The sequence below is a fragment of the Elephas maximus genome, chromosome 25 (assembly GCF_024166365.1).
Source record: "Elephas maximus indicus isolate mEleMax1 chromosome 25, mEleMax1 primary haplotype, whole genome shotgun sequence".
Taxonomy (NCBI): Eukaryota; Metazoa; Chordata; class Mammalia; order Proboscidea; family Elephantidae; genus Elephas; species Elephas maximus.
This window is the reverse complement of record NC_064843.1, coordinates 22,780,477-22,902,372: the sequence shown is the minus strand read 5'-3', so window position 1 is coordinate 22,902,372 and position 121,896 is coordinate 22,780,477. Positions and strand designations below refer to the sequence as shown.

The 121,896-nt window shown below is 45.2% G+C and overlaps 2 protein-coding genes and 1 long non-coding RNA gene across 7 annotated transcripts; all 3 read right to left on the bottom strand.

The window, feature by feature from the left end:
* Window positions 1-4,784: 4,784 nt before the first annotated feature.
* Window positions 4,785-19,673, bottom strand: SLC35C2 (solute carrier family 35 member C2). 4 transcript variants are annotated; one of them, XM_049869543.1, is made up of 10 exons: window positions 19,585-19,673; window positions 13,296-13,648; window positions 12,580-12,733; window positions 11,714-11,777; window positions 10,882-10,954; window positions 10,163-10,331; window positions 9,956-10,039; window positions 7,418-7,593; window positions 6,075-6,204; window positions 4,785-5,578 (listed from the first exon to the last, which is right to left on the bottom strand). In XM_049869543.1, the coding sequence occupies exons 2-10, from the start codon at window positions 13,413-13,415 to the stop codon at window positions 5,448-5,450; spliced, it is 1,101 nt and encodes a 366-aa protein (XP_049725500.1). In that variant the 5' UTR covers window positions 13,416-13,648; window positions 19,585-19,673; the 3' UTR covers window positions 4,785-5,447. The 4 variants fall into 4 exon arrangements, with proteins under 4 accessions (XP_049725500.1, XP_049725501.1, XP_049725502.1 ...); XM_049869544.1 differs by having other exon boundaries at window positions 12,580-12,730; XM_049869545.1 differs by lacking the exons at window positions 12,580-12,733; window positions 19,585-19,673 and having other exon boundaries at window positions 13,296-13,399.
* A 1,552-nt stretch (window positions 19,674-21,225) lies between these two features.
* On the bottom strand, window positions 21,226-66,812 carry ELMO2 (engulfment and cell motility 2). 2 transcript variants are annotated; one of them, XM_049869105.1, is made up of 21 exons: window positions 66,712-66,812; window positions 52,695-52,825; window positions 52,347-52,387; window positions 51,800-51,872; window positions 51,391-51,441; window positions 47,074-47,255; window positions 45,116-45,215; window positions 43,785-43,936; window positions 41,399-41,477; window positions 38,049-38,099; window positions 31,493-31,615; window positions 30,987-31,121; window positions 29,396-29,500; window positions 29,193-29,301; window positions 28,642-28,778; window positions 27,380-27,543; window positions 27,153-27,265; window positions 26,838-26,945; window positions 25,955-26,037; window positions 23,930-24,007; window positions 21,226-22,739 (listed from the first exon to the last, which is right to left on the bottom strand). In XM_049869105.1, the coding sequence occupies exons 2-21, from the start codon at window positions 52,770-52,772 to the stop codon at window positions 22,539-22,541; spliced, it is 2,163 nt and encodes a 720-aa protein (XP_049725062.1). In that variant the 5' UTR covers window positions 52,773-52,825; window positions 66,712-66,812; the 3' UTR covers window positions 21,226-22,538. The 2 variants fall into 2 exon arrangements, with proteins under 2 accessions (XP_049725062.1, XP_049725063.1); XM_049869106.1 differs by lacking the exon at window positions 38,049-38,099.
* A 31,523-nt stretch (window positions 66,813-98,335) lies between these two features.
* LOC126067511 (uncharacterized) lies at window positions 98,336-100,444 on the bottom strand. Its single transcript, XR_007515424.1, has 3 exons — window positions 100,229-100,444; window positions 99,418-99,827; window positions 98,336-98,888 (listed from the first exon to the last, which is right to left on the bottom strand). It is a non-coding gene; the product is annotated as an uncharacterized LOC126067511 (long non-coding RNA).
* Between the last annotated feature and the right edge of the window lie 21,452 nt (window positions 100,445-121,896).

The following is a 121,896-nucleotide window of genomic DNA, read 5'->3' as shown; positions in this document are numbered from 1 at the left end:
GGGATCATCTTTAGAACCTCCTCCCCAACTTAGAGACATACACACAATTGTTGGGTGTTGTGGGGGAGAGGAGGAATATCTGCTTGTGCAAGAGCAACATGGTGGAACAATCCCTATCAGGATACCTCCTGGGGATCTGAGGGCTTTGCAAAGGTGGGTCCCCTGGTGCCGCCTCTTCTTTCCTCGTGTGCAGCTCTGGCCAGCCAGTGAACGAATCTTTACAGTGCCCGAAACACATCACACTCACGCACTCATACCTCTGTGCCTTTCCATGTGCTCTTCCCCTGCCTGGGGTCCCTTTCTCCATTTGTATGCTTGGAATACTCCTACCCAGTTTTCAAGACTCAGTTCAAAAGGGTCAGATCTCCCAGGAGGTCTTTGCTCTCCTACTGCCCCAGGCCGAATTGGTTGCTCCCTTTTCTGTGCCTCCCATTCATTCTTCTGTTATGGCATCCACTCATCCACCCGTTCATCCACACATCCATCCACCCATGCATTCATATTTATCGAACACCTACAATGTGCATCTCTGATCATGCCATTTTGAGGTGCTGCACAAATCTGGCTTTCCCCAGACCAGTGGTTTTTACTCTTTTTTGGGTCAAGGACACCCTCTTCCAGAAAAATGCACGTCTGCACTTACATGCCAGACGTTGCTTTCCTATTCAGGGATCTATGATCATCCCTGAAGCCAGGATCCTGGGTGTGGTGGACACAGTCATGTCCTGCTCAGATTCCCCTTTGGGAATGAGGACTTAATCCCCAGCTACTGGGAGTGTGGCTGGAAGACAGCTCTCAGCTGTCAGCCTTCTTTGGAAATTGTCTTACTTTGAAGAAAGCTGTCTCACCCAAATCCTTGCCTCCTTCCGACAGGCCGGTTTCCAACGACAGATGAACATGGGAGTGTAAAGGCCTGAACCCTTCACCTGACCTCGGGACAACTGTGAAGGACCATCTCGATCCAGAGCTTCCTGTGGGGCTGGCTGAGGCCTTTGTTGGGACTACCTTGCAGCTCAACTTCTCCCTCTGCTCAATCCTGCTTCCTCTCCTCCCTTCCACAGGCGTTTATCCCAGTAAACATCCTACCTGCTGATCTCTATCTCAGAGTCTACTTCCAGGGGGAACCCACTGGCTTAAAAGTCCTGCAGAAGTTTCTTGAGGACAGGGATCGTATTTAATCACTTCTGTATCTCCAGCAGCTAGCACTGGGCCTAGCACAGCGTAGATGCTCCAGAAATATTAAGCGAACATATTTTAATGCATTTTTCTTCTGGTTCTCTGTTCTCTGCCTCTGTTGTTCCCAGTTGGGAAGTTTTCATCAGACAACCAGGAGATGTATAACCCTGGCAGTAAGATGCAGCAAGACCAGGGCTTGGGGCCTATTTTTGGGAAATGCACTGGTTGCCAATGAAGCTGTAAATAACCATGGGAACAACTAACCAGTTACTACAAAGCAGGGGCAAAGGGTCAGCTGACATCAGGGCTGTGTGTTTAAGGTGAAGGCTCCAGGAGATGGCTGGAAGCGGGAGGCTAGCAGCAGTGGGTGTTGGTGCTGATGGAAGAAACAGCCTCTTTTTGCAGGGAAAATCCTTTAGAAGTTAGACTGTCTCTGGAACCTGTAAAATCCCCATTTCCACTATCAGAAATTCCTTCACAGAACAATTATCTATTGAGTGCATCCTCTGTGCCAGGCATTGTAGCAAGGATGGTGACCTCAAAACGCTGAGGTTCTAATGCTTGCTCCTCCTCTCTTGTGCTTTGTCTCCTGGGCAAGTTATGTTCCACCACCATCGCTGACCTTTAAAACCCAAAACCAAACCCACTGCCATCATTCTGACTTCCAGTGGCCCTATAGGACAGAGTAGAACTGCCCCGCAGGGTTTCCAAGGTTGTAATCTTTACGGGAGCAGGCTGCCCCATCTTTCTCCCATGGAGTGGCTGATGGGTTCGAACCATTGGCCTTTCGGTTAGCAGCCAAGCACTTAACCACTGCACCACCAAGGTTTACTTCACTTACATCTACTGAGTGGTAATTACCACACACCTGGCACTGTGCTAAGTGTTTCACATACATTATTTCATTTCATCTTCACAATACTTTCACTAGGAGATACATTATTCCTTCTTTGTAGATGAGGAAACAGGCTCAGGGGGTTTTGGCAATATGCCCAAGTTCACACAGCTATTATGGGGTGGCAGGGAGATGCCAATGCATGCCCAGTGGAGCCCAGAGTATGAACCACTAACTTGTAACAGCACAGTTTCCATAGCTGTGAAGAAAGTACAATCGACTCCACGGCATCGAGTTGTTAAGAATTAAACAACATATGTTAGAGGGCCTAATGGGTGTTCAGTGAACGGTGCATGTCACTTTCTCCTCCCCATTCCCCTCTCCCCGAGCCTCAGCAAGCCCCTGGGCTGGCAGGAAGGAGAGCTCCATTTGCCATCTCTCCAAGGACAAATGTCTCTGTCGCTGATTCCAGCACAGTGCCTGGCACGTGGCCAATACTCACTGACTGCTGTCGGCTCAAGGAGATGGTCTGTGAGTCCCACCCTGAGTTCTCTGGACTGCAAACTGGAGAACCCAACTTGGTCTATCATCAGTCCCTGATGCAGAAATCTGCAAGTACCCAGGAAGAGAACTCTCTTGGTGCAGTGTAACTCCACTCTCAGGCCACTGGGATTCTCAGATTTTTCTCAGCAGAATGGAGCAGAAGCAGATGGAGCAAACCCCTTGAGCCTTTGAGGCAGAGAAGGGTACAGAAAAAAAGAGAAAGGTATTCCAGGTCCTGCCTGGTATCTCAGGTCTCTCACACAGTCAACTCCAGCCCCTTCTCATCCCTACAACCACACTGCCAACGTCCTCAAATATTGGGGGCATTAACCTTCCCACTGCAGGCTCCTGAGAGGAGCGGTGGGCATGTCTGCACTTAAAAGCTTGAACCTGCAGGTCAGCTGTCCTCCCACCTTCCCCCTGTGCAGAAGCCCTGGGGTTGCAGGCTGTGTGGGGACAGACACTGCAGCCTTGGAGAGACAAGTCACATCCTCTCAGCTTCCCTCAACCTGTGCAAGCACTGAGTTGCCATGGTGACGCTGCAGCCCTGAGATGCAATGGCTGCAGACAGCATGGGTGTTCTAAGGCTCAGAGCTGAGGGTGGACACTGTCTGGCCCTGAAGGCCAGGCGATTGGGCAGCCAGGTGGGGAGGAGGAGGGAGAGCCCTCCTCTAGGCTGACTGGTAATTGCCGCTAAGTGAGGGGCTGTCACCGAACCTAACGTGTGCAGTGAGGGCCCCACTCTGCAACCTGTAATTACTGCGCCAGACAGCAGCGCTTGCTCCTTGTGCCGGGAGGGGTGGTGGTGGGGGGTGGGTAGGGGCAGACAGGAAGCACTCCCCGCCCTGAGCAGTGGGGCTCTGGCAGGCTCTCCAGCACCTGAGTATCCTGCATCAAAAGGTCTCTCAGGGAGAGGTGAGGAGGCCCCTGTTTGCTGCTTCTCCTCCTGTCATCTTGCGTGGAACTCCAGCTTCCTTTAATCCTGGCCTCTGAGCTTATAGAATCCAAGGGGGCAGAAGTGCGGGAGCCAGATAAGGCATCGCTTCAGACCAGCCCTTTGTGCTCCACCCCCATTTGCTGATGAAGCCTGCCATGTGACTCTGAATCACAGGCAAGCCTTGGTTCTAATTCCTCTTGCGCATGGAGACTCTGAGGACCTTAGACTAGTCCCAGCCTCCTCCTGGGCCTCAGTTTCCCTATCTGTAAACTTGGGAGTAGGACTCAAGCCTGTCTGCATAAATCGGGCTTCACTGGAACCCAGTGCATGGATGCAGGAAGCCTGGCTGGCGATGGTCGTTCCCACACTCACCCTCTTGTTTCTGTGTTGTCTGTGGTAGCTTTAGCATACAACAACAGGGCTGAGTAGCTGTGACAGACACCACATGGCCCCCAAACTTAAAATAGTTACTATCTGGCCCTTTATAGCAAAAGTCTGCCAACCCGTTTCTAAAGTATTAAAGTTCCCTAGGCTTAACCTAGTGAGCTCTGGTGGCTCCAATCTGATTAGAACAATTTTGTAACAAGCCCCATCCAGGTCCCCCCGACCTCCCCCGGGACTCCTGCTGCCCTCCTCCCACGACCCCTTTTCTCAGCAGGAACTTGCCTGCATTTGGGTAAGACGAGCCCCCTACAGGCCAGGCCTGGGTCCCCGAGCAGCAGTGGTACAACGGCGCCACCTGCTGTGAGTGCCTGAAATCACCCTTGCCTGCAGACTTGGGTCCCAAGGAGCAGATCTCCCATCCCAGGAGAACCAGCTCAGAGGCCGCAGGCCAGGGCTCAGACCATAGGCCATCAGAACCAGGATCTCCCTGTCCCCTCCCCATTTTAGAGAGGACTTGTCTGAGCTGGGCAAGTGGAAGGCCCAGGACCCAGAGGCCCAGAAACCCAAACTAGGAGGAAGTGTGAACATGGGATGTATATAGATGCTGGAGGCAAACAGACCTGAACTTGAATCCGAGCTCTGCCACTCATTTAGGAAGTTCTTGACCTTTTCTAAGATTTCTAGGTTGTTGAACAGATTTTAAAGATAAACGCCTAACATTTCATCTGTTACCAATATTGACTCATTTAATCTTCAGAATGACTGAGACAGATACTATCATCCCCAATTTACACATGAAGAAACGGTGGCACAGAGAGGTTAAGCAACTTATTTAAAGTCACACAGCTAGTAAGGGACAGTCGGGATTCAAATCCAGGTGTGAAAGCAGATAGTTTCCAGAATGTGGTGCTCGGTCAACATTCCTTTTATTCCTGCCTGCAGGTGGGGGGGGCCCTGAGGAAAGGGCAAAGGAGCCCAAGATGCTGGAGACCTGGATTATGACTGTTGGTTTCCACGCCCGCCCTCCCTGCCTCCACACCTCCAGGACAAGCAAGAATGGGTTTCAGGCAACCTGAGGTGACCAGTGGAGCGTAAACCATTTATTTCCAAACTATAAATAAATCTGCTCTCTGAGCAAAGATGCTCTTTAGGTGATGAGGCCCCAGCCTCTCCATCTCCCTTCGCAACTGCTCAGCAGTCCAAACCCAGGGCCCTTGGAAACTTGCTAGGCTTCTGGAATAATGACCTTGGCTCTCAGCGTCTGGCAGACACTGAGGAGAACCAGCCGCTCCTTCCCCTGCTGTGACTACAGCACAGTCCGGGCCCAGTTTGCGCCAGGTCGTGGGCCATGTGGCTTGGGGCTCACCCCATTTGGCCAAGCTCTGCAGAGAAGCATAAGAGCCCCAGGTCCCTGACCTAGCTTCACCACATGGCAACAGGCCGTCCCTGAGGCTCAGCTGGGCAACTCCCCACCCTGGCTCCCCAGCTGCCGTGAGGAGCTACCAGTGGAGCTGCCTGGCAGAGTGTCAGCTGCAGCCGGGCAGCCTACTTCCAGGGGCTCCCCCTGGCTGGTCACTGCTGCCCCTGGGCCACAAAGTACTCTTCCTCCTCATTGTCCTCTTCATCCTGCTGGCTGCTCCGGAGCAGCAGCTCCAGGTCAGGGCTGGAGCCCAGTCCCTTCAAGGGTTTGGGGCCGCCATCACCTTGAAATAGAGAGATCACGGTTACAGACCAAACACGGTTCTCTTGGTTTGCCCTGACTCAAGTGTGCTGAGGCACAACACTCCCACCCACCACTCTCTGCAGTCCACCTGTCTTCCTGGAGGAGGTGAAGGCTGAACTACTAGGCATGCTCCCTGGCTAGAGGCACAGCCAACACAGAAGCGGCTGAACTGTGGAGAGCCACCAGGCTGGACTGCTGGGGCAGCTGAGAGCCACCAGTCTGGACCGCCATGGGGCAGCTGAGAGCCATTGGGCAGGACTGCTGTGGGGCAACTGAGAGCCAGTGCTGCACTGCTGTGAGGCACCCAAGAGCCATCAGGCTGGACTGCCATGGAGCAGCCGCCAAGAGCCACCTGGCTGGCTCTTGCTGGCAGGGCAGGGGCCAGGGACAGGGTGAGGGGAAGTTCAAGGCACTGAGTGTCACTTGGCAGGTGCATATCATCAGAAAACTGGGCTTTGGAAAGGGGCCGCGGTTACCTCTGGAGTGCAGGGCTTTCAGGGCGACGTGCAGGGATATTCCTGAGAGGCAGAGGGCAAAGCCCAGCCAGTTCAGGAGGCTGATCTGGTCACCCAGCAGGTGTGCAGCCAGCAGCAGAGTGCAGACTTCCTGGGGCAGAGAAGTAGGAAGGGAATGTCATCACAGGAGGATCTGGCTCCCGTGCAGGTGGGTGGGGGCACTGGGTACACTCAGAGGACATAGCCAGACCCGACAAATGCCCAGGGCCCAGGAGGGGCAGGCTGGCCTCAGGGCAAAGGAAGGTTCTGTGAGCTCGGAGACTCTGGTCTGTCCGTGTCGCCTTCCTGCCAGCTTCCCTCCGTCTTACTGAGAGGCAACAAAAAAGGGGCTTTTCACAGAGCTCTGTGAGGAACAGATGAGGCAAGCCAGAGCCAGGTCTGGGAGCCAGGAGTTTGTCCACAGCTCTCCCCCGGGGTAGGGAGAGCTGCCCTTCCACAGACTCTGTCCCAGGTAAGTGCCGGTTACACTGCCCTGCAGGCCACACACGGGTCATTGGGCTCTTCAGAAACAGTGACTGCCAAGGGGTCTAGTGAGACAATCCATTCCGAGAACCACGGCTTGTGCCTGAGTCGTTTGGTTGGCAGCCAGAAGGCCCTTGGGGACCTGCATTTCTGGTTTCAGGCAACACTGCTCTAGTGCTGGTGCTTGCCCAGTCAAGGAAAAAACCTCTGTGGCCCTGAGCAGGGAGGGGTGAAGAGGTGACGGGGAGAGAAAGGGCAGAAGTGAGGAGAGGGGAGGAGAGCGGGAAGGGAAAGAGGAAGAGGGGAGGCTACTAGGGGCAATAAAGAAAGGCAAGATGGGCAAACACATGGCAGTCGCGCTGGTCATGTAACTACCCATTGCTGTGCCCATGGCAGACACTGCTCATCAATCATGGATTTCTTTAATGATGAGTCTGGATGGGGGCTTCGCAACCCATGGCTACAAGCCACTGCTACGTCATCGGAGTTGGCATTCAAGGAAATACGTAAATACATCCCAGGCCTAGTGGAGTCAACACCTGGCCTTGAATCCCAGCCCAACCATTCCGAGCTGCTGCGTATCCTTGGGTAGGCACAGCTCGTGGTGTCGGGACCCCCTCTGTGAAATGGGGCGATCATCTCCACCCCACAGGCTGCTATGAAGATTGCAGGGACCATGGATATGAGCATGGCGCTCAGCAGTGTTAGGCGCCAACTAGGCACTTCAGTCTCTTATCCACAGGGTCCTGGGATGCAGGAGCTTGGGCAGAAGCTACTGTCTGAGAGACAGGCTTTGGGGACTGCCCTCTAAGACAGGACAGGAGTCACCTCCAAGTCTGTACCTTAAAGATGCCAGCAATAGAGAGTGTGAGGCTGGAGGTTCGGGAGACCAGGAGGAACTCGGAGAAGCCCAAACCGAAAGCGAGAATCCCGCCAAGGAAGAGGCTCCCAAGAACCCGCAGAAGCAGCCCTGTGTCCTGGAAACGGAAGATTTTCTCAGATGTGGACAAATGGAGACCTGGAAGCAACAGGGAGAGAAAGCGGGAGGCCGTGTCTTAGGTGCGCCTGCCTGGCGGCCTGGCCCAGGAAGAGGGGCCCCTGTCCCTCCCACCAACCAGATGAGGCCTGCCATCAACACAGTGACCACTTCCTGAGCACCTGCTGACTGAGGCCTGAGAAGACGGGTGGGAGGGTGACAAGAGTCACACACAGATGGCCTGAAACGTGGGGAAACTGAGAGGTAGCGCGGGCTGCCGGAGGCCCAGGGCTGAACAAGGCAGCGGTCCTGACAGGGAGTGCGGGGAGGGCTTGCAGAGCCTCTGTGCTCGAGCAGAGGTGGGTGGTTTTCTGCTCCACTGGACAGAACTTTCTACTGCTCTTTGGGGAGGGTGGGCAGGAGGTGGTAACTTCATGCAGGCTCCACCGAGGTGACAACTAGTGGGCTGGAGAGAAACAGGGCAGTCCGACAAGCGAGGACAGCCTGGCCACGCGGGAGTCCCTTGGTCTAAACTTCTGCCAGGCTACCTATAAACCAGGGACAGGACACCATCCCTGCCAACCTCCACTGCTTTAATCCAGGCCTTGCCAGAGCTGTGGGACCCAGGCTGAGGTCTGTCCCCTTCCTGGACCTCAGTTTCCCCACTGATAACATGAGAAGTTTGGGGCTAGACCAGTATTCCTCAGATAGGCACTAGAATTTGATGAATAGGTCTCAAAAAGAAATAAACATATATACAGTCTTAGTTACCAGTGCTGCTATGACAGACACAATTCAATCCATAGCATACACACAGATACATAAACATATGATAAAAGCCCTGCTCCCTTGCTCCAGAAACATCCACACACATCACATACACACAAGATTTAGCTTAGACGTTCAGAAGGCTCATGCTGTCCATCAGGGAGAATGACCCCTAGGGTCCCTCCTGGCAGGAGGGCTCCGACTTCTCTGAGTATGGACAGTGTGTAAAGGGGAGTCCCAAACTAGACACACGGAGAGGCCTGTGGTGGCCGAAGCTGGAAGAGCACTTGGAGAATTTTGGAGGGAAGTCCAAAGAAATGCTGAGTGACGGCTCCCCCCAGGCACACAGGCACATGATGTAGGACATCTTGTTTGATGCTGGGCTCAGCGGTGCTGCAAAGGCGTTGGCAAATTGAAGGGAATTCGGGGAAGAGCAATGTAAGTAATGAAGGCGTTTGGGGGATTAATTTACCAGAAAAGATTAAAGGCGCTAAATCCATGCAGCTTTGCTAAGTGACGACTAACAGGGGCTTTCGGACGAGGGTTTGCAGAGATGGGGAATGGTGTAAACACCCCAGAGTGGAGGGAGAGTGCTGTGTTTGCTACGAGGGGGTATATTGAAGGAATGGGGAGAGATTTTTAAAAGGAAAAAACAAGGCTGCAGAAGAGAAGTTTCCTAGACAACAGGCTGTGGAATAATTTTCTCAGGGAGGTTCAAGACGGTTCACTGCTTGAAACTTAAATGGATGTGGGACGGGCTTTTCTGCAATGACCCTGCAGACAGGACTGGGCAGAGAAGATAACGTCAGAAGGGGGGAGGTGGGTCTGTACCTCCCAGCCATGGCACCCCACCATCGCCTCCTCACCTCTCCTCTCCTCTCCTCTCGGAAGGCGGAAGGTGGAAGCAGAAGGAACGAGGCCTGCCCCCCACCCCACCCCAGGCTCTTGTGCCCCAGCCCCAGCCCCACACCCTCGGCCAATCCTGAAGGGCCTGTACTCCCCAGAACACATACTTGCTGTGACATGCCTCGCAAAGTCTAAACCTGTTCCCACTTCTCGGGTACCCATCCCCATCAGCTTGTCCAAACCTCATTCATCCTCCAGAACACACCATCTGGGAAGCCTTTTTGTCTTGCCCTCCCACTCCACCATCCTGAAGTAATTCATGACTCTCTGCTCCTTCTCAGAGGCCACAGAGCAGAGTAAGAGGAGGGACTCTGGAGCCAGGCTGCTCAACCCAAATTCTAGCTCATCTCTGAGCCAGGGGACCTTAGGCAAATTATCTTTACTTCTCTTGGCGTCAGTTTCTTTCATCTGTAAAATGGGGTAGCTAACAGTACCGGCACATGAGGGTTTTTGTCAAGATCAAACAAGCTTGTACATCTAAAACAATGAGAATACCCTGGAGTATCTCTGGGGTCTGTACACCTTTGCTGCCACTATTGTCCACTGCATTTTACCCATATTTCCCATGTAGCATTTATCACGCAGATCCCAGCTGTTTTGTTCAAGTGTCTGCCAGCCCCAAGCTGTGCCTGCCTGCTACCCAGGTATACGGCCTGCAGCTTGGTGGGCTCAGAGCAGGGATTTCGATCGGTTGTACTGTGGTGCCCCTGAGCTGGATGCCCCAACATACCTTCAAATACGGCAAAGAGAGGGAAGAGCCCCAGGAACATGAGCGGCTGGAGGTGGAACATAGTGTCAATGGGGTTCTGGAGCCCTGCAGGGTGGGGAGATGGGCGGATCATCAGGGCTAGCCAGGTCACTCTTGCTTCTCTTCCACACCTTGCAGCTTCCACCCTGCCTGAGCTGGGGCCCTCTCTGGCACGGGAGCCATGCTTACCAAGCTCAGCCTTCTGCAGGAGCATCTGGGTGAGGGTCCAGCGAATGCCGCCGATGAAGGAGGCCCCTAGCACCAAGGCGAAGCCCTCGATGTTGAACTGTGTGGACTTGTAGGTGAACATGAAGAGGCCCCCGGCAATGAGGAGGACTACCAGGACCAGTGCCGCTCGCTAGCACAGGCAAAGCTTGTAACTAACTTGAAGGGTCTCCAGGGCCAAGAGTTCATCACACCCAGAGCCTGGGAGTCAGCAGCCTTCTTGGCTGTCCCTGGAGCAAGAAACCCTCCCATCCCACCTCTTTCCCCAGGGGTACTGGCCGGCCCCTTGCCCATCAAGGGCAGACATTCAGCCATATATACTCAACAGCTCCACCTGCTGTAAAAACTGAAATGCTTTCCTGCAACTGTCCTAGGCCCTTAAGTGGCTCACTCCCTCCCCTGCACCTAGTCAACAAAGGGTTAATGCCTCAAGCAACAGGGAGCCCCCAGGACCCTGCTCTACCTCACCTCCACCCTTGACACAGGCCATATCCTGCCAAGTCAGTTTCTAAATATCCTAAATTCTGCCCCTGTCCAGGTCCTTTCTCAGAGAAGGGAACTGCTGCCACCTGGACTGGGCCTATCTCCTCTGTCATACACAATGATAAGCCACTGCTCAGATTCCCTTTTTTATTCTGAGCCTCTGTGGGGACGGGGGGACAAGAGGGAAGCTGGGGCCTCACCAGCTCCTCCAGCTTGAAGACCAGGGAGAAGATCAAGATGAAGAGGACAGCTGAGGATTTGGTCATTGTGTACCTGGAAGCGAAAGTTACCCACGATGCACCGCAGGAGCCCACAGAGTCGTCAGTGGGCTGGCAGAGAATTGGGGGGGAGGCCCCCTGGCTTCCCTGAGGAAGCAGGGCAACCTGGATACAAAAAGGCGAGAGAAGCCGGCCTGAACTGTCTGGGTTGATAAGTGACTTTTTTTTTTGGATAAATGACCTTTAATCGGAAGAAATCTCTGGCTGAGAGGCCTCTGATTATCGCCAGGGAGAAAAGGCTGCAGGCAGGTCTGACACTGAGCTCACCGAGGCCTATTATTTACCTACCCCTCTGTGGAGATCAGGCTCAGGGAAGAGGATCAGAGAAGAGAAACAGAGAAGGCAGGGATTTTGCTCTCTGAAGCAAAAAACCAGAGATAAGAAATAAAGATTCCATGTGCCTCTGTGTGCCCACACAGGCTAAAACGGCTGTGGGCGCTGCGCACCAGTTTCTCTTCCCTGCGGCTTTTGCTGCCTTTCGGCCCCCTGCTACGACTGTAACCACTTCATCTCAGTCCTCTGGTTTCCCCTGCCACCTGGCAGGCAGCACAGCATCCTCTCTGTGCTGGGCTTATGGAAGAGGCTGGCGATTTCCCGTAGAGCTGCTGGGTGCCAGAGAGGAGCTGAGAGAGTGAGGGCTGGTCCCAGAGAGTGGAGGAGTGGCTGGCCCATTGGCGGAATGCAGCCAGCTGGACAAGCCAGTTGGACAAAGAGCGTGAGCCTGAGAGAGGAGGCGGGTGTGGTCGGTACTCACAGAGAGACGGTGATGTACAGGAAGCTCCAGTTGGACAGGCCCACATCGAGCGCCGTTGCCAGTGCTGTGGAGACAGAAGCCCCCACCAGGCAGTGCAAGCACGGTCACTATCCAGTCAGGGCGGCCCGGGAAGGCTATGCTGGGTGTCAAAACATTCCCTCTCCCCTACCTTTCTGGCCCTTTTGCTACAGCCCTCAGGCCCTCCTCTCCACCCAGTAACTAGAGGGTTAATTTCTGGCCAAAAAGAGGGAGAGGGGCTCTGTACCAGCATTAGGGCTGGAGCCCATTCTGACTGGTCCAATATTGTCAATATCCGCTGGTGGGGGCGTTATCTGATCATGTCAGCCCGGTGGCCTGAGGTCCAGACTGCTCAGCTCACTCCCCCACTTCCTCTCCCTGGCCCCAGGCTCAGCTCACTGACACACTTTCAGTTCCCATTCAGACCTAAACCCTCTCTGCACAAAGGTCTCCCCTTTTCAGGCCCACTCCTCCTTCAGGTCTCAGCACTCACTCTGGGGACTCCTCCCTGACAACACCCACCCCAGCCTGGGCTAGGGTCCCCTTCTAGCATGCCTCCTTGAGGGAGGGACCCGGCTTCGACCCCTACTGTGCCTCTTGCCTAGTGCCTGGCTCAGGCTGTCTGCTGACGGGGGAGCAGACGACAAGGCCACTGCCACATCAGGGACTTAGTTCTGAGACTTTGGGGGGAAAGATGGGGATCTGTAAGAGGCAGAAGTGAGGCGGGGGAGGGCAGGAAGAGATGAGTGATGAGGCCCAGAGTGGGAAACGGGGTGGCTGAGCTTCAAGGCCAGGAAGGGTCTTGGCCTAGGGTTTTCCAAGCAATGTCCCCCCGTCGGGGCACACACCTGTGGGAGCTACTCTTCTGAGGTAGTCGGTCCAGCTGAGCACCACGCGGGCCCTGTGGCTAGAGCACTGCACCAGCGCTCGGGACAGGGCAGAGAAGAGGAAGATCACAGCCAGGTGGAGCATTGTCATGAAGAGGGGGAAGTGGAAGCTCTGCTCGGAGCCAAAGCACAGGACCAGCCCAGTGAGATGGCTGCCCCCTGCCGCTCCCCACCCTGGCCTCTCTGTGGATGCTGTTCCCCAGTGGTGAGCGCTTTGCAGCATGGGAGGAGCTTCCCCCTGCAGCGCAATCACTTGGAATGCGAGATTATGGTTCCATTCTAGAGGTAGCACTGAGAGTAGGTGGGAGACCCAGAGTGCAACCCCAGCTTGGTGGTGTCTCCACTTCCGCTACCTGTTCCAGCTCCTCCCCGCAGCCTATACTCAGAAATTTAGTTTTCTGGTGTGGGCTAATCCGGCTGTACAATTATTAAAATACTGAAATACTTCTCTACCAGCTGGTAAATAGCTGCTGCCACTGGAGCCACCTAAGCTTGCCCGCCCACCCCTCAGCACCCCTCCCCAAGTTCCTGCAAGGCAGGCTTTGGGGGACCTGGTCTACTCTGAGGTATGGCTGGTTTCCAGTGGGAATGGCCAGAGCCCAGGCCTCCCTGTGGTTAACATCAGGAAGCTCTAGCGCTTCCTCACCGCCCCCTACTCTGGCCAGGCCTTCAGTTACCTTTGTCAGCCATTTGTTGTAGAAAGTGATGCCGATAGAGAAGCAGTAATAGAGGAGGACCAGCCCCAGGGTCAGCACCGCCTTCCACACAAAGGCCACGTCAAGGGCCCACCGCCCCATCCGGGGACGCTGCACGCCCGAGCTGGCTGGGTGGAGATGGCGCACAGGAGCCAGTGGAGCTGGGTCCCAACTCTCAACAAGAACGCCTCTTGGCTAGGGCAGTTCTCTTCGCCTCCATGATTCGGAATGGTCAGCGGCACCCCAGGCAGGGTCCTCACCTACCCGGCTGGCGGCCTGATCCGACACCTTTCATGGTGAACTGGATGCAGGGTTCACAGGGCCCCAGGCTGACACTAGAAAAATGAAGAGGCAGCTCTGGTGACTCGGACAGACCATGTGTCTCAACTCTGGAGCTCCACAGGGGGAGCAACACCACGGGCACTCACAACGTTCCCAGCCATGTCCAGTCTTGTTCCCTCAAACTGTTCTCCAAGAACTGCCACCAAAGTGACCTTTGAAAAACACAAATCTGATCTTGCCAGACGACTGCTGAAGATTCTGGATGGCTTCCAGTACTTTTACGATATAGACCAAACCCTCCCTGTGGCTAACAAGGCCCCATCTGAGCCCAGTGCGCCTTTCTAGTCTCAGCTGAGTGGCTCTCGGGGCCCTGGTCCCACTGGTCGCCTTTCAGTTCCCCAAACACACCAGGCTCCTTCCTGCTGCCTGAGGGACTGCACCCCCAGCCCACCCTTCATTCTTTTCTCAGTGAACCCTACTTTCTGCAGCATTTGAGCCTGGCCCCCAATGAGTCCCCCTGAGAAACAGCTGCTCACACGGCCCCTCTATTTTTCCTTCACAGCATGTGTGACGGTTTGGGTAACAGCTGTGTCCTGAGAGACAGTGAGCTCCTTGAGGACAGGAACCCCTGTGTCCCCACTGGTGTGCACAGGCCCGGCATCCTGCAGTTTTCCATAATCATCTGGTGACTCAAGGCACAAGGGTACGCACCTCATTATTTTTAGGGGACTGGTCTAGTCTTTAAAGGATTAAAAATGAACCAAGAACCCAGTATCTACCTTGCCCCAGCCTCTCACAACTACTCCAACAGAGTCCCTAGGGACTTGCCAAATACACACACCCTGCTTCCCTTCAACCCTGCCAACCTCAGTGCAGGCCTGGTGGACCAGTCTGTGCCTGGCGGTGCTCTGGCCCCACATAACCACACTGGCTGCTTCATCTGTGTGTCCCCCTCCCCCCTAGGCTCCCATCCTGCTGAAACACCACTTCTTGAAGCCCTCCTAGAACCGTCTGATGAGACACAACTCCCAGCCTCCCCTGCCCCCAATCCTTTCTGAAAGGAGTAATTACATTCTGCCCCATACTCTGGTACCCGTGTCATCATTTTCCCTCCCCCAAGGTAAGCTGGGAGCTGGCACAAGCCTCTGTCCAAAGGACACCCCGGGGCTATGGTTCTCTGAGGGGAGCTTTGGCTACCAGTGGGGGTACTTTGGGGGGACACTTCTGGCATTTAGCAAGCAGGGACTATGAACAGACAGTCCATATAACCAAGAATGGTTCTGTATCCCTTATGACCCTGATATTCATGTGAGAGATCAATTTACAATGACCTGATCTTAGAATCCTGCTCTTTTATATGCAAAGGCAAAGCTGTTTTTCATGTGGTTTTATTATACACTAAAGTTTCCAAGAATGTACCTACCACGTACACTGAGGGGACACGGAACTATTTTTGTCAGAACTGTACCAACAGTTCCCATTTTGGGAAAACCACATCAACAGCAATGGCACTCAGGGTATTTGCACTGCCAATCCATAGGGCTGTCTTCATCTGCCTTTGTGGCTACTCATAGCTCACAGCCTCTACCCACTTCACTGTGACTCCTAGTGCCACTGTGCTGAGGAACTTACGTATTGAAGCACATTTTATCAACTACTTTTCATTTATTTCTCTTTTATATGATAGTTAACACATCGTACAATTTTTTTTTTAAATTACGCATATAATAGTTTTTATAATTAACCATAAATTTCACTTCAGGATGATAGGGGGGTTGTTACAAAATATTTGCTATAAAATGGGGTTGAGAACCACTGTGCTACAGGAAAGGAGCCCTGGTGGTGTGATGGTTAAGCGCTTGGCTGCTAACGGAAAGGTCACCAGTCTGAACCCACCATCTGCTGCTCGGGAGAAAGATGTAGCAGTCAGCTTCCATAAAGACTGCAGCCTTGGAAACCCTATCGGGGGTTCTACTCTCCTCTTACAGGGTCACTAGGAGTTGGAACTGACTCCATGGCAACGGGTGCTACACGACCTAAGGCAATTCCATTGTTTTAAAGGCCTTCTGTAAGCCAACACCTCTCAGATGTGTATCACTAACTCTGCCCTCCCCCTAAGCCCCTGAAGGACATCCAGCTGCTTACTCGTCCTTGACTGGATGTCTGTAATTAGGATGTCGCACTCAGTATGTCCACAACAGAACTCCTGTCCCATCCCCCTCCATCCAAATCTGTGCCTCTTCCTACCTCCCGTCTCAGCAAGTGGCACCTCCATTTACCCAGAGGCTCAGGCCCAAACCTTGTTCTCATTAAGCCCTCCTTCCCTCAGTCCACATTCAGTCAACAAACACTGTCAGCTCTACCTTCAAAAAATATCCCAAATATGGTCCACCACTACCACCCGAGCCAGCCTCCTCTCTCCCCCAGACTACTGCATCAGTCGTCTGCAGGGTCTCTCTGCTTCTGCTTGCACCGCCCATAGCGAGAGTCCTGCTCACGTGGCTAAAGAGTGAGGCATGTGGCATTAAACCTACATTTAACAGCCCTCAAGGCCAACAGTCTCGCTTCTATACCAGGGTTTCTTCACCCCAGCACTACTGACATTTTGGGTTGGCTCATTCTTCGTTGCCTTTACCCACAAGCTGTAGCGGCACACCCCGCCCTTCCAGTGTGACAACCTGACAGGTCTCCAGACACTGCCAAATGTCCACCAGGGAGTAAAAGTGCTCCCTGTTGAGAACCACTGCTTACACCACACAGGCCGCTGGCACTCAGTTTTCCTCCTAACACTCTCCCGTTGTGGTTCCTACATGTGTTCCACACCAGGGCAGTCTGCTCACCCTTCTGTGAACCAACTCCTGCTCCAACACTGCAATGCCCTCCTCCGCACTCTTCTGCCTGGTCAAATCCTGGCCTTACTTCAGAGAAGACCTAGTCCAGGATCCCTGCCTCCAGGAAGACTGCCAAGACTACTCGAGCCTACAACGAACACTGTCTCAAAGGTTAATAACACTCAATATCTTACTGGCATTCAAAAGGTCACCCACTCACAAACCCAAAACCAAATCGCACCTAGAAGGTCCCTTGGAAATCATCTAGCCACTTGCACGATGTGCATTTACTAAGCACCCTTGTACACCTGGCATTGGAGAAACAGATATAAAGGTAACAGGGTTCCACACCCTTATTTTACAAGGGAAACCAGGCTTAAAGGGGTAAATGCTTTTTTAAAAATCTCACTTGCCCAGGAAAGAAACTCCCTGTATGCCTCATTCTCCCCAAAGGCAGCCTAGTTGGGAGCAGTACGCACATCAGGGGAGAGCTGGTACTCAGGGGAGGGGATGAGTCACCATAGCGCCTCGCTCTCGTGGGTCTCCCCAGCCGTAACATGGGCAATATAGCTTAGTGCTTAAGAGCGTGTGTGGGCTTTGGAGCCAGAGAGGTCTGGGCTCAAATTCTGGCTCCTCTGCTTACTACTGTGAGACCCTAAGTTATGAAACCTCTGGTCCTCAGTTTCCCCAACTGTAAAGGGAGATTAATCCATCTACTTCCTGAGGAGGCAAGTCAGTGGCATCACTATAGCACTTAGTGCTGGCTGACAGCAGGTGCTCACTCCATTCCTGGAACCTTTTAGCAAAACTTTCCCAGAGCCCTACACTGCCTCGGCTCCCACTTCAGCCTGTCCCCAGTGCGCCACGTAGTCACTACGCCCTCCCTCCCCTGCCGCCCCTACAAGGGCCCAGTCTCTGTCCTCATCAGTATCTTACACGACTGACCACTTCCTCCCCTGGAAACATTCTCTTGGAGGCCATAACATCACACTCTCCCAGTTTTTCAGGACTATTTCTTGGTCTTCTTTGCTGGCTACTCTTTCTCAATATAATCTGTAAAAACCAGGGCTTTGAACTGGTTCTTTTTGGTCTGAATCCCCTCCTGAGAATTTGCATTTCCACCCCAGATATACTGAATCAGAATCTACATTTTGACAAGATCCCCAGTCAGAATCTACATTTACACTTTAACAAAATGTCCAGGTGACTCTTATAAGAATTACCTGGGGATCTTGTTAAATGTAGATTCTGATTCAGTATATCTGGAGTACAAATACAAATTCTCAGCAGGGGGTTGAACCGGAAAGAACCCGTTTGAAGCCCTGGTAAAAACTGAGGGCTGAACTGGGTTTCTCTATCTCAGTCCTCGCCCTAAGTAATCATCCTGTCCTGTCTATATGCCAATGATTTCTACATTCTTTCCATTATTCCTGACCTCTTCTGTGAGCTCCAGCCTAGTACATCTCACTGCCTATTAGTAGCTCCACTCAAGATATCGAAAATTTAGGGCACTCCAGGCAGATTTCTTGATGTTAACTCATGCCCCCAACCTACTCCAAAGTCATTTAGTAAATTCCAGCAAAATACATCTGTTTACTTAAGCCAAACACCAAGACTCACAGATGGTGTCAACTTTGACCACTCTTTCCCTCACTCCTCAAATCATGTCCCGTCAGTTCCACCTCCAATATAATTCTTAACCCATCTACTCTATTCCTATTGCCACAGTATGCGTCACAATTATCTTTCACCTATTGACTTTAACAGTCTCCTAAATGGTCTCCCTGCTTTTGCCTTTCCAACTATAGCCGGGAGTCCATAAAGCAGCCATAACCAAAAAACAAACAAAAAACCCTAGTATGTGTGTGAGTAGAACTATGCTCCACAGGGTTGTCAATGGCAATTTTTCAGAAGTAGGTCATCAGGCCTTTCTTCCAAGGAGCCTCTGAGTGAACCTGAACCTCCAACCTTTCAGTTAACCATTTGTACCACCCAGCCAAACCCGTTGCCATCGAGTCGATTCCGACTCATAGCAACCCTATAGGACAGAGCAGAACTGCCCCATGGGGTTTCCAAGGAGTGGTTGGTAGATTCGAAATGCCAACCTTTCAGTTAGCAATTCCACCTAGGGACTCCTAAAGCAACCATAAACCAAAAAAAAACAAACCCACTACTGTGGAATCGATTCCATGGAAAATCTTTACAGAAGCAGACTGCCACATCTTTCTCTCTCAGAGAAAGTCTGGGTGGTGTGTTCAGACCATCAATCTCTCATTTAGCAGCCTAGCACTTAACCACTGTGCCACCAAGCAACCATAAAAACCAAAACTCCTGTTGTGGAGTAGAACTGCCCCATAGAGTTTCTAAGGAGCACCTGGTGGATTTGAACTGTCGATCTTTTGGTTAGCAGCTGTCGCTCTTAACCACTATGCCACCAGGGTTCCCACAGAGATGGCTTAAACACAGAAAGTAGACCATGCCCTCATCCTGCTAATCCCAACTCTTTGCCACACCTACAAGGAAGGCCGCACACGATCTGGCTTCTGCTGACCTCTGCAAGCTCATTCTCCTACTAGTCTCCCCCAACACCCTGTTACACTGGCCTCCTTGCTGTTTCTCAAACGCATAGTCTGCTCCCATCTTTGCACTTGCTGTTCCCTCTGCCTAGAACACTCTTCCACAGACCTTTGCAGGACTGAATACTTCATTCAGGTTTAAGCTCAAATGTCACTCTTCAAGGTCCCTCCCCGACCCTGCTGTCTCCAACTTATCCTCGTGGCACTTTCCACCACCTAACCTCTCCTTGTTTGCTCACGTGGGTACTGCCTGACCCGCCCCCATCCCGAGACGCGGCATCTCTGCGGGCAGGGATGTGTCCCTCTGGCTCTCGGCTGGGTCCACAGCCGGGCACGTCACAGGTGCTCAGTAAATACTGGGTGAGCTAGCGCGGGACAGGCGGCCAGCACGAGGGTGCTTAGAGACCCCTGCATCTGCCCCCGCTGCAGACGGGGACACTGAGGCCCGGTAAGGGACAGGAGCTCGGGCGTGGCCCATGCCTTCGCGCGCAGAGCCCAGGCGGGGACCGCGCTTCCCTGCCCCAGGCCTGGCCCTCCCCGGTCCCGGGAGCGCGCGGGGAGGCCCGCGGCGTGTCCACTCACCTCCTCCGCGGGAGCTCCGGGCCAGCTCCCTCCTGCCGGAAGTGCGAGCAGGCCGCGCCGGGGAGGGGCGACTTCCGCCGGAAGCGGCTGCGGGCAGGACGGGGCGGAGCCGGCACTCGGCTGCCGGCGGAATCTGGGCGGCCGCTGGCGCCGTTTCCCCGTTTTTCGCTGAGGCGCAGCGCAACGTCCCCTCTTTTGGGAACGCCTTCTCGCCCAGCGCTGATTACAGCAGCGTGTTGTAATTGTGTCTCTCCTACTCTGGAGCCCAGTGGCCCCCACACGGCGGGTATCCAGAAAATGTCCACGTGTTTATGAATGAAGTATTTCCCTTACGACCAGTCCAGCGCTGGGCAGCCATGGAACCGCAAAGATAAATCTCTCATCGTTTATACTTCTGGGAGCTCAAGCCAGCTCTTGGGGCTGGTGAGAAGTCGGGAGCATTAAACTATGAAACTATGACTTAGACGATCCGCCAGAGAGGCAATAGGATTTTCTGCTTAGCTGGCATGTTGTCTGAATCATCTCTATCTCAGTAGGTTGAGTAGAGGGAGCGCCTCCTAGACAGCAAACGGGCGAATCCTAAAGGAGGGGATGAGAAGGTTCCGGCCTAGCTTGGAGTTGGGTTGTTTATAACGCGATTAATGAGAACTATGGCTGGAAAAGCAGGAGCGAGTTGCAGTGGTCCCAAAATACCAGCCTAGGGAGTTTTGATTTTATTCATCTTGCAGGATGGGGTAAAAGGGGCAGAGCTTGTGGATAGGAGACCCATTTGGAGGAGAAGGCAGGCTGGGGTTGTATACTGAGGTGGTTTTGGGCTTTTGCCCTCCTCCAGCCCTGTCCTGGGTCTCTGGCTCTAAGACTTGCTGCAAGTGACTCAGCCAGGCCCCCTGGTTCCTCTAAACAGAGGGCTCAAGGCCAGAGTGCAGGGAGAGTTTTATTCAAACTGCTGCTGCTGCCACTGCCAGCTGGCATCACGCAGGCATTAGTTCATTCAACTTTCACCAAGCACCCACAAAGGCACCCATGACTGCTTAAGGTCTCAGCTTTATTCAGCCCTCAAGGCCTGTACTGCGTGCACTTTCTATGCCTTTTGAAAGAGGCGAGAGAAAGCATCTATTTTCATACCGCCCTCATTCAATCCTTCCAGCTACCAAGGCTGAGGAGGTTTGGAGCAACAGCCTAAACACCAGCTGGGAGGCTGGGCGCTGAGCACAGGCGACACACAGGGTAGAGAACGTGTCTCTTTGTAAGGCACAAGTACTCGAGCTGTTCCCTGGCTGTGTTCCTGGCAGGGAGGAGAGGGAGGGTATGTTCACGGGGGTGTACAGTATGCCTTTCTCTGCTGTACCCTGAGGTATCCCGCTGTACCCTTTCCCCGCTGTGCTCAGCAGGCCTGAGCAGAAAACACTTGGTCCCGTTGCAACAATCTGTGAATATCCTTAACCAGGAGGGGTGTGCCTGTGTGTGCGGTGGGGAGAGAGCGAGCTGGAGAGGAGGAAGGGGTTCTGGAAGGTGGCAAAGGGCCCCAGCTGGAGCTCTCCAGAGTCTCAGACACACTGGAATGAAGGCTTATCAGGGTGAAATCTCCACCCTTGGGCAGGGAGCAAGTACAGAGAAACAGCTGTCAATGGGAACCGCAGATGGTACATGAAAGAGTATTTATTGAAAACATGGTTACTGACAGGAAGCTTCTGACTGCTCTCAGGTTACAATCTTGGCTTACAAGTGCAAGTGTTACCTATTTTTTTTTAGCCCCCAGTTTTATTTCCCTTCAAACATTGAGTCCTAGGATAGGTAGATCTTATATAAATATATATACACGTCTGTATAAGTATGGCCTATAGTAAAGAAAATATATATTACACTCTTCATGGGACAGTACCTACCATGCCAGGCTACCAATACCGAATGCCACTGTGTTAATGTGTGTCCAAGGAGAGAGGCTGTGTGTATGGTTTACAGGTGCTGCAGCAGCAGGAAAGCCCCAACAGCACAGCTGTGGCCTCAGTTGGACTCCACCAGCTCTGTGACATCACAGCCAGTGGCAGAAACCAAAGTGCTGGGAAGGGGAGGAAGGAAAGGGCAGACATCCTGGGGTTGGCAGACCAGAGGAAAGCAAACTGGAAGGGCTGCAATTCAGGTCGGGTGGGAGATTTCTGCCAAGGAAGGAAAAGATACAAACATGGGAGGATGGGATCTCCTGACCTCATCTGGGCTTTCCCTGCAGAGTTCTTGAGACTAAGAGGGTGGGACTTAGCCTGGAGGGATGAGGGATGAGAGTTTGTAGGCTAGAAATTTCCATCTGTCCTGAAAACTACCTGGGCAAGGAAGATCTGGTGGTCCCAGAGAACAGAGATGTTAGAGCCAAATCTCAGAAGCAGCAGCATCTTGGCACCATGTGAGGCTGGAGTGAGCCGTAATGGAGAAGACAAAAGCAAAAGGCCCAAGGCATCTACCAAGAAAAAGGCCATGGCCGAGGCCTCTACTGAGATCTGAGACACCGGCATGGGTCACATAGAAGCAGTTGCTCCAAGGCTCTCTATGCACCTAGCACACCTGTCTTCTGCAGGCAGCCTTCCTAGGCCAGGTCCTGCTCACCTGGGGGTCCAGCAGACCGGAGAGCAGGCTCAGGAAGAAAAGGTGAGTGGCTGTTGTTAAATCCAGCTCAAGAGGCAGTTTGTTGGGCTGGAAGGCAAAGACCTCTGCTGTTCATTCCTCATGACCCGATTCCAGGCCTCACGGTGATGGGAGGGCAGAGCACCTGCCTTCATGACTCTTAGTTGACAGGGACCAAGAGGAAGCTCTGGGTAGTCCGAGGTGGTCAAAGGAATGGCTGGCATTGACTGGCCACCGTGGTCACTACAGATTCTGTACAAGCAAAAGACAAGGCACCAGACTGTGAGTTTCTCCTGGGCCCCAAATCCCTTCCTGGGCTGTTGCCTCTGGCTCCAGGCTCAGCCGTAGTGATAGACAAAGTCATAGCTGCTGGGCTCCTTGGGGACTGGCGGTGGGGCCTCGGGAATCTGGATGTTCTCCAGGTCCAGGAGCCGAAGCTTCATTTCCATGCTCAGCAGCGTGTCCAGGTCACTCTTGGTCAGCTCGCTAGACATGTCCTTCCCCAGAAGAGCACTGAGGCCGTCAATCCAGATGCAGTACTGTGGGAAGCAAGTTATAAAACGTCACCTGGTGGCTACTGCTTGGCTGCAGGTGCTGCCAAGGTCCCTTTTCTGAAGGGACTCACAAACCTGCCAGTCTCTTCTGGCACTGTAGTTAGTATAGGCAAAAACAACTTGACGCAAAGCTGAAACAGGAAAACTTGGAGTAACAGCAAAGATAAATTGGGAGGTGATCACTTACTTTCTGAAAAGAGCTTCTGGCTTTTATGAGGGGATTTCTACCAAAACTTCTTAAAATAATAAGAAATGTGATTTTTAAACATTTATCTGATGAATATGGTGAAATGAGACCCGAGTATGGGGGTATCACCTACTTGAAGTTGCCCCAGAAATCACTAGGGTGGTAAAGGAAATGTAAAAATGTAGGACACAAACAGGAATCACAGTAGGATCTTAAATGTTTCAAAAAAAGTAAATTAAAAAAAAAAATCACTCAATAAATGTTAAAAATAAATCCTAGAGAGACTGAACTTCAGGGTCTTATGATAAGAGGGAATAAAAACTCTTCACTACCCATCTCCCTCCCCACAATCGTCCTGTTCCCTCTGCTGACGTTTTCCTTTTCCCATGTTTCCCCACCTGCTTGTCCTTCGTTCCTTCCCAGTAAAATTCCACCAGCAACTCAGGCCTAGCCTAAGTGTCTCCTCTTCCAGAAGCCTCCCTCTAGTTACCACCCATTGCCCTCAGAGATCACCAGACACTTACGGTCTCAACCACAACTACTCATTTACTATCTAGTAGTTTCCAGTGCTGCAGGTGAACTATAAGCTCCTTGTCAGAAGGACCAGGTTTCCAAACCCATGCTGATCCACTACAACATGGGACCAGGAGCCCTGCAGAGGGAGAGTCTGTCAAGTTCACTTGGGTAGGTGCCATGGAGAAACGGAAAGGAGGAGAGTTTTCCTAGTTCCCAGGCAAATAAATGGTCCCTAGTTAGCTGACCTTACCTTTCTCATGACAACCTTACAGCTGCTGCTAAAGGGTGACCTGGAGAGCCCAGCTCACGGGGAAAGGCCCACAACGTGGCAGGTCCCGTGTGTCACCCAGCCTTCATGACATGCTGTGGCCATCTGCCTGGAGGCTGACTTTCCTGTTCTGGCCACTCTTCCCTTCCAACTGAAAAGTCACAAAGAGGGGTCTGCTGTCCAGGGTACTGCCATACTGCTCACCTCATACTTGTTAGGTGCAATGAAGTTTAAGGTCTCATCAGGATCATAGAGGATGGAGAAAGCCAATTCTAACACCTCCTGAGGGAGAAAAGGTCTTGGTTACTCTGGAGCAATGGAATGGCCTGGGTTCTACACACCAAGATCTTGGCCAAAGTCCTAGTTACTTGGCAGCATCGTCAAAAGCCTCAATTCAGGGCCCTGGACAGGCACACAGATGTGGCTGGAGATGAGGTTCAGCGGTCATCAGTCTTGACTCATCCACTTCCCGCCCAGGTCACACCTAAGATGTGTTACTTTTAAAACTGGAGAAAAGTCATTTTTCAACACTCAGGGCCCTTCAAATGTCAGAGCCCATGACTGTATATTACCCTAAAACTTATATTACAAAGATAACAGCCTTCCTGTTTCTATCATGCCATAAATGTTTAAAAATAAAGACAACAAAAACATACTATAGCCAAACATGAGACAGTTGGAGCCTCAATGAAATAATAACTATAATGGATTAAAACAAATATAATTTGCTCAAATTCATGAGTTCACAATACCGAAAAGCCAAACAAAGCAACACACACACACGTTTGGTCACTGTTGGATGAGATCAGGGAATGAACTCATCATGTTAAAAATAGGTACCCGAAGGGGAAGAGCCAAGCATTCGTCCTGCCTTTCTTATACAAAATGTACAAGTGGGAAGCCAATGGTAAATGACGGCAAGTTTCTCTTTAGAGAAACGGTTCAGCTAATAACTGAAATGGAATGACTGAATTCAAACGTCACCATTTTGCAAACCTCAATTAAGGGAACGAGGCAGTGAGCATCAACAGCCTGTTGACATCACAAAAAGCAGGACAGCCAGACACGCACCTCTTGAGAGAAGAACAAAACATCATCCATGAAGTAGTCTTGCCAAAAAACCCAAGTCAAACCTAAACTGGTTCACGCCTCTGATCCCACCACCAATTCACAGATCTGGGGCAGAGAGCGAGTTAAACTACCCTGGGGACACAGTCGGCAAAATCCAGACTCTGGGAAAGCACCAGCCAAGCAACCTGGCTTCTTTACTAGGAAGCTGCAAAGGAGCAAAAAAAAAAAAAAAAGAAATGTGGAGGGAGAACTCATAAACTGAGAATCTTAGAAGTCATATCAACCCATCACCTTATTGAATCCTGATTTAACAAAGAAAACAGTTGAGAGCAAGAAAGAGAGAGAATGTGTGTGTATACAGATATTTTTATATAACAAGATTATCACATTCATAAGACAACTGGTGGAAATTCAGGTATCGATGGCATATTTCATGATATTAAATAAACCAAAACCAAACCCGTGGCCATAGACTCGATTCTGACTCACAGTAACCCTGTAGGTCAGAGTAGAACTGCCCCGTGGGGTTTCCAAGGAGCGCCTGATGGATTTGAACTACCGACCTTTTGGTTAGCAGACATGGCTCTTAACCACTACCCACCAGGGTTTCCTGATATTAAATAGCTACGTTTTATTTCTCTTTAGGTGTGATAATGGCTATGCTAAAGAGTCCTTAGAAGGGAACCCTGGTGGTGTAGTGGTTAAGTACTACAGCTGCTAACCAAAGGGTTGACAGTTTGAATCTGTCAGGTGCTCTTGGAAACTCTACAGGGCAGCTCTACTCTGTCCTATAGGGTCGCTATGAGTTGGAATCAACTCGACGGCACTGGGTTTGGTTTTGGGTTTTCTACGTTAGAAATACATACAGAATATCTGCAAATGAAACAATATTATACTTGGGATTTGCTTCAAAACAACGAGACAAGTGGATGGGGCAGAATTTGCCACGGCTGTTGAGGTTTTTTTTTTTGTTGTTGTTAAGGTAGGTGACAAGTATATGGAGGCTCTTTCTTATGTCCAAAATTATACTTAATAAAACGTTCAGGAATAATTTGAGGTGGATGGGGGAGAGGACACACCTAAAAACCACCACCAACAACCGGACTCTCTAGATACCACTGTGATGGGGACTCAAATGCAAACTGCCTCGCCACTCACCTTGTTCTGCTTCAGAGCACTTTTCTCTTTCATGTGGGGACAATCTTTCCCAGTGACAATGGCCTTGATGTCTGCAACAGGAACTGACATACAATGTGAATGAGTCTCTGGATGCTTCATGCTGCATGTTGGTCCTGGCATCAGTGCTGGGAAGGAAGCCCTGGGGACACAGTGCCCCGGATGCCCCCAATTCTAAGGGCTAGATTAGCTCAGGGAAGGTAGCCTTTACTCTTCCCTCCTTAGTCACTTCCCGTGGACCATGGCCTGGTGGAGTTGTGTCAAAGCTAAGTGGGGTCACTTCAGGGCTTTTGGATTTGTCTCCCCAAGGAATGGGGCCTTGGGCACTCTCCTCACTGTCACTCCACGCTAATGAGGATGACAATGCCACAATAATGCCACAGTGGTGGTAGCCCTAGTAATACTTCCTACGTGCCCGGCACTGGTCTAAGTGCTTTACATTCACTACTCAGTCAGTCCTCTAGTGAGGGAAGTGTGCTTATTATACCCCTTTTACAAGAGAGGACACTGAGGCAGAGGGAAAATCAACCTGCATAGAGAATTAACACCTAATTAGGAGCAAAGTCCAAATGTGAATCCAGGCAGTCTAGATTCAGAGCTTATGCTCTTAACTACTGCCTTCCAACTTAACCTTGGACCATCCTTTATGATCTACAGATCACAATGACACCTGGGATACCATCTGATTCCCCAAACCCTGTGAGGCAGGCCAGGTGGAAATGATCTCTGGCAGATAAGGAAACAGGTCTGGAGACATGACTTGCCCAAGATCATATAATCCGTTTGAAACCAAGCCAGGGCTAGTACTCAAGACTCCTGACAAGTCCGGCTACAATGACACACATGAACCAAGAAATGAACCTACTTTTCTCCTGCAGGGATTCGAATGTCACCTCCCCTTGAGGGTTGTCATCCAGGTCACCATAGTGCAGAACCTTGTGGTTCAGTGCCAAGCGGCAGTACCAGAAACGTTCTGGAACACAAGGGAAAGCAGAGCAGGTGAACAAGGGCAGTTCTGTGAAAGCCCCAGCACATGAGAGGCAAAAAATAAAGGAGGACTTATTTCTGCCTGCTCCCAGCAGGGCACAGAGACAGAGGGCAGGTTCCATCCCAGGCAGGCCCCCTTCCAGTACCAGTGAGTCTGGTCAGTAAGGACCAGCCCAGCAGCCTCTCCTCTCACCTTGCCTTCGGCGATTCCCAATCTTTCGGAAGCTGCTGCCCTCACAGAGCCGGTTCAGGCGCTGCTGCTTGATCAGCTCCAGGATCTCGGGCTGGATCTTCTCCCTCAGTTCCCTGGGGTGGACATGCACCAGAGTAAGAAGAAGGTCATGGGGACCACAGAGCTCCTGAAGGAAGGCAGAGCTGGCAGCTGCCTTCCCCACCCAACCTCTCTGGGATGGCACTTACACAATTGGCGGGGACTGGAAGTCATCCTGACTCATCCTCTCGGACTGGCGCAGCCGCAGGATCTCCGAGTAACTCAGGCTACGCAGTTTGCTCTTGAACTGATCCAAAGAGTTGGGTTTGGAGGGCAAAGCTCGAGTGATTTGCTCTCGGACTACTTGCATAACCTAAGAGGACAGGAAGAAGACAGCTGCCTTAGGCCACAGCTCTGAGAAGCGGACAGAGGGATGCTGGGCACCAAGGCTGTGTCCCACCCCAGGGTCCTCAGCATCACAGGCTTGACAGGTATCTGCTAGGTGAATGAGAATACTGACTTTCTAAGACAGGCCTTTTTAGGTGGATGTTTTGGTCAAATGACTCATGGGTACAGATGCTTTACTTCTCAATACTTCTGTAAATCAGAAGTTGGAAACGACTCGACTGCAGTGGGTTATGGGCACGGGCGGCATAAAGAACAGAGGCTGTTGGAGTTGAGAGAAATGGATCCAGATCTTGGTTCTCTGTCCTTTAGTCTGTTCCTTGGGCAAGTCACTTCACATCATCAGGCTGCCATCTTTAAAGCAGGAGAAAGGAAGACCCATCTGCTAGTATATGCTGCCCAAGGAATATGAGATGCTCTATGGAAGGCAAGCACAACGCCTGGCACAGTGTCGTGTGTTCAGTAAATGTGTTAGTTCCCTAAAACAACAACAGCTAAAGAAAAAAACCGGTAACACACTGCATGTGCTGTGTGATCTCACCAATGAAGGAAAAATCCATAGGAAAAAAGACAAGAGGGAAACACATAAAAATGGTAACATTGGCCGCTGCTGGGTGGTAGAATTACAGGTAATTTTTTCTTCTTTATACTTTCCAAGCTTGATATGACGAGATGATAAAATGCTCAACTCCTAGATTATTGGCCTAGCACAATGGTCTACATAGAGTGGGCACTCACAAAGCACTGAGGAATGAATATTGATTAAGTACCCATGGAGTTGCCATGCATCAGAATCGACTCAATGGCAACTAACAAGACCACCCACGACATACACTATTCTTCAGTGTATTCTGCTCCCTAAGGAAGATGGGGGATGAGGGTAAGCAGGTACTGGCTCCACTGGGCAAACGAGGGAGGGCCACTGCTCAAGGCTGCAGCGAAGTCACAACCAAATGGGACTGAGGCTCTCAGCATCACAGACCAAGCTGCTTTTCCAGCTCAGAGATTGCCGGGCTCTGGCCAGCTGTGTGACTGCCGCATGACAGGGAAGCTCTGTGCCACTGACCTTGTTGAAGTCCTCTGCTGTCGCCCGCATCTCTTTCCAGGTCTTGTTCAACAGCTGGATGCAGATTCCAAAGAGCTCTTCAAATGCTCGATCGTGGGTAAAGAACATTGGGTGGTAGTCGTTGCGCCCTTCATTGGCTGTGGAAGGACAGAAACAGGAAGGATAAAGCTCTGCTCATGGGGAATGGGAGCTCATGTCAGGAGACTCCTGGAACCTCTGCTCTGCTACAGAGTCCTGAGGCACAACACCAGACCAAGGCCATGGCTAATGAGGCGTATGGGACAGCCTTTCTCCACTGCCTTGGCTTCTCCTCCAGGGCACTTTCTCTGGGTCTGGCTCCGCCCTGTTACAGACCCAGCTCAAATTACTAGCTGAAACAAAGCAACAGCCATGATTTCCATAAACCAGGATAAGGTGGATTATCAGCTCCCGCAGTGATAGAAAACCAGTGTCCAGTTCCACTGACATCTAACTGCTTACAATCTTGAGTCTCAGCAGGATCTAGATTGCAAGGAATGGCAGAAGGAAGAGGGGAAGCTGGACAGACTTACGTAGTTCCCCAACCTGTAGGATTTCACAGAGCATTTTGGTGAGCTCGATGGCACTACGGCCAAAGGGGCACTCATGTTTGTCTTCTCGGCTGCTGTTCTCCAAAACAATCTGTCAGGGGGGAAAAAAAGGAGAGGACGGATCAAGGAGGGGAGGGGAGAAGGCAAAACACAGGGACAGGGTGAGCCAGCCCCACCGCCTTTACCCGGATGTAGGTGTCCTGATGGACTTTAGCCAAGTATAGCATGTTGTCCAAGGCCAGCATTCCAGGAGGAGTCTGGGTAAAGTCCATTGCTGGGTTGATGTGGTTCTGGAGAATAAAGAAACCTGGTTTGAGACTGGGTAGACTCCCTGCGTGGGGAAGGGAAACCCCTATTGGCCCCCCCCACCACATAGGCCACTGTCACTTTGTACTTCCCTCTCCTGCAGCCCATCTCTACTACTCACCTTGAGCTCCTCAGGCACTGCACTGTGGCTGCTCACCTTGCACCCCAGACCCTAGCAGACTGCTGGCACTTAGTAGGGGTGCAGTAATTACTTAATCTCAGGCCATGTTCTATCACAAGATAGTCTAGTTTCTAAAAGAACTTAGCTGTACCAGTTAGAGGACAGAGGGGACTCTGCCCACTGTGGCTGACTGGTAGGCCCTTCTACAAATGGATTTGTTTCAGAGGGCCAGATGTGACATATAAACGTGCGTCCTTCACCGCTAAAACAAATCAAGCATCAAGGCCTCCCCAGCTTTTCACTGTCAATTTTTTCAGGGCCACCATTATAAAGGAGGGGACCTCGTGGATCTGTCTGGGCAGGCCCTCTGACTACCCTGTCAGGGGGGAAGGCCTACCAAAGTTGCATTTTGGTTTCCTTTGGTGTTTCAGATAAACTTTATTCAAAGAAAATGTTCTTTGTCCTTGGTTCCTTAAGAGATAATGGTAAAACCCTGGAAACAGCCCAGTAATTGAAGTGCCTTTGATGAGGCTTCCAGACCACACCTAAGGGTTTATGCTAATGATGTGACTCAGGTAGGGGCTGGCCAGGGCAGAAAGACCCACCTTGTGACATCAGCTGACCTGGGGGTAGGGGCACAAGTCAATCAATCATGCTTATATAATGAGGCCCCAATAAAGGCCCTGGACACGGGAGCACCATGGGCTTCCTGGTTAGTGAAAGACACTGATGCAGATGGGAGGGTAGCATGTCCATTTCTGGGACATGGAAGCTCTGTGTTAAGAACCCTGCCAAACCTTGCCCCATATGTCTATTCATTTATATCCTTTTTGCTGTAATAAACCTATTCATTTTAAGTATAGCATTTCTGTGAGTCATTCTGGTGAATTATCGAACCTGAAGAAATAGTAAAAGCCAGCAGGTCAGAAGGGAGGGGGGTTGGGAACCCCTAAGCTTAGCTCGAGGAAACCTCCAAAACTATAACCAACAGGTCAGAAGTAAGTGAGCCTGGGGGGCCACCAAACTTGTGGATGGCATCCTGAAGGGGTAGTGAGAAAACCTGGAATTTGTAGCCAGCAGGTCAGAAGGAGGTGTCGTGGGGACTCCCAAGCTTGCAGCTGGCATCTGAGGTCCTGGGCAGACTTGGCTGTCTGGAGGACTGTGCCCTGTGACTTGTGAGCTCTGACCTGGTCCAGGTGCTTAGGGGCAGAGGAGGAAGTGCTGCCTGTGCAGCTGGTGTCAGAACAGAAGTGGACCAGAACTGAACTGGATTTAAACTGTTCAACACAGTTTGGTGTCAGAGAAGTGAGAAGTGGGATTTTGATTTGATTTTTCATGCAGGTACTTACAGTGAATCCCAGCATTTTGTAGTCCTTGGTGTACATGGCTTTGCGTTTTTCGGTCCCACTCCCGGTGACACCGCTAGGGTCTGACTCTGCGTCAAATGCAATCCTCCTCAGTTCAAATATGATGTCTCTCTGGGCCTGAGAGGTGAAACAGATAGTCAGCAGGTCACTCCGCTAACCAAAGGAGGCACGGAAAAGAAACTGTAGGCCAGGCTTTTCTGGACAGAATGCTGGCCCCAAAAGATCTCCTAGGAGGGGCCGCCACTACCACAGCAGGACAGAGATAGGCCTGGCCCACAGAAAGGCACCTGGCGGGAGCCAATCACGGGGAGGCCCAGGTTTTCCAGAGCAAGCACAAACCATTCTGCAGACAAAAATCAAGCACAGGGCCTAGCACACAGCAGGTACTCCATTCATGTCTCTGAATAAACCAGGGTGGAATGCCCCACATCCATGAGAAAACAGCCCACAACTTAAGCTAGGAGAGCTCTGGCCTACCTAGCACGTACCTGGTCATTGGGGTCCATCTTGGTCATCATCCTTTCCTCCAGAAGGTTAAAGGTCAGGACTTGCAAGACATACAGCTGATGGGCCATCTCAGTTTTGATTGGGCGGTTCCCTCGGATCACATGCTGGAAAAAGCAAAGGCAGGGAGCAGAGGGTTGAACTGAAGAACCATATCACACTAACCAAACCAAACTCATTGCTGTTGAGCCGACATCACCCTAGTGAAAAGGAAAGTATGCAAGGCTGGGAACAGAGCTTTCCTTCCTGACATGGGGACTTCATGTTCTAGGAAGAGGACAAGGACATGAAGGGGCTGGATTCAGGCAGATGATCCCTGCAGGCCCTGAGGGCACTACCCCTCTCCTGCACTCCTCTGAGAATGGAGGGTAGAGGCCTCACCCTCCCCACAAGGCTGTGGGTGGCTGCCCTATTAAGATTATGGTAAGGGAGATGATGATAAGGGAGATTACAATAAGGGAAATCTGGGCTGGTCTTTACTCCAATCAGATACCTCATAGGACTACTGAATCCAAGACAACAGACAGTGTGCACGGAGGAAGATTCCACTGCAGTATTGGACAGAACAGGTCTTTTGCTTTTCTTACAGACATAAAATGTCTTGGATGGCGTCACCACACAGAGGCTTCAGAAAAGGTCATTCTCTTTAAGTAATATTGACACATCTACATGAAGGGGGAACACCTAACTCCTAGCCAACTCTCCCACACTGCCCTCGTTCCCGCCATCTCTCCTATGCTGTCCCTCTCTCCCGTCACTCTGTAGATGTCCTCCCCACTCTCTGTGCCCCCACCACGCCCCTCTCAGTCTACCACCTCCTCCCTTTGTCCCCTAGATACCCCTGGTGGGTCCCCTCTTCTTCTCTCATGCTCTGTCCCTCCTGGTTGATGGATGTTTATGTTCTGGTCTCTCACTATCCTGTTCTCACTCCCAAAATATCCTGCTCTTTCCTTCCTGCTCCCTTGTAATTCTCACTCCCTTTCCGTCTCACCCACCACCTTAGATCCTGTCACTCCTGTTCTTTTCACCCAAATGAGACTCTTGCCCAGTTTGCCTTGGGTTCTCTTATTCAATCTAGCTTTATGTCTCTAGAGTTGTGCTATGCAATATGGTAGTCACTAGTGACGTGGCTATTTGCATTTAAATCAGTTAAAATTAAAGCCAAAATTCAGCTCTTCAGTTGTAGTAACCACATTTAAAGTGCTTAGTAGCAACACATACAGCTGTCGTTGTTGTTAGGTGCCATCAAGTTGGTTCCGACTCATAACGACCCTGTGCACAACAGAAAGAAACACGGCCCGGTCCTGTGCCATCCTTACAATCGTTGTTATGCTTGAGCCCATTGTTGCAGCCACTGTGTCAATCCACCTCGTTGAGGGTCTTCCTCTTTTCCACTGACCCTGTACTCTGCCAAGCGTGATGTCCTTCTCCAGGGACTGGTCCCTCCTGACAACATGTCCAAAGTATGTAAGACGCAGTCTCGCCATCCTTGCTTCTAGGAGCATTCTGGTTGTACTTCTTCCAAGACAGATTTCTTCGTTCTTTTGGCAGTCCATGATATATTCAATATCCTTCGCCAACACCATTCAAAGGCGTCAAGTCTTCTTCGGTCTTCCTTATTCATTGTCCAGCTTTCAGATGCATATGATGCAATTGAAAGTACCATGGCTTGGGTCAGGCGCACCTTAGTCTTTAAGGTGACACCTTTGCTCTTCAACACTTTGAAGAGGTCCTTTGCAGCAGATTTACCCAATGCAATGTGTCTTTCGATTTCTTGACTGCTGCTTCCATGGCTCTTGATTGTAGATCCAAGTAAAATGAAATCCTTGACAACTTCGATCTTTTCTCCGTTTATCATGATGTTGCTCATTGGTCCAGTTGTGAGGATTTTTGTTTTCTTTATGTTGAGGCACAATCCATACTGAAGGCTGTGGTCTTTGATCTTCATTAGTAAGTGCTTCAGGTCCTCTTCACTTTCACCAGGCAAGGTTGTGTCATCTGCATAACACAGGTTGTTAATGAGTCTTCCTCCAATCCTGATGCCCCGTTCTTCTTCATATAGTCCAGCTTCTCAGATTATTTGCTCAGCATACAGATTGAATAGGTATGGTGAAAGGATACAACCCTGACGCACACCTTTCCTGACTTTAAACCACTCAGTATCCCCTTGTTCTGTCCGAACAACTGCCTCTTGATCTATGTAAAGGTTTCTTACGAGCACAATTAAGTGTTCTGGAATTCCCATTCTTCGCAATGTTATCCATAGTTTGTTATGATCCACACAGTCGAATGCCTTTGCATAGTCAATAAAACACGGGTAAACATCCTTCTGGTATTCTCTGCTTTCAGCCAGGATCCATCTGACATCTGCAATGATATCCCTGGTTCCACGTCCTCTTCTGAAACCGGCCTGAATTTCTGGCAGTTCCCTGTCGATATACTGCTGCAGCTGTTTTTAAATGATCTTCAGCAAAATTTTGCTTGCGTGTGATATTAATGATATTGTTCTATAATTTTCCACATTCGGTTGGATCACCTTTCTTGCAAATAGGCATAAATATGGATCTCTTCCAGTCCAGTTGTCCAGGAAGCTGTCTTCCATATTTCTTGGCATAGATGAGTGAGCACCTCCAAGCGCTGCATCTGTTTGCTGAAACATCTCAGTTGATATTCCATCAATTCCTGGAGCCTTGTTTTTCGCCAATGCCTTCAGAGCAGCTTGGACTTCCTCCTTCAGTACCATCGGTTCCTGATCATATGCCACCTCTCAAAATGGTTGAACATCGACTAATTCTTTTTGGTATAATGACTCTGTGTACTCCTTCCATCTTCTTTTGATGCTTCCTGTGTCATTTAATATTTTCCCCATAGAATACTTCACTATTGCAACTTGAGGCTTGAATTTTTTCTTCAGTTCTTTCAGCTTGAGAAACACTGAGCGTGTTCTTCCTTTTTGGTTTTCCATTCCCAGCTCTTTGCACAGGTCATTATAATACTTTACTTTGTCTTCTTGAGACACCCTTTGAAGTCTTCAGTTCTTTTACTTCATCAATTCTTCCTTTTGCTTTAGCTGCTTGATGTTCAAGAGCAAGTTTCAGAGTCTCCTCTGACACCCATCTTGGTCTTTTCTTTCCTGTCTTTTTAATGACCTCTTGCTTTCTTCATGGATGATGTCCTTGATGTCATTCCACAACTCGTCTGGTCTTCGGTCACTAGTGTTCAATGCATCAAATCTATTCTTGAGATGGTCTCTAAATTCAGGTGGGATATACTCAAGGTCATATTTTGGCTCTCATGGACTTGCTGATTTTCTTCAGTTTCAGCTTGAACTTGCATATGAGCAACTGATGGTCTGTTCCACAGTCGGCCCCTGGCCTTGTTCTGACTGATGATATTGAGCTTTTCCATCATCTTTTTCCACAGATGTAGTCAATTTGATTTCTGTGTGTTTCATACAGCTAGTGGCTGCCGTACTGGACAGTGCAGCTATAGAAAATTTCCACTATCACAGAAAGTTCTATTAGAGAACACTGCTCTGGATCTCTCTCATTGGAAATCATATCTTTTACAGCACACTCTAACTTTAGATCAGCTCTCTCTAGACTTGCTCTGGCTCTAGATCAATCTATTGAGACTTGCGCTATCCAGTACGGTAGCCACTAGTCACACGTGGCTGTTGAACACTTGAAATGTGGCTAGTTCAAATTGAGATCTGCTGCGAGTGTCAAATATACTCATGATCTTAAAGCTTTAGTATGGAAATAGAAAATGTAAAGTATCTAATAATTTTTTATTATGATAACATGTTGAAATGATAGTATTTCAGATATATTGGGTTAAAAAAGATATACTGTTGAAATTAATTCCACCTATTCCGTTTTACTTTTTCTTACCATCGCTATTAGAACATTTACAATTACATATGTGGCTTGTTATTATACGTCCACTGGATGGCACTGCACTAGACCTCCTCCCCCCACTGTGTGACTCCAGAGCTCTCTCCCTTTCTGTCTCTTTCTTTCACTAGATCTGCACTGCCTAATACAGTAGTCACAGGCCACATGTGGGTCCTTAAGTTTCGACTGAGATTAAATAAAATATTCAGTTCTCAGTCACACTAGACATAGTTCAAGCGCTCAACAGCCATTTGTGGCTGGTGGCTACCATTTTAGACGCATGTCCATAACTGCAGAAAGTCCTACTGGACAGCGCTGGCCTCAGTCTCTCTGTAGTGTGTGCAGACGTGCTTGAGCTCCCTCTCTGCCCTGGCCTCCTCCGCCTGAAATCTGCGGCTGTTTCCAGCCCTCTCTAGCTGCCCCGTCTCCGTACTCCCTCTCTCTAGAGGATAAGTGCTCTCTTCCTACCTCAGTCTTGGTGTTTCTCTCAACCTCCCCACATCTGGTTTCTCATGCTTAGCTCTGCTCCTCCTTTTCCCTTAGTTACCCTTCCATTTCTCTTCCTCTCCCTTACTGCCCAATTTTTTCCTTCCCGTTGTTACTCTTTTTTTTAACTGTAATAAATATATATGTGTGTGTGTACATATATATACACATAAAACAAACATACACATTGCCACTGAGGCAATTCTGACTCGTAGCGACCTTATAGGACAGAGTAGAACTGCGCCATAGGATCTTCAAGGAGCAGCTGGTGGATTTGGACTGCCGACCTTTTGGTTAGCAGTCATAGCTCTTAACCACTACTCCACCAGGGCTGCATATACATACTTACATACGTATATATACATATGCATAATATGTATACATATAAAACACTTGCCATTTCAACCATTTTTAAATGTAAAATTCAGTGACATTCGTTACATTTGCCATGTTGTGCAGCCATCACCACGATCCGTTTCAAAATGTTTTCATCCCTCTTAACAGCAACTCAGCGCCGCTGAAGCAACAATTCCCCATTCCTCCCACCCCCTTGCCCCTGGTAACCGCGAATACACTTTTGTCTCTATGCATCTGCCTCTGCAGTATATTTTCAAGGTTCCCCCATATCGTAGCATGTATCAGAGCTCCATGTCTCTTTATGCCTGAATAATATTCCATTGAGGTATATACCACATTCTCTTTATCCATTCATCTGTTTCCATCGCTACCTCCTTCCCTCCTCCATGCACCTGCTTGCCTCACTCCGTTGCTGTTCCTCTCTGTCCCTCCCTCTCTGTCACTCCTGATCTCTCCCTGCCTGCCTATCTCTATTCCTCCTGCCTCACCTCTCTCCATAATTCACAGAACAGCTTTGAAGGGAGGCTATAAGTTAATGTGATACCGGTTTTCATTCACTTTAATCCCCCTTCCACAAACGTACTGACATCATGCCGGAAGGTAATTAATTACCCTAGCCATCAGTGGCTTGGAGAAGCGCAGCTCCAGACCGGTAAATCACAGTTTCAGCGGTGTTATCTGAAGTCTCACCTGATCGTTGAGGCTTCAGGAGTCTGGCTTGACTCAATTAAATCCCCGGACTTAAGGAAGCATGCGTTAAGCATTTCCTGGCAGGCCACTGAAGTCCTGGGCCTGACACTGAATTGCCTTCAAGAGTGGGATTGGCTCGTTTACAAGGTTTGTCCAGAAATGAGCCCAAAACTTCGAACCCCATTAAGGTAAATAATAAATCAGAAATGTAATGAAATTTCCCTCAGAAGGGCAGCCTCCCCCACCTGTGCAGAGGACGGCTGCCCAGGAGTGTCGACACGAATGCATGGGCACACCCCTGGCACAGGCTCAGACATTTGCTCAAGGCCCCTCCTGCCACACTGGAGGTTGGTGACGACCAGGAAAGTGACAGTGGGGAGGGCCAGCTCTGCAAGGTCAGGTCTGGAGAGCTCCGCATGTTTACAGAGGCTCAGTGCTCGATTTCACAAGCACACAGAGCTGACTTCAGGAATCCCAACACCTTTGCATCCTGTCCACGGTGAAAGAGCTGCCAATATGAGTGGTGTGCTCACCGAGTGCCAGGCACCCTGCTAAGCAGCGAATATATACTAGCTCATTTAGTCCTACATCCGGATGAGCAAAGCGAAGCCCAGAGAAGTTAAGTGAATTGCCCAAGATAAAGATTGGTAAATGGCAGCACAGGGGCTGGTCGACTCCAGAGTCATGTTCAGAATTACTAAGTCTTCCAAGCTTGGCTCCTGATTTCTCGTTCTATTCCCTTCCCTGTGGTCTTCCAGTCTTCCCTTGTTTCTGACAACTGATAAAATGGTTTCCTTTTAATCCAGACCTTGGCTCCCCTCCAAATTTTGGAGTTGTGGAGCAACAAACGGTATAACTGGCCTGAGTACCTCCCTAGAAGCTCTGCCAAATCCTGGTGGGATGGCCTCCTCGAGACAACTCTGCTTCTAGAGGATTATGAAACGAGCTTTCCATCTTAAGAATTGTTTAGAACCTATTGGTAAATTCCCTCTGTGTGTCTTCCCGAACTTCAATGTCCTTTCGACAATAATAAGGCAGTAACTATAATAATTACCATTAATAGCAACAACACAACAACAGCAATAACACACAGTGTGTTCTGGGAACTTACGTTCAGGATTATGGACCGAAGGTGCTTCTGTGCAAATGCATTGGCCATATCCTAGAGAAAAATAAGCAAACACCTCTTACTGTGATCAGGGGGAAGGAGATATCATAACCTATGGGCTTTATCTCCTTCTCAGTTTTTTTTTTCCTTTCAAATAAAGGTGGGCAAAGGCAAGAATATCCAATGACCATCAAGCATATTTATACTCTGAAAAATTCCCTGACATTTTCTGTAAGTGAGGCTTCCCTTCACAGTGGTATAATCCAGTGCATCACCTTCAGAGAGAGATGTGGACTGTTGCAGGGCTAGACCCTGTGTCACGGGGACGTGGGGTGATGGACACTGCACAGTGAGCACAGAGCAGTATGACAATTCCAAGCCACATGCACCCTTCCAGGTAGACATCCACTGCCAAGGCTGGGAGAGGCTCTTACAAAGCGCTGGCCCCGTGCTAAGGACAAGGCTTTGGCCCCAGCCACCCACCCTTGCCCCTGCACTGCCCCAGCATCCAGAGCTGGGCACAGATACTCCAAAACAGTTAGTCTGTGATTCACTTCTGGTGGGGCTGAAGAACAGTATCTTGGGTGCTCTTGGGTAATTTTTTCACAATAGGTTCACCTTTCCAATTATATTTGGCTCCAATTTTAACAGTGCTGCTTTATTTATTTAGTGCACTTAGGAAATAAAGTATCCTACAGAAGTGAATTTGCCAGGGAGTAAAGCTTTAAGGATCTTCTCAGAACTAGTCATTATTTTGACCATTCTTATGCAAGTATTTTAAAAATATGTCATATACACTTATTTCTGGAGAGACTACGATTATAATTTAATCACTGCAAAGGGCTTGGCTTCACTGAAAAGAACATCAGTTACTCTTCTGTGTTGTGACACTATAATACCCTGAGGAGCTATTGAAATGTGAAGCTATTTTCCCCTAAACAAAATGGTCCCAGATTACCACACTTTTACTTTTTCTGACAGCTTTTCATAATTCTTCTGTCTCTTCCTTCCAATGTCAGCCATTATTTGTTACTAATGTTAATTAGTATGACTTCACTTTCTAAACTGCTGCCTTAATTCCATTTTATAGATAATTCTAAATAAACGGGCCTGAGGGACTATCGCCCCTCCCAGTGCAGGAACATCTATGAGCACTGTCATTTTCCTCTGAGAGGCCTTTCTCTTTCACTCCTAGATTTCTAGCCATATTCCGTTAAGTTTTACTTCACATTCCCTGAGCACATACTGCTTGAAAAGGAAGGTGGCCTAGAAACTTCTGTGGTAGTTATAGGAGGCCAACTTGAAATTAAGTCTTGCTGTGACGACTCACAAAGTGGATAACTAACCGTGGTCTACAGCTCTACTGGAATGGCCTCAGACCAAACGCTTCTCTGTGGTACCGGGGGTAAGGCACTCGTCTTTATATCCTCACAAAGCTGACCTCTCTAAAACTCCCTCTGACCAAGAAATGAGCATCCAAACTCTCTTTTGTCAATTGTCTAAACCTTTTCAAACTCCCATGATCTAGTAAGAGTCCAGAAAGGGCCTGGGTTTACCTTACTCTTTTGCTACTGGAAACGACATCTGTGGTGTCATTGAGATTAAAGTCATAGGCTGTCTCTGAATCTGATCTCCACCGGCTGAACCACAGACCCAGGTAAAAGCAAGTCACAAAGGGAAGTTTGGGCCCCATTCCCTGGGAGGGGCATCCCCTTCATCCTTCCTGGGACCCTAATCTGCAGCACTTCCCCAAGCGTCCTGACAGATGAGATTTACAGTACACAAGCTTCCCTGTATCTTGGGTCCCCTGAACATCTAGATCAGACGGTGAGATTCTTGCCCAGCTCTGACCTCCCCACCTGGAAGAGAGCTGGGGCCCTTTCCACACAGTGATGCTACTTACAGTGACAGGCAGGTCTAGAGGATTAAGGTGCTTGTCCTGCCAGCAGAAAGCAAAAGCACAGAGAGAAGCAGACGGAAGAATGAGCTTTCAGCTTACGTTCAAACAAGGACCGGGAAGGAAGAGATTAACAGAGCAAAGCTATCCAAAAAAGACAAGGACAGACAGAACCACAGATGTTCCTGGTCTTTCCAGCAGAATCTACCAAGAACTTGGTACATGATCCCACATGGATTTCAACTTACAGAGCCCATGATAAAAAACAAACAAACAAACAAACAAACAAACCTGTTGCCATTGACTCATAATCACCCTATAGGACAGAGTAGAACTGCCCCTCGGGGTTTCTAAGGCTGTAAATATTTACAGAAACAGACTGCCTACCTTTCAGTTGGCAGCTGAGCACTTTAACCGCTGTGTCACCAGGGCTCCCTCATTATCCCTCATCATCAGAGCCCATGATGTTGACAGAGAATTAAGAAGCCTTACTTTTATACACTACTTGGGCTTTTATCAGAGAACTATAGAATGTTAGTGTTAGAAGGACCCTTAGAAATCACTTAGTATGGCTCTTCTATTTTACAGAAAGAGAAACTGAGACCCAGAGAGCGTGAAATACTTGCCCAGCCAGTGGCAAGAAAAGGACTTGACCCCAGGCCGCTTGACTCTTAGGTCAGCGTTCGTCCCACAGCCTAGCTGGTGCCTAGTTTCCTCATTGGTAGAACAGGGGTCTGGTTTTTCCTGGTGATATTCTTGTGAGGTAAGCAGGGCCAGTGTTGTTGCTTCCATATTACAGGTGAGGAAACTGGGGTTCAGAGAGGCAAAGCGGTTTACATAACATCACACAGCTAATTAACAGAAGAGAGAAGATTAGAACCTGAATCAGAGCACCTTTGTATGTAAAATTTAGTACTCAGCACCTCCACTCTGGCTTCTGTAAGTCAGGACCTTATTTGTTTTGATCCCCTTGGATTCAACAGTGATCCTCAGAGGTTCCCCTCTCCCTTCTTCTTGATCCTCTGGCCCAGGGATTGGCAAAAAATGGCCAAATTAGGCCTGTTCTGTAGATAAGGTTTTATTGGAAGACAGCCATGCCCATTCATCTATGTATTGTCTATAGCTGCTTTCAGCTACAATGGCAGAGTGTTCGCCCAGAGACTATATGGCCCACAAAGCTGAAAATATTTACTACCTGGCCTTTTAAAGGTGAAGTTTTCAGGCTCCTGCTCTACCCTAAGACCCAGCTGGTCTCCCTTCACAGACCCTCCGGTGATCCTCCTTAACAAAGCCAACCCACTGGGCTCTGACAACAGAGGGACGGGAGGAAGGAAGCACGGGAAGATGGCTGGATTTCAGCTCTCTGTCCAGCAAAGGAGAACAGGGGAGGGAAAGAGGCGAGGATTCTTCTCTTAGAAGAGCCCAGATGAAGAAGCTTGAAAAGGCAGCCACAGACCTGTCGCTTGTCCTCAGGAGCCTTCAGAAAAAGTGCGTTAATCAGGGCAATGGCGTAGGTCTGAATCTCCTGGTTGGAGCTGTGTCAATGGAGAAAGAAGGCAGACTGAGGTTAAGAGACAAACAACCAGCCGATGCTCAGAGAGGGTTTACAAAAACCACTCACAGATTGTAACCAAATAATTATCTGGGGCTAAGTCTCAAAACCCTTAAGGTGGGCACATTCTTTGACCCAGCAATTCTACTAATAGGCATTTATCCTAAGAAAGTCATCAGAGAGGCCTGCAAGACTCATTGACAAGGTGTTTCACTAAGGGACTATTAAACAAAGAGTGGTAAGTAGCCCAAATGTTCACGTTAGCAACTCTGTTACAGACATAAAAATCCTAAGCCGCGTTTAAAAATCATGTTCTAGGGTAAAAGTTCTTAACCTGGGATTCAGGCACGGGCTTAGAGGATCTGTGAACCCCAAAAATGGTGCAGAAAAGTTTTCTAAGGAGGTCTATAGCTGTCACTGGATTTTCAGTTTAGAATTCCTTTTCGAAGAATCTTTGACATAGGGAAATGTTCAGGGCAGAGTCAGTGAAAAATCAAGGCACATGTAACTTGGTCCGTAAGATTCCAATTTTGTTAAAAATATGCACAGAAAAACAGACGGGATATTTAATGTTAACAGTGATAATGTCTGGAAGTGGGATGACAGGTGACTAATTGACTTTTTTGCTTTTCCTATGTTTTCAAAGTCTTTGACTACTAACTTATCTCACTTTATTTTAAACAAACAAAATAAAATCAGCCATTCTCTGGCTCCCTATAAGCCTGGGGACAAAAACATAAAATAGCCCTGGCACTTGACAAGATGTGTTCACCTGCCAGGCAGTGGGTGCATTCTGAGGCTCTTTAATAAAGGGGCTGGTGGGTTTCCGGGCCAGGCAGGGGGCATGTTGATGTCTAATGAGTGACACTGTGTGTCCCTCAGTCCAAACAGCAGGCAGCATAATTTCCTGTGAAGCTGTGGGCTGAGAGTATTCAGTGACTGATTCCTAAGAAATGCCACTTTCCTCTATCATCCTTAGAGGCGACTGGCATCATTCCCAATTCAGAGATATGGAAACAGAGGGGCAGATCAGAGGTCATAGGAGACTAGAACTCTCTTCTCTGTTGTTTATAATGTTCTTCTCAACCCAATCAACCTTTTGGGGCCTTTGGGTATGAAAGCTGAGGTTGAAGAACCCCTTAATAGTCACAGATAGATATCAGAGCTGCAAATACAAGAAGAGAAAGCAGAGGGCAAGTCTTCTGTGTTTTCACTTGGACCAATGGGGAAAGAACAGGTTGGAAGCACACTTGAGTGGAGACAGGGCTACCACAGGCTCTCAGATCTGGGCACTGTGGCTTCCCCTGGAACTTTGCTTTACTTCCAGGATTCAGTCAATGTCCAACATGCTAAAGGAGAGTGAGAGTCGGGAGGAAATTCTGGTAATACCACCCTTGTTTTGGGAAGCCCAGTCTCCCTTAAATTGTGTAGACGGGTTGAAGTAAAGCACAAAGAATGGAGAGGCAAACAGTATTCCAAAGGGTTCATTTGTCTGTGGGGCTTGTTTATCATCCATGGGGTAGTTCTACTCTGTCCTATAGGGTCCCAACAACAACAAAATATTTTAGGATGTGATAAGCTTCTTAAAAAACAAACAAAAACAAAAAAACCCTGAAATTTATGTCTACCCTGTGCTGACCTCTGTGACAGGCCCTTTTTGTCTCCTTTGGTCCTCATAAGTCTGAGACGTGAGGATGATTACCCCAGCCTACAGATTAGGAAACTGAGGCCAGAAGTAACGCGATAACCTGCTTAAGGCAGAGAATCAGTATGTAATGAAGCCTGGGTTTGAACTGGTATCATCCTGAACTTGAGTCCTATATGATAACTCTTGCTACCGACCACAGCATATTGTGCAGAAAACATTCACTGAACAAACACTGATTGAACTTCTACTTAATTCAAAGCAGAGGCTACAAAAATGAATGGTCCCTGTCCTTAAGGAGCTCAAGGTTTAACATGTGGGGGTGACAATGAAAATACAGCATTTCATACCAATATTACAACAGATGTAAATAGAGATCAGGGGGCCCAGCGAGGAGGACGCATCTGGTACCAGGGTGGTATGAGAAAGAATGGGAAAAACTTCACCTTGGCCTATGGGCCACGGAGAGTAACTGAGGAGTTAAGCAGGAGCATGACTCAGGAGGACTCTGGCAGTGGTGGGGAAGGGCCGGTGAATGAATGAGCAAGTAGACCAGCTGCTTGGAACAGAAACAAAGCAGTGGAAGGCCTAGGAGACTTAAGAGAAGAGACAAGTGACGGCAGGTGGGGCAGGGTCCTTACTCACACCTGAAGGTGGGAGATAAGCTGTCCCACGGTGATTTCCTCTGCTATCTTCTGATACAGACTCTGGCTGTTCAAGACCATGCTCTCCAGGATGGCCAGGGACCGCTGAAGGATCGACACGTCCACCATGGGCTGGCTTACGTACCCTGCAATCTAAACCCAGAGAGGGCAAGTCAGCTGGGGAGCTCAGGGCCAAGAGAGCTGGACGGCTGGGCCGTCTGATGTTGGCCCTCGAAGGCTCTCTCCTCTTAGGCACGATGTCTACATTTGGGCAGTCGTCCACTAGGTCAGTGGAGAGATTATTCATGGACTTTAGTTCACTTTTCTGAATTGACACTGCCCCTTGTTGTAGAAGAAAAGAGGGCAAAACTAGACGCACTCTTAACCCTCTCCTGCCCATTGAGTCTGACAACTGAAATAGGCGGATAGTGGTACCCGGTTGATGTCTATCCTGGCCAACGTGCCAGGGATTCCCAGACATATATAACTCAACCTCAGATCACAGTTTCCAACCCACATGCTTCCTCAAAATCTAAGGGTTGAGGTGTGGAGAAGCTGAATATAGAAGCAGAGGATTTCACCGATACTGGGATTTCATTTTACCAACATGTACTCTATCCTGTTAACAACCACTTTTTCCCTATCCACATCCTAGATTTTGAAAGGTAGAATGCAACTTTGTCTTCAATCTAATCCCTCTTCTCAGTCACTATTATAATAACCTTGACACACGGTCATTTCACTTTTGCTCAGATATCTCCAGTGTCAGGATGTCCCCAATGTTCCCGCTCAGTGATGGGGCAACCCTAGGTCAATGGATATGTAATTCACTGGTTTTAGTTTAGTTTTCTGAGTCGACACTGCCTCTTGCTGCAGAATAAAAGAATGCAAAATTAGAAATATCCTCGGCCCCCCCACCTGCCCACTGAGTTCAGTCTGATAATCCAATCTGGCCACCTTTCAGGTTTGTAAATCGGAGGCAAATGAAATGGACATTCTTTATCCAAAGAGAAGGGAGAGCTTAGGAAGCAGGGCAAAAGACTTAAGGGTGGTGCTGGGTGACCAGCTGGTTTTATTCCAAGGCTCACTAACGGTCCACTCCTGCTGAGCCTGGTCAGTCCTGAGAGCCCAGCTCCACCTTCTGAGTGCAGGCCTGAGAGTATAACAAATTGGAATCCTTTCAGGAGCCACAGGAGGGCCAGAGGCTGAGGATGAAAAATCCAGAATATGAAGCTGACCCTCACTAGAATGGCTGTATTGCCCACATCTCCCCTTAAACCCAAAGAACAAGTGGCAGCTGAAAGAGGAGAGAAAGAATGTTGGAGGCCTCACCTGCTTAATAAAGGTGATTGAAACCATGTCCCAGGAGACAATGCCATGGTCCATGAGCTCTAAGAAGGCAGTCAGGGTGAATGCCAGCATCTCACTGTAGCTGAGACACGTGCAAAATACACACAAAACAATACACAGATTCAGAACCAGGAACCCAGGAGTGAAGACAGTCAAAACAAGGACGTTTTGCCTGTGAAAAGTCAGTGGAAGGGCCTGAGAATAACTGCCTGCATGCACACCGAGTCCAAGGTGGATCTGCGTCTGCCCAGAAGAGGCTGCAGGGTGAGTAGGCTTTCCTCTTCCATACTGCCTGATCTCAGGAAAGAAGAGTCGCTTACTTATTCCCGAGGTCAAAAAAGGTACCAGACCTTTGTCAAACCCCAAAACCTGGTAGGGGTACCTATGGGAGCTTACGTCTACGTAAACCTTTAGTCCAAGAGGCAGCAGGTGCAGGAGAAAGAGGGCAAGGTTTGGATGTGGGTTCAATTCCTATTCAACCATTTACTAACTGTGCAAATTTTACTTTTTTGAACTTCAATTTCTTCCCATGTAAAACAGAGTCAATCTCACAGAGTTAAGCTCATGTGGTTGTGGCAGGGGCAAGATGACAACATATGTAAAGCTCACAGGGCTGGCAGAGAGAAGGACTAAATAAAACGCTTTCTCTCCTTTTTCTCTCCTCCTTATATGTATCATGCTTTTATATCTGTACACTGCTCTATAATTAACAAACCATATCCCCACTTACAAAGCATGTTCAGATACACTGTCTCATTAACAAAACTCACAACAACACTGCAAGGTAGGTATTAATAACCCCATTTTAAAGAGGAGGAAACTAAGGCCAGTCCAACTGTACGCTCTCAGGAGACTGCACGAATCCTGCATCAGTGCAGGTGGCAGCTTGAGGCTTCATGACTTCAGGGCAGCTCGAGGATCCAAGACTTAAAAAACATAGCCATGATTAGTTGCTCAGTTTGGCTGAAAATTTCAATAGCTGATGCATCGGCTGAAAGATTTCTGACTCCCTCTCTGGCGGCTCAGGCTCCACATGCTTAGATGGGAACCTAGGACATCTGTCTATTCACTGCTGATCACAGGCATAGCTTCCCACCTCATTCTTCTTAACACTCTGGGGTATTGTAAAGACGTCCTTGGTGTACAGCAAAGTTCTGAATCTCCTCTTCCCTGTGAAAATGTGTGGCAGAGACATGGAGAATGGGTACGAGGGTAACTAACGGTAAATACAAAGGAAGGTATGTCCTTGCTTGTGTCTGTGTGTGCATGTGCGTGTGTGCATCTGTGTGGGTGTGTATTTGGGGTGGAGAGGTAACGGGGAGGGAGGGAGTGGTTAAGAACAGACAGACACCCATACTGGAAGACAATGGGTAAGCATTCTGCTCACTAACCCCCACCAGGCCAAGCATTTTCCACAAATTAACACGTCTGTCATGAATGACCTCTGTTGTCTTGGACAGCACCAATTTTTACTACTCACTTGGTACTTGGTCATGTGTTGCTTGGCCCTATTAATTAATCTGTGAGAGCCTGTTTTCCCTTTTCAACTAGACTACAAGATTTAGGACCACGATAGTGAATTATACCACTCTGTGGGGATCCTAAGGAGCCCCGGTGGTGCTGCGGTTAAGCACTCGGCTGCTAACTGAAAGGCCAGCAGTTCAAACCCAACAGCTGCTCCATGGGAGAAAGATGTGGCAGTCTGCTTCCATAAAGATTACAGCCCTGGAAACCATGTAGGGCAGTCCTACTCTGTCCTATAGGGTCGCTATGAGTTGGAATTGAGTCAATGGCAATGGGTTTTCTAGTGGATGTGGACCCTAGTCCACTGCTCTGTATATAGAAGCTAAACACTCTTTTTTTGACTCAGTGGAAAATGAGAATAAGAAGCCTTGCGGCATGTGGTAAATCCCTGAAAGCCCCAGGGATGTAATACTTACTGGGACAAGAGCTTGGTTCCACTCTCCACGAGCCGTGTGAGCACGACGATGCCATCCATGTTGATGAACTCTGTAGCAAAGGTCACGTCAGCAGAGAGCTTGGCCAGCTCCTTCATGGCATCTAGCCGGGTCTCCATGCTGGATGACTGGGTCCTCTCCATCAACTGGCGTGCGGCCCGGGACTGTGAGAACAGGAAGAAGATCTATGCCATCTGCTCCTTGTAGTAGGCTACCACTCTGGGATAGCTCAGAAGGGCCGTTCCGCAGACAGCCAAGCCTGAGGCAGAACTGGTTTTGCACACTGCCTCTTCCCAGCGAAACCCAAATCCACTGCTGTCAAGTCAATTCCGACTCATAGCAACCTTATAGGACAGAGCAGAACTGCCCCATAAGGTTTCCAAAGCTCTAATCTTTACGGAAGCAGACTGCCACATCTTTCTCCCGTGAAACTGCTGCCAGGTTTGAACTGCCGACTTCTGGTTAGTAGCTGAGCGCTTTAACCACTGTGCCACCAGGGTTCCCTTCCCATGGGTTAGGAGTTGCTAAATATTTATTGAATCAATCAGGGAATTAACTACCAGTACGCCAAGACCAATGTGCAGTTATCTGTATCATTTCTGTACTACTCTGGTCTATGGGTTAACAAAATTTCCATTAAGAGACCACAGGAGTGATCTAAGAGATGATAGTTCCACTAACTAGGGCAAGTCACAGAGAAACAGGTATTGGTTCAATACAGGAGAGTTTTCTATTAATTCAGGCTGTCAGACAGTAGAATGGGTTGTCTCTTGAAGTATTGAGCTCCCTGTCACCAAAAGCAATCAAGTGGAATCTGGACAACATCTGTTAAAAATGTTACAGAAGGTATCCTTGCACTGGATGGAGAATTTAAGAGATAACCTTTAAGGTCCTTTTCTGTCCTAAGATGTGATAAGCCTAATGATTTTTTACTTTCTCTCAAAGGCCCTATCAATGTTCCTCAAAGTCCTGGGGGGAAACTTCAAGAATATCAACGAGTCTGAAGCAGTTAATTTCCAAATAGTTTTTTTGAAAATGCTGGTTGGTTAAAGCAAAACCTCACCCTATGACAAGAACTTTCCTAGCCAGGATGTCTGCCTGCTTTCTGCGGGCTAAGCTAAAACCCCTCTGCTAGTGCTCACTGATCTTTCCTTTCACTGAACTTATCAGAGTCAGTGTCTCACAATCTATCATTTCATCATTCTCTACTTTTTGTGTGTTAATTTAAGGTTCTCAGTGAGACTAGAGGTGCAAAAAGGAGAGAGCAAAAAGGGCACCAACTGTTTACACTTGAGTACCTAAAGGTTGGCAGTTCAAACCTACCCAGAAGTACCTCGGAAAAAAGGCCTGGGGGCCTGCTTCTGTAAAGATTACAGCCAAGAAAACTCTACGGAGCAGTCCTACTCTGTAACGCAGGGGGTCATCATGAGTTGGAATCAACTCAACGGCAACAGATAAATGGGTAGAGAGCAGGCTTTGCTTTTTCTCACATTGCTAATGTGTGACCAAAGCCTAGTTCCTGTTCCTGGCCAGGGAGTCAAGGCCTGCCAATCGCTTCCCCTGCTGCCTCGCCTCTTCTACCCTGACAACAAAGGCCCTGAACAGCACACTGCTCTTCATGGTCCAGAAACCCCGAGGATCTCTAAGGTGAGGAAATGTGCTGCGTGAGGAAAGGTCACAGGACAGAGCGATTTGAAGAGTGCTGGTCTGTGTCTCACTTAGAAACTTCCAACTCGAAATGTCAATTTTTCTCCTGAGACAGCATTTCTGGGCTGCTGCCTCCCGCTCTGGGAGAGGTACTTCTGCGAAAGTCAACCATTCCTCGCAGGAGGTCTGTAAAATGCTCTGGTGCGTCCATAAAAGTAATTCCTGGGCTGTCATACTAAATTAGCAGCGCTTAGGAGGGAAGAATGAAGCCCTTAAGATGAGAAGAGGGAGGCAGGAGGGCGTGATGGCGGGAATGCTGGCTCGGAGTCAGACAGACTTGGGTTTGAGCCAGGTCTGCCACTTTATAGTTGTGTGACGAGTGGCAAGTTATTTCACCTCCCTAAGGCTCAGTTCCCTCATCTGCAAAATGGAGGGGGGTATCAAGAGTATCCATCTCATCAGATGTTTGTAAGGATTCAATGACATAATGCATACCAAGTACTTAGCGAAGTACATGCAAATGTTAGTTGTTATTAAAGAACGAAGCCCTTAAAGCCACATCCTGGCCTGTTGTTAAGCAACGTCAAGTCGATTCCGATTCATAGCCTCCCCATGGGTGGGTTTGAACCACCAACCTTCTGGTTAGCAGCCAAGCACTTAACTGTTTGTGCCAGGGCTTCTTACATCCTGGCCTAGGGGCACCTCTATTCAGGTCTTTCTGGAGAAAACCTCATAGCTGAGCAGAGTGGGGACCACCATGAATTCACAGTACCAGCTTCTGCTGGGCGAACAGTTCTCATTTTCATTCTCCTCCAAGGTATTCTAAACATTTACTACTTTTTAACACATCTTCATTTTCCTTGCTTTCAGATGACTCTGTCTCCCACCTCGCTAAGAAAATGAGGGGCCACCACGTCCTTACTTTTCTGGCAGTCCTACAAATATAACCATGCCGCACCCATGTCCATCTTCTTCCTCAGGGGCTGAGCAGTCGAGGTGAACCCCTCCACCTGGGCTTGGGGTCCCTCTGTCCTGACCCAGCAAGGTCCTGTTCCATTAACCACTCCTTCTTTCCTGTACCTTCAAGATTTCCCTCTTGACTGGCTCTTTCTTATCATATTTTAAATAGACTCGAGTCTCTTCTGTCTTAACACATTTTCAAGGACACATTAAAAAAAACTACAACAGAAGCTACCAGCTGTGAAGGGTGGGAGAACTAGGTAGAGGGGCCAGGACTGGGAGGGAAACCTCTCACTATATTTTTATCAAACATTTTGATTTTTGAAGTATAGTAATGTATCTATTTAAAAAAAAAAAAAGTACATCTTTTCAACTTGGGCTACCACCTTGTCTACTTCCTTTTATCAACCAGCTTCTTGATCAAGTGACATGCTCAAAGTCCTCACTGCTTCACCTTTTTTTTTTTTCTCAACTCACTGCAATCTGGCTTCCACCCAAGCCACCCCACCAAAACCGTTTTCATGAAGATCACCAGTGAGCCCTTGACTTCTAGGGTCAACAGACAGCTTTTCTGCCCTCGGTTTACTCTCTCTCTGCTCATTAGAAACTGCAGATTACACCTTCCCCACCCTGAGCCTTTGCACAGGTTAGTTCCCAAGCCACTCACGCTCCTGGTTTTCCTTCTACCCTTCTGGTTGCTTCCTTGGTTGCCTTTAAGAGCTGTTCTTGCTGAAATCGGGCCGTCACCTTGGACTCTTCCCTTTCCTTCCACATCCAGTACATCACCATATTCATCAAGTTCACCTCTTAAATATTTTTCATGTCCATCCTTTCATCTCCATTGCCATTTGCCTTCATCAGGCCATTAACGTTCCTCACTGGCCTCTTAAATGGTCTTCTACTGCCAACCTTCTTTCTTTTAGCCTCTCTTCCACACTGTCACTAATCTTTCTAAAACATAAATCTAAGCCTGACACACCTTCCTGCTTCAAATCCTCCAATGCCCCCACATTTCCTTCAGGATAAAATCCAAAGCCATAAGCAGACCATCCAGGAATGTTCACTATCTGGCCTCTCAATGACTGCTACAGCCCCTCAGCCATCCAGCACTCTGCCTTCCCCAAATGCAGCACAGGCCCCACACCTCTGAGCTTTTGCACATGCTGATCTCTTTGTGTGGAATACTTTTCATTTTCTTCTTTCTCCAGCTAATTCTGGCTTATCCTTCAACATCTGGGCTAAGCATCTCCTTCTTTGGGAAGGAGTTTGATGGCCCTTTTCTGTGTTCCTCCAGGACTTTGGCAACTTTTTCTCAAGACCCTTGAGAAAGTCCTTTTATTGTATTTGTTTAGTCCCTACTAGACTGTGAGATCAAAGACTGAGTATTTAATCTCTACAGTCCTAGTTTCTAGGAGCCCTAGTGGCACAGTGATTCAATGCTTGGCTGCTAACCAAAAGGTTGGCAGTTCAAATCCACCAGCAGCTCTGCATAAGAAAAGACCTGGCAATCTGCTCCCATAAAAATTTACAGCTTAGGAACTGCTATGGGATAGTTCTGCTCTGTCCTGTAGGGTCGCTGTGAGTTGGAATCAACTTGACAGCACACAACAACAAGTCCTAGTTTCTGGCCCATGGTAGGTGCTTACATATGTTTGTTAAATGAATGAAGTCCTAAGGAAGCAGGATACCTACCGGGGAGATGGCCAGCTGTAAGATTGTCCCATTCTTAATGTCACTGCGCGTCTGAGTAACGAAGAGAAAGAAGAATAACTAACGTAAAATATGAAAATCGTACAAGCAAGCTGAATCAATAAGACCTTTTTGTCTTTTTTAAAGTAGCTGTAACTGAGACTCTTCAGTCAGGCCTCTTCTCCTGCTTGTTCCTTGGCAAAGAGGTTTAAGGTTCTTTTCAAGTAATCTGGGCTCTCAGGGATAAAAGCCAAGTTTTTCCAGGACAAGAGAAGGCACTGCGCAATCTGGGAGCAACGCTTTACCCAATAAATGGAACCTACCTGGATGCTAGGTGAGATACATGGCCGTCTCCTGGCATGGCTCACCTCAAAGCAAGGCCTGGGTTGCTTTTGCTTCTCCCTGTACTAACCTGTTCAGTGATGTAGAGCTGAGGACCATCTGCATACCGGAGGGTGTAGTACTCCGGGTTTGGTAATGACCACCTATGCAAAAGAAAAAGCGTACATCTCGTTTAGCTATTCTTTTTGGCCTACCCCGAAGCTGCAAATAAATAATTTTCAATAGAGTTGCTCAAAGGATTAGTGCTCTGTACTCAAAGGATGAGTATCCGGGGGAAAAAGCAAAGCTTTAAGTTGAGACGTTGAAGAAATGACCAACTCAGGCTTTGGCAAAGATTAGCACCACAAAAGGAAGTGCGGACAACTGAGTGCCGGTCTCAATCAATCCTACCAGGACCTCAAGTGGGACATTCCTGAACTTAAAGAAAAAAAAAAAAATGAACACTTATAGGCGGTCTTAGGGTCCTCCTCATCAACTGTACTTCCTTCTTAAGACCATGATGTATGAAAATTCCACACTGGGGACCTAATCAACTAGAGATCCTTCGACAGAATTCCCTTCAAGTGTTCCTTTTATCTTTAGCTGCTGTTGTCCAAAACGAGGCAGATTCAACCTACCCATCACAGACTTCCTTGATGATGGATGTCAGGGGCAATTTCTGAAAGAGAGAGAGAGAGAGAGACCCTTCACCAGCAACCACATCCACTCATGCCCAGGTTCTGACAAGAGGGACCACCAAGCAGGGTCAACTTAGGACCTAAGAATAAACTTCTTGCCTGGTTGAAGAGGAAGCCTCTCCCAAGCCATGGTGACTGACCTTCCCTAGGGGTGACAGACCCAAAGCTCAGCCTTCTTGTTGATGGCTCTTACTCTGATACCAAGGGTCCCTGTACCTAAGGACAACCTCTGCCATGTTCTCCTCAAACCCCTCCCCCACAACACTGCTCCTCATCTCAGGAGCTTACCTGATCGATTTCAAGGAGCTGGGCATTGGCACCTGGCCACTCGATGGCCACTTTGACGATGTCTGATGGTGGTGGCATTGCAGTTTCCGACGGGCCTGATCTCTCCAAGACACACACACAGACAAAGCTGCCTGTGGAGAAAGAATCAGGAAAAAGGAAAAAGTCACAGTTTGCCTTCATTTTTCACTCTTACTGTATATTTCGGAGAATCTGAAGACAGATACTGTCTAAAGTAGCATATGGAACACCCTGGTTCGAATTTTTCTAGATCCTGACACAACTTCTCCTTGGGCTTTTGTCTCTTCAGATTAAATCAGCAAGCAGGAATGGGACAAATCTATCATCTGCAGATCAGCCAGTAGCAAGGTCTACCAATGCGAGGCTTCAGTTTAAGGGCTGGGGCTTCTGTGGTGGAAGACCATATTTGCTCTCTTGGGACCCCGAGAGGGAAAAGCATATGCTCAGAGACACATGGGAACAGACACAGCCTTCCCTTGGTTGAGCGGTAAGCTAAAGGAGCCAGCCAACTTTTGTTCTGCAGTCACCCAGGAAGATCCCGGCGACAGCAGAGCCCAGCCACATGATCTCTTGCCTTCTCCCTACTCATCGCTGCTACTCCCTCCCCCTCAAAGGACAAAACGTGGAGCCTCCTCTGCGTGGGATGAAGCCAAGTTCAGAAAATGGGGAAGAGAACTGGGGCAGGAAATGCTATTTTAGTCTCTAGTGCCAAGGGTGAGGGCTGTCGCAGGCTGGAGAGCAGAGAGATGGGGATACCCACACACAAATGGCACAAGGCTTTGCAAGTATCCGGCCCCCTCCCCCACTTCTCCCCAAAATAAAGGAAAATAAATCATTTTGAGCAAGTCTGGAAGATGGGCCCATGTGACTGGTATCCTAGGCAACTCTGCTAGCTTAGTGGTAGCTAAAGCATTCTCTCTGTAAGATCTGATGAAGGGAAGTCACTTGACTGATGGATTATTTCAATATATATTTACACTCCTTGCCTACAGGTCCAGGAAAGGGCTCTCTCTTAATGAAAAAGACCTTTCTCTTGTATCCTCCAGGTTTAGCCACTTGCCCCAGCAATCCACACCTCACGAATGAGATTGCTTGCCTCTCCAGGCATACTCAGCATGGCTATTGCTGAACTGTTATTCATGTGTGTTCTCAATTTTTCAGCCCAAACACAGCCGCCAGTTCTTACAGCTGGGTAAGTACAAACCTTTTCTGTGAAAAGGGATAAACTCCCTTTCCCTACAAACCCACAGGCCTCAGAAAGAGGGAAGCTATCACTACCATTTCCTGATCGGGGTGGCTTGCTTCAGAAGTCAACTGCCAAAATGCCAGCACTTTCAGAACACAACAGTATAAAAGCAGTGGTTTCCAAAGCGCTCGCGCGTATTTCGTTGAATCCTCCTAGCAGCCCTATGAAGTAGGCAGAACAGGATTACCTCTGTTTGAAGTTGACAAAATGAAGCTCAGAGGTGGTGTAAAAACGGCATGGGTGGCGGGGGGGGGGGGGAGGCGGCAGCATGTGACCTCCTCTAACTTCACAAGAGGGAAGGGGGAGCAACAGCAGCATCGACAGCCCAAGGCTGATTCCTGAGGCAGAGGTCAGACCTGCCTCCACCCTCCAGCCTTTTTACCAATTCTGACACCATCCAACCCGCCCAAGGCACTCTCTACCTCTCTACTGGGTTCTATAATTTGTTGCAATGGCCACATAGAACTCATGGACCATACATACGATTGTGGGGTTTATTAGTGAACTAACAGGTTACAATTCAGGATCAGGAGATACTCAGGATACAGTTGTTTGATCAGGACAGCCTCTTCTCAGCCGTGCAGCAGGTAGGTCTCTCTCTGGCCCTCGGACCCTTGGCCTCACCTCTGCCCTGCTCGGGCAAGCGTTACAAAGCTCTTTTAGCTCTGCCAATAAGTGCCCAGAGGCACCTCACTCCGTCAGCAAGCCTCCTGCCTAAAGGCACTCAGCTTTCTTGTTCCAAATGGGCTGGGAAGCCGACCATGCCATCATCTCCTGCTGGTCTCTTGGCTCTGCTGTTGAGGTTTCTCTGCCTCCCGTTTCCGGTGTTACAGCTCTCCCTCTCTGTCATGGTTCTGCTGCCTCTCTCTGTTTTCCATGTTACAACTCCTCTGTCTGTCTCCTGGATCTCGGAGGTTCTCAGTGCAGAAATCCCAGGTCCAAAGGGTACATTCCACTCCTGGCTCTTCTTTCTTGGTGGTGTTGAGATTCTCTCTTCCTGCCTCTGGGATGGCTCATTTTAAGCCTAGCAGGATGGCAAACTGACCAATCCCCTTATTGGGGTTCCATATACCTTATCTGCATGGTCCCACCCCCATAAGGTTGCCATGCACCTTATTTACATTATTAGTAAGCTATCCAATCCTCTTGGTGGGCCACGAGCACCTCATTTACATAGTCCCACCAAGCTGTTTGGTGGAAGTTAGGAAGACTATGACTAAAAAAAAAAATGACTAGAACGGCCATATTTAGTAATTCACTGCACCACAGTTGGGTTAAATACCCAAGTTCACCCAGCTAGTAAGTAGTAAAGGGGGGCAGGACTCAGAGCTGACTCTGTCCAGTGCTTCTCCTGTCTCCCTGAGCTAGCTTCAATTTCTGTTCATTGGAACTAAACCTCGCCTAAAAAGATTGATTGAAAAGGGGTGGCCTGATGGCCCCTAAAGCTTTCACAACTAGTACGGCTCCAGGCAGGATTTTCCATTTGTGGATTTTATGTGCCTCCACTCACAACAAATCTCTGAAAAGAAAGTGGCCCCTTAAGGGTAACTTCTGGATGAAACGCTCTGGCCCAGTGACACAGCAAAGCAGGGAGTTCCCATTCCAGGCGGTACCATGAAATCTCTGGATGTTGTTGTTCTTGGGTGCCATCAAGTTGATTTCAACTCATCGTGACCCCATGTGACAGAGTAGAACTGCCCATAGGGTTTTCTGCGCTGTAATCTTTACTGTAGGAGCCCTGGTGACACAGTGGTTAAGCACTCAGCTACTAACTGAAAGGTCAGCAAACCCACTAGCTGCTCCGCAGGAGAAAGATGTGGCAGTCTGCTTCTATAAAGATTTACAGCCTTGGAAACCCTATGGAGCAGTTCTACTCTGTCTTTTAGGGTCACTATGAGTCAGAATCGGAATTGACTAGATAGCACCGGGTTCGGTTTTTGGTGATCTTTATGGGAGCAGATTGCCAGGTCTTTCTTTTATGAAGCCACTGGGCGGGTTGGAATCACAAACCTTTCAGTTAGTAGCCGAGCACTTAACCATTGTGCCACCTGGGCTCTTGAGTCTCTGGATGCCTAGGGCAAATCATTTACCCTCTTCCAGCATCCTTATTCTTCAGCGGTAAATCTGCAGTAATTAGGAGGTCTGACTATAACGCTGTGAGATCATTTTTGAAAATGAGATATAATTTACACACAATAAATGCACAGAGCTTAAGTGTTTGTATGATCATCACCCAAAATAAGACACTGAACATTTACATCCCCAGGAAATTCCCTCAAGTCTCTTCCCAGACAATCCCCCACCATCCGGCCTGCCAAGGAGCAACCATTTTCTGACTTTCATTACCACGGATTAGTTTCGCCTGTTTTTTGTACTTCATATAAATGAAATCAGTACACTATGGCTTTTTTTGCTCACCACAATGAGATTCATTTATTTTAGATCATTTGTTCTTTAGTTTGGTTTCTTCCCTTTAAAACAAGCAGGCAGTATAGATGAAATAGAAAGAGCACTGGGCTGGGATGGTTTATCTCCACTAGAATTAGAACCAAAATGGACTCAGAACCCAACCCCAGTTCTGTCACTAAGTATCTAGGTGATTGTGTACATGCCCTTCTTCTCAATTAACAGTTTTCTTCTACTGCAGGATGTGAGTGGTGAACTAAAATAAAGCAAGTCGAAGGTGCCTTCTAAGTCTGAAAGTTCATGACTCTAAAATGCAACTGAAAAACATCTACATGAGTCCTCATAATTTCAAATTTCTCACCAAAAGCTACAACCTTATTTTGATGGTGTGGCTGTGAAACAAACACCTTTCTGGGTATTCTCTGAGGATAAACTGAATGAACCAAATTAAAAAAACCCAAACCCACTGCCGTAGAGACAATCCGACTCACAGCGATCCTATAGGACAGAGTAGAACTGCCCCATAGGGTTTCCAAAGAGTACCTGGTGGATTTGAACTGCCAAACTTTTGGTTAGCAGTCGAACGCTTAACCACTGTGCCGCCAAGGCTCCCATTATGTTATAGTTACCCTTTATTTTGACCCCATGTGGCATTTCCTAGGTTGATTACCTCTTTATCAAATTTAGCCCTGAACGACTCTTGGCTGTTTCCCAAAATTCACAACAATTTTAAACCATGGGAATTTGCAACCACCAAGACTATTCAGCAGATCATCAGCCTCCACCTACGCACCCATTCTCAGTGACTGCTCTTCCCCAGAGTGCAGGCAGCCAGATTTTTACTGGATGAGCCCCTCCCCAACACTACCACAGCTGTAAGACCAGAGTGAACACCAATCTTAGCTTTACTAAAATTCTCTCTCTTGAACTAAAAGACTGAGACTAAGGAAGTTGGATGACCACAGGCCCCGAAGCAGTAAGGTCGTGGTCAGTGTCAGAGCAGGTACCATGGCAAATCACAGCCATTCATAAGACAAAGAGATTTAGAAACAAAAACCAAAAGCCTTGCAGAAAGCTATTCTGCAGAAAGAATCCAGAAATGGGTGGACAAGCAGAGACAGAAACCACAAAGTCCCAGAAAGAGCTAGAAACAGCCACCGCCTGGTGACTTTCCAGATTCCATGGCTATACTTCCTACACACGGGGTCTATGCAATTTATTCCCCTGTACCTTTTTGATAACACTCCTTTAAATTGAGCCAGCCTGTACTTCTGTTCCTTGCAACTAAATTAAGCCTATGACAACAAGTGACTCCAAGTTCTGAAAGAACTCTAAACTGCAGGTCTGAACAGATAGCAGCATCATTGGCATAAGACAATCGCACAGAGTAGGCCCTTAATTAACTCTGGCTGAATTAATGAAGAGCAAAGCCCATTTAGATAAGTCTGGTTTGTTCAAAACAGATCGGCTGCATGACTTTATAGTTGTTTGCTTACTTCTGTATGCATCATGATAGCTGATACTCATAATGGTCTCATTTTACAGGTGAAGCAACTAAGGCCTGGATGGGTTTAGAAACTTGTGTTCCCTCCCCCTTCCCTCTCTCCCCAAAAAGAACATAATCACATATCAGAACTGGGTCCCAAGTCTGAGTCTTCTGACTCCACAGTTAGTTCTTTTCCCTATTCATACTTCATTGTGGTTCATGACACTAACAGTTAACGATTACATACGTAAACGGTGCCAGGCACTATTCCAAGTGGTTTATATATATTAATTCATTTAATCCACATAGCAACCCCATGTGGTATGTTATTATCCCTTCTCCACAGATAAGAAAATGGAGGCACAGAAAAGTTAAGTAGCATGCTCCATGTCACACAGCTAGTAAGCGGCACAGCAAGAATTTGATCCCAGGCAGTGTGGCGTTCTCTGAATGCCACATGAAAGCGGGCAGCACTATACCTGGGCCATAGCAAGTGTTCTGCAGAGACTGAAGCTAAAGCACACTGCAGCTAGGAGATGTATAATAGCAAGAGCTCACTACTGTAACAGATGGTATACCACTGTCTAAAGAATGTGGTCCACGCTTCCTTGCATGGTATTCAGTTCTTCACAATCTGGCCCAGGCCTCCTTGGACAATCTCCTATTTCCATAGCTAGTTAGGCCATGCTCTTTCATTTCTTCGTATCCTTGCATATTCTCTTCTTCCTTTGACTGTCGGAAGAGCTCCTATTCAAACTTCAAAAAAGCTCAAATCAAATGTCACCTCCTCCCTGTACTGTATCTAGTTTCATCCACTTTTCCCAGCAAAATTAAATATCCCCATTATGTTCTCTCAGCATCTGTTCATACCCCTCTGAAGGCTCTGGTCATGACTCTAGTACAGTCACATATTTACACATCTCTATTTTCACTAGCTCCTCCTCCAGGGCAGGGCAACCCTGTAGTCTCAGAACCTAGCACAGGGCCTGGCATACAGTCAAGGTTGTCTGCTCAAATCCAAAGGCTCTGACTTCCTCAACTCCTATGAATCAAGGATGGCTCCAAGAGGAAAGGGACTGGCAAGGACTGTTCAGGTTGTCTGGTGTTCCCTCCATGTCTCACCACTTCCAACTGCCCAGCCACACAGTATCTCCATTATTTAAAATTTGTTCCCATATCCAACATCCAAAAGTATCTCACTGGAAAATCAGATTTAGTAGCTCTGACTCCAGTTAAAAGAAAAGGGGAAAATACTCCTCTGCTTTTCTCCCTACGACACCACCAGGAGAAAGGAGAACAGAAGTAGTAATGTTCTCCAGATAATAGTCCCAGGATCCTTTTTTTTTTTTTTTTATAAAGGATCTCTGCATAGGGAACCCTTCTAGCACATGCTTGCTTACTCTCCTCACTTTTATTTTAGAAAGGAAGTAGAAATTAGGTCGAAGCAATTCAATAACATTGCAAAATTCTCAGGGTTATAAATAGTCTCTTGTTCTGCCACTCAGTGGCACCGCAGAGTTCAACAGAAAACAGCCAGAGTGAGGGAACAGTGGTTCCCCATTCAGGCTCAGGGGCACAGGGGTCATTTGCTCTTTCCGGATTCAAGGACTCTCCAGCCCTCACCCTCCCTCGCCCTGTAGAGCATTACATACAGAAAGAGGACCTGGAAAACTCCGAGTGCCACAAAACAGGAGAGAGGCACACACTGATCCGAAGAAGGTAATTCTACTTGAAGGCATGGGAATGAAAGCCCAGGTTTTCAAAGGCAGAGTTGGGGAACGAGAAAAATAGCCACGTGGGTATCTCCAGTGGAGCACTCTCTAAGTGGCTTCTGGAAAGTGTGCTAATAAAATGGGCACCGTTACAGAGGGCCCCGTGGAGCTTTTTCAATCACTCCTGCAGTGACTGGCACAAGGAGATGGATTCTGAGGGCAGGGTTGGAGAGCCCGTCTTAAGAAAGGAAGTGAAAGATGATCCCTCCCCATTACTGAGGAATTCCGAAGGGAGATGGCCAGGCTTCCAGCTCCCTTCCAGCCCCCCTTCACCCAGGGTTAGGATTGATGCGTGCTTTCTGATCTGCTCTTTTGCTTTTGATTCAGCGGGGGAGGCATGGGTGAGTTTGGTTTATATATTTCCTGCAAGAGAATGAACTCCTCCAGGAAGGCAACGAGAGGTCACACCCACTTTCTAATCAAGAACACAATCTCAGTAGTTGAGGCTTCCCCCTCTGAAACCTCCTGAGTAGTGACTCAACTTCCCTTAGCACAGACCACAGATGAGGCTCTAAAAGTACTGAAGAGGGGGGTTGGTTGGCAGAGATTCGGGTTCTAACATCCATTGCCAGGAACCCTGGCCAGAACCATCATACCAACAGGAGCTGGTTTCTCCTTTGTTGAAATTTGTGGGACACAAGGACTCACTGGAACACGTGGTTAAGACACTAATCTAGATAGAGACAAAAGCGTGGTAAGGAGAGGTGTGGGGACAGGGTGACCGGACTTCTTCTCCTTAACACCTTAACACTTACCCCAAGAACTGCTAGGTCTCTTCCTACCCTGCTTAGAAACCTTCCATGTTGTTGTTGTGTGCTGTGGAGTCAATTCCGACTCTTAGCAACCCTAGACGACGAGGCAGAACTGCCCCCATAGGGTTTCCTAGGGTGTATATCTTTACGGGAACAGATAGCCAGATCTTTTTTCCCACAGAGCCACTGGTGGGTTTGAACCACTGATCTTTGGGTTAGCAGCCAAATGCTTAACCACTGCGCCATCAGGGTTCCTTTAGAAGCCGTCTATAGCTTTCCTGTTCTCACAGAGCAGGGCCTCTACTCTTTAGTAGAGCTATGAACTTATCCCAGCTCCACCCTGGCTTTCAGACCCACTCCTGCCATTCCTCTCCTTAGACCCTATGTATGTTACACCAGACCACCACGTTCCCTCAAACATCCTGGTTTTCTCAGTCTGTACGTTGGCTTGTGCTATTATTCCCTCCACACTGCCCAGCTGGCAAACTTCTACTTCCAGACCCAGCTGACACACTCTTCTCACCTCAGACAAAATTAACTACTCCGTCATCTGGGTTCCTGCAGTCTTTTATACATGTCTTCACAACCTCCACCCACTAAAACCCACTGCCATCAAGTCGATTCGACTCATAGCGACCCTACAGGACAGAGCAGAATTGCCACAGAGGGTTTCCAAGACTGTAATCTTTTTTTTTTTTAATCTTTATGGAGGCAGACTGCCACATCTTCCGTGGTTCACAGCCTCACTGATTCATAATTCTCTGTTTGCTGTCTCTTCCCTTGCTACTCTAAGTGCTATCTGTACCCCAGCAGCATCACCTGGGAGCTTGTTAGTAATGCAGAATCACGGGCTCCACCCAGGGGCAGATAACCCAATAAGCAAGGTAAACACGGGCTTACTTGTGCTTACTTACTAATCTGTAATGAACAATTCCATATGGGTTGTTCACTACAAATTAGTAAGTACATACAAGCAAACCTGTCCTTACCCTGCTTACTGAGTCATCTTCCCCTGTCAGGGGCTGTAAATTTGAAAAAAGGCTTTGATTCTGTAGGAAGGTGCTGTGGGGTTGGGAGAGAGGGAGATGCCAGCCATACCTAGAAGCAGAACCTTCGATGTGGTAAAAAAAAAATGTGAAATTTTCACTACAGATGATCTGGTAAGCAAGATAAGCACCATGCTTACTTTGCCTATTGGATAATCCACCCCTGGCGCCACCCCAAACTTACTGAATCAGAATCTGCTGCAAACAAGACCCCCCTACACAGGGGGTTCCCACACGTTAAGGTCTGGGAAGTGGGCTCTCAACCAGTGGTTCTCAGCTCTGGTTGTGCATCATCAATGCCCAACTGGAGCGCTAAAAACTCCCCCAGGTGATTCCAATCCACAGCCAGGGTTGGAACCACAGCTCCAGGACCACTAGCAACCTGAGGGCAGGGACTCAACAGGCCTGTATCCAGTCTGCAGCGCAGTGCCCAGCACACAGCTGTGTCTGTTGAATTCCACATCAAAAACATCCTCCAGCAGGCCCTGTCTTTGAAAGAGAATAAAAACACTACACCGACAGAGAATTACGCCTTGCCTAGAACTTTCCAAATCCCTCGCTTCAATAACCGAGATAGAATTAGAAGGGATCAGTGCTCACAGACCACTTGCCTCAGCTTTTTGAGAATGAGAGGAAATAGAAACTGAGACGGAAAATTCAGACGACCTCTAGGACACTGTTCCCTTCAACAGACATCCATGGTTGCAGGGGAGGCGGAGCTTGTGCAGGGAGGGAGTGTGGTCTGCTAAGAAGAGCCCTGGGTTAGGACTAAAATCCCAGGCTGCAGGCCTGACTCCTTCACCACCCACCGTGACAGTGCACTATTGTTCCCGTAAAATCAGTCCAAGCCCTCCCATTTTATAAATAAGGGAACTGAGATCCAGTGAAGCTGGTGAGGCCATGCCACCACTTAGAGACCAAGGCCTAGGCCCCTGACTCCTGGGTCAGCCCTCCCTGCTGCAGCACATGAGCCTGACTGTCTAGCTTTGCCACAAGCATGTGCACTGCAGCTAGTTATCCAAAAAGCCTCCTGATCTACACGAGGGGCTGGACTAGATGTTTTTGAGGTCTCTTCTAAACTTGACCGTCTAGTGAGGCAGTACAGCCTAACAGCTGGGAGCTTGTATTCTAGAGAGGGACAGACCCTGAATTTGGATTCCAGCTCTATTTCCTTATCTGTAGCAATTTCTTTATCTGTAAAATGGGGATTAGACTCAATCCTATCCTATAAAGTTGACAAGAAGGCTGTTGTTGTTAGATGCCCTCGAGTTGATTTTTGAGTCATAGTAACCCCATGTGATAGAATACGATTGCCCCATAGGGTTTTCTAGGCTGTAATCTTCATAGGAGCAAATCACTAGGTCTTTCTCCTGTGAAGAACCAACCTTTGGGTTCACAGTTGAGCACTTAACCACTGCACCACCAGGGCTCCTTATGAAAATTAAATATGTACGGCGCATAAGCATAATACCTGAGAGAATTCAAACTTGGGGAGTTGCAAAAACACTATAACCACATTTCCTCAGTGTAAAAAAAAGCCCTACCTGCCAGGCTGAGGTGTGATGACAAAATAAGAGAACATACGTGAAGGCGACTGGGGAGGAAAATCAATATAAAAGGCACGGCACTGCTACGGACGGTGTCCTATTATCATTATTTCCTTGGAAAGCTTTATAGTCAGTTCCAGTGCACGTAATAGGTGCTCAACAAATCTCTTCTAGTGACTCAAATAAGACCAGCATACCTAATGGAGTTTGAAATTCAAATGCCTTCAGCAGCCAGGCAGGAAAGTAAATAAGCCAAGCAACCTCCATGTAGGATCTGTGGCAAACTACAAACCCTGTCTAAAGGAGTTCAAATTCAACACTCTAAAACCAGTCATGTAGCTTGGCCAAGCCAGCCACTTTGCAATCTCTGGCATGCCACCGATTCCGGTTCTCATCACACCATTCAGTATCTTGTACATCGAGATCCAGTCTTGTCTTTCCAAATACACCATAAACATCCTGAAGATGAAGGCTGTGAATTTTACTTCCAAACCAGCTCAAATGGCCTACGTTATACTCAGTAGTGAACAACTGAACAACCAGGCTGTAAACTTAAGCCAAGTGTTCTCAGCGCCTTTGAGATACTCCAGGGTGTATGAGTTTTTCTACCTAGATCCTGGGATGATCTCAGGCAGACTCCAGGCTGAGTTAGTACAGGCTGGACTCAGGGATAATGACTGGGTCAAAGGAGGGCCTGCCTTGCAGGTTTCTCTTCAACTATGTCAAATTCTTTTGTTTCTAAGTCAACTGGGCAGGTGGTGCTGATGCATCCAGACATATCACCTCTGCGGGGAATATGCCCTATACTGATGCCAATGCTTTTCAAGAAGTTTGGTCCCCACTTCCTGTACCCCCAAACCTTCTTGGAACCCCCAGTTGTAGCATGGGGTATAGAAAGATCAGACTGTGAAGATTAACAGATGGGGTCCTAATCCTGCCTCCTTCACTCACAAACTCTAGGATGATTCCTGGCAGGTAATGGAACTTTTGGAGCTTCATTATTTCTATAAGTAAGATGCAGATAGCAATAGTTACCTCAAAAAAACTCTGTTGTTGTTGTTGTGTGTGTTTGAGTTGATTCCAACCCACAGCAACCCTATAGGACAGAGTATAACTGTCCCATAGGGTTTCCTAAGCTGTGATCTTCACGTGAGCCGTCTCCCTCAAAAGACTCAGTCCAATATGGTAACCCCTAGCCACACATGAAGGAGCCTTGGTGGCACAGTGGTTAAGCACTCACATGCTAACCAAAAGTCGGCAGCTCGAACCCACCAGCCGCTCCATGGGAGAAAAGACCTGGCATCTGCTCCTGTAAAGACCTGTTGTCGTTTTTAGGTACCACTGAGCTGGTTATGACTCACAGCAACACTATGTAAAACGGAGCGAAACATTGCCTGGTCCTGTACCGGCCTCACAATCGTTGTTATGCTTGAGCCCATTGTTGCAGCCACTGTGTCAATCCAGCTCATTGAGGATCTTCCTCTTTTTCCCTGACCCTCTACTTTACTAAGCATGATGTCCTTCTCAGGGACTGGTCCCTCCTAATAACATGTCCAAAGTATGTGAGATGAAGTCTTGCCATTTTTGTTTCTAAGAAGCATTCTGGCTGTACTTCTTCCAAGACAGATTTGTTTATTCTTCTGGCAGTCCCTGGTATACTCAGTATTCTTCGCCCAACACCATAATTCAAAGGCATCAATTCTTCTTCAGTCCTCTTTATTCATTGTCCAGCTTTCGCATGCATATCAGGTGATAGAAAATACCATGGCTTGGGTCTGGTGCACCTCAGTCTTCAAGGTGACTTCTTTGCTTTTTAACACCTTAAAGAGGTCTTTCGCAGCATATTTAATCAGTGCAATGCGTCATTTGATTTTTTTGACTGCTGCTTCCATTGGCGTTGAGATTATAGCCCAGGAAGCCCTGTGGGACAGTTCTACTCTGTCACATAGGGCCGCTGAGTCGGAATCAACTTGATGACACACAATAACAACAGACACCTGTGGCTATTCAGTGCCTGAACTGTGGCTACTGCAAACTGAGATGGGCTGTAAACGTAAAATGTACATAAGATTTCAAAGATTAAGAAAAGAAAAAACAAAAAGAATGTAAAATATTCCACTAATAACGTTTTTATGCTGATTACATGTTAAAATGATAACAATTTGGAACATAATTGGTTAAATAAAATATATTATTAAAATTAACTTCACCTGCTTCTTTAACTTTTTAAATGCAGCTTGCATTATATTCCCATTGGACAGCATCGCTCTAGCATAAAACCTGGCACATAAAATGCATCCCAAATATTGGTTCCCTTTCCCCACAGGTAGGACATTGGGGACCACGATTCACACCCCCTTTCTCCTGCTAAGGAGCCCTGATGGCACAGTGGCTAATGGGGACCACGATTCACACCCCCTTTCTCCTGCTAAGGAGCCCTGATGGCACAGTGGCTAATAGCTTCGCTGCTAATCAAAAGGTTGACGGTTTGATTCCAGCAGCCAGTCCTTGGAAACCCTATGGGGCAGTTCTGCTCTGTCCTACAGGGTTGTTATGAGTCAGAATTGACTTGAAGGCAACCAGTTTGGTTTTTGCTTTTTTTTTCTCTTGCTAAATCCAAGTCCTACATTCACCTATTTAGTAAATATTTACAGTGCCCAGCCCTGTATACGATGATAGAGCTATAACAAGGAGCAGAACCAGGCATCATCTTCTTCCTGTGGGCCTCATTCTCTGTGGGATAGGCAGACATTAACACTTCCATAAATAAATGTAGAACTGCAGCTGTGCAAGTGGTGTGAAGGAGAAGTACTGGGTGATGAAAGCAGGGAAACAGAGTGGGGACCACGGAGGGCTCCCCTGAGGAAGTGACGCTTGAGCAGAGATTTCAAGGATGAAGAGGAGTTTACTAGGCTCAGCTGGGCAGGAAGAGCAGCCCAGAGAGAAGGATGTGTACAGACTCTGAGAAGGGCAAGATCGTAGTATGTTGAAGGAACCGAAAAAAGGCCAGTGCAGGGAGATGACTGAGCAAGAGGGACTAGTGGGCCTGGGAGAGTTAGGCGGGGAGCAGATCCCCGGGCCTGCTGAGGGTCTGGAGCTGAGCCTGCAAGGCTTGGGACCTTTGAAGCCAGCTTTAAGCACTGGAGAGTCCGATCTGATTTTCATTTTGAAAATGGCCCTCTGGCCACGGTGCGGGGACAGAGGACAGCGGCGTATGGCAGACCGGTTAGGACGCTGTAACTGTCCAGCAAGAGGCGAGAGGCTGGCACTGAGGGGGAAGCGGTGCAGATGGAAAATGGATGGACTGGGGACTACAGAGCAGGAGGGATGGACGGGGCGGGCGATGGACTGCAGCGAGGGAGGCGAACTCAAGGATGACTCCGGGTTTCAGACTTGTGCCCACCGGCCCCAAACAACCCCCCGGGCTCCTCTCAGACCCTCTCCCAACCCCTCCCTCCTCTCTCCGGCCCCTGCCCGGCCCAGCCCCCGCTCCTCACGGCCAGGCCTCTTGCCCACACGACGCCCCTTCCCAGTCCCGGGCTCGGTCTCCACTCCGGCCTCTGCTCGGGCCGCGCGACCCCGAGGGGGCCTGTCCAACCGGCGCGGTCCAGCCCAGGCCCGCCCTCTCCAGCCCTCAGCCTCGGGGCAGAAGCAGGCCTTGGCCCAGCGCCTCCTCCCTCCGCCGCCGGACCCGGACCCTCTTCGCGTCCCGGGACGCCCGAGCTCCGGGCGCGCCCCACTTACCAGGGCGCCGACCTAGGCCCAGCTTTGGTGCCCGGGTCTTGCCGCCGCGGCTCCTTCAGCCTCCGCCCGCCCCGCCTCCCCGGGACCCCGCCCCAGGCAGGCCGTCCCGGGCTCCTATTGCTCCGTTTCTCCGTTACGCGGAAATCTCTTTCTTCAATTGGGTTCTTGTCTGTCACTCAAGAAGGGCGGGCCCAGCTGCCGAGGAACTCGCAGGCGGTCTCCGCCCCTCCAGTGGAGGCCTCTTAAAGAAACAGACCGCCTTTTCCCTGCTCAGGCTAGCGGATCTGCAGAAACGTGATTTCTCAGCAAACTGCAAGAGGCAGCATTTTTTTTTTTCCCTCTTAACTTTTTTTGGTATAGCCCGGGAGGGAAGGAGGAGACATTGGTTCCTCGTGATAATCAAAGGTTATGAGGACTGAGCTGTCCTCAAGTCCCCAGCGGTGTGTAACCCACACTCAACAGGGGGGATAACTGTGGTTTGGGGAACTGAGTAGGCGGTGACAGTCGTGTCAGAGGCTGTGAGCAAGGCTGCTCACCACCAAGATGGAGCTAATTATACCAGTACCCAGGGCTGACCGTGGGCGCTGAGCAGAGGCAGAGGGGTACAGCTCAGCTGCACTATTGGTGGAGATCCGTGGGTGTTGGCATTCGTCACTGCACCTGCGAATCGGAACAAGGCCAGGCATCGAGCCAAGGACTTACTCGTGCTATCTCCCTTAATATTCACAGCGACCCTATGAGTTAGGTCCTTCGCTGATTCCCACGTTACAGATGAAGAAACTGAGGCTCGGAAAGGCGTCAACATCATACAGTTAGAGATGGGCAAAGCCCAGGCGCCAGCCTTTGCCTGTTTGATGTCAAAGTTTATACTTAAATCGTTTTGTCTCACAGATCCTTACAACAATCCCAGGAGGTTAGGTATTTTGTTGTCCTCATGTTACAGGTAAAGAAACTGATGCTTTGCGGAGAGACTAAATAATGATTAAAGGAGCCCTGGTGGCGAAAATGGTTAAGCGGTGGGCTACTAACCAAAAGGTTAGTGGTTCAAATCCACCCAGTGGCTCCATGGGAGAAAGACCTGGCAATCTGCTCCCATAAAGATTACAGGAAAGAAAACCCTATAGGGCAGTTCCACTCTGTCACATGATACGGTCGCTATAGGTCAGAATCCACTCATCCGGCACCCAACAACAACCAACACCATTTATAAGGTGCTTCACAGTCTGCAAGGTCCCTGGGTGATCCAAATGGTTTGGTGTCTTCCTGAGTCAGAATCAGCTTGATAGCAGAGGGTTTAGATTTGGTTTTCACAATCTGCAAAGCAGTTTTACTTGTGTTGTTTTAATTTGATTCTCAGAACATCGGAATTGGAGAGGATCTTATTATTAGTCCAATATTACTGGTGAATACATTGAGGCTCAGAGAGATAGAGGCTTAGTAATAGCTACCATCTCTCCAGCCCTTGCAGGAGCCAGCAAACTTTCCGTAAAAGGCCAGATGTACATACTGTTGGCTTTGCAAGCCACACAGTCTCTGCCACAGCTACTCAACTCTGCTGTTCTGGTGTGAAAGCCATAAACCAAAATAAACCAAACCCGTTGCAGTCCAGTCAGTTCCAAATCCGCTGGGTGGATTCTGACTGCCATCCTTTCGGCTAGCAGCCAAGTACAAACCATTTGCACCACCCAGGGACCTGTTCTGGTGTGAAAACAGCCAAAGATAATTTAAACAAATGAGCGTGGTTGTGTTCCAATAAAGCTTTATTTACAAAAACAGGTGGTGGTCTTTAGCTGTAGTTTGCCAACCCCTGGTCTACAGCACTTTGCTGGATACAAACACCTTCTGAATATCATTGCTTTGTGAGATCTTCAAAACAACCTGATTATTATTAATACTATTATTGCTTGTTATTATATATACATATACATATACATATACATATACATATACATATACATATACATATACATATACATATACATATACATATACATATACATATACATATACATATACATATACATATACATATACATATACATATACATATACATATACATATACATATACATATACATATACATATACATATACATATACATATACATATACATATACATATACATATACATATACATATACATATACATATACATATACATATACATATACATATACATATACCCAAACCCACTGCCATTGAGTCGATTCCGACTCATAGCGACCCTATAAGACAGAGCAGACCTGCCCCACAGATATTCCAAGGAGTGCCTGGTGGATTTGAACTGCATTTTTTTTTTTTTTTGGTGTTATTATCATCCCCACCACTTTACAAAGGCGGAATCTAAGGCTTGGCAAAATTAAGGATTTACCTGAGGTCGACGCAGGAACTGGCACACAAATCCAGCTTTCCTCACTCCAGATTTCATTCTCCAGCCACTACACTTTATTATCTCCAAAGGGTTCTGTGAGATTCCATGAGAATTCCACCTTCGTCTAGAAGATCTCCTTCCTGTCCATCTCAAGATGAATGTCAGGCCACGTTCATTTTCCCTTTCCCCTGTCCCCAGGGGTTGCTCCCGTAGTTCCTCTCCTCAAAAACCTTCTCCCACTCCTCTCTGCTGTCCCCATTTTCCCCAGCCCATGAACACCTCGCCCTGCCAGAGCCCCTATGCTGTTTATACCTAACAACCTTTAATATTGCTTAGAATAGAATCTGCTGGAAAATAAGCTCCATGTGAGCAGTGACTGCCCAGCTGTCCACCAAAATTCCTTCTCCCTGCCTTCCGCAGTAGCATGGCTGCCCAGCTAAGCTTCGCTTCCTAGCTGCACTTGAAATTAAGAGCTGCCAGTAACTAAGTTCTTCCGGATGGGATGCCAGCGGAAATGATGATGAAACTTCAGGCCAGGCCATCTAGTCAGGGCCTGCCTCCTCCCCGCTCTTTCTCTTTCTCACTGGACCCAGCATTGTCCTTGTGATGACAACAAAGTGCAGGGGGACAAACCTGGGTCCCTGAATGATCACATGGAACAAAATCGGCCTGCTACCCTGGGATACTCACTTCATAATTTTATGCAAAAGAGAAACAATCTTCTTTGTTCCTTAAGTCACAAATTTTTTGAGGGGGGTGTTATGCATTGAACTGTGTCCCCCCCAAAATGTGTGTCAACTTGGTTAGGCCATGATTCCCACTATTGTGCTGTCCACCACTTTGTGATTTAATGTGATTACCCTATGTGTTGTAAATCCTAACCTCTATGATGTTAAAGAGGCAGGATTAGAGGCAGTTATGTTAATGATGGAGGACTCAATCTACAGGATTAGGTTGTATCTTGAGTCAGTCTCTTTGAGATAAGAAAGAGAGAAGCAAGCAGAGAGGAGAGGGACCTCACGCCACAAAGAAAGAAATGCGGGAGTGGTACGCGTCCGTTGGACCTGGGGTCCCAGCACTGAGAAGCTCCTAGACCGGGGAAGATTGATAACAAGGATATATCTCCAGAACTGACAAAGAGAGAAAGGCTTCCCCTGGAGCTGGCACCCTGCATTCAGACTTCTAGCCTCCTAGACTGTGAGAGAAAAAATTTCTCTTTGTTAAAGCCATCCACTTGTGGTATTTCTGTTACAACAGCACTAGATAACTAGGACATGGGTCGGTTTGTTGGAGCTGACCCTGCCCTTGGATGACCCTGAGAGTGAATGCCTCCTTAAATTTTGTACTCTGGGCACCTCACTTGCCTCATCCTAGCCCTGTCCTGCTCAGTGCACATTTATTCAAGGAGTGAATCATTCACTTTAGCTTTACAACACTTTGTCTTTTTTCTTCCTGATGTGCCAGTGCAGGTTCTTTGATTGCCAGCCTCAGGAGCCAACTCCTGGTAACTTCAGGAGAAAAGGAGATTGTTGGCAGGCTAGTGGCTAACTCACAGAAGTGACGGGAAGCTGGAGAACCAGGCTTAGGAAAGGACAGAGACAGGGATGCTTAGGTAGTTAAGATGAATCCATTCCATCCTTTTCTCCCCTTTCTTCAATCAGAGCTCAAGAGTCAGGGACCCTTGAGCAAGAGTCTAATTGGCCTAGCTCAGGTACTGTAGCCATCCCTTAGCTAAGGAGAAGGAACCCTGGTGGTACAGAGGTTAAGCAGACTTGGAACCCTGTGGGGCAGTTCTACTCTGTCCTATAGGGGTGCTATTAGTCAGAATCAGCTTGAAGGCAATGGGTTTTTGGGTTTTAAGTAAGGAGGGCAGGCACCTTGACTGACAGCTCGACCAAGACTGCACATAGTGGAGAAATAATCATCTGAATCTCCCACCCTCGGCTGCTGCCACTGGGCAACTGAGGCAAGGTGCCCTGTTTTCAGGCTGGGATCAAGGAAGAGAAGTAGCTGGAAGTGAATGTTGTGATTAAGAGAACCCAGCAGTGTCTGGATCATGGTAGAGCATTATAGCTAAGATCTTAGGCTTGGTCATCATACAGACCTCCCTGCCACTTACCAGCTGTGTGTTCTTGGGTAAGTTACTAAATCTCTCTGAGCCCCAGTTTCCTGATCTGTACAATGGGGATAATAATACTACCAAATATAATGTATTGTCATGACAATTCAATGAGATAAGGTGATTATACAACACTTAGCACTGTGTTTGGCATATAATAAGTGCTGAATAAATTGTAGGCTTTGGTTTTTTTTAATTATGTTGTTGTTGTTAGGTGCCATTGAGTTGGTTCTGACTCATAATGACCCTATGTACGACAGAAGGAAACACGGCATGGTCCTGCAGCATCCTCACAGTCATTGTTACACGTGAGCCCATTGTTACAGCCACTGCGTCAATCTATCTCGTTGAGGGTCTTCCTACTTTTTTGCTGACTCTCTACTTTACCAAGCATGATGTCCTTCTCCAGGGACTGATCCCTCCTGATAACATGCCCAAAGTATGTGAGATGAAGTCTCGCCATCCTCGCTTCTAAGGAGCGTTCTGGCGGGACTTCTTCCAGGACAGATCCGTTCATTCTTTTCGCAGCCCATGGTATATTCAATTTTCTTTGCCAACACCATAATGCAAGTTTAAATTATGATGGTCCCTTAATTGTAGTCCCTGGATGGTGCAAATCATTAACGTGCTTGGCTGCTAACCAAAAGGTTGGAGGTTCAAGTCCACCCAGAGGCAACTTGGAAGAAAGGCTTGGCAATCTACTTCCAAAAAATCATCCACTGGAAACCCTGTGGAGCACAGTTCTACATTGACACCCGTGGATTCGCCATGAGTTGGCATCAACACAACAGCAATTAGGAAAAGTCCCTCATATCTTAAAATGGGGCATATCAAAATACCCTTCCCAGTTAGTTTTTAGGCCCCCAGGTGCTAATCCATTGATCTTCTATGTTTGAGTAACCTGTCATCCACTTTGTGGCCTCACTTCCCTCTTTGCCTGGCTTAGAACCCTGGTCTTCACAATAATCACCTTGTGTGTTCACCCCCAGTTTCTGTGTTCCCTTCTCTCTCCATCTTACCTGGAAAATCCCAACCGTATTTAAACCCAACTCACCACTTATTCCACACCTGTCCCCAGCAGCTGAACAGGGCTAGAACCCTTCGGGCTCAAGGGGGGTCCTCCCACCGTGAGGCAAGCCCGCTGCACCGCATAATCCTGGTGAGTTCACTCTCCTCTCCCAAAGGCTGCCTCGCACCTTCTCCTCCCTCCTGCCTTCAACTGCTCACTGTTAGTTGATAACCTTCTTATTTCTCTGAAAGAAAAAAAAAATATATATATATATATAGAAACAGCAAGGAGAAAATGATCTCATCTTCTCATCATCAAATCCCCCAGTCCACCTGCATTGGTACCTAAGCGCTCTGCCTTCCTTCCTGTTACTGTTGATGAACCACCCCCTGCTCCAATCTAGGGTCAACCCTACAGGTGTACCGTAGATTTCATCTCCCTCATCTTCTCAGACATTTGGCTTCGGCAGTTATCCCCCCCGCCCTATGACATCAATGCTTCTGTCATTCCCACTGGCATCTACCTGTGCTATAAATGCCGCACCGTTAGAGTGGCAGGAGGCGTAGAAAGATAAAATCTTTACCACGGTCTTCAAGACCCTAGATAATATGGCGCTTGGCTACCTCTTTGAGTTCATCTAACTTTACTCTCCCATACTTACTTGGTGTGAGGCTGACAGGTCTGATTTCCCATTCTTCGAACATACAATTTCTTCCCACCTCTGTGCCTTTGCACTTGCTGTTCCCTCTCCTGGAATGCCGTTCCCTCTCCTGGAATGCCGTTCCCTCTCTTGGAATGCCGTTCCCTCTCTTGGAATGCCGTTCCCTCTGCTGGAATGCCGTTCCCTCTCCTGGACTGCTCTCCCCCCAGATCATCGCACAGCTTACTTCTTTACTTTATTCAGATCTATGCTCTCATATCTCCTCAGACCAGCCTTCCCTTGGCACTCTGTCTCTTAAAACCCAGCTTCTCTACCTGACTCTGTTCCTGTAGCCTGCTTTAATCTTCATACCACTTGATGTTATATTACTTTTCTTGTTTTCTGGCTTCCCCACTGGAGGCTGGCTCCATGACAGCAGGAATGTTGACTCTATTGTTCACAGCTGTATCCCCCGTACCTACAGCATACCTAGTACATCATAGGTGGTCAGTATCTACTTACTTCATTGCTGAACAAATGAATAAAAAGAAACCACAGGTAAATGGAGTATCCCTATGAACTGGACTGATGTTTGAATCTTCCTAAACGCTCATGAGTTAATCATGGCCCTTCCCACATACAATTATTGTCAAAATACAATCCCTGCCACAACAACAGAAGGATTTGGCGTGGTACTTTATAGATGTAAAAACCTGTGTTTATCTGCTAAAAGGAATAGAACCGGCATTTGTTGTGAGCCTGTCTTAGTCTCCTAGTGCTGCTGTAACAGAAATACCACAGCGGGGTGGCTTTAAAGAACAGACATTTATTTTCTCACAATTTAGAAGGCTAGAAGTTTGAATTCGGGGCACCTGCTCTAGGGGAGGGCTGGCTTTCTGTCAGCTCTTGGGGAAGATCCTTGTCTGTTTCAGCTGGTGTAGCCTTTGTGTTCCTTGTTTTCTTGACCATCTTCACATGGCATCTAGCCTCTGGATTGGTGCTTTCTCTAGTCTCTAATCTGTTCTTTTTATAACATAGAAGTTATTAGGTTTAGGACACCCTGATATGGCCTTGTTAAGACATCAAAGAAAAACTTATTCCCAAATGAGATCACACCCACAGGGTTAGGGGTTAGAATTCCAACACATATTTTGGGGGAACACAATTCCATCCATAATAGGGCCTATTACATGTTAAGACTTACGTTGGAGGCTCTCATGTACATTATCTCATTTAAAACTTTGAACTCTCTATGGAGTATTAGTGTGCCCATTTTACAGAAGAGGAAGGCCGAGGTTTAGAAATATGAAGAGACATGCTAAGGTCTCACAGCCTGACTGGTGCCTAACTAAGTCTGTCTGACTTCCAAGTGCATGTCTTTCTATTTATATTGCTCAGTGGAAACAAGATATTTGGGCATTTCATTCTTCGGTTCATTCTGTTTTCAAACACTTAAGCCTGAATACATATGAGACTATGCTAAGGTCTTTAAATGGCTTATCTTGTTTGGTCCTCACAACCCTATGAAGTACACACTTTTATTCCAAAAACCAAACCCAGTGCCGTCAAGTCAATTCCAACTCATAGCGACAATTTTATTGGCTTTATTACATAAATGAGGAACCTTAGGCACAGAGAGGTTTAGATGTTTGCTCAGGGCTATTTGGTTGAGTGGTGAAGCCAGTATTCAAATCTAGTTCTGTCTCATTTCAAGGCCTGTGTCTTTTCTGCACATTACGCTGTCTTTCTTAAGATAACTTTGCCTCAGAAAGAGAAGAAAAATGATTAAAACAGGCGAATAAAATATCATTAAGAAAATTCATGGTGACTTGGTTCTCTAAGTGGGAAGCAAAGGGCAAGAGGCAGACAGCCAGTCTAGCATCAGCTCTTGCAGGTTGGGGGTTCACATAACTCACTATAACTTAATTTGGGAAGATTGTTCTTCCAGGAACTGGGGGTTATGGTGTGCTTCTGTGAGTGGAAGCCTGAGGGAGGGGCGGAGGACTCTGGGAAAGGGTTGGGAGGCCTAGGTCCAGGGAGCAGTCAGCTGCCTTGCACCACTGGAGCGTGCTCAAGCCTTCTGTGTGAGTCCCACGCTCTCTGCTGGGCATTAGGAAATCAGCTTTCAACACTGGCTGTGTTTGTGTGTGTGTGTAGTGCTGCAGGAGGGCATTGAGGGAGTCTATTCAATGACATTTGCGAAATGTCTAGCACATAGGAGGGACCCAGTAAATAAAAATAATTACCACTTACTAATATACCTTTTTTTTTTTTGAACCGGGCGTCGTTTTAAGGATTTTACATTAATTCGTTTACTCCTAGGGACTTCACATACTGAATTAATTTAACCTTCACCCTAACTCTCTGAAGTAAGAATTATTATGATTACTTTCATTTTTCGCAGGAGGAACCCGGATCACAGAGAGGTTAAGCAGTTTGTCGTACAGCTATTAATTGGCAGATCTGGGATTTGAACAAGTGGACTCTGACCTTCAGCATCTGTGCTCTCCAAACCACTGCATGGCCCATTCTTTATGCACGGAGCACCCCCTGGCAAGTCTCCTGGTAAAGAGCTTCACTCAGAGCAGACACAACAAAGGCTCAGCCATTTCTTAGGACATGGTAATCATGCTAGGAACATGGTGGTGAGTTGCTGCTTCCTGTGTTCAAGCATCATCCTTTGCCTTCATCCCCTCCAATCCTAAATCCAGTCCTAGAAATCAGAGTCTGAGTGGGGGCGGGGAGCTCCTTTATCAGCCTATTCTTATTCTTCCTTAGCACCAATAAACTTTTCCACGAGTTTTATTGAACCAGCCTGGTTTGTCCAGAGCAGCTGCTCACTGACCATTTGTTGAGAAGCTGAGGCAGCCATCATGGAAGAAATGAAGGCCTACTCTTGCTAGAGAGCCCAGCCTTGGAGGCCTGGCTGTGGGAGGTGACACATGGAGAGGCTCCCTTTCTTTTTGGAAGGGTTCCCTACCTGAGTGTATGTCTGTTCTTTCCACAAATATTTGTCGAGTACTCCACATATACCAGCCACTGGCTACCTAGTGGTGAACCAAATAAACATGGTCCCCATCCTTATGGCACTCACAGCCCCACAAGGGAGACAGACAGTAATCAGATAATACAAAAATAAAATAAGTAATTATAAGCTGATAAACGTTACTAGGCATTGAAAGATGAGTAGGATTCCAGCTGAGTTGATAAAAGAAGCGCTGTAAGGTCTGCTTTACAGAAGAAGAAACTGAGGCTCAGAAAGTCCATTGACTGCTTAGCCTAGATTCTTAAACCACTATGTCTATGCCTTGTAATTTCTTCAGACTTATCACCCTATAAAACTGGGATAATGACATCTGCCTCCCAGGGTGCTGGTGAAGGTTAACTGACTTCACATATTAAATAAAAACATAAAGCTGTTTGGGGAGGCAGCTGCTGGCCACATTCCCACTCCTACTCACCAGCCTTGCAACTTCCAGTTCGAATTCGTGTCTCAGCAAAGTTACAAATCAGTCCACCTCAAGGATCTGGAGTCGGGAGGGGTGGTGGTGGTCTCACACCCTGAAACCAAAAATGTAAACTACGTGAATGTCACTGTCTCCATGAATAATAACACCAATGATAATGGTAATATGATTCCATTTAGTGAGTGCCTACCATGTGTGTGCCAGGTATTTCACAGGTACTATTTAGCTTTTGCTTATTCAGTGCACTACCTGCCAGGCATCTAACTTGAATCGTCACAATAAAACTATAGGGGTTATTATCCCTGTTTAACAGATGATGAAACTGAGGCTCACCCCTCTGCCCTCTTTTCTCATCTGTAGACAGGGGCAATAATAGTAATACCTGTAGGGGGTGTGGGATTACAGTTAACATAGCATATTGCCTGGGGAAGAGCTGGTGCTCAGTGCACACCTGTTACTTAACATATTACCGGTCCTACCGCTTCTAGTGCAACTACTGCGCGGGGCCCCACGGCTAATAAATGGCTGTCTGACTCCAGAGCCAGTGTTCCTTCCCTCCCACCATGCTCTTGACGTTCGGTCAGTCTGTTGACCGTTGCTATTTCCCCACAAGGCAAGACCTGGCTTTTCTGTAGGCTCTGGTGGAGAGGAAAGGAAGAGCAGTGAGGACATCGACAGGACAGGAATACAGCCGTCCCGAAACAGGAGGCTCTCAGTAAGGGGTAGCTATTATTATTTTTTTCTGATGATAGTAACACGTGGATAATTGGATCAAGATGGCACAAGAAGCACATATGAAACCTTGCTCTCTACCCCCAAATATTTAGAAAAGATAAAAAAAAAAAAGATGTGTGTGCATCCTAAAGCCATGCAGAAAACTGGGAAAGTAGGCCTCCAGTGGAGCAAATAAAGTAAGATTATAAAGTAAACAAAAAGTCAGGATGAAAAGAAACAAGAAAACAGCATATAAAGTAGACAACACAAAGTAAACTGGTAGGAAAAGTATAAATACATCAATAACCGTGTACATATGAATACATTAAATTCACCGTTAAACGACAGAGACTTTTGAATTGAGTAGAAGAAAAAGTCAAAGTTTAGGCTATTTTATAAGAGAATGCCAAAAACAAATATTACAGAAAGAGTGAAAATGGAAAAAGGTATAGTAGGCAAATGCTAGCAAAAAGAAAACGAGTGGTACAAGCAATCTTAACTATCAGGTAAATGGATTTCAAGGCAAATATCTTTGGTATTATTTAAAAAGACAAAAAGAAAAGTATTTCATAATGATAAAATGTTCAGTCTACCCACAAGTTTCTCAGTTATGCTTGTATATGCCTACTAACATAGGCTTGAAATGTATAATACTGAAACTGATAGAATTACAAGGATAAAATAACAAATTCACAGCTTTGTGAGAAACTTTATTATACCTGACAGAATTCCAAGGAACAAGTAGTCAAAAAAAAAAAAAAACAAAAAAACCAAGGAAAGAATACAGATAATTTGATGAATGAGCTTTTAACAAATAGATTTCTATAAATGCCTTTTTCAAACACACATGATCGATTTATAAAAATTGGCCTTACTTGAAATTTATATTTTTTTCTTTTAAACACCCCCTTTCTCCTGTTCTCATGCTTTTTTTTTCCTCCTTCTCTTTCCCTTTTTCTCTCCAGCTGAACCACCTGCTTCTCCTCCTCCCAGGTAACCTTGTTAGCAAAGTGATCGTATCCTTCTAGGTCTTTCTTTATACTCATAAAATCAGATCTAAATAGTTACATACATAGGTAAATGTCTCTCCCTATTTCTTTTACCGAGATGGAACCATCGTTCGTAAGTGTCTCTGCACTGTGCGTAGATGGAAAACAGAAGTCCCCTGGAGTAGTAGATAGAAGCTTCAGTTATTCTTTTTTAATGGCCACATTATAGTCCATGATTTTAACAACTGGTATGGCCAGGCTGGCTGAATTTGCCATTTTTACCGTGTGTCCTGGGGCAGTTTGCTTTGGGCATCTTCTACTTATGGGCATTTGCTTTGCTTTCATGTCCCCCCTCCCCACCCCCGCATTGTGATCGTGATGTGAGTATCTACATGGGTATATAACTATATTCCAGTGCTTCTGTTTTTATGGAATTGAGTCCCAGGCGTGGGATTGCCGGGTTGAAGGGCAGTGGAGTTGTTTTATTTTGATAGACGTTGCCAGATTGCTCTCCAACAAGGTCAGAGCTGCTGGCGACGTGGTGGAAATGGTTCCATCCCAGCCTGTTGTAGGTGTTATTATGCTCCCCTTCTGCTAGTCTCTTGAGTCAAGTGATGGCTCATTGTTATTTAATTTGCATCTCCCTGACTCTACGGAGGCTGGGCAGCTTTCTATAAGTTTATTTACCATTTGAATTTTTCCTTCTATGGAACTGTCTAACCATAGCTTTTAGCCATTTTTATCCTGATGCTAATTTACAAAAGCTCTCACTCTCTCTATAGCACTGGTGGTACAATGGAGCCCTGGTGGTGCAGTGGAGCCCTGGTGGTGCAGTGGAGCCCTGGTGGTGCAGTGGAGCCCTGGTGGTGCAGTGGAGCCCTGGTGGTGCAGTGGAGCCCTGGTGGTGCAGTGGTTAAGAGATTGGCTGCTAACCAAAAGGTTGGAAGTTTGAATCTACTATCCACTCCTTGGAAACCCTATCGGGCAGTTCTACTCTGTCCTAATAGGTCTCTATCGACTTGATGGTAACGAGTTATGGGGTGGCGCAGTAGCTAAAGTGCTTGGCTGCTAACCAAAAGGTGGGCAGTTCTAACTCAACAGCACTCCGTGGGGAAAGAGGTGGCAGTCTGCTTCCATAAAGATTACACAGCCTTGAGCCTTGGAAACTCTATGGGGCAGTTCTACTCTGTCCTATGACCTATGAGTTGAAATCGACTCTAGGGCAACAGAGATACACACACACACACAGAGACACAGTTAATGTTAAAGAGTTACTTTTTCTGCTGATATTTTCTTCCACTGTATCATTTGTTGATTGTGGTAATTTGCGGAACCTTTTGCGGTACAAAAGCTTTTATTTTTTTTAATAGACAAATATGTCTGCCTTTTTATATTGTCTGGTTTTCATGGTTTAGATGGAAAGGTCTCATCCAATGCTAGGTTGGTATAGACTCAGATGCATTCTTCCTTGATTTTGAAGGTTTCATTTTTTAGATTTGTCTTTAGTTCATCCAGAATTTATTTTTGTTTAAATGATTTGAGATAGAGTTCCAGTTTTATTTCTTCTAGCCCTGCAACATCTAATACTGTAGCTGCTAGGTCACATGTGGCTCCTGGGCACTTGAAATGTGGCTGGTCTGGATGAAGATCTGCTAGAAGTATAAAATGCACACTGGCTTTTGAACACGTCAAATAAAAATATGGAAAATATCCCATTAATAATTTTTGTTATTAATAAAGATGAAGTACCTCATACCTCTCTGATTCTAATATGTTTCAATCATTACACGCTGAAATGATAGTATCTTGGATATGTCGGGTTAAATAAAACATTACTAAAATTAACTTTACACTTTTTACTCTTTATAATGTGGGTATTAGAAAAATCTAAATTACATCCATGGCTGGCATTATATTTCTGTTGGACACCATGATTCTAGATGATCAGTAGCGTCAAGCTGTTTCTACACTTTGTTCTCTTTCACTTAACCTTTTCTTTGCCTGGTTAGGCGTGTGTCTTTGCTGCTTATAGTGGACATCTGCCTTATTCATCCCTTGCCATCATTTTTTAATGTGCCTTTTATACTTGGGGAAATTCACAATCATGAGTCCCACCTCTTCAGGGTAGGAATCAGAACTCGAATTCCCAGGCTCCATCACAGTTAGGGTATAGGTATTTGATCAAGGTTCTTCCAATCAGCTTGCTTTTGTGGAGGTCATACTGGAGCAGGGTGGGTCCTAATCTGATGTGAAATATACATACATATTGTCATGGCTTGAGTTGTATGCCCCCCAAATACGTGGTGTAGATTCTAAGCCCTATATTTGTGAATGTAATGTCATGTAAATGAGGCCATATCAGTATAAGGCGTGTCTTATGCCAATCACTTTTGAGATATAAAATGACTAGATTAGGCACAGAGAAGCCAGGCGGGATGGGGAGGATAGATGCCATGACACGTGAAGATCACCAAGGAACCTAGGAACAGAAGCTGAAAAGAGACAAGGACCTTCCCCCAGAGCCGACAGACAGAGAAAGCCTTCCCCTAGAGCTGGTGCCCTGAATTTGGACTTCCAGCCTCCTAAACTGTGAGAAAATAAATTTCTCTTTGTTAAAGCCACCCACTTGTGGTATTTCTTTTATAGCAGCACTAGGTAGCTAAGACAGCCACAAATATACATGGTGGGAGGATAAAGCCAATACAGCAACATTGGAACAATTGGTGAATCTGGGTGATTACTATAGGAATGTTTAATGTAGTATTCTCCTACCTTTTCTGGGGATTTGAAATTTTATAAAATATAAATGTGAGTATAAAGCTCTTTTTCTCTATTTTTAATGGGGGTTCAGTGGAGCACAATTAGACTTATATGTTCAATCTTCTCTCTCTACCTGACAGCTCTTCATTATTTTTAATCTTCTTTTGTTTTCTTATATTGTAATTTAAGTCCATATGTCTTCCTCTGAGTTATCATTTGGTCACACCTCATAGATTTTTATATTTGGTACTCTCATTGTTATTCATTAGAAATAAGTTATAACCCTATTTTGATTTTCTCTTTAACTCAAGAGATAGTCAAAAGAGTGAATTTTGTCTCATAAAAAGACCAGACTTAATGGTTTGACTGAGACTAGAAAGACCCCGGAGGTCATGGTCCCCAGACCTCTCTTAGCCCAAGACAGGAACCGTTCCCAAAGCCAACTCTTCAGACAGATATTGGACTGGACTATGGGATAAAAAATGATAGTGGTGAGGAATGAGCTTCTTGGATCAAGTAGACACCTGAGACTATGTGGGCAGCTCCTGTCTGGAGGGGAGATGAGACGGCAGAGAGGGACAGAAGCTGGCTGAATGGACATGGAAATAGAGGGTGGAGAGAAAGAGTGTGCTGTCTCATTAGAGGGAGAGCAACTAGGAGTATATAAAAAACCAAAAAACTAAACCCACTGCTGTCAAGTCAATTCTGACTCATAGCGACCGTACAGGACAGAGTAGGACTGCCCCACAGGGTTTCCAAGGAGGGCCTGGCGGATTTGAACTGCTGACCTTTTGGTTACCAGCCGTAGCACTTAACCACTACACTATGATATAGCAAGGCGTACATAAATTTTTGTATGGGAGACTGACTTGATTTGTAAACTTTCACTTACAGCACAATAAAAATTAAAAAAAAGAAAAGAAAAGAGTGAATTTTGGATATCAGTGTGATAGGGGTTTTGGTGGTGGTGGTGAGTTTTTCTTTTGTTTATTTGGCTATTCTTGGGTTGGCAATTTCAAATTTTATTTCATTTTCGCCAGTGAAATGGCCTGAAATATTTTTGCACTTTAGTTGGCTGCTTGATCATCCTTCAATTCAAAACCAGCTACTGACCCTTTTCTGAGCCAAACAGTTTCTGAAGTTTAGAGTAGGAACAAGATCTAGGGAATCTCTGGGGTCCAGAAGAAAGGAGCTGGCAGCGAAGCTTTCTGCTTCTGAGTCCAGTGAGCTTGTGTACCAGAGACACACAGCCAAGGAGTGATAGAGCAAACAATGGGATCTGAATACCTGACTTGTGGAGATCCAAGGGCCTCCTGCAGGGGAGGCTGCACCTGCCCACCTGAGCGTGCCTTCGGCTCATGGCCCAGCACTCGAAAAGCTGTGGGGGAGTAAACAAGTGCACTGAATCCTCTCTTCCCTCCACACTGGGAAAACGCCAGCCTTTGCAGCAGGGGCAGATGACTCAATAAGCCAGGTAAGCAGGTCTTGCTTGTGCTTACTTACTAATCTGTACTGAACAATTTCACATGGCTTTCTTACTGGGTTATCTGTCCCAATCAGGGATTGTAAATTTGAAAAGAGGCCTTAATTCCATGGAAAGGTACTGTGGGGTTGGGAGAGAGACAGATGCCAGCCATACCTAGAAGCAGGATCTTTGATGTAGTGAAAAAAATGTGAAATTTTTTATTTCAGATGATCTGGTAAGCAAGGTAAGCACCACGGCTTGGGTCAGGTGCACCTTAGTCCTCAAAGTGACGTCTTTGCTTTTTAACATTTACCATACAACCCAGTTACACCTCAACATAAAGAAAACAAAAATCCTCACAACTGGACCAATCAGCCACATCATGATAAATGGAGAAAAGATTGAAGTTGTCAAGGGTTTCATTTTACTTGGATTCACAATCAACACCCATGGAAGCGGCAGTCAAGAAATCAAAAGATGCATTGCAGTGGGCAAATCTGTTGCAAAAGACCTCTTTAAAGTATTGAAAAGCGAAGATGTCACCTTGAAGACTAAGGTGCATCGGACCCAAGCCATGGTATTTTCAATTTCCTCATATGCATGCGAAAACTGGACAATGAATAAGGAAGACCAAAGAAGAATTGACACCTTTGAATTGTGGTGTTGACGAAGAATATCGAATATACCACGGTCCGCCGAAAGAACAAACAAATCTGTCTTGGAAGAAGTACAACCAGAATGCTCCTTAGAAGCAAGGATGGAGAGACTGCGTCTTACATACTTTGGACATGTTGTCAGGAGGGATCAGTCCCTGGAGAAGGTCGTCATGCACGGTAAAGTGGGGGGTCAGTGGAAAAGAGGAAGACCCTCAGCGAGGTGGATTGACACAGTGGCTACAACAATGTAAGGATGGTACAAGACTGGGCAGTGTTTTGATTTGAGGTACATAGGGTCACTTTGAGTTGGAACTGACTCGCTGGCACCTAACAACAACAATACAACCCAGGAATTGCATCCTAAGGTATTTACTCAGGAGAAATGAAGACATATGTCCATACAAAGACTTGTACATAAGTGCTCATAGCAACTTTATTCATGGCAGCCCCAAACTGGAGATAACCCAAATATCCATTAATGGGAAAACGGATGAGCAAACTGTGGTATATCCTTACTATAGAATACTACTCAGCAATAAAAGGAATGAACTATTGATACACGCAAAAATATGGTGACTCTCAAAATAATTATGCTGAGTGAAAGAAGTCAGACAAAAAAAAAAAAGAGTACATACTGTTTAATCAAAGGATATCCTACTCTCCGGGAAATGTAGACTAATATACAGTTACACAAAGCCGATCAGTGGTTGCTTGGGGATCTGGGGAAGCGAGAGGGTGGGAATACTAAGTGGCATGAGGAAACTTGGGGTGATGATCTGAGTGGAACACTGGAATTCAAGTTTTACAGGTGGGGCAGTTCTGATCAGAGATAAGATCTCCTGTTAGGAACTGTTGGGGTTGGACGTACTCCAAATTCCAGGAGAGAAAACTGTCTTGCGTGGCTCCAGCTTCACGTGAGGAACAATGGTAGCAACTTCTCTTGATTCATCTTCCCTTCTTTGAGTGTTTATCAAACTTTTATTTTTTTCATTATCACTTCCCCTTAAGGAGACTTTTATATTTGTTTTTCCTAATTCTTCCTCCCCATTTCCATGAAAATTGTAATATGACAGATATACCGTTTATATACTGTGGCTTTTTTGCAGGGCCACAAACCATCGTAAAATATTAGATGGTTTTGGCCTCCAAGAACCAATTTACACCCCTGTTGAGAAAGCGTGTCTTATTCCTACTAGAAAAAAATTAAAGTAGACGGTAAAAAGTGTTAGTGTAAGTAAAATTTAAAGCTTTCCTATTTGATTCTTTCATGGAAACACAGTGAGAAACTGATGCCCACGTAACTCATACTAATACAGTCTGCAAAAATTGTCTTCCCAGGGCTATACATTCATGTAGGCTAATGAAAATGGGTGGCTGAGATGAGAAGGGGATTTGGTAGGCAAAGGAGACGGGGCAGAGAGGCATCTGTCTCACCTAGGGGACCAGAGCCCTCTGCTGGGCATTCTGGGAACATCCTCCAGTAATTTCAACGTGGCCCATCCGTTTATTTATAGCTGCTATGTATTTTTTTTTTTCAAACACCCAGAATGTGCCATGTCCTGGGAGCTAGGCTTGGGTTTGAGGCTCAGCGAGGTCTAATAATTGAGTCGGAGACACAGAGCGGCGAGTGGCAGAACTGCCATTCCAGTTCGGGTCTGTCTGAACCTGAAGCCCATGCTCTCCTCCTCCAAAGTGCCTGAGTGAGCTTTTGCTGGCTTTAGAGGTGAGTTACCCCCTCTGACTCTGAGACAGAAAGGAAGATGAGGAGCAGGTAGGGGTGGCTTTCACCTGATTTTCCTTTTCTCTGGGAAGTTGGAGCAGAAAAGGAGCAAGGATGGCTGGGGTCAACTCTTGCCAGGCTGGCTTTCTGCAGAGGGCCGCGTCTGCACTGACTGAGAAGAAACCGTTCTAGGTGTTACATTATACAGTAATACCTGCAAAAGCTGGCACCTGTGTGAGGTGGAAACCTGTCAGAGAAGGAAAACTCAAATACTTTCCATTAATAACTAGAAAAGTGGTAAGACTGCACCCTGTCAAAGGCGGAAAACTTGCGAGACCCAGAAAAACCAGGCATAGAGTTCTGGCTCTCATAGATTTCACTGTGCTACGTAACTTACCAAAGTCTATTGGTATCAATATTTACCAACTTCTGTGAAGTGTGAAACCTTATCTCCTTTCATGTCTCTTTGCCCTCCTTTGTACATAATATTATTGTCTCAAATTGGTGCAAATATGCAAGAGTTTCTGTAGGACAGTGTTTCCCTGTGTCGGTTACTGGTATTCCTCTCCATATGTTCAGAACCACATCCAGGATCCCACATTACAGTTAGTCATCATGTCACCTTAGTCTTCTCTGGACTGTGGCTGTTTCTTACTTTTTGCATGTTTTTCATGGCCTTAATACTTTTTTTTTAGTTAAAAAAATTTTTTTGTTGTTGAAAATATGCACAGCAAAACATATACCAATTCAACAATTTCTACATATACAATTCACTGACATTGATTACAGTCTTCAACTTGTACAATTTTCACCCTCCTTTTCCAAATTGTTCCTCAACCATTAACATAAACTCATTGCCCCCTAAGCTCACTATCAAACTTTTCAAGGTGGTGTTGTCAGTTTGATCTCATATAGACAGTTCTTTAAAACAGCACAATGCTCTAGGCAGATGTTCTTTACTAATTAAGCTAAACTACTGCTTGGTTTTAAGAAGACTTCAGGGGATATTTTTAGTTTAAGGTTTAAAGATTATCTCAGGGCAATAGTATTGGGGTTAATCCAGCCTCAATGGCTCCAGAAAAGTCTGAATGCCATGAGAATTTGTTATCTGTTCTCTACTGTCCCCCTTTTGATCAGATTCTTCTACAGAATCTAACAAAATGTCAGTAAATGGTAGCTGGGCACCATCCAGTTCTTCAGGACTCATGGCAAGGGAGGCAGTTGTCATGGAGGCAGTTGGCCACACATTTCCATTTTTTCCTTGAATTTCTGACTCTCCTTCTTCCTCTGTTGCTCCAGGCAAATAGAAACCAATTGTACCTTGGATAGCCACTTGCAAACTTTTAAGACCCCAGACACTATGCAATGTACTAGGAGGTAGAACAGAAGCACTAAACATGTTATTCATTCATTTCTTCCTTTTGCTTTAGCTGCTCGATGTTCTTTTCAATGACCTCTTGCTTTCTTCATGTATGATCTCTAAAGACAGCAAAGAAAGAAAAGACCAAGGTGGATGTCAGAGGAGACTCTGAAACTTGCTCTTGAGCATCAAGCAGCTAAAGTAAAAGGAAGAATTGATGAAGTAAAAGAACTGAACAGAAAATTTCAAAGGGTGTCTCGAGAAGACAAAGTGAAGTATTACAATGACATATGCAAAGAGCTAGAAATAGAAAACCAAAAGGGAAGAACGTGCTTGGTATTTCTTAAGCTGAAAGAACTGAAGAAAAAATTCAAGCCTCAAGTTGCAATAGTGAAGGATTTTATGGGGAAAATATTAAAGAACGCAGGAAGCATTGAAAGAAGATGGAAGGAATATACAGAGTCATTACCATAAAGAATTAGTCAACGTTCAACCATTTCAAGAGGTAGCATATGATCAGGAACCAATGGTACTGAAGGAAGAAGTCCAAGCTGCACTGAGGGCACTGGCAAAAAACAAGGCTCCAGGAGTTGATGGAATATCAATTGAGATGTTTCAACAAACAGATGCAGCGCTGGAAGTGCTCACTCGTCTATGCCAAGAAATACTGAATATAGCTTCCCGGTCAACTGACTGGAAAAGATCCATATTTTATGCCTATTCTCAAGAAAGGTGATCCAGCTGAATGTGGAAATTATAGAATAATATCATTAATATCACATGCAAGCAAAATTTTGCTAAAGATCATTCAAAAGCGGTTGCAGCACTGTATCGACAGGGAACTGCCAGAAATTCAGGCTGGTTTCAGAAGATATCATCATCACTGATGTCAGATGGATTCTGGCTGAAAGCAGAGAATACCAGAAGGATGTTTACCTGTGTTTTATTGACTATGCAAAGGCATTCAACTGTGTGGATCATAACAAATTATGGACAACATTTTGAAGAATGGGAACTCAAGAACACTTAATTGTGCTCATGAGGAACCTGTACATAGATCAACAGGCATTTGTCCGGACAGAACAAAGGGATACTGACTGGTTTAAAGTCAGGAAAGGTGTGCGTCAGGGTTGTATCCTTTCACCATACCTATTCAATCTGTATGCTGAGCAAATAATCTGAGAAGCTGGACTATATGAAGAAGAACGGGGCATCAGGATTGGAGGAAGACTCATTAACAACCTGTGTTATGCAGATGACACAACCTTGCACGCTGAAAGTGAATAGGACTTGAAGCACTTATTAATGAAAATCAAAGACCACACACAGCCTTCAGTATGGATTACACCTCAATGTAAAGAAAATAAAAATCCTCACAACTGGACCAATAAGCAACATCATGATAAATGGAGACAAGACTGAAATTGTCAAGGATTTCCTTTTACTTGGATCCACAATCAACACCCGTGGAAGCAGCAGTGAAGAAATCAAAAGACACATTGCATAATGCTGCAAAAGACCTTTTTAAAGTGTTGGAAAGCAAAGATGTCACCTTGAAGAATAAGGTGCATCTGACCCAAGCCATGGTATTTTCAATCGTGTCATATGCATGGAAACCATGGTGGCGTAGTAGTTAAGTGCTATGGCTGCTAACCAAATGGTCAGCACTTCGAATCCGCCAGGCACTCCCTGCAAACTCTATGGGGCAGTTCTACTCTGTTCTATAGGGTCGCTATGAGTTGGAATTGAGGGGACAGCACTCGGTTTTTTTTGTTTGGTCATATGCATGTGAAAGCTGGACAATGAATACAGAAGGCCAAAGAAGAATTGATTCCTTTGAATTGTGGTGTTGGTGAAGAATATTGAATATACCATGGACTGCCAGAAGAATGAACAAATCTGTCTTGGAAGAAGTACAACCAGAATGCTCCTTAGAAGCAAGGATGGAGAGACTGCGACTTACATACTTTGGACATGTTGTCAGAAGGGATCAGTCCCTGGAGAAGGATATCATGCTTGGTAAAGTACAGGGTCAGTGGAAAAGAGGAAGACCCTCAGCGAGGTGGATTGACACAGTAGCTGCAACAATGAGCTCAAGCATAAAAACGATCGTGAGCATGGCGCACGACCAGGCAGTGTTTTGTTCTGTTGTGCGTAGGGTCGCTATGAGTCGGAACCAACTCGACGGCACCTAACAACAGCAACAATGACAAACATGTTGTTAGACCAATTAACTGGGATGTCCCATGAAATCATGACCCTAAATCTCCCAAAGCCTTGATACTTTTGAAGAGTTCTGGTCAGGTATTTTGTAGAGCATTCCTCCATTTGGGTGGTGTTGTCTCATGATTAGACTGGGATTATGGGCTTTGGGGAAGAATGCCATGGAGGTGACATGCCTTTTTCATTACATACCAGGGGGCACATGATATCAACATGACTTATCTCTGGTGATGTTAACCTTCATCACTTAAATTATGTGGTGTCTGTCAGGCTACTGCGATAGGGAACTTATTTTCCTTCACTGTAATGTTGAAGCTCCCAGGCTCCATGATTTACTAGCTATATAATCTTGGGCAAGTAAACCTCTGTGCTTTGGTTCTTCCATCTTTACAATGGGGATAATAACAGTACCTACCTCATAGGTTGTTACAAGAATTGAATGGCAGCTTAATCATGTCATTTACATGTATACGTTACTTAGAATAGTGTTGGAACATAGGGAGCTTTACAGCAGAGTTAACAACTGCAAGGCGTTCCATCCTTTGGATGTGCCATAATTTGTTTAACCAATCCCCTATTACTGTATATTTTATTGTCTTCAATTTATTTGGTGTTATCTAAAGAAGAGGATAGATTCTCAATAAATCCATTGGAAATAAATGTCTATATTTTCTCAATAATCCACATAAGAGTTACAACAGACAGTTGCATGCCATTTCCGTTTAGTCGTTCTTGCCCCTTCTGGGAAATTTAGAGTCTAGTTGGGTGGCCACATGCCTTACTAACATTCGGCAAAAATTGAAGGAAGAAGGGAATGTGTGTCAACTTGGTTAGGCCATGATTCCCAGTATTGTGTGGTTGTCCTCCATTTTGTGATCTGATGTGATTTTCCTATATGTTGTAAATCCTAATCTCTGCTTGTGGTTCATGAGGCAAGATTAGGTTATGTTAAAGAGAATTAGGGTGGGATGCAATACCTTTACTCAGGTCACATCCCTGAGCCGATGTAAGGGGAGTTTCCCTGGGGTGTGGTCTGCATCACCTTGTATATTACAAGAGATGAAAGGAGAGAGAAGTGAGCAGAGAGATGGGACCTCATACCACCAAGAAAGAAGCACCAGGAGCAGAATGCCTCCTTTGGACCTTGGGTCCCTGCACTAAGAAGCTCCTAGACCATGGGAAGATTGAAGACAAGGACCTTCCCGGAGCCAACGTAGACAGAAAGCCTTCCCCTGGAGCTGGCACCCTGAATTTAGACTTCTAGCTTCCTAAACTGTGAGAGAAAAATATTCTGTTTGTTAAAGTCATCCACTTGTGGTATTTCTGTTATAGAATCACTACATAACTAAGACAGGAACCATGGCTACCGTGGGACTTTGCCACAGCTGCTAGGTGTCAAATACACATAGCATTTTTAACATCCCTCTTCCCCCTAGACTACATCTTAATGAGAGGAGTTGGGTTAAACAATATAATCGCAGACCTTACCCTCGCGTAGTCACAGTTTAGTGGATGGATGTTAGAAGAAAAAATCTTTTAGTTTACAAGTGTGGTATGTTTTTGCCCTGCCCTTAACTTTTAAACTTCCTTTGTCACCTGGCTTTAGTACAATTTTTGCAAACCACACATTAATGGATTTAGTTTTTTAACTAGTAAACTATCTTTGTTTTTGATGTAGGAACTCAACTTGTTCACACTATTTGTGATGACCTATATTATTGATTTTATTTTTTCAAGTTTATTTGTGTCTACTATTTAATTTTGTTTCTTTTTCCTTACTTTTTCTATATTCGTCAATGTTTACATTATTACTTTTAAAAAATTTTAGGAGAAATTTTTACCAGGAAACAAAGGGGAAAAAACTCAATCAAGAAAATCAAGAAGCTCGGCCCGAATGATTTTGGTGGCATAGATACTGAAAAAGGTCATTAAGGAAATTTTGGATACAGAAATATAGATGAAAGAAAAAAATCTTAACTATGATCCCTATACCAAAACATCATCTTTGTTAACATTCTAATGCAACTATTTCAAACCCTTTTCTTTAAAATAGTCTATACACAGAAATACATGTATGTACATATATATGATATAAAGAAAAATGATAAAAGTAATGAATACCTGTGTATCAATGACCTGTTTAAGAAACGGAAAGCTGCTTCTGGATCTCTCCCCAGACGTAAAATGTAAGGCCATCCTTCCTTCACAGGTTTAGCTATCCCAGATTTTGTGTTAATTATTCACTTGCTTTCTTTTCTAGTTTTACTGCTTATATATGTATCCCTCAACAATGTACTGGTTGAATTTTCTTTGTTTTTGAAGTTTACGTAAGTGAAATAAGGCTGTGTCTACATTTTTCCTTTATTCATTCAACATTATCCTTTTAAGATAAATCATGTTGATGTGTTTAACTGAAGCTAATTCACCAACATTAATTTATCTAGTCTAATACAGTTAATGGACATTTGGATACTTAAAAAAAATTGCTGCTATAAAAAATATTGCAGTGAACATTCACGTACATGTCTATGGGTGCAAAAGTGTAAGAATTTTTCTAGGATGGTGTTTCTCTATGGTAGAGTTACTGGCATTCTGGATGAGACTTTTCTTCCTGTCCTTTTATTAACACATTGAAGGGCATATAGCATTTTTGGTCCTCACACCTACTAAATGCCTAAAAATGACTATTAGTCATAGAGACAGCCAAAAAACGTACCAGTATTTCCAAACACCCTTTCAGGTGCTTAGTTGAGAACTACTGTTTTAGGCTACGTATCTAGGATGGAATTGTTGGCCACAGGTTATTTGACTGTCCAATTTTCATTTATATTGTATTTTGTTGAGATTCAGAGACAGTGGTGGATTCCCATATGCAAATCCAACATACACACAATTCATGTCACATACCATACTTGTTCATGGTCTATATACCTATATAGAGCCCAATATACCTCCGGGTCTCTCTCTCTTTCTCTTTCTCTGTATATTTATATGTAATGCTGTTGTGCTGATGATTTATTCATACTTTTAAAAAAAAAGCTTCACATTTCACATTCTATTAATGCAACTATTTCAAACCCTTTTCTTTAAAATTAAATATTCTACACACAGAAATACATATATGTACATACATACGATATAAAGAAAAACGATACAGAACACTTGCTGTTACCTTTCTATGGTAAGTTTGGTATCACATCTGTAATATGACTTCTAGTTAAACAATGTTTCTAAGACATTTTTATCCGTATTCCTTAAAATTAATTTATTTTCCTTCAGTTAAGTTTTAATACTTTTGAAATCTTTCATACATTCAAAGCATTCATAGGGTTTCACTCTAATAATTCTCTAGCACCCAGAACACTTAATTGTGCTCATGAGGAACCTTTACATAGATCAAGAGGCGGTTGTTCAGACAGAACAAAGGGATACTGAGTGGTTTAAAGTCAGGAAAGGTGTGCGTCAGGGTTGTATCCTTTCACCATACCTATTCAATCTGTATGCTGAGCAAATAATCCAAGAAGCTGGACTATATGAAGGAGAACAGGGCACCAGGATTGGAGGAAGACTCATTAACAACCTGTGTTATGCAGATGACACAACCTTGCTTGCTGAAAGTGAAGAGGACTTGGAGCACTTACTAATGAAGATCAAAGACTACAGCCTTCGGTATGGATTGCACCTCAACATAAAGAAAACAAAAATCCTCACAACTGGACCAATGAGCAACATCGTGATAAACGGAGAAAAGATTGAAGTTGTTGAGGATTTCATTTTACCTGAAGACTGAGGTGTGCCTGACCCAAGCCATGTGTTTTCAGTTGCCTCATATGCATGTGAAAGCTGGATGATGAATAAGGAAGACTGAAGAAGAACTGACACCCCTGAATTGTGGTGTTGGCAAAGAATACTTAACATACCATGGACTGCCAGGAGAACAAACAAATCTGTCTTGGAAGAAGTACAATTAGAATGTCCAGAGACTATCCAATGCAAGGATGGTCTCACTCACATACCTTGGGATGTTACCAGGTGGGATCAATCCCTAGAGAAGGACATCATGCTTGGTAAAGTAGGGGGTCAGTGAAAAAGAGGAAGACCCTCAATGAGATGGATTGATATAGTGGCTGCAGTAATGGGCTCAAGCATAACAACAATTGTGAGGATGGCGCAGGACCAGGCAGTGTTTTGTTCTGTTGTACATACATAGGGTCACTATGAGGTAGAACTAAATTGATGGCACCTAACAACAACATCAACATACTTATATTTTATATTAGAGTTTTATAACTAGATTCACAACACATGTTAAAGTGATCATCCCATAAGTCTACAACATCATCAGTTTCTATCAGACTAAGCTATTTAATTCATAAAGTGCTCATTTCCAACCACAAACCTACCCTCACGTACTTCACTTAGTTAGCATGTATTCCATCCTTAACTGTACTGGGAGCCTACACATCTCTCAGGAAAATGTGACTGTCCCAATATCTTAAAAAAATCTCATCCCTTTTAAGTTCCATTTCTGGTAAAATTTGTAATTAAATGCTCTCTGTGTGATATGTTTTAACACTATTTCCACAGCAGTGGTTTGTGTGGCATTCTGTCTCTATTTTTTCTTCCACGACCAAGCCTATTTCTTTGCTCTTGGCAGTTTTTCCACCTTAAAACTTTTTTTTTTTTAGTTTGGGATTTTAGCTGTCTCCAACTTCCAATGCAAATGGAGCTAGTATTTTTTGCTTTTTATTTTTCTCATGACTTTTGGATAACTTGCAGGAAAAGGAGGAGGCAGTGGTGACTTTATGCTTCCATCTTCACGTTGGAATTCACACCTTCCTTCTTAACACACTTTGCTTACATGGCTTCTGGGACACTACATGTACTCATTGGGCGGTCCAGACTCATTGGGCGGTCCCATACTTGGTGTAAGTGGAGGTGGAAGAGTTGGGTGAAGGTTAACACTCAAAAGAATGCCGTACACATCTCTGGGCGTGGACTTTGCAACCAAAGAGAGAAACAGAATACCGCACTTAGTCCTCTAACATGGGCATAGTTTCTCTTTTAATGAAACTGGGGAAACAGACTAAGGTGCCCTTCCATCAGGAAAGGCACCTCCCCTTTTGGCATCTGAAGGGGCCTCTTGAGCTTACCTCCCTTCTATACAGCCTGAAGAGAAGCCTGCCTTCTGCGCCCACCTCCCAACAATCCACCTAAAGCCCCCAGGTCAGTCTTCTCACTCCAGGGAAAAGCTACAACGGAAACAGACCTTGCTGCTGAATGAACACACATCAGCTACCTGTACCAATGAATTAAAGGGTTTTCTTTCTTTTTTTATTAACTTTTATTGAGCTTCAAATTAACGTTTACAAATCAAGTCAGACTGTCACATATAAGTTTATATGCACCTTACTCCATGCTCCCACTTGCTCTCCTCCTAATGAGTCAGCCCTTCCAGTCTCTCCTTTCGTGACAATTTTGCCAGCTTCCAACTCTCTCTATCCTCCCATCCCCCCTCCAGACAGGAGATGCCAACACAGTCTCAAGTGACCACTTGATATAATTAGCTCACTCTTCATCAGCATCTCTCACCTACCCACTGTCCAGTCCCTTTCATGTCTGATGAGTTTTCTTCGGGATGGTTCCTGTCCTGTCCCAACAGAAGGTTTGGGGACCATGACCGCTGAGATTCCTCTAGTCTCAGTCAGACCATTAAGTATGGTCTTTTTATGCGAATTTGGGGTCTGCATCCCACTGATCTCCTGCTCCCTCAGGGGTTCTCTGTTGCGCTCCCTGTCAGGGCAGTCGTCGATTGTGGCTGGGCACCAACTAGTTCTTCTGGTCTCAGGATGATGTAGGTCTCTGGTTCATGTGGCCCTTTCTGTCTCTTAGGCTCTTAGTTGTCATGTGACCTTGGTGTTCTTCATTCTCCTTTGCTCCAGGTGGGTTAAGACCAATTGATGCATCTTAGATGGCCACTTGTTAGCATTTAAGACCCCAGACGCCACATTTCAAAGTGGGATGCAGAATGTTTTCATAATAGAATTATTTTGCCAATTGACTTAGAAGTTCCCTTAAACCATGGTCCCAAAACCCCCGCCCTTGCTCCACTGACCTTTGAAGCATTCACTTTATCCCGGAAACTTCTTTGCTTTTTGTCCAGTCCAGTTGAGCTGACCTTCCATGTATTGAGTATTGTCCTTCCCTTCACCTAAAGCAGTTCTTATCTACTAATTAATCAGTAAAAAACCCTCTCCCACCCTCCCTCCCTCCCCTCCTCGTAACCACAGAAGTATGTGTTCTTCTCAGTTTATACTATTTCTCAAGATCTTATAATAGTGGTCTTATACAATATTTGTCCTTTTGCCTCTGACTAATTTCGCTCAGCATAATGCCTTCCAGGTTCCTCCATGTTATGAAATGTTTCATAGATTCGTCACTGTTCTTTATCGATGCGTAGTATTCCATTGTGTGAATATACCACAATTTATTTATCCATTCATCCATTCATGGGCACCTTGGTTGCTTCCAGCTTTTTGCTATTGTAAACAGAGCTGCAATAAACATGGGTGTGCATATATCTGTTTGTGTGAAGGCTCTTATTTCTCTAGGGCATATTCCGAGGAGTGGGATTTCTGGGTTGTATGGTAGTTCTATTTCTAACTGTTTAAGATATCGCCAGATAGATTTCCAAAGTGGTTGTACCATTTTACATTCCCACCAGCAGTGTATAAGAGTTCCAATCTCTCCGCAGCCTCTCCAACATTTATTATTTTGTGTTTTTTGGATTAATGCCAGCCTTGTTGGAGTGAGATGGAATCTCATCGTGGTTTTAATTTGCATTTCTCTAATGGCTAAGGGTTTTCTTTTATATTCACATGGAAAACAAAAAAAGGCCAGACCCTGGAGGGAAAACAAAAGCCTGAAAAATAAGCATTAAGGAGAACAGACCTGAAGTCTGGTAAACACGTTTAATGCAAATAAAAGACAACAGCCTAAAAGACAGGCACCAAGATGAATAGATTGAAGACTATGCAATTTATTGTAAGAAGTTGAAGAGAACAATTTTTGAAAATTCCAACTAGTGTCCCCAAATCAATGTAAGGAGAATCTTACTTCCATGAAATGAGAACAGTCTTCTATGAAAAAAGGAAAAGTCCACGGATATTAAATATTTTGTTGCTGATTTGTGAAAACAAAATCCTTCAGAGGAGGCTTGAAAACAAAATGACATGGATGACAGAAATGGGCAAATCTCTCATTGTATAGAGTAAAGTCACACACACACACACACACACACACACACTCAAAATGGAAGTGATGAAAGAAAAGTCAAGGAACACAGATGGATGATCAAGGAGAGACACTAACCATCTTGCTGCACACCTGGGCCTTCATCTCAATAGGACACATCCAAACCACCACTAACAGATGGCTGGTGGCTGCAGAGAGGACACCACAAACCCCCATTCTACCTCAGTAGAGTGGCCAGACTTAGTAAATAAAAATACAGGGCGCTCGGTTAAATTGGGACTTCAGATACGTGCATATCTTTTTGGTATAAGTATTCCCATGCAATATACGCTTTGTTCTATATGCCTTATACTTTGTCTAAGGAATCTCACATTCCACATTCTTGGGCAGGTTGGAACAAAAGCAGATGACAACTTACTCCCAACAATGGGCAGAAAGCTTGCAGTGGACTCGGCTACAATGGGTCTCCATCTGACCAAACGCCTCATGATGTTTCCTTTGAGATATTCTGGCTACCAACTCTTGAGAAATTACTGAAATCTTTGCAGCCCTTTGTGCTATCATCTGTACAAAGGGTATAATAAAAGTACTTACCTCATAAAGTTGTCAGAATTATATGAGCTAATCCAGGTAAGGAATATAACAGTGGCTGGTGCATAAGCATCCCTAAATTGTAGGCAATATTATAGCTGACCAAGTATTGTGATTTGTCACTCTATTTTCAAAGTTGGGACAGCAAAAATAATCAGAAAATGTATATATTCAAATTTAAATACTTACTGTTAAAGTAGCCGGAAAGTGTAAGGCAATTGTTAACAAAGAATTTAAAAAATGGTGTTTATTAGGCAAAAAGAACAAAAGAAAAGTAAAAGTGTTCAGATATTTCCACAAAACCTGAGATGAGGGAGGCGTATATCTCGTTTAGGTGATATTATAGATGAAAAAGTTCCTGATGGTGATAGAAAAAATGTTTACGTATATGTTGAATGCATCGAGGGTGATGAATAACAGAATAAAAATAAGGGTGTAGACCTTCAAAACCACTAGAAGAAGACAAGAAAGAAAAGGTAATAATGTAGGAAAAGGGTCAGGAAAGAAAAAAAATGAAGAAAAACAATTAACAGGAAAGCCCAGTTATTAAACATGTACACTCTTAAATCTCACTAAAAAAAAAAAAAGAGTAATAAGTAAATAACTCACCTAGGATGTGATCCTTTTTCTTCTGCTCCTGGGAAAGTTTAGAAAGCCACGAAGGCAGAGCTGGAGGAGAAGGAGGGAGCAAAGAAATCCTGAGAGGTAGTGTCTACCTTGAAGGTCTTCATAGCACTTGCCTAGAAATCCACACATAGCAGGTGATACCTCACGATGGAGAACGTCCCTTTGGTCCTTCAGCTCCTTCAGGTTGTTGTAACCCTGTATAATCATGTGGATCTAAGAGAAGCAGGCTTTACATTGGGAAAGTTAATATTTCTTCTTACTGGTTTCTAACAACTTATAACTTCTTTTGATTTAGTTGCAGACACACGCAAAACATCCCACAGTCCAATTAACAAAGTCAAGGATAAACCAATTATACTATATCAAAGAATGAGATGTCAGGTCACCGGTCCGTTATGAAACAGGTCACATACTGAATATTTTGAGGTCTGGGATTTACTTTACAAACAATCCAGTAGAGGCAAGTAGGAAGGTATGTGTGTATGTGCGGGTTGGTAGGAGAGTATGGGTGAAATAAAATCATCCCTGTGTTAATACCTGCTGAAGCTGGGTGATCTGTGTATGGGAGACATTATTTTCTTTACTTTTGTGTATATTTGAATATTCCCACAGCAAATAGTTTAAAAACGAATGCAACATCAGTTTACAAACAGTAATAACAACAAACATCTGATAGAGACTGGCTATTACTTTTCTAGTTACATTTCTAACTCCTTAGCTTTAAGGAAGTCTATTTAAAACAAACAAACAAACAAACGAAAAACAGTTTGTTTCCTTTCGGTGGCAGTTCTCCAAATGATTTTTTTTTTTTTTAATTAAGAAACATACTTTGGTTTCACTGCAGCACAGTGGACAGAACAATGGTCCGGGAGTTGGGGACCTTGGTGCTCTTTTTGGTTCTGCCCCTAACAAATAATGTAAATCTAGATTATAATCAATTATAATAATATTAATGATACTGATAATACCTCGCTATGGAAGCGGCACTGTTTTAAGTACTCTCCATAAATTACATACATTTACATTTACCATTTAATCCTTATAATAAAGCAAGAAGTATTGGGAAGTATTATTACTCCCATTTTATAGATAAGGAAATCGAAAGGGAAAAGTTAGAACAACTGTGGTGGAGCTGGCTTTGAGGCCCCACCTTCTGGCACCAGAAACCATGTGCTTAACCTCTATGCTAACTATTCTCTCAGGCCCAAAATGGGATTGGTTACACCAATTTGATGGGGTAGGTGTTTAAGAATTAAATCATATTTTTAATGACAGATGATCAAGGCAGTTAACACTTCGGTAGTATGCCAGGACCTGGGCTAAGTGCTTTGCCAGTGCTGTCTTATTCAATCCTCAGAACAACCTTGAGGTAGGTTTTGAGAATAACTTCATTTTACAGATGGGGAAAGTGAGTCTTAGAGGTCAGTCATTTTGCCTCTGGAGACTCAACCAGTGGTAGGCCTAAAATGTGAACTCAGCTGCCTTACTTCCAAACGCAGGCTCCTAGATCAGACCCACCACCTGCCCTTAGCCTGCAGGCACATAATAATATAATAATTATTACAGAATAACAATAGTATAATACATCAATAATAATATATAAATACAAATCAAATAAATGTTATAAAAATTCCCTTTTGGGGTCTGGGGACCATGGTTTCAGGGGACGTCTGAGTCAATAGGCATAATAAAATCTATTAAGAAAACATTCTGCATCCCACCTTGAAGAGTGGCATCTGGGGTCTTAAACGCTAGCAAGCAGATCTAACATGCATCAATTGGTCTCAACCCACCTGGATCAAAGGAGAATGAAGAACACCAAGGACACAAGGCGATTACAAGCCCAAGAGACAGAAAGGGCCACATGAACCAGAGACTACATCATCCTGAGACCAGAAGAACTAGATGGTGCCTGGCTACAACCGATGATGGCCCTGACAGGGAACACGACAGAGAACCCCTGAGGAAGCAGGAGGGCAGTGGGATGCAGACCTCAAATTCTCATAAGACCAGACTTAATGGTCTGACTGAGACTGGAAGGACCCCGGTGGTCATGGCCCCCAGACCTTCTGTTGCCCCAGGACAGGAACCATTCCCAAAGCCAACTCTTCAGACATAGATTGGACCGGACGATGGGTTGGAGAGGGATGCTGGTGAGGAGTGAGCTTCTTGGATCAGGTGGACACTTGAGACTATGTTGGCATCTCCTGCCTGGAGGGGAGATGAGAGGGTGGAGGGGGTTAGAAGCTGGCGAAATGGACATGAAAAGAGAGAGTAGAGGGAGAGAGTGGGCTGACTCATTAGGGGGAGAGTAATTGGGAGTGTGTAGCAAGGGGTACATGGGTTTTTGTGTGAGAGACTGACTTGATTTGTAAACTTTCACTTAAAGCACAATAAAAATTATTTAAAAAAAAAAATTCCCTTTCGTTCACACTGGTGCTGTGGACTCGACTCCCTAGTGCAAATTTGAGGAGCTTCTGGAAACAGCTCTTTAACATTTGGGTGACTTTTCCCAGTGCACTTTATTCGAAGAAACTTGTGCCCTCCCTCCTTATCCTTCCATGGAATCTGCAGATTGGAGCCAAATTGGCTTTCTCTAGGGGCAAATGCAGGGCAGGCTCGGGAACAAGGGCTTTAGAATCACAGTCCGTGTGGGATTCACCCAAGTTTTTGCTTCCGCTGGGTGTGGGCATAAACCCACCCAAAGCCCGCAAAGCAAACCTCTAACCTACGTTCTCACCTGTAGTGCACGTCTTTCATGTAGGACCTGGTCACTGAGCACCGCGCAGACCTGGTGGCTCCAGGGTTATCCAGGGTTATCTACCGCACAAAGCAGGAGACAAGGAACTGGGACGAACAATGAGGAAGAACTACACATGTGCAGAAGGGGCAGAGAAAGACCAATTCCCAGGGCCCTTCTCAGGGATAGCCATTTAATTCTGGACTTGGCTCCCAGTAAGCCTCCGCACTCCCTTCCTTAGGGAACACCTGAGGGGTTCCTTTCCTACCTTATTTGGCAAGTTGGGCGTATTTGCTGTCCAAAATCATCTCTACTTCTGTTTGGAGCCCTGGTTCCTTCATTAATCTCGAGGGTTAAGAATCTGAACCCCGCTCCACCTACAGCCAGTGTCCCTTTAGACAGAAAGGTACCTTGAGGAGGAAAGTTGTATGTCAGCTGCACGTATGAAAATAGATAAAAAATTTAACTCACATACCAGATAGGAAAGCCCAGCAAAATAGTAAAAGATTAATACCTGTGGCCTGCACGCTTTCTCCCCGGGATGCAAATACCACCTCCACCCAAAACTTGCTTTTCAAAATTTCAAAAGTAATACAGTAAAATGGCAGCTAAAACAGCAAATACACAAAAATCAAAGGGGAAAACCCCCAGAGTTCACGCATAACACCCCCTCTCAGAGATGACAACAGCCAGTGTTAGGTGACACTTAAAAAAAGAAAAGGATCCTAAAAGCTCGAACAAATCTGTCTTGGAAGAAGTACAGCCAGAACGCGCCTTAGAAACAAGAATGGCGAGGCTTCGTCTCCCATACCTTGGACGTGGTATCAGGGGGGACCAGTCCCTGGAGAAGGACATCATGCTGGGTGAAACAGAGGGTCAGTGAAAACGAGGAAGAGCCTCCACGAGATGGGCTGACCCAGTGGCTGCCACCGTGGGCTCAGGCGTAACAGCCACTGTGAGGACAGTGCAGGGCCCAGCAGTGTTTCATTCCGCTGTACCTAGGTCCCTACGAGTCAGAACCGACGCCACAGCACCTAAAAACAACAACAAAAAGCTCGATGTGTTATTTAATCTTTTCGTTAAACAACATATGGTTAGTAATTTTCTTTCCTTCTTAGACGTATTTGGAAAAATGTCAAACGTACAGAAAAGCTGCAGGAATGGTCATTTGGAATGAAGACCTACAAAGCCTTCACTCGATTTACCAGTGGTTAGTATCGTACCACATCTGCAAGCTCTCTTTCTCCTCTTCCTCCTCACCATTTGAGAGACAGCTGCAGACATCATGATTCATCACCCGTAAAACTTTTCGCATGTATCTCCTAAGGACAAGGACATTTCTTTACACAATAGCTACCACACAACTATCAAATCCAAGAAATGTAACACAGATACAATATTATTATCTAATATGTAGACCATATTCAAATTTCCCAGATTGTCCCCATAACATCTTTTATAACATTTTTCTGATCCAGGATCCAATAGCAACGGTTATGAGGATGGGCAGGACCGGGCAGTGTTTCGTGTTGTTGTACACAGGGTTGCTATGAGTCAGAATCAACTTGATGGCACCTACCAACAACAACAACAGTTTGGGAACATTCATTACATTCAGTTTTCATGTCTTTGTAGTCTCCTTTAATCTAGAATATTCGTCAGTGTTTCTTTCCTTCCCGACATTGATATTTTTGAGGAGGGCAGACCAGTTATTTTGAAGAATGTTCCTTCATCTGGGTTTGACTGATTGTTCCCTCATAATTAGATTCAGGTAATACATATTTCAAAGTAATCTTACATAAGTGATTTTATATCCTTTTCAGTAAACCACACCAGGAAGACATAATGCCAATTTGTCCCATTCTTGGTGATACTGACTTTGTTCCTATTATTAAGGTGATATGCAGGTAAATAAACTTATATAAGTTGTTTCTCTTATGCCAATGATAATGAGATAGAAAATAAGTTTCATTCACAGTAGTAGTCAGTATCTAGGACTAAATTAACTATTAGGTCACTTGGGCAGAACTTATGCAAAAGAAACTATTACACTCTACTGTCTGACCTTAAAGAAGACCTGAAAGAGGCACATGCCATTTTCCTAGATGGGAAGACTCAATATTCCTTAACAAAATTCCAATCAAAATCTCAATGAGTTGTATGATGTGGTTTTTTAGTTTACTTTTTATTTTATTTTACTTAACAAAACACATCTAAACTTCACCTGGAAGAACAAAAACCCTAGGACAACAGCTAGAATGTTTTTGAAAAATCATAGTATTTCCTTTTTTTTTTTTTTTAATATATATGAACTATATTAGTCAACAAGTTGCCATTGGTCCCACAGAAGAAGAGGTACTTCTTCTGGTCCCAGCAGTTCATAAGAATTTAGAGTGAGGGGTGGGATAAGGTAGTCAAGAAATCATGCTAGGAAATTGAAAGGAAGAAGGGAAAGATTATCTCTCTAACACTTAATCATTATAACAAATAAATTTCATATGTTGTTGTTAGGTGCTGTTGAGTCGGTCCAACTCATAGCAACTCTACATACAATGGAACAAAACACTGCCCGGTCTGAGCCATTCTCATAATCATTGCTATGTTTGACCCCATTGTTGCAGCCACTATGTCAATCCATCTCTTTGAGGGTCTTCCTCTTTTTAACTGACTCTCTATTTAATCAAGCTTGAGGTCCTACCCCAGGGACTTGTCCCTCCTGATAACATATCCTGTACCTGAGACAAAATTTTGCCATCCTTGTTTCTAAGGAGAATTCAGGCTGTACTTCTTCCAAGACAGATTTGTTTATTCTTCTGGCAGTCCATGGTATATTCATTCAATATTCTTCACCAACACCATAATTCAAACACATCAATTCTTCTTCGGTCTTCCTTATTCATTGTCCAGCTTTCCCATGCATATGAGGTGAATGAAAATACCACGGCTTGCGTCACTTCAAAGTGACATCGTACTTTTTAACACTTTAAAGAGTTTTTTTTTTGCAGCAGATTTGCCCAATGCAATGCATCATTTGATTTCTTGACTGCTGCTTCCATGGGCGTTGACTATGGATCCAGGTAAAATGAAATCCTTGACAACTTCAACCTTTTCTCTGTTTATCATGATGTTGCTCATTGGTCCATGCTTTGGTCATGTACTGCTGCTATAACAGAACTACCACAAGTGAATGGCTTTGACAAAGAGAAATTTATTCTCTCACAGTCTAGTAGGTTACAAGTCCAAATTCAGGGCGTCAGCTCCAGGGGAAGGCTTTCTTTCTCTGTCGGCTCTGGAGGAAGGTCCTTGCCATCAATCTTCCCCTGGTGGAGGAGCTTCTCAGATGCAGGGACCCCGGGTCCAAAGGATGAGATCTGCTCCCGGTGCTGGTTTCTTGGTAGTATGAGGTCCCCTGTGTTTCTCTTCTCGCTTCTCTCTTTTATATCTTCAAAGAGATTAGCTTAAAACACAATCTAATCTTGTAGATCTCATCAATGTAACTACCACTAATCCATCTCATTAACATCATAGTGATAAGATTTACAGCACATAGGAAAATCACATCAGATGGCAAAATGGTAGACAATCACAATACTGGGAATCAGGGCCCAGTCAAACTGATACACATATTTTGGGGGGACACAATTCAGTCCATGACAGTTCAGTTGTGAGGAGTTTTGTTTTCTTTATGTTGAGGTATAATCCATACTGAAGGCCGTAGTCTTTGATTACATTAGTAAGGGCTTTAAGTCATCTTCGCTTTCCTCAAGGAAGGTTGTGTCATCTGCATATTACAGGTTGTTAATGAGTCTTCCTCCAATCCTGATGTCGAATTCTTCTTCATATAGTCTAGCTTCTCGGATTATCTGCTCAGCATACAGACTGGATAAGTATGGTAAAAAGACACAACCCTGATGCACACTTTTCCTGATTTTAAAGAATGCAGTAGTCCCTTGTTTGTTTGAATGCATCTTGGTCTATGTACAGGTTCCTCATGAGCACAAGCAAGTGTTCTGGAATTCCTATGATCCATGCAGTCAAATGCCTTTGAATAGTCAATAAAACACAGGTAAATGTCTTTCTGGAATTCTCTGCTTCTAGACAAGACCCAGCTGACATCAGCAATGATATCCCTCATTCCATGTCCTCTTCTGAATCTAGCTTTAATTTCTGGCAGTTTCCTGTCCATGTACTACGGCAACCGTTTTTGAATTATCTTCAGCAAAACTTTACTTGCGTGTGATTTTAATGATACTGTTCAATAATTTCTGCAATCTGTTGTGTCACCTTTCTTTGGAATGGCCACAAATATGGATCTGTTATAGTCAGTTGGCCAGGTAGCTGTTGTCCAAATTTCTTGGCACAGACAAGTGAGTGCTTCCTGCATTGCATATGTTCAGTGAAACATCTCAGTTGGTATTCTGTCAATTCCTGGAGCCTTCAGTGCAACTTGGATTTCTTCCTTCTCAAATCATCGGTTCTTGATCATATGCTACCTCCTGAAATGGTTGAATGTCAACGAATTCTTTTTGGTACAGTGTGTCTTTGTATTCCTTCCATCTTCTTCTGATGTTTCCTCTGTTGTTCAATATTTTGCCCATAGAATCTTTCAGGATTACAACTCTTGGCTTGACTTGTTCTTCAGTTCTTTCAGCTTGAGAAATAATAAGGGTGTCCTTCCCTTTTGGTTTTCTCACTCCAGGTCTTTGCACATTTCATTATAATACTTTACTTCGTCTTCTCAAGTCGCCCTTTGAAATCTTCTGTTCGGCTCTTTTACTTCATCATTTCCTCCATCTGCTTTAGCTACTCTACATTCAAGAGCAAGTTTTAGCATCTCTTCTGACATCCATTTTGGTCTTTTCTTTCTTTCCCGTCTTTTTAATGACCTTTTGCTTTCTTCATGTACGATGTCCTTGATGTCATTCCACAACTCGTCTGGTCTTTGGTCATCAGTGTTCAATACACCAAATCTATTCTTGAAATGGTCTCTAAACTCAGGTGGGATATACACGAGGTCATACTTTGGCTCTCGTGGACTTGTTTTGATTTTCTTCAGCTTCAACTTGAACTTGCATATGAGGAATTGATGATCTGTTCTGAAGTCAGCCCCTGGCCTTGTTCTGACTGATAATATTGAGCTTCTCCATCATCTCTTTCCACAGATATGGTTGATTTGGTTCCTGTACATTCCATCTGGTGAGGTCTGTATGTATAGTCACCACTTAAGTTGTTGAAAAAGGTCTTGCAAAATTCTATCATGAGATCACCAGTGTTTCTATCACCAAGGCCATTATTTTCCAACTACTAATCCTTCTTTTGTTTCCAACTTTCATGTTCCAATTACCAGTAATTATCAATGAATCTTGATTGCATGTTTGATCAATTTCAAACTGCAGAATTTGGTAAAAGTCTTCAATTTCTTCATCTTTGGCATTAGCGATTGATGCATAAATTTGATTAACAGTAGCACTAACTGGCCTTCCGTGTAGGTATATGGATATTATTCTATCACCGACAGCGTGGTACTTCAGGATATACCTTGAAATTTTTTTTGACTATGAATGTGATGTCATTCTTCCTCAATTTTTCGTTCCTGGCATAGTAGACCATATGAATGTCTGATTCAAAATGGCCAATACCAGTTCATTTCAGCTCACTAATGCCTACGATATCTATTTCCAAGTGTTCCATTTCATTTTTTACAACTTTCAATTTTCCTAGATTCATACCTCGTACATTCCATGTTGCAATTATTAATGGGTGTTTGCAGTTGGTTTCTTCTCATTTTGATTCGTGCCACATCAGTAAATGAAGGTCTCGAAAGCTTTACTCCAACCGTGTCATTAAGGTCAACTCTACTTTGAGGATACAGCTCTTCCTCAGTCATATTTTGAGTGCCTTCCAATCTGAGGGGTCATCTTCTAGCACTGTATCAGACAATGTTCTGTTGCTATTCATAAGGTTTTCACTGGCCAATTTTTAAAGAAGTAGATCTCCAGGTCCTTCTTCCTAGTCTGTCTTAGCCTGGAAGTTCTGCCGAAACCTGCAGACCATGGGTGACCCTGCTAGTATTTGAAATAGTGGTGGCATAGCTTCCAGTATCACAGCAACATGCAAGCCACCAGACTACAACAAACTGACACACGAGTGGTGGAAATTTCATATAGACTCTTGATTTCACGTTTTAATAGTAAGCTACAAGTCCCTAAAAAAATGTAAGAATTTTCTTATTTAATCTCTGTGTAGGGAAGGCAAGGCATTGAAGGTAGGAATCATAAAGGAAATGACTGTAAAATTTTATTCTAGAAAAATTTAAAACTTTACTTTCCAAAAAAGCTAAGAAAAAACAGTCTTGGAAAATGTATTTGTTAAATATATGAGAGAAACAGTTTATTGATTTCATTTAACCATCTCTTACACATTAATAAGGATATTACACTACCATAAAAATGATCTATGGATATGAAGGAGCAATTTATAAAAGGGAAAATGCAAACGAGGAATAAATAAATATGTGAAAACACCCCATAAACTACAAATAAAAAATGCAAATGTTTAAGTACATTTTTAGCCATCGAAGTTGGCAAGGATTATAAAGAAAAATGATACCAGGGTGGGCATAAGTTTGGGGATATGTTCATTCTCATAAGTTTCTGTTTTGAATATAATATTCTAAAACAATTTGGATGCTACTGTGTACCAATATTTAAAAGGATTATGTACTTCAATGTAGCAGTTCTATTTCTAGGACTATGACTTAAGGAAATTATTGCCCAAAGCTATATGTGTAGGTACACTTCTCATAGTTTATGTTGATATGACAATAAATTATAAAAACCAAATGTAAAATAATTAGTTAGAATAACTTGAGTGCATTTGTAAGATGGGATATTAGGTAACCATTAAAGGTATAACACAGAGATACCCTAATTGACATGGGGAGGCTTTACAATATACTTTTTAATAAGATGTATTTTTCACAAGAATAAAGGGCATTAATCTACTTTTTGTAAAAATCAAAATATTTCCTAATGGATTAGAAACAAATGTAAAAAACAAGTACAGCATTATCACACATAACAGTAGAGCAGTCTAAGCAAGGATTTTGTTTCCACAAAGACCTGGGAAAATGCAAAGCCTGCATCATTCGATACTAATATTCCCATGGGAATAGACAAAGTGGGAAGGATACGTTCTCAGGGAGCACAAATGTACATCCATTGTGGAATGTTTCTGCTATAATACTGCCCTTTTTTATTTTCTCAGTGTTAGCTCTGATGTTGTGTAGAATGTTCTCCGCTAGATTAAGCTTCACAGTGCATTATGGCGTCTGCTTTCTGTAGCATATTAAACATCTAATTTCCTCTTCAAAGTAATTAGTTTTCATGATTTTTTTTTTCAGACCCTACTAGCACTACTATTTAATGACTATTTGGCTGATACTAGTGTAGTAATTAAAAGATTTAAAATCTTAATAGCAATGAATGTTAAAATAACTTCCCAAGTTACCACATCATTCAAAATATTCTAAAGCATTAGTAGCAGTGTGTTAATTCAGGATACTAACAATTGTGGACTTGATTTTTAAGTAGATCGTTATCTGCTAAAGTGGCTGGGCCAAGCAGCAATTATTTCAACACAGTTCACAATTCAGTGCTCTTTACTGCTTAGAAGTTATATGGTTTCTTAAAATTACAGAAATTGTAGATGGCTGGCATTATTTTGAAATTTGCACCTAACATGAGACATTAATTTCTCATATTATCATTCTTTGGTATCATTTCAAATTTACACACTTGAAATTTCTATAATCCCCAGTGGCATTGTGCTAGATATTTTTTATAGTTTCATTTTAGATGAATGGACATAAATACATGGAAATAAAGTCAGGAAGACTACATACTGACTTTACTTATAATGTAAGGTCCCTGGGTGATGGAAAATGGCTTACGCTCAACTACTAACTGAAAGGTTGGCAGGTTGAATCCACACAGTGGTGCCATGGAAGAAAGGCCTGGCGATCTGCTTCTGTGAAGATTACAGCCAATAAAACCCCGTGGAGCAGTTCTACTCTGTAATACAAGAGGTTGCCATGAGTCAGAATTGACTTGATGGTAATGGGTTTGGTTTTACTTATTTCAATACGCATTTCTGTAGAGGTAACCAACATTGGTGGCCATCAAAGGGAACTTATTGTCAATATTTCACTTTTTATCAACGAAGACAATGCATTCATTTATTTGATGTATAATTAAAAATTCTTCTCTTCCCATTGCCATCTAGTTGATTCTGACTAATAGTAACCCTGTAGAACAGAGTAGAACTGCCCCATAGGGTTTCCAAGGCTGTAATCTTTCCAGAAGCAGCCTGCTACATCCTGCTTCCATGGAGTGGCTGGTGGGTTCCAACTACTGACCTTTCAGTTAACAGCTAAGTGCTTAACCACTGTGCCACCAGGGCTCCTTTAATTAAAAATTAACCATGTGGAAATAAGTACATCACTATCCCCTACTTGCTTATCCATATTATGGTTGGGTTGGATAGTTCTAAGCTGGCTTTTTCTCTGGATAATAACTTTCTATACCCGGTTGTCACAATTCTCCCCTTTAAAACAGGAACAACATTCTCACCACTCAGGCTTCTGTATGTAAAATATGAGAGCTCCTAGCACAAGGCCTATCTATTATACAATAGGTGCTTGTCTTAGGCTGAGTTCTCTAGAGGAGCAAAACCAGTGAAATATATATAAACCCCCAAAAACCAAATCCACTGCCATTGAGTCGATTCCGACTCATAGCGACCCTATAGGACAGAGCAGAACTGGCCGATAGAGTTTCCAAGGAGCGCCCGGCAGATTTCGAACTGCCGACCTCTTGGTTAGCAGCCGTAGCACTTAACCGCTATGCCGCCAGGGTTTCCTGTATATATATATAGAGAGAGAGATTTATTTCAAAGAAATGGCTCATGCAGTTGTAGAGGCTGGCAAGTCCCAAATCTGTGGGTCAGGCGTCAGGCTGGCGCTTCTCCTGACTCACATGGTTGCAGGGGCTGACAAACCCAAAATCAGCAGGTCAGACGGTATGGCTCACAGGGCTGTGGGAGCTGGCGAATCCCCAAACCTGCAGGTCAGGTGGCAAGCTGCTGGCTCACATCCCAAGAACCAGAGGTCAGATCATGAGTTGGATGCAGGGACGAGAGAGAGAGAGCTTTGCCAGAACATCCATATCTATTGGATGTAGGCCACACCCCCGGGAAACGCCCCTTACATCAGATCACAAAGTAGAGGATAATTATATAATACTGAGAATCATGGCCTAGCTAAGTTGACACATAACATTAACCATCGCAGTGCTCAATAAAAATAAGACTAGAATTTCAACTCCCTCCCCTCATTGTGGAAACCCTGGTGGCGTAGTCAGCGGTTCAAATCCATCAGGTGCTCCTTGGCAATTCTATGGTGCAGTTCTACTGCGTCCTACTCTGTCCCTATGAGTCAGAATCGACTCAACAGCAGTGGTTTTTTTTTTTTTTTTTGCCCCTCATTGTAATAACTTAGGATCAAAGAAGGAAAGTGAGTTTCCCAAGGCCCCACAGCAAACTTTGTGAGCACACACCCTCCCACCGCCCTAACCCTTCTCTAGGATAAGTAGCACATGCTGGCTCCCCCATGTCACTGATGGGCCACGGGATACAGGATGTGCTTTTTTACACCATCTTCCTGCCTAAAGCACCAAGCTGCCTCTCCTCCTCCCTGTAGCTGCATCATGTGAGTGAGAGGCAGCAGGTGAGACCTCTTCTCTCAAAGACTCAAGTGGGAAGTATGTCACAAGCCCCTCTGGGGTGTGTACAGGGGTGGATTATCCAATAAGAAAGCACAGTGTTTACCTTCCTTCCCAGATCTCTATAGTGAACAATTTCACACTTTTTCATGACATTAAAGATTCTGCTTCTAGGTATGGCTGGCATCTGTCCCTTTCCCCACCCAATAGCCCCTTCCTACAGAATCAAGGCCTCTTTTCAAATTTACAATCACTGACAAGGGCAGATGACCCAGTAAGCAAGTTAAGCACAGGCTTATTTGTGCTTGCTTATTAATCTGTAGTGAAATATGATAATCTGTCCCTGGGTGTGTATAATATAACGTCATGATTGGAGTACACAGTAGGCACAAAAAAAGAGCACTAGGGACTTTTCAATCTAAGCTTTGATCAGGCAATCCTGCATTCCCTAACCCTCCCAGCCCCTGCTATACTCAAGGCCCAAAGAGCCAGAATTCACGCAGGCAGTGACTGGCCTTGATTGGGAAATTAGAAGATTCTGGGTGTGATTCCCTGGGCTCTACATAAACAGGCTCAGGTGTGTGCTGGGCTTACTGGCCATATGGAAGCTCACCTCTTTGAAAAGGTGAGTCTACTGCCTGTTCCACTGGGCATATCTGGGAGGTTAAGAGTCCCACACTTTGGCACACAGGGAGAGGCCCCATCTACCAAAAATCCCAGCGGCTGTAGTATCACTTGGAGACTCCTGGTAGGGCCCAGGAGAAGAAGGAATCTGAAGGCCACGTTTGGGAGGTTGTTGCATATCCCGGTTTCCTGTGTGTGTAGGTGGAGGTGGTAGTGATTTTGGGAGAGGGTTTGGGGAGGCCTGATCCCACATACTTTCTGTCCTCATTTGAAAAGTATGGCTTCTAGGTATCTGCTTTCCCTTGATAACAGGAGAACATGGCCCTTTCATTTCTAAAGCTGATCTCACAGGTGAGTTGTTTATTTCTAATTTCCTTCCTAAAATACCAATTTTCAGCACCCATTCTGGTGCTCAGATGCCAACTAGAGGGGCAACAGAGATGGCCCAAATAACCCAGAAGCTTTCTTGAGTGACTCAGGGTTTATATATTCATTCAACAAAGTGCTCGAAGAGTTACTGGCTGTCATAGATTGAATCGTGTCCACCAAAAAATATGTCAACTTGGCTAGGCCATGATTCCCAGTATTGTGTGATTGTCCTCCATTTTGTGATTCGATGTAATTTTTCCATATGCTGTAAATTCTAGTCTGTGCCTGTGGTTAGTGAGACAAGATTAGATTATATTAAAGAGGATTAGGGTGGGATGCAACACCCTTACTCGGGTCATAGCCCTGATTCCATTTAAGGGGAGTTTCCCTGGGGTATGGCCTGCATCACCTTTTATCTTACAAGAGATAAAAGGAGAGAGAAGCAAGCAGAGACGGAGGGACCTCATTACCACCAAGAAAGAAGAGCTAGCAGTGGAGCGTGTCCTTTGGACCCAAGGTCCCTGCACTAAGAAGCTCCTAGGCCAAGGGACGATTGATGACAAGGACCTTCCCCAGATCTGACAGAGAGAGGAAGACTTCCCCTGGAGCCGGTGCCCTGAATTCAGATTTCAAGCCTCCTAAACTGTGAGAGAATAAATTTGTTTGTTAAAGCCATACACTTGTGGTACTTCTGTTATAGCAGCACTAGATAATGAAGACACTGACCAAGGGGAGTCAGCTGGACTCCTCAGAGCAGGTCACCTGGGGCAAGAATATTTTAGGAAACACCTTTTGGCCAAAGAACAGGAGGCCTTGTGGGTAGTGGAATTCAGTTTGAAGTTGGGCAGCTTGTATTGGTGGTGAGGGCAGTGGTTTACCTGGTTGCTCTCAAAGCTTTGGGGAGAGCACAGGCAGTTGGGTAGATGGAACAAATGTGGTGGAATGTTCCACGTGCTTGTGTGTGTTCATATTACATTGAACAGGTCTTCACAAAGTTAAGTGTTAGCAATGACTGACTGTGAGCATTCTTATCTTCTTCATGATTAGAAAGTAAATTTTCCCAATATTTCAACACCAGTGAATGTGTCTCTCTAGATGTCTTGTTGTGGGTTTTTTTTTTTTTTTTTTTTCAAATTAAGAAAACCATCTTTCCATTTGCAGAGATTTAAAAAAAAATAATGGCTGAATATCAAATGCTTTTTGGGGGGGCATCCACTGAGATCGCAAAACACATTTTCACTATCTGTTAATGTCTTAAGTTAAAGAAACAGGTTTCTTAATTAGAAATAATTCTTATATCCCTGGGATGGAATGCAGAACTATGAACTATAAAGTGGAATTATTCTAATTTTTTTTGGATGTTGGTTTATATTATTCTTTTATTCAATGTGCTGTTCTGATCCAGTTTCTTAGGGTTGTTTTTGATTCTCGGAATAATCTTCCCATATCTTTCTTCTTCTACACTCTTTGTAAAATGATAAACAAGCTCTTTTTAAAGCTTGAAAGCACTGATACATAAAAGTATCAAAACCTGTTATTTCTTCTGGGAGAAAAGTTTCCATTGCTCTTGTGGTTATTGGTCATTCAAGTCTAAATTGGTAAGTTTCAGTTCGCCTTTGTTTTTGAAGGATATCTTCACTGAGTATAAAATTCTAGGTGCATGGGTCTCAACTGAATGCCCAATCACCCAGTCTGTCCACTCCAGGTGGCTACAACTCTGTTTTTTCACCATTACTGTGTGTCTTAGTCATCTGGTGCTGCTATAACAGAAATACCACAAGTGGATGGCTTTAACAAAGAGAAATTAATTTTCTCACAGTCTAGAGGGTTACAAAGTCCAAATTCAAGGCGTCAGCTCCAGAGGAAGGCTTTCTCTGTCGGCTCTGGAGGAAAGTCCTTGTCCTCAATCTTCCCCTGGTCAAGGAGCTTCCCAGGCACAGGGACCCCGTGTCCAAAGGAACCACTCTGCTCCTGGTGCTGCTTTCTTGGTGGTATGAGGTCCCCAACTCTGTGCTTGCTCTCACTTTCATCTCTTGGGAGATAAAAGGTGGTGTAGGCCATACCTGAGGGAAATTCCCTTTACCTTGGATCAAGTAGGTGACCTGAGTAAGGGTGGTGTTCCATCATGGAACCAAACACATCTGCCCTTTCATTTAAAGTACAGCTCAAATTTAACTTAGTATTGAAGGCATCCCTTGATGCCTCAGCTCATATAATCTCAACATTTCACAATTCGCCTCCAACACAGATGGGATCACCATGATTGGAATTGACTCAATGGCAACTGTTGGTTGGTTGATCTATGCTACATGGCATTTAGTGAGTGACAGTATATACTAGTTTTGTTTTGGTGTTAATTATTTCATGAAGATAAGTAGTTTTGCCTTGCCTTCCAAGAGCCAAGTACATTTCTTATAGTTTCCATTTTCCATTATAGTTTTTGGCCACATATTCTAATGTATCTTTATACTCTCTCTCCCTATTATGCCCAACTTGAAAAATAAAAATCTACCAAGGGTCACATGGAGGTATAAGCATCTGGAAAGTATAAATTGTTCTTTCAGCAGTCAGTGAAATTTAGAGATGTGGCCATGGTCTTCTCTCTGGACCAGTGAGATTATCTAAGTCCTGAAGAGAGAAACTTGTATAAGGATATGATGGTAGATAACTATGATTTGGGTTAAGACACTGCTTTGAGAGTTCCTGAGATATCTTAGGGTGATAATTACACTCCTTATCACCAAAAGTGTGGGTCTAAATTTTGTAATAACCACAGCATGGTCAAGGTCATTTACTTTTCCTAGGACACTGGGCTTTTAAGGCAGAAGTGATGTCCTCTTTGAAGCAAGAAGCCCTGGATGGTGGAGAGGTGACAAGTGTTCTATGCCTGAGTAACTGACAAGTAGTGGAAGCCATCACAACTCTCACCCTAACTGGTCAGAATAACCTGGACCCCTGAGATGACAGGAGAGGAGCTCTTCCATGGGCTTCTTATCGATGAGTTTCCAAAGAAATCTTACTTTACCCCACACTTATCACTCTCCTTGAGTCTCTTTTGTTATACTTCCAGGCTTAGAGAGGACCGCAATTGGTTTGCTGATAATAAGTTTAACAACTAGCTTTGAGGGGGTAGGAAGAGCTCTGTTTTGTAGTATTGGCTGAATTTCATGAATTCTTCCACCATGGTAAGATGAACCAGCTGTTAAATCCTGAAAATTTACAATTGGCTCCTGTAAGCTAATTCTAGTCCCCAAACTGGAAGTTCTCCCTCCTCCTGTAATAATCATCTGTGGACCTCTACTTTGAAACTCAAACTTTTATAGCTTAGCTTTTTTTTTTTTTTATATTTAGAGATGGATAATGCGAAATGTTGCTTTTTTGTTTTTAAGTTCATGTTAATTATCACATGAAGGCATAGAAGTATGAATAAAAAAATGAATAGCTGAATTAAATAATTTTTCAGTATAGATAGAATGCAACGAATAAGTTAGCTCAGAAAATTTCAAGTATCATGAAAAGAGTTTTTTTAAGAAAGAGTTATGGAGAGATTTTTTTTCTCTCTCTCTGGATTAATAGGTTAATTAGATATAGAATTAACAAATCAAATAATCATATTTGCCATCTAGCTGGGGAGAGATAACATGTCCATCATTAATAGAATATAAAAATTGCTAGAATGCAAGATCATTTAGGGAGTTCAGAGAAACTTGTCTCTCAGGTTTCAGAGGTAATGATTAGAGATGGAAGGTCATTAATGGGCTCCTGAAAGTCGAGGGACTGTATTCCAAAGTGGTAGTACAATTTTATATTCCCACCAGAAGTGTATGAGTTCCAGTTCCTCTTCTTCACCAAGGAAGCCATCTGCACTTGGAATTTCCTTTATGAGAGAGGATTTTAAACTATAATTTCAATGTCTTTAGTAGATATAGGGGTATTCAGGTTATCTATTTCTTCTTGAGTTTGATAATGTGCCTTTCTACTTCATCTAAGTTGTCAATGTTCATTGGCATAAAGTTATTTTGTATATGTATTTTATACATATATTATGTATATAATATTCTCCTATTATCCTTTTAATATCTATAAAAATTTTTTTTTAAATCTACAATTGTTACTTCTCTCATTTTTTTTTTTTTAGTCTAGCTAGATCTCTCTTTTATTTTTTTTTATTTTCTAGACTAGATCATGAGTCCCAGTCTGTTGGCTCAGGAGCCTGGGCAGAGGGCATCCAGATTTGCAGAATTTCATTGCACTAGGTATTGTTTTAGGAAAAAAAATATATATATTCCACACATATATATGCTATTTTAACAGGAGAGTGGATAAAGATGTGATTAACAAAAAGAAACTTCATTTAAAAGCTTTTCTGAATTCATGGAGCTTTTTGCTATTGTGTATTTTCTCAATCAATGTATATTAAAAGTATAGCTACATCTGGAAATACAGGAAATATTTTGAAGTTCATAAGGCAATTTCAAACCAGGAAGAACTGGTAACCACTGGTGTAAGTCACCAGCCCGGGTTACTGTTACCAGTTACCATCAAGTCAAATCCCACTGATTGTGAACTCATGTATCTAGATTTATCAATTTTATTCATCTTCTTAAAGTACCAGCTTTTTGTCTTATAGGTTTTTCTCTATTGTTTTCCTGTTTTCTATTTCATTTGTTTCTGCTTTGATTTTTAATATTTCCTTTCTTCTGTTTACTTTGGTTTGATTTTTTTTTTTTTTAATTAAGGTAGAAGCTGAGGTCAATGATTTGAGCCTTTCTTCTTTTCTAATACAGGCATTTAGTGCTGTGAATTTTCCTCAAGTACTGCTTTAGTGGCATCCCACAAATTCTTTTGTATTTCAGTTTCATCCAGTTAAAAATAATTTCTAATTTCCCTTTTCTTCTTTGATCCATGAATTATTAGAATTATTTAGAATTTTCCAGGAATTTTTCTGTTATTAATTTCTAATTAATTCCATTGTGGTAAAAGAACATATGACTTGAATCCTTTTAACTTTGTTAAGACTTGTTTTAAGAATGTGGCCCATCATGGAAAATGTTTCTGTGCACTTGAGCAGAATGCATATTCTGCTGTTGTTGGGTACAGCATTCCATAAATAGTAACTAGATCTAGTTGGTTGACAGTGTTGTTCAAGTCTATCATATCCTTGCTGATATTCTACCTACTTGTTTTATCAATTATTGAGAGAAGGGGTCTTAATTTCCAGTTATAATTGTGGATTTGTCTATTTCTTCTTGATATTCTTTTTGCTCCATGCATTTTGAGGTTACTAGGTATATATAAACATTTAGGATTTATCTATACTCATTATTAGGAAATGCCCTTCTTTATCCCTGGAAATATTCATTACTCTGAAATGTTTTTTATTAACATAGCCACTCTTTCTTTTGACTGGTGTTTTCTATCCTTTTACTGTTAACTTATTTGTGTCTTTATATTTAAAGTGAGTTTCCTATAAAACCAAAACCAAACCCAAACCCAGTGCCGTCAAGTCGATTCCGATTCATAGCAACCCTACAGGACAGAGAACTGCCCCATAGAGTTTCCAGGGAGCACCTGGTGGATTCGAACTGCTGACCCTTTGGTTAGCAGCTGTAGCACTTAACCACTAAGCCACCAGGGTTTCCGAGTTTCTTATAGGCAGCATATAATTTGGTGTTTCCTTTTTACACAATCCTGATAATTGGGATATTTACGCCAGTGGTTCTCAACAGGGGAAGATTTTTCCCTCATCCAGGGGACATCTGGCAATGTTTACAGACATTTTTGGTGGTCACAACTGGGGGTGGAGTGGGGCTGCACTATTGGCATCTAGTGGGTAGAGGCCAGGGATGCTGCTAAACATCCTACAATGCCCAGAACAGGGCATTATCTGGTACAAAATGTCAACACCCATATCTGTCGATTCTGATTCATAGTGACCCGATAGGACACAGTAGAACTGTCCCACAGGGTTTCCTAGACTGTAGTCTTTATAGAAGCAGATCTCCAGGTCTTTTTCTTCTGCAGAGCAACTGGTGGTTTTCAACAGCCAACCCTTCAGTTAGCAGCTGAGCATTTAATCACTGTGCCACTAGTGACATGGAAAACTTGAATGAAGAACTCTCTTATCCTTTGACTGTATTAACTTTTGAGGTATATATTCTATTTCTTCAGTCTCTTTTCCTCTAAGAAAGTTCTTCAACTAGATTTTCCATGTCACTACTTTGTCTTTGGTCATGTAATACTATTATAAATGTGAACTATTAAGTTCATTTCAATATTTTATCTTCAGATCAACTATTTCTACTACTTTGTTCTTTTTTATTACTACTTCTGTCTCATGTTGCAGTGTCTTAATTATCTCTTTGAAAACCTGGCTCATGTATATTTTAAACTAGTCCTCTGTATCCATACATTTCCTGTTCACTTCAGTAGCATCTCAAGAGTTAGAATAAGGAAGGTAAAAGAAACCCATGTGTTTTCCATCTTATCAGTGGTATACATTTTTGTATTTATTAACATATCTATATTTTGTGTTATATAGAAGTGTTCAAAATTATTTTTTTCTAGCAATTAACCAGTTTTATTTCTTTATTACAAAGGAAGAATAGTGTTAGAACTTATTACCCATATTTGACAAAAAGACAAGTTTGATAGAGTCTAGGGTTGTCAAGAAAAAACCTAAGCCACGAGCTGCAATACTGGGTTCTATGGGGAAAATATTGAACAATGCAGGAAGCGTCAAGAGAAGATGGAAGGAAAACACAGAGTCACTGTTCCAAAAAGAACTGGTTGACGTTTAACCATTTCAGGAGGTAGCAAATGATCAAGAGCCAATAGTACTGAAGGAAGAAGTCCAAGCTGCATTGAAGGGAATGGCTAAAAACAAGGATCCAGGAATTGACGGAATACCAACTGAGATGTTTCAACAAATCGATGCAGTGCTAGAGGTCCGCACTCATCCAGGTCAAGAAATTTGGAAGACAGCTTCCTGGCCAACCAACTGGAAGAGATGCATATTCCAAAGAAAGGTGATCCAACAGAATGTGGAAATTATAGAACAATATCATTAATATCACACACAAGTAAAATTTTACTGACAATTATTCAAAAGTGGTTGCAGCAGTATATCGACAGGGAACTGCCAGAAGTTCAAGCCGGATTCAGAAGAGGATGTGGAAACAGGTATATCACTGCTGATGTCAGATGGATCTTGAATGAAAGCAGAGAATACCAGAAGGATGTTTACCTGTGTTTTACTGACTATGCAAAGGTATTTGACTGTGTGGATCACAACAAATTATGGGTAACAGTGCAAAGAATAGGAATTCCAGAACACTTAATTGTGCTCATGAGGAACCTGTACGTAGATCAAGAGGTAATCGTTCGAACAAGGGGATACTGCATGGTTTAAAGGTGTGCATCAGGATTGTATCCTTTCACTGATGCTGATTCAACCTGTATACTGAACGAATAATCCGAGAAACTGGACTATATGAAGAAGAATGGGGCATCAGCACTGGAGGGAGGCTCATCAACAACCTGTGATAAGAAGATGATTCAACCTTGCTTGTTGAAAGTGGAGACTTGAAGCACTTACTGATGAAGATCAGGCTACAGCCTTCAATATTCATTGTACCTCAACATAAACAAAACAAAATTCCTCACAATTGGACCAGTAAGCAACATCATGATAAATGGAGAAAAGACTGAAGTTGTCAAGGATTTCATTTTACTTGGACCCATAATCAATGCCCACGGAAGCAGCAGTCAAGAAATCAAAAGACGCACTGCACTGCGCAAATTTCCTTCAAAAGACCTCTTTAAAGTGTTAAAAAGCAAAGATGTCACTTTAAGGACTAAGGTGCGTCTGACCCAAGCCACCATATTTTCAATCAACTCATATGCATGCGAAAGCTGGACAATGAATAAGACTGAATTTACACCTTGAATTAGGCTGTTGGCAAAGAATATTGAACATACCACAGACTGCCAGAATGAACAAATCTATCTTAGAAAAAGTACAGTCAGAATGCTCTTTAGAAGCAAGGACGGCGAGACTTTGCCTCACACACTTTGGACATGTTGTCAAGAGGGCCCAGTCCCTGGAGAAGGACATCATGCCTGGTAAGGTAAAGGGTCAGCAAAAAAGAGAAGACCCTCAATGAGATGGACAGACACAACGAGATGGCTGCAACAATGAGCTCTGACATAGCAATGATTGTGAGGATGGTGCAGAACTGGGCAGTTATTTCGTTCTGCTTTACATAGGGTCATCATGAATCATAACTTACTCGACAGCAAACAACAAAAACGTTATCAAGATGCTGGAAAATGACATATTCATGCCACAAGAACTTATTGGGTGCAGTGCATGAATATATATAGTTCGGACTCTCCTTCATGGCTAAGAATTTATGGCTAGAATATATTTCAATATATTAATGAAGATGTATACACATGATTGTTCTTCACAATTACATAAATAAATACAACTCAAATATCCAAATACATTACTGGTCCAGGCACTAATGGTACTGTCATATGGTAAAAGATTAAATTTCGGTAAAATTGATAAACCAGATATACATCTACTCATGTAAAACACCCCCAAGGAAAATATTTAAAATATAACCACTTGCAAAAGTTGCTATATTATATATACATAAAACTTTAAAATCTTCCGGTATATATAGAGACAGTGATTTTAAAGGACCTTAATGGGAAAAGAAAACACTTTAATCCATGCTTAGTATTTCATGTGATTTTTTTCAGATTTTTAAAGCTTTTCTGTTTGGGTTATTAAAATTTCAATGAATCACTTTTATAATTATAAATAACTAGTATTTCAAGTTTAAAGAAATAAAAAATTCTTCAGAGTCTATATGTTAACCACAAAAATATTATTGTATTTGGGATAGCACTGTACACGCATTCCTCCACCTCTACAAACTCCTAGTTCCCATTCTACCCCTCCAAAGTCCACAGCCACCGAAGCCTTGTCCCGTTTACTCTCCTGTGATGGTTAAGGTTGTGTGTCAATTTGGCTGGGCCATGATCCTCAGTGGTTTGGCAGCTATGATGTAGTTTTGCAGCTTTTTAATGATGTAATCACCTCCATGATGAGATTTGTTACGAGCAGCCAATCAGGTGAAAATGAGTTTCCTTGGGGGTGTAGCCTGCATCCAATATAGGTGGACATTCTGGCAAGGGTTGCTGGCTTTTGGTTGCTCTGGATCCTGCAGCTAGCTCCTGTTCACCTGACCTCCGCTTCTTGGGACTTAAGCTCGAATTTTACCTGCCATCTTACCTGCTGTTCTTGGGATTCGTCAGCCTCCACACCCTGTGAGCCAGAGGCCTGCTGTCTGATCTGCTGATTTTGGATCTACCAGCATCTGTGGCTACATAAGTTCATAGAGGCCTCCCGCCTAACCCACGGACTTGGGACTTTTCAGCCTCTACAACTGCGAGAGCCATTTCCTTTACATAAATCTTTATATATTTATATGCTGCACTGGTTTTGCTTCTCTAGAGAACTTGGCCTAAGACACCTCCCCAATGCTAATTAAGGAGCCCTGGTGGCGCAGTGACTAAATATTAGCCGCTGACTGCAAGGTCATTGATTTGAACCCACTAGCCGCTCTGTGGGAGAAAGATGTGGCAGTCTGCTTCCATAAAAAGCACTTTGGCTGTAGTTTTTCCAGAATAGATTTGTTTACTCTTCTGGCAGTCCACAGTATATTCGATACATTCTTCGCCAACACCATAACTCAAAGGCATCAGTAATTCTTCAGTCTTCTTTATTCATTGTCCAGCTTTCACAGGCATATGAGGTGACTGAAAATACAATGGCGTGGGTCAGGCGCATCTTAGTCCTCAAAGCAACATCTTTGCTTTTTAACACTTTAAGGAAGTCTTTTGCAGCAGATTTGCCCAATGCAATGTATCGTTTGATTTCTTGACTGTTAAGACAATGTTCTGCTGCTATTCGTAAGGTTTTTACTGGCTAATTTTTTCAGAAGTAGACCTCCAGGTCCTTCTTCCTAGTCTGTCTTAGTCTGGAAGCTCAGCAGAAACCTGCTCACCATGGGTTACTGTCATGAATTGTGTCCCCTCAAAATATGTCAGCTTGGGTAGGTCGTGATTCCCAATATTGTATGATTGTCCACCGTTTTGTCATCTGATGTGATATCCCTATGTGTTGTACATCCTCTATGGTGTTAATGAGATGCGATCAGTGGCAGTTATGTAAACTCAACCTACAAGATTAATCTACAATTTAAACCAATCTCTTTTGAGAAGTAAACAGAGAGAGACAGGGGGACCTCATATGACCAAGAAAGCAACGCCGGGAGCAGAGTGTGTCCTTTGGACCCAAGGTTCCTGTACTGAGAAGCTCCTAGTCCAGGGGAAGATTGATGGCGAGTACCTTCCTCCAGAGCCAACAGAGAGATGAAGCCTTTCCCTGGAGCTCATGCCCTGAATTTGGACTACTAGCCTACCAGACTGTGAGAGAATAAACTTCTGTGTTGAAGTCATTCACTCCTGGTATTTCTGTTATAGCAGCACTAGATAACTAAGACGGTGACCCTGCTGGTATTTGAAATATCGGTCAGTGGCACAGCTTCTGGCATCACAGCAACACACAAGCCACCACAGTACAACAAACTGGTAAGACATGTGGGGATTTAGGGCTAGCAACCAGGAAAATCTCCAGCATCCCTAGTCCTGAAGGGGAAAGGCGAGTGTGGTGACGCTGTAATGTGGCAACTTGGCCAGGCTGAACTATGTTCTCCAGAACTCCCTTCCCTGTTTATTTCCAGTTACAGTGAGCCACAGGGAATTTTTGTGTGAAATTTGGAGGATGGAAGTGGAGAAGTATTTTGTTCTTATGCTCAAAAAGTCACAGCAAGACTTTTGTAATTTGCGCTTTATTTCTTATCTGCTGGCTCTCCTGGTAGGTGGCAATGATCAGGCCCACAACTGCTCTACCTTCCCTAGGATTATTTAGCGTTTCCACCTCCTGGGACAGGTGTGTGTTTAGCAGCATGATGAAGGGCACCAGCTTCTGTAGGACACCTATCTTAGTCATCTAGCCTGCTATAACAGAAATACAAGTGGACAGCTTTAACAAAGAGAAATTTACTCTCTCACAGTCTAGTAGGCTATAAGTCCAAATTCAGGGTGTTAGCTGCAGGGGAAGGCTTTCTCTGTCAGCTCTGGAGGAAGGTCCTTGTCATCAATCTTCCCCCAGACTAGGAGCTTCCCCGTGAAGGAACCCTGGGTCTAAAGGACGCTCTCTGCTCCCGGCACTGCTTTCTTGGTGGTATGAGGTCCCCCAACTCTCTGCTTGCTTCTCTTTCATCTCCTGTAAGATAAAAGGTAGTACAAGCCACACCCCAGTGAAACTCTCTTTACATTGGATCAGGGATGTGATCTGAGCAAAGTTGTTATATACCACCCTAACCCTCTTTAACAGCAGGCAGAGATTATGATTTATAACACACAGGAAAACTACAAAATGGAGGTCAACCACACAATATTGGGAATTATGGCCTAACCAAATTGACACATATTTTGGGGGGACACAATTCAATCCATGACACTCCAACCTCTGGCCCCACCAAATTCATGTCCTTGCTACGTGTAAGACACATTTACCCCATCATATCAGAACAAAAGTTTTAAATCCACTCCAAGTCCAAAATCC

Bases quoted from the DNA above. Each gene is read 5' to 3' on its own strand.
- SLC35C2 (XM_049869543.1), bottom strand. From the start codon at position 13,415: ATGGGGCGGTGGGCCCTTGACGTGGCCTTTGTGTGGAAGGCGGTGCTG. The intron at 11,778-12,579 runs GTGTGTGCCCCG...CTGTCTCCACAG, and splicing joins CAGAAGAGTAGCTCCCACAG to CACTGGCAACGGCGCTCGAT. The intron at 10,955-11,713 runs GTGAGTACCGAC...TTTCGCTTCCAG, and splicing joins CTGTACATCACCGTCTCTCT to GTACACAATGACCAAATCCT.
- ELMO2 (XM_049869105.1), bottom strand. From the start codon at position 52,772: ATGCCACCACCATCAGACATCGTCAAAGTGGCCATCGAGTGGCCAGGT. The intron at 45,216-47,073 runs GTAAGTATTACA...CACGTGTCTCAG, and splicing joins GGAACCAAGCTCTTGTCCCA to CTACAGTGAGATGCTGGCAT. The intron at 28,779-29,192 runs GTAAGTCTGTCC...GTCCTTCCACAG, and splicing joins CCTACAGGTTGGGGAACTAC to CCAATGAAGGGCGCAACGAC.